Below are 144,179 nucleotides of genomic sequence, written 5' to 3' on the forward strand. Positions count from 1 at the left end.
TTCAAATCATTTGATGGAACAGCAAGACTCATCCAAAACTAATCTTTGCTAACTGTGTTCTTTGAATAGCCCCAATATTTTGCCATGAATATTTGCACATAGATGAAGAGAAGGTACCTCATATCTGATGTAGGATACTTGCTTTTATTAGCCGAGGCTAATAAACAGTTGGTCCCTCTGGTGAAAATTGTAGGTCCGCAAGTCAAATTGACCGCTCCTGACTCTCTTACTTGACTGCATTCCAAAACCTTCAAGCCAATATCACCATGATTTGGCTGGAAACACTTACAATCCTCAACACAGCTGGTCTGTCCGGGGTTGAAGGTAGGCCTGGGTCAAGGTGACCAGCCCTGGCCCTCCTTCTGACTGCAGTGCTGGACCGTTCAACTTTGGCCTTTTATGGTGATCCTGATCGAAAATAACAAAAAACATTTCCTGAAGTCATCCTGCCGGATGGTCAGTGCTTAGCCCCCCCAATCTCTTAAATTTGTTACTTGCCTTGGGCCAGACAGCCCCATTCATCGCTGATGTTGCTTCCACAATTGAAACAAAGGATCCCATGCAGGTGAAATATCTTTGGCTCCCAGACTGATGTGCTTGTAAAAGGTTCCTCTCATTCTTAGCCGCTGTTGATGTTGTTGGTATGATGACTGTTTGGGACCAATGTTACAATGGCCTTCTCAACTTCTTAACTGAGTTACCTGATGTCAGCCACTTTGTGTCCTTGTTGTGATGATGTCCCAGTGTCCTCTCATGGCATTGGTTTTGCTTCGATATTGGACGGCTTTGAGAATCAACAGTGTAGCCTGCCCCATGTGTTTTTTGTGTTGAGATTTGGCCTGTTTATTTGGACTACTTGCATCCATGGGTTTTGGGGTTTTGTTTATGTTTCATAAAATTGGAGAGTTTTCTGATCTTACAGGCGGTAGAGACAGAAACTCTCATAACATTTAAAAAGCAGCCAGATATTCACTTACAAGTGAAAAATCGTACAAGGCTATGGCCCAAAAGCTGGAAAGTGGGATGAGGCTGGATGGCTACTTGTCGGCTAGCAAGGGCATGATGGGCCTAATGGCCTCATTCCATGTTGTAAATTTCTATGATCCTATGATTCATATTATTCCTATTGGAAAACATATTAGAAAATGAAGTTATTTCCTCTGAAGAAGAGTCATAGGGGACTCAAAACGTTAACCCTGTCTCTCTCTCCACAGATGCTGCCGGACCTGCTGAGTTTCTCCAGCGTTCTCTGTTTTTATTTCAGATTTCTCCAGCACCCGCAGCATTTTGCTTTTATTTAAGTTGCTTCCTTCCCTGTCCCAGCTCAGGTTTGCTGCGGCCTATACTTCCCCCCACTGCACCCGGCTGAGGCAAGCTTTCTCAGGCAGGGGATGGATCCTTGGCCTTTCCTGCTCCGGTTCCTTGTTAGGGCTTCACTCAGCTTTTTTTAATATATGGGACCAGCACCTGAACTAGATCCAGATCGAATCTGGGCTGACTACTTGTGCATCTGAGGTGCGGCAATCCTTATTTGAACTTTGGTCCTTGTTATCAGTGTTTGGTCACTACAGTGTCTTAGTAACTGTGCATCGGGGGAGGTAGAGGGTGTTGGAAACTCTCTTCGGAGACTAGAGAATGTCAGATGGGAATCAAAGAAAGAAGGCCCCGCACTTATATAGCGCCTTTCATGATCACAGAACGTCTCAAACACCACACATGACCTACTTTTGAACTTTTCTTTAATTCTTTCATGGGATGTAAGCTTCGCTGGCTGGGCCAGCATTTATTGCCCATCCCTAGTTGCCCTTGAAAGGGTGATGATGAGCTGCCTTCTTGAACTGCTGCAGTCTATGTGGTGTAGGTACACCCACAGTGCTGTTAGGGAGGGAGTTCCAGGATCTTGACTCAGTGACAGTGAAGGAACGGCCGATATATTTCTAAGAGAGGATGGTGTGTGGCTTGGAGGGGAACTTGCAGGTGGTAGTGTTCCCATGTGTCATGCTGGCCTTTTCCTTCTAGGTATAGAGGTTGTGGATTTGGAAGGTGCTGTTGAATGAACCTTGGTAAGTTGCTGCAGTACATCTTGTAGGTGGTACACACTGCATGTTGGTGGTGGAGGGAGTGAATGTTGAATGTGGTGGATAGGGTGCCAATCATACAGGCTGCTTTGTCCTGGATGGTGTGAAGCTTCTTGTGTGTTGTAGTGACTGTAGTCACTATTCTATTGTCAGTCACTGGCAGCCAAACTGCACACCCAGCAACATGATAGTGGCCAGTTTTGTGATGTTGATTGAGGGATAAATATTGGCCAGGAGACCAGAGGTAACTCCACTTCTCTTCTTCAGAATAGTGCTTCAGGATCATTTAGAGCCACCCTAGAGGACAGGCAGAGGCTCATTTTGACACCTCACCTGACAGGCAGCACCTTCAACAGTGCAGCACTCCCTCAGTACTGCACTGGAGGCAGCAACCTAGACTTTTGCACTCACATCCTGGAGTAGGAGTCGAACCCACGAGTCTTCTGACTCAGGGATGCGAGTGCTACTAACTGAGCCGAGGCTGACACCTAGGGAGCAAGCAGGGGATGGGATTGTGTATGATGGTGTAATCATAGGTTGGAGACTATGATGTGGGGAGGATGTGACTATACAGGGTGATGTCATTTGGTGATTAAAGGCCAAGAGCTAGACAAGAGGAGATGCAGTGAAGGGAGAGATGTTGGAGATTAGAGAGTGTCAAGGGAAGTTGAAGCAACAAAAACATCAAATGCACTTGAGGTTGATTCGGATGAACAAATATTCCGTCATGAATAAATCAGTCATGACAAAAAGGTCATTTAGTCAACAGGAATAGCATTGCCGCAATGTTTAATTCTAAAATTGGTGCCGCCATTTATGATTATTGCTGCCAGCCTCTTACAATGGCAAGTGGCTCTCGCAGGATATCTGAATGACAAAGTAATGATGGCAGCGCAACAAATATGCCTGCCTCAATGAAACCGAGCCCAGCGGGGAGAGACAGTGGAATAAATTAGATTTACTGTTGTCACTTGAGACTTGGTAAGGTGACGAGGATAGTGTTTAATTTACGTTGCCTCCAGCTGCCCAGGCCCTAAGCTCTGGAATTCTCTCTCTAAAACATTCTTGCCTTTCGTGGAATGCTTCCTAAAACCTATGTCTTTGACCAAGCTTTTGGTCACCATTCCAAATATCTCCTTACGCAGCTCGATGTCAAATTTTGCTTGTCGAAGCTCCTGTGAAACATTGTGGGGCAGATGTTTACAGGCCCCCGTTGGCATGATTGCTGATTGGGGGTGGAGTGTTGGGGGGGGTGGTTGGGGGGTGTGGGAAGCTGGGGTGTGGGGGGGTGGTGAGGGGTGTGGGGAGGGGGGGTTGCATGGGGTAGGGGAGGGTCCAAAAAGTCACCAGATGGCCTCCCCACCGCCTACCTGCCTGACCCCGACCCTGTCGGAAATTTTACAGGGGACGGCCGAGGCCTAGGGTGGGACCACTATGTGGCCAGTTATTGACCATTTAAAGGCCGCTTTGTGCCCGGCTGCAATTTTGAGGCCGGTGGGGGGGAGGTCTGGGGCGTTGGGGGGTGGGGTGGTGGGGGCACAGTGCAGGGGAAATCCAGCAGGTCAAGCCTAGGGTGGGAAAGGGTGAGTGCACCTCCCTCAACCCCTGGTAGCTTCCTCCGTCCCCGGCCTTTAACACAAGCCCACCTCATCGCCCCTGCACTTGCCCTTCTCCCCAGGTCATCAGCTCCTGTCCCCTTGGATCTACATTTGTCCTGGGCTCCCGTGCTTAGAATCTGGGGATTGCCTGTAGTCCCATCACTGGCCACCACTCCCAGTGGTGCTGCTGGGCATATAAAGCTGAGTGCCAATCAGATTGGCCAGCAGCTCTCTGGGGCGGGACTTCTTCCTGAGTGGGAGTCAGAAGTCCCGCCTCCAGCCAATCAACGCTCCATATAGTGTTAAATGGCTGTAAGGCAGTTGACATATTGGCAGGGATCTTCCCTGCCAACTTTTCACCAACCTTTGAAATGTTTTACTACTTTAAAGGTGCTATATAGATGCAACTTCTTGATGTTGTCAAGTTCAATCATCCACTTTCAAACAAAGTCATTATTTGTTTAGTTCTGTGCTTCTTGTTGCTGTGTGTATATAGTGAGAGGGTTTGTGCAGTTTGTTTCTCAGTCAGGCCCATTAACTCTTTCACTGCCACTCAGAGTAAGTGGATTTGTTCAGAAACACGTTTTTCAGGACCCTGGGATTCTGCTTCACTCTCAACCATGGGTCAACAGAGAGGAAGAAAGTGGGCTGCACTGTTGCAGCTGGTTGTGGGTTCAAGTCCCACCCCTGAGACTTGAGCAGAAAACTCGGGTCGACACTCCATGGCAGTCCTGAGGGAGTGCTGCACTGTCAGAGCCACCATTCTTTGAATGTAAGCGAGGACTGTCTTGGTGGGTTAGCTGGATGCCAAAGGTGCCATAATCACAGAATCACACAAGTGCAGAAGAGGCCCTTCGGCCCATCGAGTCTGTACCGACACGTGAGAAACAACCTGACCTACCTACCTAATCCCATTGACCAGCACTTGGCCCATAGCCTTGAATGTTATGACGTGCCAAGTGCTCATCCAGGTACTTTTTAAAGGATGTGAGGCAACTCCCCTCCACCACCCTCCCAGGCAGCGCATTCCAGACCGTCACCACCCTCTGGGTAAAAAAGTTTTCCTTTATATCCCCCCTAAACCTCTTGCCCCTCACCTTGAACTTGTGTCCCCTCATGACTGACCCTTCAACTAGGGGGAACAGCTGGTCCCTATCCACCCTGTCCATGCCCCTCATAATCTTGTACACCTCGATCAGGTCGCCCCTCAGTCTTCTCTGCTCCAACGCAAACAACCCAAGTCTATCCAACCTCTCTTCATAACTTAAATGTTTCATCCCAGGCAACATCCTGGAGAATCTCCTCTGCACCCCCTCCAGTGCAATCACATCCTTCCTATAATGTGGTAACCAGAACTGCACACAGTACTCCAGCTGTAGCCTCACCAAGGTTCTATACAACTCCAACATGACCTCCCTACTTTTGTAATTATGCCTTGATTGATAAAGGGAAGTGTCCCATATGCCTTTTTCACCACCCCACTAACATGCCCCTCCCCCTTCAGAGATCTATGGACACACATGCCAAGGTCCCTTTGTTCCTGCTATCCAAATCAGGGATCTTTCTTGGTGTTATGTAGTGATTGAAGGTTGGCTTTTCCTACTGCCTATTAAGGGTCATGTGATTGTTCTTGATGAATGAGCCCTAAGTGTGGGTCATCTGAGGGGGCGTGGCTTTCTAGGGATGGATCTGGTTTATGATGTAGCTTCTGAAAGAGCTCTTCGTAATTAAATTAAGTAGAAACCTGTCCGTTCCATCACTTAGGGATGAGGGTAAAATAACCCCAATGCTGCACCTCACCTTGTGAATGTGAGTATATCAGCTCTTAAGAAAAAAAGAAAAGTATACTCACCAGTCAGGCTGCTCTTCGACAGAGTCGACCCTTATGACACATCCATGGGAGACTGGAGCCTGTAAGTAGAGCGCTTTGGTTTTTATTTTGTGGTGAATGAAATTACTGCAGAGGAGAAACAGAAAGCAATCCTTTTTATTGTCTGTGGTAGCAAGACACACAATCTCATCCTAACGCGCCCAATTCTAAATCTTTTAATGAATTAGTTGACCTTGTGAAGACGCATTTTCAGCTGAAATCATCCATAATAATGCAGAGGTTTCAATTTAAATCCAGAGTAAGGACCCCAGGAGAGTCCATCGCAACCTATAGAGTGAAGTTGAAGCAGTTGACTGAGCACTGAGACTTCAGAGACACACTCAATGAGATGTTGCAGGACCGATTAGATTGTGGAGTTCACAATGACGCCATTCAGCACCATTTACTTGCAGAAGTCGACATCGATTTGAAGCACACCCTGGAAATAGCCCTCACCGCAGAGAGACTCACAGACTTTACAGATAGTTCAACATGGCATCGTCCACCTTGTGGGGCAGGAACCGACCGCCAGGTGTGACGTGAAAACCAGAGACACAGCAGCGAAGCGGGAGACAGTCTCTGCTGCTAGAAAAATGGAAAGGCCCATTGGAAGCATTTTGGCAGCGAACCCGAAGTCAAATCTGTTACAGATGTGGGAGTAACCACGTACCAGACATCTGCAGATTCAAAGAGGCAGAATACCATCACTGCCACAAGAAAGGGCAGGTAATAAAGCAATGCAGAGCGAAATCGAAACAGCCTATAAGGCAGCAAACCAAAATGATTGAAGTGAATAATATAACAGAACCTGAAGCTGCCGATACTGATGTCTATTCCCTGTACAATGTCAAAGCAGTAATAACTGAACCTATAACCATCGCAATTAAAGTGAATGGGAAGCCACTAACAATGAAGGTGGATATGGGAGCTTCAGTCACAGCGCTGGGAGAGCACACATTTAAATACCTAAATAAAGGTGCCCGGCCACTGAATCTGGAGTGAACCACGGCTCAACTGAAGATATACACTGGAGAACCCACACAGGTAAAGGGCATCACCACAGTACCTGTGTCCTATAGGCAACAGACAGCCCAGCTTCCAGTGATCATAGTGAGAGTGACAGGTGAAGGACCATGTCTCCTGGGCCGAGACTGGTTACAAACAATTAAACTCAGCTGGTTTGAAATATTTCAAGTGAGAACAGGAGGAGTTCCTGAATTTCTAAGGGAATGTCACTGTGTATTTTGGAATGAGTTAGGAGATTCGAAGGACCTTCACAGGCTGCAAGGATCCCTCAGGTCAGAGTTGGTTCCTCTGGAAAATCAGGAAGAGAAACAAAATGAATTTAGTGCTACTCTGAACAAACTGAAGAAACAGTTGGCAGAGAAGACCCAACTATGTTCAATATTCCAGGAAAAAGCCAGGAGATGCAAGAAAGAGACAGAAGAGCTGAGGAATCAGCTGAATGAAACAAAAGGGAGGCATTTGAAGGAAAAGTTGTGGAGCTTTTCAAGAGGCGAGTGGGTAATGAAGCCATGGGGAGCTCAGCTACCAATGTGAACCAAGTTGAGATTTCACCAGAGAGAAATTTGGCCGACTGTGAAATCAAAACGAAAGATGAGACTGTACTCTGTGCTAAACAGAAGAGGAGACAGAAATCAGATCCGAAAGGCCAATTGGCTACACCTCCAGAACCCTCTCAGCAGCCGAGAAGGGTTATTCCCAACTAGAAAAAGAAGGTTTGTCAGTGATATTCGGAGTGAAGGAATTCCGCCAGTACCTGCATGGACAACATTTCATTATTATGCCGGACTATAAACCATTAACGGGTGTATTCAGTCAGGATGAGGCCATTCCATCGATATCATCAGCAATAATCCAATGTTGGGATTTGATTTTATCGGCATAAGAGTACACCTTTATGCACTGTCCTGGCTTGCATGTTGCAAATGTGGACGCACTCAGTCATCTCCTGTTACCAGATAACATTGTACATGCTCCAGTGCCACAAGAAGTTGTGCTTCCACTGAATTTTTTGAACTCTTCGCTTGTGTGCGTGAAGCAAATAAGAATTAGACAAACAGAGATCCAATTTTATCAGAAGTCCGAGACCTTGTATTGCACGGGTGGTCGGATTCCCCAGTGTCTGAAGAGACGAGAGCATTCCATGCCCGTAAAACAGAGTTAAGTTGTCAAGGTGAATCTTGTTGTGGGGATCAATAGTTGTTGTCCCTTTACAAGGAAGAGGACCCACTCTTGACAGAGCTTCACGGTGTATATCCAGCCATATCAAAGATGAAATTGATTGCGTGAAGCTATGTCTGGTGGCCAGGTATAGACAGTGACATTGAAAACATGGTCCAGCACTGTCTCCATTGTCAGCAACAACAGAAATTGCCTGTTTCAGCTCCACTGCATTCGTGGGAGTGACCTGGTTAACGCTGGGTTAGACTACATATTGTTTATGTAGGTCCATTCTCAGGTACCATGTTTTAATTGATCATAGATGCACTTCCTAAATGGATGGATGTGTATGAAGTCAGATCACTGACATCAAGCACAACTATTGAAAAGCTGCGTCAATGTTTTCGTTTACATGGCCTACTGGAAGTCATCGTTTCGGATAATGTACTGTCTTTACCAGTACAGAGTTTCAGAGATTCATGAATTTAAATCGAATCAGACATATTAAGGCAGCACCATATCATCCTTCATCAAATGGACTAGCTGAAAGAGCTGTGCAAACTTTCAAATCAGGGATGTAGAGGTTATCAGAAGGTACTCTAGAAGCTTGACTTTTCCACTTTCCTCAGTTATTATACATCTCATTCAAATACGGGTTCAACGCCGTCAGAATTATTGATGAAACGCAGCCTACGTATAAGGTTAAGTCTGGCATTTCCAAACTTAGAGGGGAAGGTAGAAAAGAATCAGAGTAATCAAAAATTGAATCACGATACTCATAGCAAAGCTCGAAGATTTACTGTAGGGGATAAGTTTTCGTGCGGAATTTTGAAAGTGGACCTTGTTGGGTTCTTGGTACAATTGTCTCAGAAACTGGTCCCTTGTTATTCCAGGTGGAATTGGAAGACTGAATTGTTCGAAAGCTTGTGGATCATCTTAGGGATACAGAGACATTCCACCAACCAGCTATTCCACCTGTGATTAACATCGAACCATTAATCTTTGAGGTGGAAGATCGACCTAGAATAGGCATGGCTGACATCTCTGTAGAGTTGCCTAACCCTGAACTGCCACTTTCTACTGATATACCTGATGCTGCAGTTCATGATCATGTCGATCTAGTGGGAGAACCTCAAGTGGTAGAGCTATGCCACTCTAACCAAATAAGAAAACCACCTCAGAGACTTCATCTTCAATCACCTGACCTGTATAAATGTATATGTTGTGGATTAAAATGTTCTTTGTAAATAGGAAATGTAAAAAAAAAACTAAAGGGGGAGGAAATATCGTGATTAAAGGTATAACCTTTCCTACTGTCTATTAGGGGGTCACACGATTGTTCTTGATGAATCAGCCCTAAGCATGTGTTTCCAGGGAGTCATTGCTTTCCAGTTGTGGATTTGGTTCAAGCATGTAGCTTCTGAAAGAGCTCTGTATAATAAAGTTATCTGTTTCAAGTAGAAACCTGTCCGATACACTAAGTCATTACATCTCCTGAGTAATATTCCACCAGCAATAAATTGTCTGGTCAATCATCAGTGTGGGACACATATACACATATGTATTTATATACAGCCTTCATGATGTCATTATAGCTCAAAGCACTTTACAGCCAAAAAATAACTTTTTGTCACTATTGTTACATAAGAAGAATGACAACCAATTTGCACGTAGCAAACTCACACAGGCAGCAATTAAATAATGACTAAATTATCCAATGTTTGTAGTTGATGGAGATACATTGACCAGGACACCAAGGAGAATGCCCTCCTACACAACTGGAAAGCAAAAAGACTCATTACCCAATTGGATGATGTGTGACTGTCAACAAAACAGCCTCTTTTTAATAAGCAAAATACTGCAGATGCTGGAAATCTGAAACAAAAACAGAAAATGCTGGAAAAGCTCAGCAGGTCTGGCAGCATCTGTGGAGAGAGAAACAGAGTTAACGTTTCCAGTCCGTATGAAGAAGATTTTGAACTCGGGTGTCACTTTCTGTCACTTTCCAGAGTGCTTACCCTGGTCTGGCCACTATCACTTTCTGTTTTCCACTCTTAATGTCACCATTAACACCTCCTCTAGCCAGCACCACCACCAGCATTAACAACCCTTTGACCTTTTGTTAAAGACATCTTTCGCAATCTCTCCTTTGCCTCCACCTATCGCTGGCCTTCTATCCAGCTTCATCTATTCCAGCCCCCTCAAACACTATACGTTTCACCACATTTCTACTTCCCTTTAACTCTGAAGAAGACCCATACGGACTCGAAACGTTAACTCTGTCTGTCCCTCCACAGATGCTGCCAGACCTGCTGATGCTTTCTAGCTTTTCCTGTTTTTGTTTCAGCCTTTTTTTTTAAAAAAACATTTCAATGTTTTTATATCTGGTAAAGAGAAACGTTCAAAGAAATTTAAAAAAAAAACCATCCTTTTTAATGTCCTGATGATTTTTCTCCCGGATTGCACACACAGCAATACGCTGGATATCGATCTTCAAATTCCTGTGGACCTGATGCCAATCTTGGAAGGCTGGCAACCCTACAGTTGACCCTAGAGCTGGAGATGGCATCCAGTACTCGATAGGCTAATATCCGCTCAGCATCTCTGTCCCTCCCCCACACCAAGGAATTTGTTTACATATTGCTTAAGTATTTGCTGAGTGACAAGGGAAGAAATCAGCTATCAGGTTGAGGTAAGAGGAGACAAAACTCATACACCCACTTGGGTGTGGAAAAGGTTCAAAGGTCAAGAGGGCAATGAGGAGTGGCCAAGACCAGGGCCTTGACTAGCTTTAAAGGACAATCCTCGCTCCACTAACCTTGTATAAGCCCCTCTGGTTATAATTAGTACAGGGCTATGGGGAGATGACTGCAAACAATTTCACATTCAGCACATTAGTGTGTTCCTTTAACCCGCAGGGCACCAACAGGACATTCTGAGGCACAGCTGTTAGCAGGCCCTGCCTCATCCTCGCTTAAAGCAGTGAGCACTGCGTCCAGGCTGCCTCCCACTATTCTGAGTGTGGGCCTTAAACACGGAAATCAATCTTTGGTTCCGCTCATAGCTCAGTTGGATAACAGAGCTCTATACACCAGCTGGTGCCAGAGTTAATTGTTGGTCATTGAGCTTGATTACTTTGGCTAATGTGACAGAAGGGTTAGAGAAGGATATTGGGGGATGGAGGGGGGGAGGGGTGGGGGGGGGGGGGTGTTGGGGGGTGGGGGGGTGTTGGGGTGGGAGAGGGGAGGTGGGAAATCAGTCAAGTCTCCCACTCCTGAGCAATATCCAGTGACCGAAAGGCCTGCTGAGCCTGTTAACATGGGACAGAGGAGATGAACTGTGATGCCACCCATGGCCAAACATCCAGTTCGCCCTCTAGCTTCAGGCATAAAGTACGATGCTCAGCCTCTGCGCCAATATGGATGGCTGGCACTTACACGGCTGCTGCCTAGTGAGAGTCAGTGGGTGGGATTTTATGGACCCACCCGAAGTTAGCGGCCTTTTGAAACAGCTCGCCGCATTTTACGGCCCAGCCCCCAAGGCAACAGGGCTGTAAAACTCCGCCCAGCATCATACGGTGAGGGGCCCATTCGCCTGCTGTACCTACATTAGAGCCAGCCCTGGATTTTAATACCCTCACCCGCAATTTTTCAAATCTGTCCAAGCGAACAGTTGGGCGGGCAGCGAAAAATTCAAGTCGATTAGTTCGGTAAGGGCCTTCGTGGACGCTTAATCGTCGGCAGGCGTGCTGCTGACCGAAATATGGCATGAGTGCGCCATGATGTCGGGACGCTCGCCCTTCCCCCTCCAACATCAGCGTTCGTCATTTTACACCCACTCGGGTCAGGTGTGCGCCCGCCCGACGAGAGCAAAGTTTTGCCCCAAAGTTTCCATGAATTTCTCTCCTTTGGGTGCCAGAGTTTGGCAGACAATCTGCCCTCTGCCTTCCGCTGGACACCTCCTGGACCATGGAGTCTTATGGTCGACAGCTGGAGGAGGCCTTGCCAGAGCCACTGTTCTGTGTCTGAAATAGATTGAACCTCCTGCTCCACTGGACAATTTGAAGTTTGTTTTGCGTCCACAATGTCGGCGCTCCAACATTTCCCACTTGGTCGTGTAAACTTTGCCCAGGAACGGCACTTCGATATCTTTTTTTCTTCTTCAGCTTCTTGGACGGTAGATGATCTTAATTGTTTTCTCCCTTAAGCCTTCCGTTAGGCACTTTTTGCTGCAGCGTGCCAATTTAAAATGTCCTCCCTTCTTACAGGAACATTTTTTTGGTGTGGGCACAGTTAGCCCGATGCAGCCTTTCTCCCACCGCAAGAAGAACATTAAATAACAGGGGTTACTGCGCCCTCTTCACATCTTCCCTGCTTTGGCTTGAGTGTGCTGCCACTTCCACATGTTATGAACTGCACTGTCTTAGCTGGTTTTCTTCACGAGATTTCTTTTACTCCTTGAATAAAGATTTGAATGGTAGTTTCTGACTTCTGCCTGCCTAGCTATCTGCACAGATTTCAATGGGGTCAAATCTTTCCCCAACTTAAAAAAAACCTGATCACGCCTCCGCTGAGACTTTGGGAGTGGGTAACAAATGCTGGACCTGCCAGGTGATGAGAACAACCCCTGAAAGAATGAAGAGGAATCAAGCAAATTCCTTCTTCTCATCTCTGTGGAACTCAGCTGGGAAGATATTGGAGGTGGCCCAAGTGGTATTGATGCCCACAACCCATGCCTAAATTTAAAAAAAAAAAGGTTTGGTTACCTAAGTCAAGAATCTTCCAATCAGCTAATAAAGGTCTGTTTGGACTGGGGAGGTGCTAAGCTGTGAGGTGACCCATGGTAGAAGTGCATTGGAGGAGGCGCTGAAACCTCCAGGAACATGTACAACCAGAATTGGCAACACCAGTCTCTAACTGGCCTCATACCTCTGAGGTAAGGGAAGAAAAATATGGTCAGGGTTCCCATTGATGGTCACTGTCAGGGAGGGGAATGCATGTCCAGGGGGCCGGGGGATAAAGGCAGGGTCAGGCTTGACTGTGTGTGGCCACCATAGTCTGTACAACACCAACCGTGTGCACAGTGGCCTCTGGGAATAGGCACTGGGAATAGGGAGTGCATTTGTGTCTCCAAGTAAAGGGAAAAATTGCCACAGAACCATTAATTCAATCTTCATTCCATAGGCGTTCAGCAAAGGACCAGCAGACAACTGAAAAAAACTATTACCGAGGGAGATGGAGGGGGAATTGAGAGGAGGGGGGGGGGTGATGTGGGGGAGAGAAGGTACAGATGGGATGGGGGGGAGAGGGAATGGGATCGGTGGAGGATCATTTTGCATTGCGTAGCATTGAAAAATTCACTAGAGGGCAGCAAATATATAGCTTTAACCTCGAGAATTGATACTAAGGCAGAAAAAATGCAGAAAAGAGCAGGATCAGAAAGAGCAAACTTGCTTTATTTCTGGAATGGAACAAAATTATACAACTCTTTGTTCTGAAAACTGCTTTTAATGGCTTTCTTGCAATATCCATTATTAATCTCCTGCTTTTAGCCTTCATCTTTTCTTCCTGTCTTAACACAGGCCCCTCTTCATCCCTGGGCTCGTGGCCAGTGGGCTTACCTGGAGAATTAGCCCCACAGACTGGAGATCTAAGTAGCGAGATTCTTGATTTGCGAGTTCCCAACCAAAGGGTCCCAAAGGCTTCCTTGAAGAAGCTCAGTCAAAGGTTGAAAGGAAAAAAAAAGGACTTACATTTATATAGCACCTTTCACATCCTCTGGAGTCCCATCATGCTACACAGCCAATGAAGTGCCATCTCTGTCGTAATTTAGGAAATGCAGCAGTCAACTTGTACACAGCAAGATCCCAGGAGCAGCAATGTGTTTAACAACCAGTTAGTGTGTTTTAGTGATGTTGATTTATAAGTATTGGCCAGGACACCAATATAACTTCCCATCTCTTCTCTGAATTAGTGCCATGGAATATTTTGTGTGCACCTGAGAGAGCAGATGGGGCCCTGGTTTAATGTCTCATTCAAAAAATAACCACCTCCAGCTCCCTCAGTACTGCAATTGAGTTTTAGCTTGGAGTGAGATTTGAACCCACAACATTCTGGGTCAGCAGTAAGAGTACCACCCATGGAGCCACAGCTCACCCATCAACTGAATGCATGGACTAACCTAAATTCTGCAGTGAGTAACTCACCTCCTGAATCCCCAAAGCCTGTCCACCATCTGCAAGACACAAGTCAGGAGTGTGATGGAATACTTTCCACTTGCCTGGATGAGTGCAGCTCCCACAACACTTGAGAAGCTCAACACCGTACTTCATTCTTTAGCTTCTCTCATTTCCTTCTCTCTGTTGATTGGTCAATTTACTGCACATTACCTTATATGCTACTTTCCAATCTAATTCTTAGTATCTTGTCTTATTCCATGTGTGTCAGCAACAGCCAACCAGGCTATGTTCACCACAGCCCTCACTGTGTCCCTCTCATTGTCCGAAATAGTTCCTTGCCAAGTTTCAGACGCAGGGATTTGCTTTGATCTCTCTTGATGGTAAAATAGGCTCATCTGTACCTCTCTGTCCCACCAAAACACCTAGAACAAATTGTGCCTAAGATGCAGTCAATGAAAAGTGTGGATCCAGAGTAACTTTTCCCTCTTCACCCTTCTCGTCCTGTCTGCAGTCTTTGACACTCTCGACCACATCATCCTCTCTAGTGTCATCCAGCTGGGTCTCAGCCTTATCTCTCTAATCCTAGCTGCTTGCAATACCTTCCCTTCCTGCTCCTGCACTGTTGCCTCTGACGTGCCCCAGGGATCAATCCTCCGACCTCTCCTATTCCTCACCTACATGATGCCCCTTGGCACATTGTGTGAAAACACACAGGGCTGCGTATTACAGGTGGAGAGAGGGGGGGCGGGGCGGGGGGGGGTGGTGGTCGCAAGTTGAGGATGGCTCACCAAGCACAGCTGCACCCCGAACCACCCACCCAGGAAGCAGAGCCAACTCACTCCACGCCAGACTGCCCCGTAACCATTATATATAAAAGAACATAAGAAATAGGAGCAGGAGTAGGCCATTCGGCCCCTCAAGCCTGCCCCACCATTCAATAAGATCATGGTTGACCTGCCCCAGGCCTCAACTCCTCTTTCGTATCAGATCCTCATAGCCCTCAACTCCCCAATATTTCAGAAAAACTACCTACCTCCTCTTTAAAACTGATCAAGCCTCCACAACTCTCTGGAGTAGAGAGTTCCAGACATTCACTACCCTCTGAGAGAAGACATTCCTTCACATCTTATTTTTAAATGAGTGTCTCCTTATTCTGTAACTATGTCCCCTAGTTCGAGATTCCCCCATCAATGGAAACATCTTCTCAACATCTACCCTGTCAAACCCCCTCAGAACATTGTACATTTCAATAAGATCACCCCTCATTCTTCTAAACTCTAATGAATAAAGGCCTAACCTGTTTAGCTGATCTTGATAAGTCAGACCCTTCACCCCAGGGTTCAGCCTAGTGAATCTCTTTTGAGCTGCCTCCAATGCCAGTAACCTTTATTAAATACGGGGACCAAAACTATACACAGTTCTCCAGGTGCAGCCTCACCAACACCCTGTACAGTTGTAACAAGATTTCTCTATGTTTAAACTCCAATCCCTTAGCAATACAGGCCAAAAATCCATTTGCCTCCCTAATTACTTGCTGCGCCTGCATGCTAACTTTTTGTGTTCCATGCACAAGAACACCCAGATCCCTCTGTGCTGCACTTTTTTTGGAGTCTCTCCCCATTTAAATAACAGTCAGCCATTTGATTCTTCCTACCAAAGTGCATGACCTCACACTTCCCATCACCAACATCTCCGTCTCCAACAACATGGTGCGGGGGTGGAGTGGGTGGGGGGTGGGGGGGGTGGAACTGCCTGCGAGGGGGACTTCAGACCCTCACTGGGAAGGGAGTCCCACGCCCCCTCCCCCAGGAGCTGCTGACCAATCGGATCGGTCGGCGGCTCCAGCAGTTCCGGCAGCGCCATGGGAGCATTAGTGGCACAAGCAGGCCCAAGAAGAACGGTGCAATGGATCCCAGAGCAAGGTAAGCCCGGGGTATTGGGCGGGCCGGGTTTGGGTGGTTTAGGGAAGGGGCAGGTGGAGGGGGGGGTGGGGTGGGGTGTAGGTGAGGGGGTGGTTGGGGGGTGGTTGGGGGGGTGCTGGTCTTTGGTGAGCAGGCAGGTAGAAAGAATGGGAGTATCGTCTTAGTGGGGGCCGCTCCCCAGTGCTCAAAGGACACCTCCCAAAGATAAAAAAATGGCCCGTGCACTCCTGCGCCACAGCCTAAGTCATGACGTGGGCAGCTGTCTGGAATTATCGAGGTCAAATTGCTTGTTAACATAGGGCTGCCGATTTCAGCATCCGCCCACCTACTGCGTTATGGGGGTGAGCTCGGGGTGGGGGGGTTGGGGGGGGTGGCAGCCACCTTATTTTACATGCCCACCCCCCCCCACTTCCCCCAACCCCAGCTGAAAACAGGCCCGGCGGGGGCACATAAAATCCACGTAGGCTGAGAACACCCAGCTCCACCTCACTACCACCACCCCCCTCGACTTGTCCACTGTTGCTGAATAATCAGGCCGCTTATCCGACCTCCAGTACTGGGGGGACCAGAAATTTCCTCCAATTAAATATTGAGCAGACTGAAGCCATTGTTAACCGTCCCCGCTCTGAGTTCTGCTGCCTGGTTACCAACTCCATCCGTCTCCCCGGCAACAGTCAAGTGTTTAAACCAGTCTATTTGCAGCCATGCTGTCACATTTGACCCCTGAGATGAGCCTCCGACAACATATTCATGCCATCACTGAGACAGCCTACATCCACCTCTGCAACATCGCCCTGTCTCAGCTCATCTGCTGCTGAATGCTTCATTCCTGCCCTAATTACCTCGATATTTGACTATTCCAACGCACTCATAGCTGGCCTCCCACATTCCACCCTCCATAGGCTTGAGGCCTTCTCAACTCGCGCCGGGCCCCATCCTCCTATCTGTGCTCCCCCCTGTGCTCACTGACCTACACTGGCCTCCGGTCAAGGTGGTGTCTTGATTTTGAAGTTCCCACCCTCATTTTCAAATCCCTCCATGGCCTCTCCCTAATCCCTTCAAGGCCCACAACCCTCCAAGAATCCACGCTCCTCAAATTCTGGCCGCTTGAGCGTCCCGGCTATTAATCATTCCACCACTGGTGCATTTAGCAGCCTAAGCCGCAGGCTCTGGAATACTCTTCCTCACCCTCTCCAACTCCTTCCCTCACTCCCCTCCTTGAAGAGACTCCTACTCCATCCGGTTTTTGAGCAGTTGAGCTAGTATCTCCTTACGCGATTTGGTGTCATACCCTTTTTTTTAACGACGCTCCTGTGAAGGGCTGTTTTATTATGCTAAAGGCGCTATGTAAATATAAGTTGTTTTTCCTCAGTTGTTATTACACATTTATTGCCCCTCCCCAATACATCCTTGGACTTGGCAGCATTGTTTGCTCCACAGGAAAGGCCTATACAGTTACTGTTAAACCGGTCTGTGTGAATAACCAGGCGGCTCAGAAGGTAGGGTTGCCAACCCTCCAGGATTGGCCTGGAGCCTCCAGCCCCTGAATTTTACCCTCGGGGAGCGGCCGGAAGGCGATGTGAAGCCCTCCCCCACCGGGCCGAGCCTCGGGCTGCCAACAGCATCTTACGCCGGGTGGCCAATTAAGGCCCGCCCAGCGTGAAACCCGGCCGCCGGATGTGTTTTCCCCCCCAGCGTGGGGAGGGGGTGGGAACGCACCGGGCGCCGGGTCCAATGGGACACCTGCTGGGGTGTTAAAAAAAAAATGGGAGAGGCAGCTCCCTGAAGGCTGCCAGGCGTTGTTGGGGTTGGGGGGGACAGTGGGAGCTGCCCGGAAGCTGCTCAAGAGGTGGCCTCATGGGCAGTCATGGCCTCAGCACCTGGTGGTCATGGAAGGCAGGAGGGAGAGTTGGGTGGGCACTCTGCCCTCCACCCCCACCCCACTCCGTTTTTCAGATGAGTACCTGGGAGCGTTGTTGGAGGAGGCCAGCGCCAGGCGGTGTATCCTAGTGCCCAGGGTCGGCAAGAGAAGGCCACCCCACCTGACCAAGACGCACCGGACAGAGGTCGCCGCCCAGGTCAGTGGGCACAACATGACGCGCCGGACACGTGGCTTCAGTGCCACAATAGGGCAGCAGGTCTCCACTGTCTCCGCAGCCCGCCCAGCATGCATAGTGACCTTGATGATTGAATGTACTGATCCTGACCTTTTGCCTTCCTCCCACAGATGAGGCATCCACAGGAGAGTCTGGTCACCCTGAGGACACTCTCACTGAGCTCCGGGGAAAGCAGCACGCCGGCACCAGTGTCACACTGTCTCTCTGAACCAGGCACCAGCGCAGATACTCACTTGTCGGTGGGCTTCAGGTATCCAGCTCTGTGGGTGATGCACGGTGTTGAGGGCACATCCCACTCGCATGAGGAGCTGATAGAGGCAGAGAGGTCCCAGGGAACCAACAGCAGGAGCACAGCTGGAGACCAGGAACGTGCTGCTGTGTCCAAGACAGATGATGAGCCTCTGAAGTCGTCCATCAGGCGGCGGCTGCTGGATGTTCAATGGTATGCACGGGAGAACTGAGTGGAGATCCATGAGGGTCTGTGTGCCCCGCTCTCCATTACTGAGGAGTCCATGCAGAGCATGAGTTCTGCGTTGACCCTTAACACTGAGCGCACAGCCTCCTCCGTTGATAGCGTGGCAACTCTCACTGAGAGATAGCGTCAGGAGCAGACTGAGGTGTGGCACTCGGACCTGCCAGTGTGAGATATGGATGAAGCACCTAGTCTCCCTGCTGGGTCCCCATCCATCAATGGCGAGCAGGGAGGGGCAAACACACCTGCCTCTCGTCTCAATGGGCTTCTCTCAGGGCGCTCTGGACGAGGTCAGCAACTCCTCCATGCCTCTGCCAGTGGCCGCTGGATCTGATGATGCCTTGACGATTGAGGAGAGCCCAGCCATGGGGCTGGACCCACCCTCCCAGGCGGAGCCTCCTCAAACTCCGGCGGCCAGAGGGACGACTGCCCAGGTGATGAGGGCCACCAGGACAGCGGGGTCAGCCGCTGCCCCCAACACCACTGTCAGCGAGGGTGGGGGGAGGACACCCAGACTCAGCACCCACAGGCATCTTGAGCACAGCAGGGGTGTGTCACAGATGACCTTTTCTGCGTTAATTATTGTGACCTTTGTGTTAGGGATGGACACTTTGTTTGTTCATGTGGAGTGCCATAAATATTTATTTGATTAAATAGGCTGAGCCTGTCTGGATGGGTGCCAGATGCAGCACAGGCTTATAAACATATGGCGATGTGTGGCGTTGGCATAATGGGCTGGGTTCTCATTTATTGATTATTAGCAAAGGAGATGGTGCCATTGTATTGACGAGGCATCGATGCCTTGGATGCCCGGCAGAAGGTTCACTGCATCCAGGTTGTGCAGGGTGCAGCATGTGACGACTATAAGGGAGACACTCTCTGCAGGATACTGCAATGCTCCCCCTGACCGGTCCAGGCATCTGGAGCACATCTTCAGCAGCCCAATGGTCCTCTCCACCACCACCCTTGTGGAGACATGACCCCTGTTGTATCCCTCCTCAGCCTCAGTTCCTGGATGACAGAGTGGGGTCATCAGCCATCTCTTCAAGGAATATACAAACAAAAAAACTGCGGATGCTGGAAATCCAAAACAAAAACTAAAACAGAACTACCTGGAAAAACTCAGCAGGTCTGGCAGCATCGGCGGTGAAGAAAAGAGTTGACGTTTCGAGTCCTCATGACCCTTCGACAGAACTCTTTCTTGGACTCGAACTCAAGTTCTGTTTTTGTCTGCAAGGAATATCCCTTGTTACCCAGGAGCCATCCATCATGCAGGAGCCATGAGCAGCCTTGAGTGTCGCAAGATGTAAGCATTGTGTGAGCTCCCAGGGTAACAGGCACAGACTTGGAGAATCTGTGTCCTGTGATCACGGACAATCTGAACATTCATTGAGTGGAGACCCTTTCTGCTGATGAAAGCTCCCAGCTCACCTGCTGGAGCCTTGATGGCCGCGTGAGCGTAATCCACCACACCCTGGACACGGGGGTGGCGGGTGGGGGGGGATCTCAACCATCGCAGCGAAACCTTGTGCTCTCTCCGCCCGGCTCACCCTGTGTGTCTAGAAATGGACGAAAGTGGGAAACGCGTCTAAAGATAGCATCAGTCATGAGCCTGACGTAACTGTGGGAAGCTGATTGAGAAACACGGCCCAGATCCCCCACTGAACCTTGAAGAAAACCGGAGGCACAGAAGGTCAGGGCCACCGTGACCTTCAAAGCCACCAGCAGGGGGTGTCCACCCAGGCAGGTGGAGGCAATTTCTGGACCTATCATGTGATATATTGCTGTCGCTGTGTCCCTGGAGAGGCGGAGCCTCCTGCGGCACTGGATCAGGGACATCTGGAGGTAGTTGGAGCGCAGCCTGAACACTTGATGATGGGGAGAGGTGTCTTCAGCATGCCCTCCCGTCTTGCCCTGCACCAACGGAGCCCGAGCCTCTCCTCTTAAACGTCTGTCCCTGGGACATGGCCTGCACCCACCTGGCCTTCTCTCCCTCCTGCCCCTCTCTACCTCTTCAGAGGAGGTGCCACCAGCGGAATACACTATCCCCATTCGATGGGATGCAGAGGAGCAGTGCCTTGAGAATGAAGGAGCAACTGGGAACCTTCCAGGGAAGATGAGGACCTGAGATGCTGAAAGGCAGACGTGACAATCAAACAAGATGCCAGGAAACTCTGGGACTGCTCTGTACTCACACAGCAAAGAACTGGCAATGACAGAGAGCGTGCTGCTGCCCTGGGGGCCTTTTATCCGCCCGTGGATGAGGATATGATAAAAACATGAATTCGGCCCATCCGCTTTGCCCGTGCGACAAGCCAAATATTGGACGCGGATCAGACAATGATGTTGGGATGCATGCCCGACTTGGAACGCAAGATTCAGGGCCAGGAATTGAAGATCAATTTCCAGGGCACTGCTGCCTACAGCCCAGGAGTAAAATCATTGGGACGTTAAAAAAGATTGTTTCTTTTGGTCACTTTCTTTGAACACTTCTCTTTACCAGATGTAAGAATAGTTGTTTGATAGTACACAACTTGAGTATTGCTGAGAAAAGGCACATGTTGTCAAAGCTTTTCTTCTTGCACTCATCAGGACAATGCGCAAGAAGATCAATGGAAAGGGAACAACAATCTGTACTGCATGGGAAGAGAGTGCTGATTGGAATTTTGTGTTCTGGAGTCTAAGTGTGGTGGTGGGTGGGATAAGTGGCTCGTTTGTCATTGGGCGGCAGGATATCGTGCCCAATATTACGCTTAGAAGTTCATTAATTATACATTGGGTCGCAGCTCTCCAAATTGCATGCTGGGACATGCATTGATTTGGCCACCCCACCATCACTTAATGAGCTCAGATGTCCTGGCACCATATTTAAACGACACCTCAACACACACACTCACTCTCTCCACCCAACAGTGTTCTCGAGCGACCCTGAGATGACCCCCAGGTCAAGGAAGAGTGTAGCCCTGAGATTCAACCATGGATCCCTTGAGGCTCTAATCTGAGGTGTCCGCCAACACCGGGATGCCCTTTTCCCAAGGGATGGTTCGAGCAGATCCACTAACCTCACCTCGGTGACCTGGGAATCAGTCATAGAGGAGGTCTGTGACCACCCCCCCCCCACGACTCTTGTGGCTATCAGTGTGTCAAAGGCACATCTTCGTATCTATGAGGGCACACCCCACCAGTCCACAGAGTTGAGGTGAGAGTGACTGCCTTTGACATCAAGACCGCATTTGACTGAGTGTGACATCAAGGAGCCCGAGCAAAACTGGAGTCAATGGGAATCAGGGGGAAAACTCTCCGCTGGTTGGAGTCATACCCAGCACAAAGGAAGATGGTTGTGCTTGTTGGAGGTCAATCATCTCAGCTCCAGGACATCACTGCAGGAGTTCCTCAGGGTCGTGTCCTCGGCCCAACCATCTTCAGCTGTTTCATCAATGACCTTCCTTCCATCATAAGGTCAGAAGTGGGGATGTTCGCTGATGATTGCACAATGTTCAGCACCATTCACAACTCTTCAAATACAGAAGCAGTCCAAGTCCAAATGCAGCAAGATCTGACAATATCCAGGCTTGGGCTGATATTCATGCCACACAAGTGCCAGGCAATGACCATCTCCAACAAGAGTGTATGTAACCATCGCCCTTTGGCAGTCACTGGCATTACCATCACTGAATCTCCCACTATCAACATCCTGAGGGTTAGCATTGACCAGAGCGTGAGCTGGACTAGCCATATAAATATTGAGGCTACAAGAGCAGGTCAGAGGCTGGGAATCCTGCGGCAAGTAACTCACCTCCTGACTCCCCAAAGCCTGTCTACAATCTACAAGACGCAAGTCAGGAGTGTGATAGAATTCTCTCCACGTGCCTGGATGAGTGCATCTCCAACAACATTCAAGAAGATCAACACCATCCAGGACAAAGCAGCCCACTTGATTGACACCACATCCACAAACATTCACTCCCTCCACCACAGTAGCATGCAGAAAGTCACTGCAGTGCATCACACTGGCAGCAGTGTGTGTACCATGTACAAGCTGCACTGCAGAAACTCACCAAGGCTCCTTAGGCAGCACCTTCCAAACCCACAACCACTACTATTTAGAAGGACAAGGGTAGCAGATAGATGGGAACACCACCACCTGGAAGTGCCCATCCAAGCCACTCACCATCCTGACTTGGAAATATATTGGCCGTTCCTTCACTGTCGCTGGGTCAAAATCCTGGAACTCCCTCCCTAACAGCAAAATGGGTGTACCTACACCACAGGGACTGCAGCGGTTCAAGAAGGCAGCTCACCACCACCTTCTCAAGGGCAGTTAGGGATGGGCAATAAATGCTGGGCCCAGCCAGCGATGGCCACATCCCATAAACGAATAAAAGAAAGTTTCACTTTAGGCAGCAGCTTTGGCATCGTTGACAAGTCAGAGCAGCAGCGCTGCAGGTCAGCGTTGAACATCACACTCACCTCGAAGTCATGAGTGGAGTGAGGCTGCATGCCCCTTGTATCCGGTTGTGATTCAGACCGGTCTAATTTCCCGCTGGCGTTGCACATAATTAGGAGGGAGAACGTGACTCTCGCGACCCGTGTTTTTAAGCAGTATTCGTGACATGCTAATGAGATGCAAATGGGGTTCCTGACATGTGTCAGCGGGTAAGTCGACCCACCATTAACCCACCATGAGAGGGCTGAGGGGAAAATCCCAATCTGATCTCCCATCGGCGGACTTTTTGGTTTCCCTCTGAATTTTCCACTCCTGCCCCCTGCTGGTGGGATGGGAAGATTCCGCCCATAGGGACAGAAGAAGGCCATTCAGCCCCTCAAGCCTGCTCAAATCATTCAGTCAGGTCATGGCTGATCTGTATCTCAACTCTATTTACCCACCTTCAATCCGTCCCCTTGGATACCCTTACCCTACACAATCTGTCTACCTCAATTATAAAAACTACAACCGATCCAGCATCTTTTGCGGGTGGTAAAAGGATGTTTAGTGTGTCTGTGGTGGATTGTGCAATAGTTCTGTCTGTGGTTTGCTGTGTGATGGGATAACCAGGTTTTATTGATGTTAGTGTTAAGTATTGTCCAGCACACCTTTTTTCTTTGAATTAGTGCCATGGGATCTAGTGAGTCCAGCTGAGAGGGCAGTCAGGGACTTGGTTTAATACCTTATCTGAAAAACAGCACCTCTGACAGCGCAGCACTCCCTCAGTACTCCACTGGGAGTGTCAGCCTCTCAGTAAGTGGTATCATAGAATGATTACAGCACAGAAGGAGGCCATTTGGCCCGTCACATCTGTGCTAGCCCACTGCAAGAGCAACTCAACTAGCCCCCCACCCCCGCCCCCAACCACCTTCTCTCCGTAGCCCTGCAAATGTTTTCGGACAGCTATCCGATTCCTCCACACACTCAGGCAGTGCACTCCAGGTCCTAACCACTCGCTGCGCAAAAAAAAACATGCTTTTCTTCGTGTCGCCTTTGGTTCTTTTAGCCATTCACCTTAAATCAGTGCCGGCTGGTTCTCGACTCTTCTGCCAATGGGAACAGTTATCTGCTCTGTCCAGGCCTCTCACGGAGTTGTGCACCTGTAGTGAGAATTTGAGATAAATGTAGGCGAAACTGTGTTTCCTATCTATCTGCTTCAGTTATAAAAGCCCGGAATCAGTAACATCCAGCCTGTGAAATGAGTAGACCGCCTGCCAGTACGACGTGACTGTCCATGAAGATGAAGTATTTATATATGTTTAGTTTTCTTGCTCAGCTGTGTGCAGAGTGGAGCCTGCTGAAACTGGCCTAATTATGCACATTGTCAAGTTTGATTTTGTCACATTATACCACAGCATGCTGCTCTAACTGATAGCCCTTTCTCTGTGTCTCGGTAAATTACTCGTGCTCCAGCTTTGCATCTACATCTGGTAATGGGAAAAAGAGAATAGTTCAACGAGCCTGAGATAGTCGGACTCTGTGGCCTCATTACAAGCAAAAGCTATTGATTAGTGCTACATCTACTATCTTTCAGTGCGTCTTTCAGACTTGGTGTTTAGGGAAGTAAAATATTGCTATCCCTCACATCGGACAAGTAGCATCATGTGAAACCATTAAAGTTAACGGCATTGTCAAGGCCATTCAGCCCATCGTGTCTCTGTCACTGTTGTAATGTAGGAAGAGCATCATTCAGTTTGCACACAGAAAGATCCCACAAACAGCCACAGGAGATTGGCCAGATGATCTGTCCTGGTGGATCTTGATCGAGGAAGGGCATTGGCAAGGGTTCCCCTGCTCTTCTTCACATAATGCCATGGGATCCTTTACACCCACCTGAGTGGGTAGGTGGGGGCCTCAGTTTAACTTCACATTGGGAAAACAGTGCCTCCAACACTGCAGCACTCCCTCAGTCAGGCAGGATTCTGACCCTAAGCTTTTGGAGTGGGACTTGAACCTACAATCTTCAGACCCAAAGGCATTGGCCACTGAGCTATAGAACAACTATAGAACATTTTTACAAATTTAATTTTTAACCTTTATAAGACCTTGCGGCTAGTTAACAACCCTGTTAACTCTCTGCTAACAGTGAAATCTAACCTGTGCTAGAATTACTGATGAGAGGAGCATTGTATTCTCTGAGCAGACTGCAGGGCAGTATAATGCCCCATGCTGTGTTCACAGCTATAGTCTGAAGGCTGTGACTGACAGTAAACAGTGCACGCTTGGAGATGTAACCCACCCAGTTTACTGCTCCTGGTCTCTTAACACTGGACAGGACGATGTTGAGCTCTTGGATTCTGTAGCTTGTGATTAAATTTCTTGCCCTCAGCAGTTAAGAGCCAGTGAGACCCAGGATCAGTTCTTTGCACATCTCTGGTAATGGTTAAACCAGATGTACTGTGAAAATTGGGAACAGGTGTTTAATGTCAGAGTCCCTCCAGATATGCAAACACTGTCTCGTTTGTTCATTTCTGCATCTGCAAATTTAGGCCTGAAACTATCTTTAGCTCCACGTTTCTCCTTTCATGTTCAGCTGGATCTGCGCTTGCAAAAATGCTTTCAATTATTTAATCTCGTGCTTTGGCGCTATTGATTTCCTTGTAGACTGTGCACTTTCTCAATGCCAGTGTTCTGTAAGGAGGGAGTGTCAAAGATCAAGGTTCCCTAGGGGGAGTTTCGTCATCAGGTGTAAATAGGAAGGCCTTGTTAAAAACAAAAAAACTGTAGATGCTGGAAATCCAAAACAAAAACAGAATTACCCGGAAAAACTCAGCAGGTCTGGCAGCATCGGCGGAGAAGAAAAGAGTTGACGTTTCGAGTCCTCATGACCCTTCGACCGAACTAAGTTCGGTCGAAGGGTCATGAGGACTCGAAACGTCAACTCTTTTCTTCTCCGCCGATGCTGCCAGACCTGCTGAGTTTTTCCAGGTAATTCAGGCCTTGTTAAAAGAGAGACAGAATCCCCCCTCCCCCTTCCAATGCAGGGACCTGCTTAAAAAAGGTTCCTCTGTTCCTACATTTACTGTTGGAGCTTGCCTGAGACCGCTTTAAACAGACAATACCCCCATCAGGTGGACTCTCCCTCTCAGGGTTCTATTCAAGAGGGAATCTCCCCTTCCGGCCTGTTTACATGTGCGGAGGCCTGGATTTTTTTTGGGACTCATTTAAAAATGGCAGGCAGGACCCAATTGTGGGATTACCGTCCCTGTTCCCGGTGCCCCCCAATTTTCGCTGGCGTGTGATGAGGGTGCGAGTAGCGAGCCCACACCCTATAATCCCGACCTGGCTGACTCCATTGAGGGGGATGGTTTTGGGGGGAGGGGGTTGGGGGTGGGGGGGTGCAGGCATCTCCTAGCAGCCTACAATCTTCATGGACTCAGGTCAGCCTCCCCATAGCTTATGGTTCACAGCCTCTCAGTGGAGTCATGAACCACGGTCTGGATTCCGGAACTTAGAAGGTAAGTTCAAATGTCCTTACCCATGCTACCCCACCGCCCCCCCCCCCCCCCCCCCCCCCCCCCCCCCCATACCCTCTCCACTCCAACTCAGTGCCAACTCATGCCTCCCAACTACCCCCAATAGCACCTTATACTCCCCATGCCATCTCAATGCCAACTCATGCCCCCCCAGTCACTTCCCATGGCACCCATACCGCCCATGCCAACTCTATACCCATTCATCCATTATGGACAATGTACACAACTAATGAGCCATAGGGTAAAAATGGCAAGTGTGTAACTGCTGAGAAAAAAGAAAACACCCATTCACAAATCTTGTTTTGAAAAAGAAAACTGCTGTTTCTACAAGCCTATAAAAGTACTAATCAGACAGACTATTAAAGTATCAACATGAGGGAAAAACATATTTTAAAAGGGAATCAGATAAATACGTGAAAAGGAATATTAGCTGATGGGCTGAAAAGTAAGGGTATGAGCTTCGAGTCGATAGCTCCAGTTGAGCGACAGGCAGATCAGATGGGCCGAATGGCCTCCTTCTGTTTTGCTGTTTCTACAATATCGTGGAGAAACACATTCAACCCATCTTACCCTCATAGATAAAGTGTAGCAAAAAATGTTGTAATATTCCCTGGTTTCTGCTTCTTCTACCTGGCTCAGAGGGTCTGGTCTGAGCGTTGATGATTCTTGGTGTGAAGAATCTGCTACCATCAGCCTCACATTTGCCTTTCACCGATTTAAGGCGGTATGAAGAAAGAATTGCATTCATTTGGCACCTTTCACAACCTCTGGATGCCCCAAAGCTCCTTACAGCCAATGAAGTATATTTCAAAGTGTAGTCAGTGTCGTAATTTACAAAATGCAGTAACCAGTATGCACACGGCTAGCCCCCACAAACAGCAAAGTGATAAGGACCAGATAATCAGTGATATTGATTGAGAGATAAATATTGGTCCAGAATACCGGGGGGAACTCCCTGCTCTTCTACGAAATAGTTCCAAGAGGTCTTTTATATTCACTTGAGAGGGCGGGCAGTGGTTTAACATCTCAGCTGACTGATAGCACCTCTAAAAATGCAACATCCCCCTCAGTACATCACTGGGGCATCAACTGATGTTTTCATACTCAAATGATGGAGCAGGATTTGAACCTAAAACACTTATGACTGTGAAAGTAAGAATGTTACAACTGAGCTGCAGCTGACACAACACCATATGCTTTAACGTGTGCCTTATGTCTGGCTGACACTCCAATTTACAGGTCACATCAACAAAAGGGAAGTGAGTAGCTTTATTTTTTATTCATTCATGGGATGTGGGCTTCGCTGGCTGGGCCAGCATTTATTGCCCATCCTTTCTTGCCCTTGAGAAGGTGGTGGTGAGCCGCCTTCTTAAACCGCTGAGTCCATGTGGTGTAGGTACACCCACAGTGCTGTTAGGGAAGGAGATCCAGGATTTTGACCCAGCGACAGTGAAGGAACGGTGATATATTTCCAAGTCAGGATGGTGAGTGACTTGCAGGTGGTGGTGTTCCCATCTACCTACTGCCCTTATCCTTCTAGATGGTAGTGGTTGTGGGTTTGGAAGGTACTGTCAAAGGAGCCTTGGTGAATTCCTGCAGTGCATCTTGTAGATGGTACACACTGCTGCAACTATGCGTCGGTGGTGGAGGGAGTGAATGTTTGTGGATGTGGTGCCAATCAAGTGGGCTGCTTTGTCCTGGATGGTGTCAAGCTTTTTGAGTGTTGTGGGAGCGGCACACATCCAGGCAAGTGGGGAGTATTCCATCACACTCCTGAATTGTGCCTTGTAGATGGTGAGCAGTATTTGGGGAGTCAGGAAGTGAGTTACTTGTCGCAGGATTCCTAGTCTCTGACCTGGTCTTGTAGCCCAGTACTTATATGGCTAAAACAAAAACAGAATTACCTGGAAAAACTCAGCAGGTCTGGCAGCATCGGCGGAGAAGAAAAGAGTTGACGTTTCGAGTCCTCATGACCCTTCGACAGAACTTGCGTTCGAGTCCAAGAAAGAGTTGGCTAGTCCAGTTCAGTTTCTAGTCATTGGTAACCCCCAGGATGTTGATAGTGGGGATCAGTTATGGTAATGTCATTGAACATCAAGGGGCGATGGTTGGATTCTCTCTTGTTGGAGATGGTCATTGCCTGGCACTTGTGTGGTGTGAATGTTACTTGCCACTTGTCAGCCCAAGTCTGGATGTTGTCCAGATCTTGCTGCATTTGGACATGGACTGAGGATCTGAGGAGTTGTGAATGGTGCTGAACATTGTGCAATCATCAGTGAACATCCCCACTTCTGACCTTATAATAGAAAGACGTCATTGATGAAGCAGCTGAAGATGATTGGGCTGAGGACACGACCCTGAGGAACTCCTGCACTGATGCCCTGGAATCGAATTGGCTGAGGGCTCCGGTCCCAGTCTTGAGTTGCTAGATCTGTCCAAAATCTATCCCATTTAGCACAGTGGCAGTGCCACACAACATGATGGAGGGTATCCTGAATGTGAAGGCTGGACTGTCTCCACAACGACTGTGCGGTGGTTCCTCTACCGATACTGTCATGGAGAGATGCATCTGGTTGGTATGGATGAGGTCAAATATGTTTTTCCCTCACCAGCTGCCGCAGACCCAGTTCAGCAGCTATGTCATTTAAGACTTGGCCAGCTCAGTCAGTAGTGCTGCTACCAAGCCACTCTTGGTGATGGACATTGAAGTCCCCCATCCTGTGCCTTGTCACTTGCAGTGGTGTTCACCATGGAGGAGAACTGATTCAGCAGCTGAAGGAGGGCAGTACATGGTAATCAGCAGGAGGTTTCCTTGCCCATGTATGACCTGACGCCATGAGTCTGGAGTTATTGTTGAGGACTCCCAGTGCTACTCTATCCTGACTGTATACCACTATGCCACCACTTCTGCTGGCTCTGTCCTGCCAGTGGGACAGGACAGGACATACCCAGGGATGGTGATGGTGGTGCCTGGGACATTATATGTAAGATATGATTCCATGAGGATGACTATGTCAGGCTGTTGCTTGACTAGTCTGTGAGACAGCTCTCCCAATTTTGGCACTAGCCCCCAGATGTTAGTAAGGAGGACCTTGCAGGGTCAACAGGACTGAGTTTGCCATTGTTGTTTCAGGTGCCTAGGTCAATGCTGGGTGGTCTGTCCGGTTTCATTCCTTTTTTGTGACTTTGTAGTGGTTCAATACAACTGACTGACTTGCTGGGCCATTTCAGAGTCAACCACATTGCTGTGGGTCTGGAGTCACGTGTAAGCCAGACTAGGTAAGGATGGCAGGTTTCCTTCCCTGAAGGGCATTAGTGAACCAGATGGGTTTTTCCAACAATCAGCAATGGTTTCATGGTCATCATTAGACTTTTAATTCCAGGTTTCTATTGAATTCAAACTGCACCATTTGCTGTGATGGGATTTGAACCCGGGATCCCAGTTTATTACCCTGGGTCTCTGGATTACTAATCCAGCACCAATGCCACTGCGCCATCTCCTCCCCTGCATGGTGAGCTGGTGAGTCTTTCTCTTTTTTTAAATAATAAAGTTTATTCTTAGTTGTAAGGATTATTAGTAGTAGCAAGGTTTATTATCTAATAGATAGAGGACTAGCAGGGCAGCTCCGAGCTCTCGAGTGCACATCTTGTTTTATGTGGGAACTCCAGACGCTCCCCATGCCCTGGAGAACCATATGTGCAGGAAGTGTCAGCCTCGAGCTCCGGGTTTCAGAGTTTCAACAGCAGCTGGTGTCACTGTAGCGCGTCGGTGAAGTTTGCGACCTTTGCGGATAGCACGTTTAAAGATTCAGTCACCCCGCAACTTAAGGATGTGCAGGGCGAGGGGGAATGGGTGGCCACCAGCCAGTCAAGGAGAAACAGGCAGGAAATGCAGGAGTCCCCTGAGTGTGTCTCACTCTCCATTCAGCTCTGAACGCTGATGAAAGGGATGGTTCATCTAGGGAAGGCAGCCAGACCAAAGTCCCGGCACTACGGTTAACTCAGTTGTACAGGGGGTCAGTAAGACTGGAAGAGAAATAGCGACAGGAGGTTCAATAGGAAGGGGAACAGTCAGGTATTTCTGCTGCCACCGATGTGAATCCATGAAGGTATATTGTCTAAGATAAAAGCAAAATACTGCGGATGCTGGAAATCTGAAACAAAAACAAAAACAGCTGGACAAACTCAGCAGGCCTGACAGGATCTGTGGAGAGGAAGACAGAGTTAACGTTTCGAGTCTGTATGACTCTTCATCAGATGGTATATTACCTCCCTGGTCCCAGGGTCAAGGGCATCACTGAATGGATGCAGAGCACCTCGCCAGCAGTCATGGTCCACATTAGCGCCAGCGACACGGGTAGAAAGAAGGAGGTGGTCCTGCAGTCAGAATTCTGGGAGCTGGGTAGGAAATTAGCAAGCAGGACTTCAAAAGTACTAATCTCCAGGTTACTCCCAGTACCACGCGCAAGTGAGAAATAGGGGGATAGAGCAGATGAACGAGTGGCTGGAGAGATGGTGCAGGAGGAGGGCTTCAGATTCTTTGGAGTTTGGGAGGAGATGGGACCTGTACAGGTCAGACATGTTGCACCTGAACAGTCAGGACCCATTTCCTTGTGAGGCAATTTGCTACTGCTATTGGGGAGGGTTTAAACTAACTTGGCAGGGGTGTGGGAATAGAAGGTAATATTAAAGAGGAATAGCAAGTTGCACAGAATTCTGGGAGAGGCAGGTAGCACTTGATTAGTGAATGGTAGGTTATTAATAGGTTCAGAGCAAGGGAGAAAGTAATAAAGTCTAAATTAGGGTTACAGTGCATCTATGTGAATGAGCGGAGTGTGGTAAATAAGATTGGTGAGTTTGGCAGACGCAGACAGCCATGTTGAAATATGATGCTGTGGCGATAACAGAGAACTGGCTCAAAGAAGGGCAGGACCTGATGTTAATTATTCCTGGATACAAACCTGCTCAGAAAAGATAGGAAAGGGAGGAAGGGGGGAGGGGCAGCGGTATTGGTTAAGGGGAACATTGCAGTGCTGGAGAAAGAGGACATCCCAGAGGGATCAAGGACAGAATCTTTTTAGCTAGAGCTAAGGAACAAAAGAGGTGCAATTACATTGCTCAGTGTCGTCTATCAGCCACCAACTAGTAGGGAAGATGTAGAGCTTATAAGCTTGTTATAATGAGGGACTTTAATTATCCAAATATAGACTGGGATAGTAATAGCATAAAGGACAGAGAGGGGCATGAGTTCCTAAGCAATTAGGAAGGCAAATGGTATGTTGGCCTTTATTACAAGAGGATTTGCACAGGAGTAAAGATGTCTTACGGCAATTATATAGAGCCTTCTTGAGACCACACCTGGAGTATTGTGTGCAGTTTTGGTCTCCTTACCTAAGGAAAGATAAATTTGCCTTAGAGGGAGTGCAACAAAGGTTCATCAAACTAATTCCTGGGATGGAGGGAACTTTTGAGAAAAGATTAAATAGAGTGGGTCTTTATCCTCTGGAGTTTAGAACAATGAGAGGCGATCTCATTCAAACATACAAAATTCTTACAGGGCTCAACAGAGTAGATGCAGGAAGGATATTTCCCTTGACTGGTTGGTTGGGGGGCGGTGGGGGGGGGGGGGGGGGGCGGGGGGCGGGGGGCGGGGGGGCGGGGGGTGGTGGTGGGGCGGGGGGCCGGGGGGAGGCGGGGGTCTAGAACCAGGAGACACAGTCTCAGAATAAAGGACAGGTCATATAGGATTGAGATGAGGAAGAATTTCTTCACTCAGAGGGTGGTGAATCTTTGGAATTCTCTGCCCATGAGGACTATGGAACTTAATCATTGAGTCTGTCCAGGATGGAGATCAATAGATTCCTATATATTAAAAACCTCGAGGGATACAGGGATAATTCGGGAAAATGGTGTTGAATTAGAAGATCAGCCATGATCTCATTGAATTGCAGAATGGATTTGAAGGGCTGAATGGCCTTCTCCTGCTCCTAGTTCTTAATCTTAAGTTCTTAGAGTGTGTTCAGGAGACTGGTCAAATGACGACGAAGAATGCACTGCTAGACTTGGTTCTTGGGAAGAATTGGATCAAGTGTTAGTAGGAGAACATTTAGGGGACAGTGATCATTGTATCATAATATTAAGGTTTTAATGGAGTAAGAATGGATCTGGCCCAGATAAACTGGAATCAAAGATTAGTGGGCAAAACTGTAACTGAACAATGGGCTGCCTTTAAAGAAGAGATAGTCTGGGCACAGTCAAAGTGTATTCCTAGAAAGGAGGAAGGTAGGGCAAGCAAATTCAGAGCTTCTGGGATGACAAAAGAGATAAAGAAGGTGAAGCAGAAAAAAATGTGCTTATGACAGATGTCAGGTGACTAATACAACTGAGAACCAGACTGAATGTAGAAGGTGCAGAAGGGAATTGTTAAAGCAAATAAGAGAAGCAAATATAGAATATGAGACTGGCGGCTAACGTAAGAGGAAATCCAAAAGGCTTCTATAAGCATATAAATAGTAAAAGAAATATAAAAGGAGGAGTGGGTTTGATTAGGAACCCAAAAGGGGATTTACTCATGAAAATAGGCGGCAAGGCTGAGGTGTTAAATGAATATGTTGCACCTTTTTTTCACCAAGGAAGAAGATGCTCCTCAGGTCATTGTGAAAGAGGATGTAATTCAGACACTTGAAGTGTTTTACGTTGATAAGAACACAGTATTGGACGGGCTGTCTGTACTTAACATTGATGAGGCACCAGGGGACTGGTTGAGATGCTTCCAAGGTACTGAGGGAAGTGAGAGTGGAAATTGCAGAGACAAAGGCCATAATTTTCCCATCTTCCTTAGATTCAGGGATGGTGTTGGAGGACTGGAGAATTACAAATGTTACACCCTTGTTTGAAAAAGGGTGTAAAGATAAGCGACCACAGGCCAGTCAGTTTAACTTTGGTGGTGGGGAAGCTTTTAGAAATGATAATTTGGGACAAAATCAGCAGTCAGGACAAATGCAGATTAATTAAGGGCAAATAGTGTTCAACTAGCTTGCTGGAGTTTTTTGAGGTAACAGAGAGGATTGATGAGGGTAATTCTGTTGATGTGGTGTACATGGACTTCCAAAAGGCATTTGATAAAGTGCCACACAACAGTCTTGTGAGCAAAGTTAGAGCTCATGGAATAAAAGGGACAGTAGCAACATGGATACCAAATTGGCTGAGTGACAGGAAACAGAGTAGTGGACAATTGATTGTTTTGGACTGGAGGAAGACTTGTAGTGCCCCAGGGGTCAGTGTTAAGACCCCTGTTCTTCCTGATAGATATTAATGACCTAGACCTTGGTGTACAAGGCACAATTTCAAAATTTGTGGCCAATACTAAACTTGGAAGTATTGTGAGCTGTGAGGATAGTGAAGAACTTCAAAAGGACATAGGCAGGTTGGTGGAATGGATGGGCAAATGGCAGATGAAATTTGATGCAGAGAGCTGTGAAGTGATTCATTTTGGTAGGAAGAACATGGGGATACAATATAAAATAAAGGGTATAATTCTAAACAGGGTGCAGGAACAGATTGGGCTCTGGGTGTCAGAACAGGTTGAGAGCACATTTACTAAAACTCACAGCATCCTAGGCTTTATTAAAAGGGGCATAGAGTACAACAGCAAGGAGGTTATGTTTAGCTTGCATAAAACACAGTTTCAGCCTCAAGTGCTGTCCTTACCTGGTCTGGCCTACCTGTGACTCCAGATCCACAGCAATGTGGTTGCCTGTTAAATGCCCTCTGAACAAGGGCAATTAGGGATGGGCAATAAATGTTGACCTAGCCAGCGATGCCCACATCCCATGAATGAATTTTAAAAAACTGGAGTATTGTGTCCAGTCTGGGTGCCACACTTTAAGGGCTTTGGAGGGAGTGCAGAAAAGATTCACGAGAATGGTTCCAGGAATGCGAGACTTCAGTTATGAAGATAGACTGGAGAAATTGCAACTGTTTTCCCTGAAGAAAAGAGGGTTGAGAGGAGATTTGATAGAGATTTTCAAAATCATGAGGGTTCTGGTCAGAGTAGATAAGGAGAAGCTGTTCCCATTGGTGGAAGGATCAAGACTAAGAGGGCTCAGATTTAAGGTAATTTGCAAAAGAAGCAATGGAGACATGAGGAAAACGGTTCATGCAGCGAGTGGTTAGGATCTAGAATGCGCTGCCTGAGAGTTTGGCGGAGGACAGTTCAATCGAGGCATTCAAGAGGGAATTGGGTTATTATCTGAAAAGGAAGAAGGTGCAGGGCTATGGGGAGAAGGAGGGAGAATGGCCTCCTTCTGTGCTGTAACCATTCTGTGATTCTGTGACATTCCTGATCTCCACTCTGTAACTGGAATTCTTTTACTGAACTTCTCTGCTTCTGCAGTAAGAGATGGCACACAGCCTCTTTCATCATGGGCTGCCTGTCTGGTCTGCCTCTTTAGCTTCCCAAGCGCTGCCACCCAGTGGCCCATGGAGTAGTTGCAGGTGAAACACAATGGTTCATTGAATAGTTTCATTGGGCAGATGTTGGTATTGTTAATATCTTGTGGGCACCAAATGAGACATAATGGCACAGTTGAAGGGACAAAGGGCGGTAACCTGTACCTCCGTACACTTCTGGTGAGCTGGGGGTAGCATGGTGCTAGAAATGTGGGAGCTTAACTCCACCATAGCATAGGGAAGGAGGCCATTCAGCCTCACGAGCCTGTTCGACTGCCGTTCATTGAGATCATGGCTGATCTGTGACCTAACCCCATATACCCAACTGTGACCCAAATCCTTTAATACCTTTGGATAAGAAAATAAGAAAAATTAAACTGCAGATTTAAAATGAACCATTTATCGAGCATCACAGAGAATCGCAGAATCACAGGATGGTTATGGTGCGGAAGGAGGCCATTCGGCCCATCGTATCTGCGCTGGCTCTCTGAGCATCTTAGCTTAGTGCTAATCTCCCGCCTTTTCCCCGTAACCCTGCGCGTTCTTTGCGGAAGACGGTTTCAAACTTCTACCGCACTTTGTTTGTAGGAGCATTTCCTAACTTCACTCCTGAAAGGCCTGACCCTACGTTTTGGGCTTTCTATGTCCCTCAGCCCTAAGACTCCCCACCAAGCAGAAATAGCTCTCCTCAACATCTTGGAAATTCCAATCGAATCATCCCACAGCCTTCTAAATTGCAGGGAACGCAAACCTAGCTTGTGTAATCGTCTTGTAATTCATCCCTTGGAGTCCAGGTAACAGAGAGAGAGAGAGAGAGAGAGAGAGAGAAAGAAGGGGGGAGGGAGACATTTGGGGAAAGGGCAGGCCTACCCAGCTGAAAGCATAGGCTTTCATGGAGGAGGGAAGGAAATCAGGAGTGCACCAGAAAGCATGGTTCTTGACTATTGTCAAGCTGTAGAGGATCACTGAAATAGTTGCTTATGAAGGCGACTTCCTGAGTTGCTACATGGTTCTAAATTTAGAAGAGGAAGTTGCTTTTTATTTCCTGAAGTCCAAAGTTTTTTTACACCACTTGGTTACGCACCACAGCCACAGTCAGCAGGAGGCTTAGGGCAGGTATGTGTGGAGATGCCCTTCCTTAGCAACAACTTGTGAATAATAGGTTGTCCAAGGCCTCAAGGTCATAGTGGGGGATTCTGAGCAAGGTGGGAAGTGTCGGAGTTAGAGTTGCCAACTTTTATTAAATCTATTCCTGGAGGTTTCATCATATGACTTAGCCCCATTAGTCAGCCATTAGTCAGCAAACACATCCATCCTTGTGACACTCTGCCTTCCTACGCCAATTGGAAAGCAAAATGGCTCCAACTGGAGCAAGCCAAACAGCCTTCTTCTTCCCCCTTTTCAATATTTTTGTATCTGGTAAAGAGAAAATTTCAAAGTAAATGACGAAATAACGTCTTTTTTAACAACCCGATGATTTTTCTCCAGGGTTGCACGCAGCAGGGTGCTGGAGATTGATTTTCAGTCCTGGAGGGTTGGCAACCCTAGCTGGAGTTAGGCTGCACCCCTGATGTAGCCCATGAAGAGGGACAAGAAGTGCCTTTGATGACACTTTTCCTGCTCCTCCACCTACTTACTACCAGAAATGACTGGGGGGATGCCAACTCAGCCAGAAAAGTCATTGACATGAAGTTAACTCCCTTCCTCTCTCCACAGATGCTGCCCTACCTGCTGGGTGCTTCCAGTATTTTCTGTTGCCATAACGACAACAACAACAATGAGTTGCGTTCCTAAGTTGCCAGTGGCACAATAAAATGTCCCAAGCTGCTTCACAGTGACATTCTAAAACAGAATTTGACACTGAGCCGCATAAGGAGATAGTGGGTCAGATGACCAAGATTTGTGGACAAAAGTCCAAATTGCAGCTGGGGAGGTTGAATTCACTTAATTAATCTAGTATCAATAATGGTGACCATTTAACCCTGGGATTGTTTGCTTCAATGAGGTCCTTCAGGGAATGAAATCCACCCTCCTTAGGCAGTCTGACCGTTTTGTGACTCCAGACGCACAGCGATGAGGTTTGCCCTTTAAACGGCCATGAGGCCACTCAGTTGTCAAGGAGGCAGCTCACCACCACCTTTCCAAGGGCAACTAGGGATGGGCAATAAATGCTGGCCTTGGCAGCTGTGCCCACATCCCGTGACTGATTGACAAGTGCCCAGAAGCTTTGAATGATGCCGCTTTCTGCCCCCAGGGCTGTTTACCCAGCACTGGTCACCACGAGTGGGTCATTAAGCTATCGTCTGCCATCAGTCTCGGTGCGTGCTTGAGGGGACAACCTCTGCAGCGATTATGGTTACACTGACACCGGCCGGCGAGCAGCAGAAACACCGGCCGCTCCATTTTCCGAGTGTTTCCATACCTCTCCCACTGACTGGTGGGAGAATCCCCATGGACAAAGTCCTGAAAGCAGTTCCGGCCCAATTAAAGTCATTGTTTAAAGGGGCAGTGCCTCCCTGTAAAGTTATTTGTTATCCCGTAATTTAGATCAATAGCCCGTGTAATAAAAATATTTTTGCTTGGACTGATCATAATTCAGTCTCTTCCTGGAACTTTTTTTCTCAAAACTATATGACAAAATTGTGCAACAGTTATGCAAGAGAATAAAAAAAACACTAGTTTTCTTTTCTATTCTGGAAGGATACAATTGAAAGGTATGGAAGATTTTTAAGGAGTGTTATAAAGGAGGAAAGAGAGGTAGGGAGATGTGGGGAAATCTTGGCAGCTGCAGGGTGGAGTGATTAAGATCAGGGCAGCTCAAGATGCTGAAATTAGAGGAGGAACTGATCTATCGGAGGGTCATGGGGCTGGAGGAAATTACAGAGATAGGGAGGCTCCAGGCCATGAAGGGATTTGGAAAGAAGGATGAGAATTTTCATATTGAGGTGTTCAATACTTCAAATTTCCCACATCTGCACTATTTCCCCATTGTTTTACCCTCACCTAAGTGTGAACTGGACTGAAACTGGCATCTGTAGAGTAGAGGGTTAATGGTTATGTTAATGAGACTTTGATGGTAATGATGATGTAAGCATGATATCAAGGGCCAAATGACCAAGACAGCGAGATACAGGGCAGTCCGAGTTCTGGGAGCCATGTGCTTACCCTGAGGCCTTTGTAAATACTTCCTAATAAATAGCTTAAAGTAAAACCAAATACCAACTTACAGTCACTTATAGAATAAGCAAAGCCTCATCAAGACATGGTGACACACTCAAATATGGAGACAGCACAGAACAGCATCATCAGCTGGTACAATCATTAACTGGTATGTGATGCAGTAGGGGCCCCTTGTCACCAATACCTTATCTCCAGAGAAAAGAGGTGGTTACACCTCAACACAAACTGGTTGGGCTGATTGGTCTCGTGCCTTGCTGTAAATTCAATGACATTCTATTCTTTGAGGAATGGTAGGATAGTGGATATGTTACTGGAAGATTGGACTAAGGATAGAGTCACAAAGTCGCCACGGCACAGAAATGGCCATTCGGTCCATCAGAGCCACGCAAGCACTCTGTAGAGCAACGCAGTCAGTCCCATTTCCCCTTACACCCCCCAGAACTCTATTCCCCCCCCCCAACCACCACCTCGCCCCCCCCCCCAACCCCCCCAACAGCTGCGTAAGTTTATTTCCCTCAAGTGTCCGTTCAGTTTCCATTTCCATTGGAAATCATTGATCATCTCCACTTCCAACACCCTCGTAGCAAGTTCCAGATCATCACCACTCACATCCTCACATTCCCCCTGCAACTCTTGTTCAAAACCTTAATTCTGTGTTCCAAGTCCTTGTACCCTTAGCTCATGTGAGCAGCTTTTCTTTCTCTGCCTCATCTAAGCCTGTCATAGTCTTGTGCACCTCTATCAAATCTCCCCTCAATCTCCTTTTCTCCAAGGAGAACAACCCCAGCTTCTCCAACCCAGCCTTGTAGCTAAAACCCCTCATCCCTGAAGCCGTTATGGTAAATCTCCTCCACACCCTCTGGAGCATGTATTTGGACACAAGTCCAAATTGCAGCTGGGGAGGTTAAATTCACTTAATTAGGTCAATCTGGAATAAAAATCTAGTATCAGTAATGGTGACCATTTAACCCTGGGATTGTTTGCTTCAATGAGGTCCTTCAGGGAATGAAATCCACCCTCCTTAGGCAGTCTGACCGTTTTGTGACTCCAGACGCACAGCGATGAGGTTTGCCCTTTAAACGGCCACGAGGCCACTCAGTTGTCAAGGAGGCAGCTCACCACCACCTTTCCAAGGGCAACTAGGGATGGGCAATAAATGCTGGCCTTGGCAGCTGTGCCCACATCCTGTGACTGATTGACAAGTGCCCAGAAGCTTTGAATGATGCCGCTTTCTGCCCCCAGGGCTGTTTACCCAGCACTGGTCACCACGAGTGGGTCATTAAGCTATCGTCTGCCATCAGTCTCGGTGCGTGCTTGAGGGGACAACCTCTGCAGCGATTATGGTTACACTGACACCGGCCGGCGAGCAGCAGAAACACCGGCCGCTCCATTTTCCGAGTGTTTCCATACCTCTCCCACTGACTGGTGGGAGAATCCCCATGGACAAAGTCCTGAAAGCAGTTCCGGCCCAATTAAAGTCATTGTTTAAAGGGGCAGTGCCACCCTGTAAAGTTATTTGTTATCCAGTAATTTAGATTAATAGCCCGTGTAATAAAAATATTTTTGCTTGGACTGATCATAATTTAGTCTCTTCCTGGAATTTTTTTTCTCAAAACTATATGACAAAATTGTGCAACAGTTATGCAAGAGAATAAAAAAAACACTAGCTTTCTTTTCTATTCTGGAAGGATACAATTGCAAAGCAATGATCTTACGCTAAACTTGCACTGAACATTGGTTCGAGCACACTTACAATACCATGTGCTGCTCCTGTTATAAAAAAGAATTTCGAATCACTGGAGAGACTGCAGAGAATATTCACAAGGATCCCAGAAATGTGTGGGTTTACATGTCAGGAAGGGATTGACAGGCTGGGTCTCGTTTTTCTTGAAAAAAGGGAGACTGAGGGGTGACCTAATAGAGGCCTTTTAAATGATGAAAGGTTTTGATTATGAGGATACAGAGACAATGTTTCCTCTTGTGGGAGAAAACATAACCAGAGGCTGTCGATATAAGATCATCAGCAAGAAACCCAATTGAGAATTCTGTGGAAAGTGCTTTAACCAAAGAGTGATGAGAATGTGGAACTCACTACTACCGGTTGAAGCGAATAGTATAGATACATTTAAGGGGAAACTAGACAAGCATGTGGGGCAGAGGGGAATAGAGGGTCACGATGATAGATTTAGATGGAGAAAGATGGGAGGAGGCTCAAGTGGAGCATAAATACCAGCTTGGACTGGTTTGTCCGAATGGCGTGTTTCTGTGCCATAATATCCAATGTAAAGAAATATCAAATTGGGAACTGGAAACGATGCTAAGCAGAAGCTCTATGTTTTTATGGTGTTTATTCGTAGGCTGGTGTTTCAGAGCAGAATTTGGCATTTGTAAAGTTCCTAATTACCCTTGAAATACATAATTTTCCTTTAAAGTGACTTTTTCCTTCTCCTTAGCATTTTGTTACAATCCCCACAGCGACTGATAACTTTTAAAAAGAGATCAATTTCCCAGCAACTGATGGAAAAAAACGGAAGGATCAAATTTCACATTTTAAGATATTTGCTGCAACAAAGAAGCTAAAATCAACAAAAATCAAACATTAATTAACAGGCAACTGATAGGTCAAACTAACGAGAAAGGTAAGTTTTGCATTAACAAAGCCAGAAAACGTCTTAATGAGCCCTTTCTCTGTACACTGTGCTTCAGGTAGATATGTAACATTACAGGAAGAGTCCCACAGTCAGTCCCAGCTGTTCAACAGGTTCACTGCTCCCCACCACAACAGGTCAAGTCTTCTGGTGTCCTTCAGCAACTATTCCACTCAGCCCGAGTTTTCCCAGAAACAATTACCACCAGCAGAGCACACCTTAGTGACTCTCCATTCTTTAAACCTGCAAGATCCCCCCCCCTGTTTTGTGCCATTTCTTTTGAACAGAAACCAAACTCTCACCAGCATCCTGCTTGGTTGGTAGCACAGAATAGTCTACCTCCTTCCCCACAAGAGTGGCTTCTTTGTCTCCCGGTCTCAAACAGCAGCTGTTCTTTGTCCGTGAGACACTGTGAAAAGCTTAATGGGTTTCTGTTTGAACCGCAAGGTTGGATGGGCAGCGAAAAATTGAGTTCAATTAACACTTTAGTGGCCTGAATGGGTCTGTTAATTGCCGACTGACCAAAATATCGCTCGAGTGCGCGATGACGTCGGGACACTCGTCTGACATCATTGTGCGTCATTTTACACTTGACCAGCTCGGACCTGAGCCCGGCCGCTCAGTGAAAAATCCATCCCCACGTCTCAGTACGGTTCCCACATTTCTATTTGGTTCTAGTCAGGAAGAAAACCTTTTGTGGGGACACAATGGGTGCCAAGAGTCATCCCTTTTTACTTCAGGGAGGCGAGCGCCGTGATGAACTGGGCAGCTCTGTTGTTGGGAAAGGAGGTAGTATTTGTAGGCCACTGAAAATGTGTCAACATTCAATTGTAGAGAATAACAATGTGACCACTGAAAGAAAAGAGAAACTTTCATTTATATAGCACCTATTGTGACCACTCAATGCCAATGAAGTGCGCTCAGTGTTGTAATGTTGGAAACACGGCAGCCAATTTGTGCGAAGCAAGCTCCCCCAAACAGCGTTGTGACAATGAGCAGACAATCTGTTTTTGTGATGCTGGTTGAGAGATAGATACTGACTTGGACACCGAGGATAACTTTGCTGCTCTTCTTCGGGGTAGTGCCCTGGCCTCTTTTACCCCACCCCCCCGAGAGAGCATACAGGGCCTCAGTTTAATGTCTCATCCTAATGATGGGACCTCCAGCAGTGCAGGGCTCCCACACGACTGCATTGGAATGTCAACCTGGATTCTGTTCTTCAGTCATGGAGTGAAACTTGGACCCAGAACCGCTGACTCAGAGGCAATGGTGCTATTAGCTGAACTACAGCTAACACTGCAAAGAGGTAAAGGTATAACAGGTGTGGCTCTAGGAGACTCCAGTGGCACAGATGGTACTGTTTGACTGCAGGTCTCTATTCAAAAGTTTATGCCCAACCTACAGCAGGCACCTCAAAGAACTGGAGAAGCCCCACCAGCAGTGCCTTTGCAAGTTCCTCCAAATCCCGTGGCAAGAAAGGTCATCCAATAGCAGTGTCCTCTGCCGAGTCAACTTACCCAGCATCGAGGCACTGATCAATCAAAACCAGCTCCTCTGGGCAGGACATGTCGTTCATATACCTGACACCAGACTCCAGGAGCAACTGCTCCATTCAGAGCTTGAGCACGGTAGGAGACTCCCAGGAGGAGAGGGGAAACACTTTAGGAATGGGTCCTCGAAGCAACCCTGCGGAGGTCAAATGTCCCCGTCAAATCATGGGAGACCCTGGTTTGTGACCGACTAAAATGGAGAAGGCTCATTCGGGAAGGCACCGAACACCTCGAGAGACTTCGCCAGGAATGAGCAGAGGTGAAATCGAGGCTTCGGAGAGGATACGCAAACTTCCAGACAACCCGTCTACCCAACCCACCAAGCACCACCTGCCCTGCCTGTGGTAGAGTCTGCAGACTGTGCATTGGACTTATCAGCCACCTCAGAACCCATCAAACCGGAGTGGAAGCAAGACCCTCCCACTCCACAGGGACAACTAAGTTGAGGAGAGATACCAAAGGTGGACAAGATCTTCCTTCCTTGTTCAACTGGAGCGTGTGGAAGCAGTTCCCCTCCATTAAAGCCAGTTCGCTGTGCCTAACACAGTTGGCAGCTTAATTACGGAGTGACTGTATCCAGGCCAGAGCTTGCTCGCTAATTCCCCATCTGCTGGGGAGATGGTTCTGTAGTGGTAATGTCCTTAGACTAGCAACCCGGAGTCCCCGGCTAATGGTCTGGGGACGTGAGTTCAAATCCCACCATGGCAGCTGGTAGGATTCAAATTCAGTTAATAAATCTGGAATATGAAGCTAGTGTCAGTAATGGTGACCATGACAATGATCATCAAGTGTCATAAAAACCCAACTAGTTCACGAATGCCCTATAGGGATGGAAATCAGCTATCCTTGCCCTGCCTGGCCTACCATAGTGGTTGACTCTGAACTGCCCTCTGAAATGGCCGAGCAAGCTACTCAGTTTAAGGGCAATTAGGGATGGGCAACAAATGCTGGCCTTGCCAACGATGCCCACATCCCATTGGAGGAATTTTTTTAAAAATCTGCTGGAGTCAGTAATCACCCCTTGTGTCTGGAATGCTCTGCAGTAACTCCCCAAGGTTACTTTGAAAGCACCTCCCTCCTCTCTAACCCCCAACACAAGGTGGGCAAGGGCAACTTACCATGGCTCCACCACCCCCCACATCTGGTCGCTGCGCCAATCCCTCCTGGAATCCCCACCTGAACAACAGTGTAGATTGGAACAAAGCCTGCAGCAGTTCAGAAAGAAAGCCCTGCATCACCTTGCTTCTCAGGGCAGCTCAGGATGGTCAATAATTGCCATTTCTGAAGAAGAGCCATATGGGACTCGAAACGCTAACTCTCTCTCCACAGATGCTGCCGGACCTGCCGAGCTTTTCAAGCACGTTTTGTTTTTATTTCGGGTTTCCTGCATCTGCAGCTTTTTGCTTTGATTGCAACAATTGGCGACCTTGCCCATAGCCCCAGGAATGAATTCGGAAAGCTTCTGCTGGCGCCTGGTGTTCCTACCTCTTCACCTTTTCCATTAAACCATGTGAGAGACAAACGCTTGGAAAGAATCCCCCTAAAGGGCTGGCACCAAAATACAAAGGGAGAGGGAAACGTGAAGGGATATCTTCCTGAAAGGTGAGAGTCTGGCTAGTCTTCAATGCCCATTTTAAACAGGCATGTTTAATACTCTGCCTTTGTGGTGTTGATAGAGTAGCGTAGCGGTTCCGTGACTGGACTAGTAACCTGGGGAACGCGAGTTCACAAGCCCCATCGCATCAGTTTCAGAATCTGAATTTGGGTCTCGATGAATCTGGGGAGGCAAAAGAAAAAAGACTGGTTTCAATCAAAAGTGGTCATAAAGTTGTCAGACTCGGGTTAAGAACCCCAAAAAGGTTGCCTTATAGAGGTTGAGACCTTCTGTTCTTAAGCCAGTCTGGTCTATATGTGACTCGTACCAGCAACTAGGGATGATGCCAGCCTTAGCAGCGGCGCCCACAAGCCAGGAAAGAAGAAATCACAGGGAGAAGATCCAAGGAAACTCGTGATAAACAGGGTTACCCCAAACCTCCTGAAGCTCTCCAGCCTCATCCTGGAAGGTTTAACCCATTGGTTGGTCAATCCGCCCTCGATTGGATTGTTGATGTGGTGGAGCGAGAGAATGGCAGGAAGCACAAATGGGGCTGAAACCCAATTGCCTAACTCCCAGAGCTTGGATGTATTGTGAACCATGAGGAGGGTAGTGACAGACTGGAAGAGGGCATGGTCAGGCTGGTGGAATGGGTGGGCATGTGGCAGACGCAATTTAATGCAGAGGAGAGCGAAGTTTTACATTTTGATAAGGAAAAAAAAGAGAAGAGACAATATAAAATAGGATATACAATTTTAAAGAGGATGCAGGAGCAGAGGGTAAAGGCAAAATACTGCGGATGCTGGAAATCTGAAACAGAAACAAAAAATGCTGGAAAAACTCAGCAGGTCTGACAGCATCCGTGAAGGGACAGACAGAGTTAACATTTCGAGGCTCTTATTCACTCTGGAGAAGAGTCATACGGACTCGTTAACGAAACGTTAACTCTGTCTTTCTCTCTGCAGGAGCAGAGGGACCTGGCACAAGTTGTTGAACTGGCAGAGCAGTTTGAGAAAATGGTAAGGCATTCGGTCTTTATAAATAGAGGCATGGAGTGCAAAAGCAGGGAAGTTATATTAAACCATCATAAAGCACCCAACCAGCATATTGTGTCCAGTGTATTGGGCACCACACTTTGGGAAGGATGTGAAGTCATGAGAAGGTTGCAGCAGAAGCTCATGAGAATGTTTCCAGGAACAATGGATTTCAGTTACGTGGATAGACTGGAGAAGCTGAGATGGTTTTCCTTGGAGAAGAGAAGCAGATTTGATAGAGGTGTTCAAAATCCTGAGGGAACTGGATGGAGTAGATAGGGAGAAACAGTTTTCATTGGTGGAAGAGTCAAGAGCCGGAAGACACCATTTTAATATGAGTGGCAAAATGACCAAAGGCGACAATGAGAAAAAGCTTTTACACACAGCAAGTGGTTAGGATCTGGAATGTCTGAGAGTGTGGTGGAGGCAGGTTCAATCATAGCTTTCAAAAGGGAATTGGATCATTATCTAAAGGGAATGAGACCATCCTTACTGTATTGCCCTATGTAAGTGCAAATCATTCAATCACCTTTTTTAAAATCAATACCTGTTTTAAAATGGTATCTTGTGTCACAGAAATAATAATAGATTTGCTGAATTCACATGTAAGTATGAAATTTGGGTTGGGGAGGCTATGGTTAGACAGTCTTGCGTAGACTGTGGAAGGAGCAGGCTTAACGGGCTGAATGGCCTTGATGTTGTTCCATGCCCTTGGGTAACTTTGAGAGGATTGGCTACGCTTCATGGCAACTCACAACACAGCTCATTCATTCTTGGGATGTGGATGGCATTGGAAAGATTGGCAATTATTGCCCACCCCTAGTTGCCCTGAGAGGATGGTGGTGAGCTGCCTTTTTGTACCTCGGATATGACGGTTTGATACGGCTGAATGACTTGCTAGACCACTTTCAGAAAAGACTTGCAGTGCTACAGGTAAAGAGTGGGGGTTTGGGATCGGTGGGGGTGAGGGTGGGGGCGGGGGGAGCGGGACTGGCTAAATTGCTCTTGCAGGGAACCAGCGCAGACAGGACGGGCTGAATGTCCTCCCTCTGTGCTGTAGCCATTCTGCGCTCCGATGATTCCAATTCGCCATGCCCTGCTTGCTCAGTTCCAGCTGTTGAAAAGCAACAAACCCTATAGGAGTGGGGTTTCCAAATTGGGTGGCGGGGGGGGGGTTCCCAAAATTTGCACGAGTCTTGGATAAATGGTCAAGAAACTGTGCTTGCCCTCGTTCTCCTGGATTTAAGATGAAGCAACCGGGAGGCACTTTTTCGACGGCGAAATGAGAGCTCTTTGCCAGGCCAGGCAGGTCTGTTGAGGAGTCATACGGACTCGAAACGTTAACTGTGTTCCTCTCTGCCGATGCTGCCAGACCTGCTGAGTTTTTCCAGGTTATTTTTATGTTTGTTTTGGATTTCCAGCATCCGCAATTTTTATTTTTTTGCTTTTATCTAGGAATTACAAGTCCTTTCACCCTGCAGCTGATGCTCCAATTATACCTGACCGAGAGGCACCTGCAGAAACTCCACCCTGCAATTTACAGACTTCTCCAATTTATAGATAACTATCTCAAAAAAAAACCAGAATATCCAGTCCGGGGGGAAAACAAAACAGGTCAGGTGACAGGGCCTCTGATTGGAAAACTGGTTTCAGACTCAGCTGCGGCTGACAAAGTAGTGAATTTGTTTCTTCGTGTCGGTACTTAGTCACCGTTTATATATAGAAGAGCCAACTAGCTCCCCAAAAGCGGAATGCTCTGCTGAAGCTTGCTCTTCTGGTCACACTTCCTCAAATCTGGTTTCAACCTTACAAAAGGCACTTGTAAATCATTTTGCTCGTTTATCTCACTGCTTTCCCTGGCGCAGTGCCGGCAGCAGAGATGCAGCGACAATTGAGGGAAGAGAGGTAAGGAGCAGGCGAAGCCAGGTTCACCGGCTTCTGCCCCCGAGGGTTTGGCTGGGGCATTCCGGGGCTGAGTCAGAGGGGCAGGGTTGCAAGCAGGATAATCAGGCAGAAGCTTAAGATCTCTCTTTCTCGTTTCAGCGATTACGATCAGCTTCCTGATGATGTGCCTATCTCTGGCCACATCGCCGATACAGAGCAGAGCAAAGGGTTCAACAGCCACTTTGTGAGTATTCTAACTCTTTGAGGGGCAAGGTCAAGGTGGGGGGTGGTGCTGTGTGTGATTTTGTGTGAGCATACAGCAGCCAATGTGTGCACAGCAAGCTCCCTCAAGCAGCAGTGAGCTGACTGCAAATTTAAGGAAGGTGGGTCAGAGGAGCTTGGCTAGACTGGTTCCTGGAATGAACCTGGAATTATGAGAAATCGAACGTATGAGGAAAGGTTGGGCAGGCTGGGCTTGTTGGCACTGGAGTTCAGAGGAGATTCACCAGGATGTTGCCTGGGATGAAACATTTAAGTTATGAAGAGAGGTTGGATAGACTTGGGTTGTTTTCGTTGGAGCAGAGAAGACTGAGGGGCGACCTGATCGAGGTTATGAGGGGCACGGACAGGGTGGATAGGGAGCAGCTGTTCCCCTTAGTTGAAGGGTCAGTCATGAGGGGACATAAGTTCAAGGTGAGGGGCAGGAGGTTTAGGGGAGGTTCTGTAGAAAAACTTTTTTACCCAGAGGGTGGTGAGGGTCTGGAATGCGCTGCCTGGGAGGGTGGTGGAGGCGGGTTGCCTCACATCCTTTAAAAAGTACCTGGATGAGCACTTGGCACATCATAACATTCAAGGCTATGGGCCAAGTGCTGGTAAATGGGGTTAGGTAGGTAGGTCAGGTTTTTCTCATGTGTCGGGTGCAGATTTGATGGGCCGAAGGGCCTCTTCTGCACTGTGTGATTCTGTGATTCTGTGAGTGAGGGGTGATTTGATTGAAGTTTATAAGATCCTGACCAGCCTTGACAAGGTGGACATGGAAAGGATGTTTCCTCTTGTGGGTGAGTCCAGAACTAGGGGGCTCTGTTTTAAAATTATGGGTCGCCCTTTTAGGACCGAGATGAGGAGAAATTTTTTCTCTCAGAGGGTTGTGCAACTTTGGAACTCTGCATCATAAGGTGGTGGAGGTGGAGTCATTGACTATTTCTAAGGCAGAGGTAGATAGATTCTTGTTGGGCATGGGAATTAAAGGTTATCGGAGACAGGTGGGAACGTGGAATTCGAAACACAAACAGATCAGCCATGATCTTATTGAATGACGGAGCAGGCTCGAGGGGCCGAATGGCCTACTCCTGCTCTTATTTCTAATGTTCGTACGAATGGCCATCTTCTGGTGATGTTGGCTAAGGGGAGGGACGTTGGGCTGGAGAAATCCGCTGCGCATCTCAACTGGAGCCATGGGATCTTTGACATCCACCCAAAACAGGGCCTCAGTTTAATGGAAAATTTGAACAGAAAGTGCCGGAAAGACTCAGAGGCCTGAATTTTACCTTTGGTGGGCACGCCCGATCGGCAGCTGACCCCGATTTCACTCTGGCTGCCGGGGTGTTGCGGGGGTGGTGGGGGTGGGGGCGGGTGGGGTGTGTGGGGGGGGTGGGGGCGGGTGGGGTGTGTGGGGGGGGTGGGGGCGGGTGGGGTGTGTGGGGGGGGTGGGGGGGTGGGGGTGGCGTGGGGGGGTGGGGGGGGGAGGGGGGTGTCGGGGGAGAGGAGGGGTGGGTGTGGGGGGGGTGGTGGGGGTGGGGGGGGTGGTGGGGGTGGTGGGGGTGGGGGTGTGGGGGGGGTGGGGGGGGAGGGGGGTGTCGGGGGAGAGGAGGGGTGGGTGTGGGGGGGGTGGTGGGGGGTGGGGGGGGTGGTGGGGGTGGGGGGGGTGGTGGGGGTGGGGGGATGGTGGGGGTGGGGGGGGGTGGGGGGGTGGTGGGGGTGGGGGTGTGGGGGGGGTGGTGGGGGGTGGGGGGGGGTGGGGGGGGCTGGGGGGGGTGGTGGGGGTGGGGGGGGAGGAGGGTGTCGGGGGTGGGGGTGGGGGTGTGGGGGGGGTGGTGGGGGTGGGGGGGGGTGGGGGGGGTGGGGGGGGGTGGGGGTGTGGGGGGGGGTGGGGGGGTGGGGGGGGTGGGGGGTGGCGTGGGGGGGTGGGGGGGAGGGGGGTGTCGGGGGAGAGGAGGGGTGGGTGTGGGGGGGGTGGTGGGGGTGGGGGTGTGGGGGGGGTGGGGGGGTGGGGGGGGTGGGGGTGGCGTGGGGGGGTGGGGGGGAGGGGGGTGTCGGGGGAGAGGAGGGGTGGGTGTGGGGGGGGTGGTGGGGGGTGGGGGGATGGTGGGGGTGGTGGGGGTGGGGGTGTGGGGGGGTGGTGGGGGTGGGGGGATGGTGGGGGTGGGGGGGGTGGTGGGGGTGGGGGGGTGGTGGGGGTGGGGGGATGGGGGGGGTGGGGGGGGTGGGGGTAGGGGGGGAGGGGGGTGTGGGGGGGGTGGTGGGGGTCGGGGGGTGGGGGGGTGGTGGGGGTGGTGGGGGTGGTGGGGGTGGTGGGGGTGGGGGGATGGTGGGGGTGGGGGGGGGTGGTGGGGGTGGGGGGGTGGTGGGGGTGGGGGGATGGTGGGGGTGGGGGGGGTGGGGGGGGTGGTGGGGGTGGGGGGGGTGGTGGGGGTGGGGGTGGGGGGGTGGGGGGGTGGTGGGGGTGGGGGGGGTGGGGGTGGGGGGGTGGGGGTGGGGGGGGTGTCGGGGGAGAGGAGGGGTGGGTGTGGGGGGGGTGGTGGGGGTGGGGGTGTGGGGGGGGTGGTGGGGGTGGGGGGGTGGTGGGGGTGGGGGGGTGGGGGTGGGGGGGGGTGTCGGGGGAGAGGAGGGGTGGGTGTGGGGGGGGGGGTGGGGGTGGGGGGATGGTGGGGGTGGGGGGGGTGGGGGGGGTGGTGGGGGTGGGGGTGTGGGGGGGGCTGGGGGGGTGGTGGGGGTGGGGGGTGGTGGGGGTGGGGGGGTGGGGGTGGGGGGGGGTGTCGGGGGAGAGGAGGGGTGGGTGTGGGGGGGGTGGTGGGGGTGGGGGTGTGGGGGGGGTGGTGGGGGTGGGGGGTGGTGGGGGTGGGGGGGTGGGGGTGGGGGGGGGTGTCGGGGGAGAGGAGGGGTGGGTGTGGGGGGGGGGTGGGGGTGGGGGGATGGTGGGGGTGGGGGGGGTGGGGGGGTGGTGGGGGTGGGGGTGTGGGGGGGGTGGGGGGGTGGTGGGGGTGGGGGGTGGTGGGGGTGGGGGGGTGGGGGTGGGGGGGGGGTGTCGGGGGAGAGGAGGGGTGGGTGTGGGGGGGGTGGTGGGGGTGGGGGGATGGTGGGGGTGGGGGGGGTGGGGGTGTGGTGGGGGTGGGGGGGGTGGGGGGGGCTGGGGGGGTGGTGGGGGTGGGGGTGTGGGGGGGGTGGTGGGGGTGGGGGGGTGGTGGGGGTGGTGGGGGTGGGGGGATGGTGGGGGTGGTGGGGGTGGGGGGGTGGGGGTGGGGGGGGGTGGGTGGTGTTGTGGGGGGAGAGGGCGGGCGATGGGCGTCTCCATGGGCGTGGGTGTGCGCTGCGAGAGAGCTCCCTGAAGGCAGACAGCTGCCTTAGGGAACTGTAGGCCCAAGGAAGATAAAATAAAGGATTTAAAAGCCGGGGGGGGGGGTGGAAAAAAGCATCACAATCAGCCACCTGAAAGCGTAGCTGATAAAAATGCTACCCGCGGACACTTATTTGTATTTTATTGCACCACCGGAATCTCATCCCGCCCGGGGACGAGTTTCGATGAAAAATGCAAAGGCCGATTCACCAACTGTGAGGTTGGTCGGGCCACCGAGAAATCAGAGACAATTGCGCCGTCAATGGGCTTATTTGGCCTCTTAATTGTCGGCGGGCGCGCACCCGGCGAATGAAATATGGCGCGAGCGTGTGCTGACCTCGGGCGCTCGCCCGGCACCTTCTCGCCCGGTTTTATGCCCGATCGGGTCTTGCTGTAAAACTCTGCCCAGGAGGTCTGGCAGGATCTGCGGAGAGAGAGAGAGAAACAGAGTTAACTCCCGCTGTGAAGTCGAAGGTCGGTGTGGAAATGGGAGTGGTTCCCGCTGCGGGTGAGGGGAGGTGTGTGTGGGTGGGTGGGTAGGGGGGGTGCGGTTTGGTGGGGTTGTGGAACGGCTGAACGCAGGCAATCCTGAGCCGTTCAGTGCATGACTTATTCATCCTTGTGCACCACGGCGAATCTGGTGGTGGTGGGGGGTGGACAATAAGCCTCCCTCCCCACTGCTACCTCATGGGGGAGGTCCGGACGCCATACTTAAAGGGCACTTGGACTGCCTTTCACCGCTCCCCTCTTAGCCCACCTCCCAGATCCAGCCTCCGCTCCACACTTCCACCCTACCCGCGCTCTCCAACACCCCCCCCAGCCCCCAACCACCTTCCCCAACTTCCAGCCCTGGCACAGCTTGTGCTATTAGCCTCTGACATTGGTGAAGTAATGAGCGGCCCTCAAGAAGGCCAAAGCAGCGTCAACTGACCACAAAGTGAAGAAGTGGAAGAAGTGAAGCTCTCCAGGAGCTCGCCACTTCTAGACACTCCTAAAAGGGAATGTTCTAATTCACCCCTCCCCCACCCCCCCAACTTGGCTGGGGGCTTCATTCTGGTGAGCTGGCCTTTTAATGAGCGTGCGCAACATGCGAAAGGGCTTCCTGGCATTGTTTGTCGGGAATCTCGACCCGCCTTTAACCCGCCTTTAAAGTCCCGAGAGCCGGAATTCCCACAGTTTATCTGGACGTCGGGAAACTGTTTTTTTTGGCCTCACACCAAATTACGTTCTTCCGCCCACCCCACTTCTGGCTGCTGGCCGACTCATCCCAACGTTTCGAGCTGAGTATGACTCTTCAGTCATACTGGACTCAAAGCGTTAACTCTGTTTCTCTCTCCATAGATGCTGCCAAACCGGCTGCGTTTTTCCAGCATTCTTTCTGGGTTTTTTTTTATTTCGGATTTCCAGCGTCTGCAGTATTTTGCTTGTTTCTTTGGCTTAATGTCTGCTCCGTCACTCAGTAAGATCATGGCTGATCTTCTTCCACAACTTCACTTTCCTGCCCAATCCGCATATCCCTTGATACCATTTTTTTTCCTATGGACATCACTGGCAAGGCCGGCATTCATTGCCCATCCCGAGTTGCCCTTGAACTGAGTGGCTTGCCAGGGCCATTTCAGAGGGCAGTTAAGAGTCAGTCACATTGCTGTGGGCCTGGAGTTACATGTAGGCCAGACCAGGTAAGGATGGCAGATTTCTTTCCATGAACGACATTAGTGAACCAGATGGGTTTTTATGGCAATTGATAATAGTTGTCATCGTCTTTGTATTCCACATTGCGTTAATTGATTTTAAATTCCACATCTATGCGCTGCATTTTGCGAGGCCTTCTCCACCTTCAAACCTTCCAGTAGGAGAGCTGTAATATTCGGCCCTGTGTGATTCTGAGCAAGATGGCCACAATAGTGTTGCAATGATTTTACTGGCCCAATGATGCAGAGAATATGAGTTAGTCGCTCTAGTACAGAACTTGAGTCTTACTGAGAAAAAAGAGACATGCTGACAAAGCTTCTCATCTTGACAGAGTCTCAAGAATACCAAATATCAAAAGGAGCAAAAGTTTACAGTGTGTGAGAAAAGGGCGTTGATTGGTTGGCAAGTTGACTCTGATTGGTCGAGGCATTGCCATGGAGAATGCACCAGGGAGCCATTGTCCCCTCCTGCTGCATTCAAAAGAGGCGCAATGTCTGGACTTATTCCTTTTTCCTGCAGAGGACAGGTCCCTCTACGTATGAATCTATGTAGCTTCTGGCAAGTGTGAGCTGCGCATTGTGAATCCGACCAACAGCCCTAAATTGGTTATTAGTGTAATTCGCGGCGCACTCGGGATTGTGCAGCAAGTGCTGTCCAACCATGGAATCACATCTAAACATCGGAGATTAGATTCTGAGTTTTGCAAGCATAGATTGGTTGAGTCTGGTCAGTGTGGCGAACAGCCAAAGGGTCGTGCTGTTTGATACAATCCAACAATCGCTGAGGCGTATGGCCTACATGTCTGGCATCGCGCCGGCTGACAAATTCATATACCACTTTGCTCACCTGTGTGGCAGGCAGGACATCGTTTTCTGTTCATGGAAAATACCACTCGGTGTTGCCGCTGCTTAGTAGCAGCGTGAAACGGCCGGCTTCACCTGAGGCTCAAATTTTTGAGATACTTCAACCTTCCAGGGTAATTTGAGGTAGACTTGGGGCAATTTTCGGGTCCTAAAGTGACGGCCTTAGGCCCGGTCATGAGTATGTGCGGCACATAGAGAGCAATGATCTGATTGTGTACGAGTTAAAATCCTATCGTAGCGGGTTGCAAATTTGAATTCATCTTTTAAAATAAGCTCAGCAAATAAAAAAGCTGGGATCAGTGTGAGTTATCACAAAGCTGTCAGACTGTTGTAAAAAAACCCATCTGGTTTACTCACGTTCTTTTGGGAAGGAAATCTGGCCTATCTGGTCTGGCCTACACGTGACTCCAGACCCACAGCAATGTGGTTGACCCTTAACCGCCCTCTGAAATGGCCCTAACTGGCCAGCTTTGTGGGAACATCTTCACCACATGGACTGTAGCAGTTCATGAAGAAAACCCACCCACCTCTCCAAGGGGCAAATATAAAGATGGACAATAAACATCAACCTTGCCAGTGATACCCAGATCCCAAGACTGAATAAAGCTGCCTTCTTCAGTGGTCACCTACTTTATTCTTTATTCTCTCCATTGCTCTCAGGTGTGAGGCCTACTTTCCTCTGAAGCCTGCTGGGAGTTTAGCTGGACGTCATCAACCTCACAGCCTGTTCACATTACTTCAGTGTCTCATCTTGTTTATTTTCTTAAAGCAAGATAGAATTCTTTATGAAAGCTGATTTCTGTTGTTATATTAATTATTAATTTGAACACTCCAGGCCATTGAGCCACACCTCATAAGTAAGCATCAGCTGAATTAAGATGCCATTACCAAGAGCAGAGCCAATGCCAGGTCTCCCATTTTCCCACTGGCAGCTGCCTTCCTTTGTCAAAACAGCTCGACTTTCAGTGAAGTGACATCTCCTCACCTCACATTCCCCTCCTCCCGTCCCTCTCCCCTCTCCTCCCTTCTTTTTCCATCTCCCCTCCTCATCACCAATCCCTCACCTTCCTGCCCTCCCCTCTCCTCTCCCCCTCACTCTGATACCCCCTTCGCTGCCTTCCTGACCCTCTCCCCTGCTCTTCTCCACTCCCTCCCCAACCCTCCTCTCTGTCCCTCCGCTGACCTCCTCGCTTAGCTTCGCCTCTCCTTTCCTCCCCTCTCGTTCCCCACCTTCCTTGTTTATCCCTCCCCTTTCAGCTCCTGCCCTGCCCTCCCCTCCCTCCTCCTCTCATTCTCTTTGTCCCTCCCTCCCTTTTTCTCCTCTGGAGAATTGTTCCAGTGCCCCCTACTTCAACCAATCCTCAAATTTGCAGCCAGTTTTTCGACCTACCCGACCTTGCCCTCTCCTTACACCCATACAAGTGCCCCTCCCAGCAGAGTTTCCGAGACAGAACCAGGCACAGGGTGGGTCTCCTCCGAGACCAGGGCTGCTCACGCCAATTGCAATGCCCCTTGGTACCACCCTGGCTGAGGTCAACGATCTGAGCCCAGACTAGAGGCTGAAGCTGGTCCCAATAACTGAATGCCTCACACACTTTGAGGGTGACAGTGGCATTGTGTTGATGTCACTGGGCTAACAATCCAGAGTCCCAGGCTAATGCACTGGGGGACACAGGTTCAAATCCCACCTTGGCAGCTGGTGGAACTTAAATTCGATCAATAAAACTGGAATACAAAGCTAGTCTCAGTAATGGTGACCAAGAATCCATTGTCAATTGTTGTAAAAACCCATCTGGTTCACTAATGCTCCTTTGGGGAAGGAAATCTGCCATTCTTACCTGGTCTGGTCTACATAATGTGGTTGACTCTTAACTGCCCTCTGAAATGGCCTAGCAAGCCATTCAGTTCAAGGAGATAATTAGGGATGGGCAACAAATGCTGGCCTTGCCAGTGATGCCCACATCCCACAAAAGAATAAAGGAAAATAATTTTGCCCTGGGAAGCTCCTGCCCAGGAGTTTGGTATTTGATGTGTGTTTCCAATAGGGATAACATGATCTTTTCAATAAGATTGACTTTGTCTTTCCTGCAGGTCTTTACAATTCAGGTGAAGCAGAAAGGTGGTGGCAAGTATTTCATATTTCGCCGCTATCGGCAGTTTCATAACCTTCAGGTTAAACTACAGGAGAAATTCAGTCTGGAGAACTACAAGAACTCCTACACCTGTGACTTGCCCACACTACCAGGTAAGAAGACACTACTGCTGAGACACCACACAGCAGTCTGGTAGAAGCTACTAAGAAGTCTTTATTAACAGAACTGAACTCTGTACATATTTACAGTAGCGGGTACAGTTATGGAGAGGGCTTCATGGCAAGTCCTTACATGTTGCTACCTAGCTCTACACTGCCAACCTAAGCTCTGGGTCAGGTGACTTCTTCCATCACCACTGGGCAGTCCTGGACTCAGTCCTAGGTTGACTCTTAATGTTCCAGACCCTCTTACTACAGCAACATCCCCACTCCTGTCAATGGGATATTCCCATTCTGCTCTCCATATATGATATGGAGGAACCAGAGAAGGTGCAAAGATTTACAAGGATGATACCAGAACTGAGAGGTTATAACTACTGGGACAGCCCGAACAGGAGTTGCCCTGGAAATAAGGCTGAGGCGTGACTTGATAGAAGCCTTTGAGGCTATGAAGTGGGGAGATAGAGAGAAGATGTTTCCACTTGTGGGGAAGACCAAAGCTAGGGTCCATAGATAAAGGATAGTCATTCATAAATCCTACCCTAAAGTCCAATCCACTATATAAATATATAAGCACTTGCTACCGACTTCCTATTGATCTATTTGCCTGTGCTGTGCTTTGGATATGAGAAAGTGCTGATTCAAAAGGGTGTCCAAGTTGGAGAGTGTACGCCACATGATCAGAGATTACAGAAGTAATGAATGACGCATGGCTACCAGGTGTTTATAATAGTTTTGTTCATGTGATTATGCTCAGGCAGAATCCACTCAGCCATGAAGCCATTGGGTGGAGACAATCCTCCTTGCTTAGCCAAAGGTCACGGTTTACAGTCTTGTTTCTCCCCACCTTCCTTAATAACATTCTTCTTTAAAATATATTACATGTCAGATAAAGTCACAATTATCACATCCCTCCCCCTTCACTCAGAAATACATTTTATATTTACAATTACAATATCCTCAAAATGGCTACTTACACTGATAAATAATTTACAAATTCAGTCTTTCTGCGGGTTTCCTTATGCGTGTAGAGCATCTCAGCTCTACAACTCCCGATGCCTTGCCAGGAACCTCCTTTTCCTGAGTTGCCTGAACATCAGGTGATTCGGTATGGTTCCTGCAGATCTGTATCCTCCACTCTTGACGCAACATCAGATATGCCTGTACTGGTTTGAGTTCTCCTAGCAGGAAACACTGACCTGGTCGTGAACACTGGCGGAATCTTTTCTTGGTGCATTGTTCCTTAGATGATCACATGTCTGTAAGATTGGGCCTTCCACCTCCATGTGGTAAGATCGAGGTCCAGTCACTGCAGTGATTTCACCCGGTAACAGCTGTGGTCCTTCTCCAAAGTTCTTCACATACACCGTTTCTTCGAAGGTAAATTTCCTCTCACGACTTTACCAGTCATGTCTAATTTTCTGACATCCCTGACTCCTAACCACCTTCCCCCCCTAGACTCAGCAGTATTAAGGTCAATCTCATCCTGAGACAGCATTTCATCAATAATTCCGCAGCTGTGACACCTGCTGTTGTGTGAGGGGTAGTCCTATAATGGATAAGAAAGTGCACTGGCTTGGTTGCCAAGGCGTGTCCAGTTAGCTTTCTCATGCCTGTCTTGAATGTTTGAACCGCCCTTTCCGCCAGTCCGTTTGAGGAAGGGTGGTACGGTGAAGCTCTTATACAATTGATACCGTTGACTCTGATAAACCGCTGAATCTCAGCGCTCGTAAATACCATGCCAATATCAGAAACGACTACTTCTGGTAGTCCGTTAATGGCAAAACTCTGACATAACTTTTCAGTTGTAGCAGAAGATGTTGGTGACTTCACCTGATATACATCCATCCATTTTGAGTGGGCATCCACAATGAGCAGAAATGTTCCCATGAAAGGTCCCACATGGTCAATGTGTAAATGTACCCATGGTCTTCCTGGCCACTCCCAAGGGTGTAACAGAGCTGTTAAATGTAACTTTGGCAGTTGCTGACGTTACACACAATTCTTCACTAAAGATGACACAAAGCTGGGTGGGAGGGAGAGCTGTGAGGAGGATGCAGAGATGCTTCAGTGTGATTTGGACAAGCTGAGTGAGTGGGCAAATGCATGGCACATACAGTATAATGTGGATAAATGTGAGGTTATCCACTTTGGTAGCAAAAACAGGAAGGCAGATTATTATCTGAATGGCTATAAATTAATAGAGGGGAGTGTGCAATGAGGCCTCGTACACCAATCGCTGAAGGTAAGCATGCAGGTGCAGCAGACGGTAAAGAAGGCAAATGGTATGTTGGCTTTCATAGCGAGAGGATTTGAGTACAGGAACAGGGATGTCTTGCTGCAGTTATACAGGGCCTTGGTGTGACCACACCTGCAATATTGTGTGCAGTTTTGGTCTCCTTATCTGAGGAAGGATGTTCTTGCTATAGAGGGAGTGCAGCGAAGGTTTACCAGACTGATTCCTGGGATGGCGGGACTGACATATGAGGAGAGATTGGGTCGGTTAGGATTATATTCGCTGGAGTTCAGAAAAATGAGGGGGGATCTCATAGAAACCTATAAAATTCTAACAGGACCAGACAGGGTAAAGGCAGGAAGGATGTTCCCAATGGTGGGGGAGTCCAGAACCAGGGGTCACAGTCTGAGGATATGGGGTAGACCATTTAGGACTGAGATGAGGAGAAATTTCTTCACCCAGAGAGTGGTGAGCCTGTGGAATTCGCTACCACAGAAAGTAGTTGAGATCAAAACATTGTATGTTTTCAAGAAGGAGTTAGATATAGCTCTTGGGGTGAAAGGGATCAAAGGATTTGGGGAGAAAGCAGGAGCAGGCTATTGATTGGATGATCAACCATGATCATGATGAATGGCAGAGCAGGCTCAAAGGGCCAAATGGCCTACTCCTGCTCCTATTTTCTATGTCTATGTCTAAACTCCCTATTTCACCCTCCATTCCAGGCCACCATCGGTAGTTGCAAGCTATGGTCTACATTCAGGATATTCCTGGATGTGTGCTGTGTAGTTCAGTTAACAATGGCTCCCTTCCCTTTGGAGGTACTATCACTCAAGCTCCCCACAATATGATGCCATCTTGACTGGTTATTTCATGTCTTCTGCTGAAGTACTGTTTCATTTTGTCAGATACGGGCACCAACCATGTAACAATTGTTCTCGTACTTGCAACAGGACTGGGTCCCGACTTTCCCAGCCTCTGATCTGTCGAGCACATACTGGCAAGGAATCTAAGAAATTTAGCAATGAAACAAGTTCCTGTGGAACTGGGACTTCTTCATCATTTTCTTGTAAAGGCAAATGATAAGTGCATCGGAATTTGCGATTTGACTGCCAGGCCTATGTACAAAAGTCTACTCATATACTGCCAGGATTAAAGCCCATCGTTGTATTCTTTCTGAGGCTATGGGTGGTATAGCCTTGTCTTCGCTGAACAATCCTAGCAATGGCTTGTGGTCTGAAACAATAGTAAAATGGTGGCCATGTATGTACTGATGAAATTTCTTGACACCAAAGATGATGCACAGGCCTTTTACTATCTACAAGTATCCCTTTTCCACTGTGGTGAGCGTTCCTGATATGTATCCTATGGGCTGTTCTGTAGCCATCGTCCATCCAATGAGAGAGCACTGCTCCCATTCCATAGGGCAATGCGTCACATGTCAGCAGCAATTCTTTTCTCTGGTCATAATGTACCAATAGGTTGAATGAGTGCAGCAATTGTTTGACCTTTATGAAAGTTTCTTTCTGGGGAGCCTCCCAAGACCAACGTTGGTTCTTTTCGAGTAGAGAATGCAGGGGCGCCAACAGTGTAGATAAATTGTGTAAGAACTGCCCATAATAGTTGATCATTCCTAGAAATGATTTGAGCTCGGAGGTGTTCTTTGGCACAGGTGCCTCTCTTTCACCTCAGCTGGGTGGAGGCCCTGTGAATCTACCCAGTGGCCCAAATAGACTACCTCCCACACTTGGAATGTGCTTTTTTTTTAAACGCACTCCAGCCTGCAAGAAATGTTTTAAGACTTCTTTTAAGTTTGCCAAATGCTTTTTCAGTGAATCCTGTCACCAAAACATCATCTGAATAGACTACAACCTGGGGCTGTCCCTGCAGTAAACTTTCCATTGTTCTCTGGAAGATGGCGCAAGCTGAGGCAATGCCAAAAGACAGTTGTGTATATTGGTACAAGGCTTTGTGGATATTAATTGTGACAAATTCCCAGGAGGCATTATCTACCTCTGATTGTTGATAAGCATGACTCATGTCAAGCTTCATGTCAGTGGTTCCAGCTTGGCATACAGGTCTTCAATTTTTGATATGGGGTGTCTGTCTTGCTTGACTGCTTTATGAACTGTCAATTTGTAGTCTCCACAAATGTGGATGCTTTGGTCGGGTTTAAAGGTGGGGGCTATGGGCACTGCCCATTCTGAGAACTGCACAGGTTGTATAACGCTCAGTTTTTCTAGTCTGTCCAGTTTGGTGTGGACCTTTTCTCGCAGTGTGTAAGGTATTGGTCTCACCTTCATGAATTGGGGGGGGTTGCCTCTTGATCCTCATGAATTTTTGCCTGCAGCCCCTGGATCTTCCCAAGTTCGTCCTTGAAGACTGTGGAGTACTTTACAAGTAGCTCTGGTATCCCACTTGCTCCAACTGGAAAATTTCAGCCCATTCTAACTTAATCTCCTTTAGCCAGTTTTGTCCCAGGAGGCTTGGCCCCTCACCTGCTGCCACCTTCAAAGCTGGCTTTGCCAATTGGCTTCTGTAATAGACAGTTACTCTGCTTATGCCTTTGACTTGAATGTCTTCACCCGTGTATGTTTTTAATTGGGAAGCTGTTTCTTCTCAATTTAATTGATGTTCCCCATTATTCAGATATCTGAAGGCATGTCCACCAATTAGCTCTTGCGTCTACTCCCATTCTAACAGGCCTGCCATTTACTTTCGCTGTTACATATATTGGTTCTGTCTTTCCAGCCTTCAAATTAAACAATGAGTAAATATCTGAATTTGTTGCTTCACGCTTTTCTACATTGGAAATCACACTGGCTTTTTTCTTCTGTTTAAATGGCTGCTTGACTCTTTCCTTGCACTGTCTCATTATGTTTCATTTCTACGACAATAAAAACATTCAATTTTTTTTAAACTGCCAATTGTTAAAAGACTGATTGTTTCTACCTTTATTGAAATTATTTCTTGTTTTTGCTTCTAAGTTATTTTTTCTCATCTTCCTGCTAGCGGGGGCTATTCCTCTCCGCAGAGTCTTGCATTTTTGCGCCCTCTTTGGCTGGGGTTTCCTGTCCGATGTGGAGGATAGCACCATTTTGCGCGCCCTGTATTGTTTTTGAATCTCTCACTGTGCTTTCCGTGGCCAGTGTTATCTCTAACGCTTTACTGAAATCCAAATTTGTTTCGGAGAATAATCGCTTCTGAATCGTGTCCTCATTCACACCACATGCTAAACGAGCTCTGAGCTTAAAAACAAAAAAACTGCGGATGCTGGAAATCCAAAACAAAAACAGAATTACCTGGAAAAACTCAGCAGGTCTGGCAGCATCGGCGGAGAAGAAAAGAGCTGACGTTTCGAGTCCTCATGACCCAAAAGAGCTCTGAGCATGTCGTTTAGGGAAGTACCAAACTCACAATATTCCATTAATTGCTTCAAACTTGCCACGTAGCATGCAACTACCTCCCATGGAGCTCCATTTATCGAGTTTGCATTCTTGCGAAGTATGGAACTTTGCATCGTTACTGAGGGCTTTAGTTGAAAATGACCCTTCACGAGGTCCACCAATTCATCAAAATTCTTCGAATCTGGGGCCATTGAACTTCGAATCAAGCCACAGGTTTTATTCACACGTGTACTTAAGAGGATTGCTCGCCTCCTCTCCTGTAACCTCGGTCGCTCGGAAAAAGAACGTGAGACGTTCAACGTAGTGAGAGACCAGTCGTCTGTGGCTGGATGGAAAGGATCAATTCTTTTGAACTGTAGCATTCTGTGAGGGAGTTACTTCGTCAATTTGAATGGAACTTCTACTTAGTTAACTGTGTTCTTCTCTGCAGATGCTGACAGACCTGCTGAGTTTTTCCAGGTATTTTTGTTTTTGTTTCTACTTACAGTTACTGTGCGAGGTACAATGCTGATATCGTATCTCTTGATTTCTGCTGCTAAACTTGTTTTATCCTCATCGCCAGTTTGTTGGATCCTGTGGATTCTCGTCACCTGCTTGTGCGAGTGGTGACTAAGTTGGTACTATTGATAGAGTTGATCAGCAGACACTTCTCAGGTGGAAACTCTTACTTTATTTACAAAGTTACTCAGCAGCAACTGAACATGTGCTTTCACTTCAAACTCTATCTCTATGCTACTGACTACTAACTAGTGAGGTAGCCCACGCTACTCTACTATTGGATACGAAGATCATGTGACCTTAATAACATTCTTCTTAAAGGTATATTACACATCAGATAAAACCGTAACTACCACCTCCACAATCATCACAACCGGACAATTACACCATAGAAATGTATTGGGGGAGAGGTAAGGCCTTATCACATCTTTTAGAAATACCTTAACACCCTTTCACACACAGTAAATGACTTTAAAATCACCGGCCATTGGTATGTAGGTGAGCATGACAGCTACTTTACACACAGAATGATCCACACAAGGACCAAGGTGATGAATGATCACTTACTCTGATTTTGGCATTGGTTGAGGAAGGATTGTTGGCCAGGCCAAACCTTTGCTGTTGCTGGAGTTCCAGAAGGGAAAACCAGTTAAAGTTGGAAATGACTGCTACTGGTCTGAACCGGTCTTATATACCTTAAAATGGAACTCCAGTTTGGACCCGTACCAGTCACTTCCAGGTTTTCCTGTTTTTTTTGTGCTTCTGACCAATGCTGTGGAGTTATTCCCGTCCGGTGGAACAGGCAAAGGAGCCTTGGAAGGAAGTGAGATTTTAACTTGCTTGATAACCTTCTGTTTTTATTCATTCATGGGATGTGGGGCATCACTGACTAGGCCAACATTCATTGCCCATCCCTAACTGAGGGTCAACCACATTGCTGTGTGTCGGGAGTCACATGTAGGCCAGACCAGGTAAGGAAGGCAGATTTCCTTCCCTGAAGGACATTAGTGAACCAGATGGGTTTATATAACAATTGACAATAGTTTCATGGTCATCATTAGACTTTTAATTACAGCTTTTTTAAAAACTCAAATTCCACCCCCTGCCAGGATCCAAACCCAGGTCCCCAAAGCATTACCCTGGGTCTCCAGTCCAATGACGGTACCGCTACACCATTACCTCCCCATTCACTAAGACAGAGTTAAAACCTGACTTAGATTTTAAAGTCGCAGTGTAATGATGGCACCCTCAGTGCTGCACTGCAGTGTCAGCATAAACTGCATGTTCAAGGTACAGCCTATGGGCTTAAATCCACATCTTGCCGATCCCGAGGGAAGATGTCCCACTGAGCCACATCTTGGAGCATCCTGCCAGTTTGAATCGGGTGGCCTGCTCACCCAAACAGAAAAGTGGGTGAATATTGGGAGACAGTGGGAGGGCAGCAGCCCAGAGGTGGGGAAGTATTGTAGCCTGAGCTCATTTTAATTGCTTCCCCACCCAATTTCCACCAGCCAGAGGACAGGTTGGGGGAAAGTTGATTTCAGGGATTATTAATAATAATAATAATCATCATCATCATCATTGTGGTATAATAATAATCATCATAATAAAATAATAAAATAACAGTTATTATTATTAATAATAATATAATAATAATCTCCCAGGGCAATGCCTTGGCCAATCAGAATCAACCTGCATGGTTTGCATTTGAATAAAGCTAGGCAGTTAACTGTTCCACGCTGCATTCTCCATGGCAATGTTTCCACCAATCAGAGTCCACTTGCCAACCAATCTGCACTCTCATCTCATTCTATAATTAAAAGTTATTTACTTGGGAGAGGTGAGAGTTTTGAGTCTTTTTTAAGCCACTCTAGATCCACCACTCTTCCGCACCCCTTACCACCCTCCTGAACCTATCCACCCATAAATACCCAACTTCTTCCAGACTGGTAAACTAGGCTAGTTATCAGTATTGTGCAGGGAGAAACCTGTGATGGAGCTGCATGTGGTCTGATGAGTTAGGTTACCTGCAATAGTAGAGATGGTATGCCCAGGAACCATGCTTGTGAAGCAGTTCAGTAACAAGGAAGAGCTTCTTTTCGCAGATTCATGACTTGTTGGAAGAAACCTTCATGTGAGAAGGAAGGAGGGGCTGAGAAGGCTGGTGACCTTTAGAAGTGAACTTGTTAAGCTCCTGAGAGGATGGATTGCTGTTCGGGGGCTGTAAGGGGTTAGCTAGACCTTAGTAGGTCAACCACTGTTGTCTAAATTCCTTAGGAAACTAGGGAAGAATTTTCCAGAATTATTCCTGCATTGGCTACAGGGTTTCCCCCTGCACAATACTGATAACTAGCCTAGTTTACCAGTCTGGAAGAAGTTGGGTATTTATGGGTGGATAGGTACAGGAGGGTGGTAAGGGGTGCAGAAGAGCGGTGAACCTAGAGTGGCAGTTGGCCAAGGCTGATATCTAGAGCCCTCATGTCCCCACAAAGATAAAGCCAAGCTTAGTGTTTGGCCCATCTTTGGCTGGGCCTTGACCTGATCGTGATGAGGAGCCTGCACAGAGAAAGCCACGCAGGCTTTACACCCGATTTAGGTGGCTACCTGGTACACCTGGTGGATGGGTACACCTGGTACACCTGGTGGATGGGTACACCTGGTACACCTGGTGGATGGGACCATGATAGCCATAGCAACAGAAGGAATGGTAGATCATTCGCTGCCACTTCTGCAACACTAACTTGTAGGGTTGCCAACCCTCCAGGATTGGCCTGGAGTCTCCAGGAATTGAAGATCAATCTCCAGGACACTGCTGTGGGTGCAACCCTGGAGAAAAATCATCGGGACGTTCTAAAAAGATTGCATTTTTTTGTCATTTTTCTTTGAACATTTCTTTTTACCAGATATACAGAAATATTGAAAATGGGGGAAGAAAAAGCTGTTTGGCTGACAGTCAAGCATCACCCGATTGGGCAACGAGTCTCTTTGCTTTCTAATTGGTGTAGGAAGGCCGTGCGTCACTAGGATGGATGTGTTGGCCGACTAATGGCTGGAGCATGGGGGCAAGTCAAGTGGGGAAACCTCCAGGGATACATTTACTTGCAGTTGGTAACCCCGCCCATTTTGCCCAGGCAGTAGGCCTTAAAAATACCACATCCAAGGTGACCAACCGCCCTGTATTTTAAGAGGTTGTCCCGTGTTCTGACTGTTTATCTTGTATCCCTTAAGGGACACTTTTTGCCCCATTTTTCTGGGACAGTCTGTAGGAGACTGAGCCTGGGAGTCTCCACTGTGAGTCTGAGTGAGTCAAACGGGACTGTCAATGAGTCAGCCAGCGAGGAAACTGATGATAATGTTGTGACTCAACAAGGTAAGTTGATTATAAGCCCCCTCCTCCCACCCGTTTTATGGTCTCAAGATCACCAATCCCCACCACCTCCCCTCTCCGCTCTCATATCAACCAACAGCCCCCCCACTAAACAGGCTCTCGCAGTCACCAGCACACCACTCCCCTCTTCCACACCGGTCCCACGGTTGAAGTGTCCCTTATTTTATTCCATAAGATTAGGTCACCCTGAGATGAAGTGAGCTTGAGAACCTTGACAGTCTTTATACTTCGCATTTTTCAATGGAGAGAGTGTGAACATAGGGATCAAATGTGTCACAATATTGCATCATCCAGGGCCCTGCCTCAGTATTTGTCTGATTCGCTGCAAATGTTTCCTTGCCCTAAGCCCATGTCCTTCCATTGCCTGTAAATCCAGTTATCTAATTCTTTTCGAAGTGTTAGGCACACTAGATGGCAGTCTAATACAAAAATGGAGAACCACAAATTCTAATGAATCAATCTTCAATTTGATGGCCTCCCCAGTTTATTACTGGGCCACAACTTCTGAAGGAGTGGCAGTTGGGTCGTGTTGCCTCTCCGCTCAAAAGTTCTTACCTGAAAATCCAGCAGATCCTATCTCGCCCGACCTTCCGACTCAGGCCAGGTGAGATCTGGGCAGTGCAACGCGACTCCGGGCCTAGTGTCGAGGGCTGTAGAGGTGAAGGTAAGTAAACCATGACCCCTTTTTTATGGCACCAGCTGCTGTAAACCAGGTGAGGGTAAAGGTCCAGCCAGGTTGAAAGGTCTTTGACTAGGTGAGTGTATAAGATTAGTGAATGGAATTTTGTCGGGGTGCCGGAGAGGGTTGGGCCTTGGGGTTGGGGAGTGTTGGATCAGTCCTTGGGGGGCTCTGTACAGAATTCTTCTCCATGCTTGCCTTATCAAGCATTCTCATTATTTTCATGTTTGGATCATATTCTTCCTCCCCCACCCACCCATCCTAAACAATTTCCCCCTAATTTTCCCTCAGAGTAAATTCAATGTCCAAGGAAATTACTTTCAAGTTAAACTTGTTAAACTGGAGTACCACATCCAGTTCTGGACACCACAGGTTGGGAAGGATGTGAAGGCATTCGAGAAACTGCAGGAAAGATTCGCAAGACTGGTTCCAGGGATGAAGAACTTCAGTCATGTGGATCGATTGGAGAAATTGGGGCTGTTTTCCTTGGAGACGAGAAAGCTGTGAGGAGATTTGATAGAGATATTCAAAATCACGAGGGGCCTGGACAGAGTGGATCAAAACCATACCCACTGTTGGAAAGAGTGAGAACGAGAGGGCACAGAGTTATGGAGATTGGCAAAAGAAGCAATTATGGAGACATGAGGAGAGATATTCTCACGTAGCGAGTGGTTAAGATGTGAAATGCACTGCCTGAGAGTGTGGTGGAGACAGGTTCACTTGAGGAATTCAAAAGGGAATTGGGTTATTACCTGAAGAGGGAGAATGTGCAGGGTTACAGGGAGAAGGTGGGGGAATGGCACTAGGTGAATTGCTCATTTGGAGAGCTGGTGGAGACATGACAGCCTGAATGGCCTCCTTCTGTGCTGTAATAATTGTAAATTCTGTGAAATTCCATGTTCCATGGATGTTCCAATGTACTTCACTCCTTCCCACTCCATGAGCACAAAAGTCAAGGCCAACACTCCAGTGCAGTACTGAGGGAGTCCTGCACTGTTGGAGGCGCCATCCCTTGGATGAAACATTAAAACCAAGGCCCCTTCTGCCCTCTAAGGTGGATGTAAAAAATCGCATGGCACTACTTTGAAGAAGTGAAAGGGAGCGGCGTCCTGGCCAATATTTATCTCTCAACCAACATCACAAAAACAGACCATCTGGTCATTTTCATATGGCTGTTTGCGGGAGCTTACTGTGCGCAAATTGTTTGCTGCATTTCCTACATTACAACAATGGCTACACTTCAAAGGAATACCTCCTTGGCTGCGTTGGAGGTTGTGAAAGGGGCTACAAATGCAATACCTTCTTGCTCTTTCATGGTTTATGACATACTTCTGAAGTCTTGCCAATGTTGTGAGATAGGCAACCAATTTCCATACAGCAATAAGAAAAATGATTTACTAATCTGGTTCAGTGATGATGATTAATTGCCAAAGAACTGAAGAGAACTTCTTGGCCCTTCTTCTCGGTAGAGCTTTAGAAGTTTTATGACAAGCTGATTGGGGCCTGTTTAATATTTCATCTGAAAGACGTCATTGTCAATACAACAGCCTAGAATATGTGCTTCAGGCAGGATGAATAGCCCACTGCCCTTTGCAAAAGGTCGTGTCAGGTCCTGTACTGGTTACTGTGACTTAGACTAAAAATGGTTTGTCATGTCTGGAATGTGCTGCCTGAAAGGATGGTGGGAGCAGACTCGATAATAACTTCCCAAAGGAAATTGGCTGAATAATTGCAAAGGAAAACATTGTGCAGGGCTGAGGAGAAACTGCACAGGGGTGGGGCTGATTGGATAGCTCTTTCAAGGAGCTAGAACAGGCACAGTGGGCTGAATGGCCTCATTCTGTGTGCGATTCTAGGATTTTTAAGATTTTCCTCAGAATAGTATATTCATTGCAAGTCCTGTCTTCACTCGTTCTCTGCCGGAGGGCCTTAGCTTTTACTGGAAAGATTGAATTATTTTGGAAGTTGATACTCTACTCCCCAACCTTTTCCAAAATGAAAGACCCTTTTGTTCTTGGCATGTGGACAACACTGACAAGGCAGTATTTATTGCCCACCACCATCACCTAACGACTTGAAGAATCAACAATGTAATGTGATAGATTTTTGTAAGGTGAGGGTATTAAGGATTATAGAACAAAGGCTGAAAGATGGAGTCAAGATACTGATCAGCCACAATCCCATTGAATGAGGAAACAGACTTGAGGGCCTGAATAGCCTCTTCCTGTTCCTATAACTGGAGGCACCCATAGCCCTGATCAGAAAGGCGCAGTAGATTCCATTCCCTGGGGGATAGGAGGGAATCAGTTGGGATTTTATAACCAAATGTAGATGTTCGTGGGCATTTTTCTGGTCGCATAAAAAAGTAAAGTTGACTTTACAATTCTACACCAGCCCTCTTTCTCAGCACCTCGCTATTTTTCCTGGAATAACAATTTATTACAATTTTTAGAAAAAGCCCCTAAATTCTTGAACCGGACAAGCCAAACAATGGTGCACTCACATTACCAAACGTTGACTGCCTGTGTTGCAAAGTGTCCTTCATTTTGTAGCCAGATTTGGTTTATGCAGTACCATTGTTTTACACTTGGCTGGATTAAATTCAACTTGTGGCTAATTTTACCCCTTTCCTCTGAATGCTCTACTTACAACATACCTTAGGATTATCTGCAAACTATACCCGCAAATATGTTATGTTCTAGTTATGAACTGGCACTTCTGATGTGAAGCCTTTGTCACTTAAAGAAGACTCTGATCTAGTCTAAGTTGCCTGATCTTGTCATACTGTTCCACTCAGTGAGGTTCAGGACTACTGATCAGTGAAAACAGAAAGTGCTGGAAAACACTCAGCAGGCCCAGCAACATCTGTGGGGAGAGAAACAGAGTTAACGTTTTAGGACAATGAACTTTAACCAGATGCGGAAGATATTAGAGATTAAACGTCTTTAAGCAAGGACAGAGCTGTGATAAGACAGTGGAGTTAGGGTGTGGAAGGGGTGTTAATGTCTTGTCAAATTACATTGTTAGGGTTTGTTAATGTCAATTACATTGTTAGGGTTAAGAGAAACAGGTGTTGGGTATTATTTTTCTTTGAACATGTATAAATAGGGGATTGCTGGGACACTGGGTTGAGTTGGAGGAGCACTGTGAGATTGAACAAGCTAATAAACTCTTTCAAAAAAGAAATGCTCTGTGTCTTGGTTTTGGCTTCACCAACCGGCTTGGATCCTTTAAACAGTGGGGTGAGGGGTGGGGGGGTGGGGGGGGGGGTGTGGGTTGGGGGTGGGGAGGGCTGGGTACAAGCTGTGGAAGCATGGTTGGGGTGTGAGGAAGAAAAAGGGAAAGGTTACAGAACCAAAACGGTAGATGGAGTGGAGGGCAGGCTTGATTAAAAGACAAAAAGATTGGCGATGCAAGACCAGAGATGGTTGATAATGGGACAAGTAAAGAATCAAAACATGGGTCCTGAGGAAGAATAAATGGTTACAGCAGAATAACAGAGGTGGATGGAAGCATGACAAATCTGGCAAAATAGGGCAGAGCTCCTATATGCCAAGAATGTGGCAGCATAAAGTGTGCAAACCAATAGCTGGCTAAATCCTACACCCACAGATCAGGACATTGGCAAGACTGATAGGAGGAGGAGCTAAGATGTTCTGTCTGAAAGTAATGGGACCTTCAGCGGCTCTGAGAGATATGGCATGGAAATATTTCCGAAAGCTAAGGGAGGTAGAAAGCTAATGACTGCTGACAATTCTTTGACCTAATAATTGAAGGAAAGGTAGCAATTGGCTTTGTGTTGATTCCGAGGAGGCTGCCTTAGATTCTGCCTCTATTCTGCTATCAGCCATGCATGACTAACTCAGCCGATTATTAATTTCGTCATACTTATCCTGCAAATTATCACCTTCTAGTGAAAAGGTATACTTAGGAGTCATAGAAGATGAAATGATTAAAAATTGCATTATTTAATTCTCCACCCTTCAGTTAATGTCATAGCCTGATGCTCTACTTGACATTCCTGGATTTTCTTTAACTTTCTCCTCTTCAGTTTTCTCTGTTGATTGTTACTGGTATTTGCCCCAACACCACCGCCACCCCCCCCCCCCCCCACCACCACCACCACCAAAACAAATCCAGCCGCACCTCATTCGAAGTGGCTACTTCGTCTCGTCAGAGCCTAGGCAGTGAGGGCAGGATTTTGCCCTTTGGGTGTGGACCCCAACATCAGGGTCAAATGGGGGTCACAGCCCCACCCAGTAAAACAGCCGCCTGGCAATGATTTTGCCTGGATTGGCCAATTAGTGACCCGAGGGTGGGCCCGCCATGATTCAGGGTGGTGGGGAAGGCTCTTGAAGCGAGTGGCCCTCTAGCATGGAAGATGCAGAAGGCTGCCTTCTCAGGACTGAGAGAGGGGGCCTCAAAGTTGGAGGCAACCTCCATCCAACTTTTTAAACTTTAGAAGAGAGAGACAGACTCAGCACAAAACCACCATGGCGGCCTGTGGTCACATAGGCAGAGAGAGAAGCTCAAAATCTGCCTGGAGCCCTGGCTCCTTGGCCTGTTCCCCAACACCTCCAGGGGCCAGAGACCGGCTGAAAAATTCTAGAGGAATATCTCGGGAGTTTATGAGTAGTGGTAGTCTGTGGCGGCTAGAGATTTCCTGTCCTCGCTCGGAGCAATCCATTCCTCTTTGTTCCGGTTGTAACAGGGTCTCCCTTTTTTCACTTTAGGGAAGGTTTATATTGGCAACAAGCAAGATATTGCAGAGAAGAGAATCCCTGAACTCAACAGTTACATAAAGGTGAGAAATCTCTTCAGAAGCCCAAAGCTGGAGGCTTTTTTTTATTATTCTCTTTCTCATTCCCTCCCTTTTCAATCTCTTTTTCTCATTTGCTTTTTTCTGGCTCTTGCCCTCTTCTACATTATCATCCATTCTGAAATTGCTGAAAAAAAGAGACAGGCTGTCAAAACTTCTCATCTTGCACTCATCAGGACAGATGCAAGAATGCCAAATTTCAAAGGGAGCAAGAATTTATATTGCATGAGAAGCCGATTAGTTGGCAAGTCAACTCTGATTGGTCGAGATGTTGCCATGGTAAACGTACCATTGGTGCTATTGACCCCATGCTTTTGTGTATTCAAAAAAAGGTTCAATGTCTGGACATATTCCTTTCTGAAATCTTTGAGCTCTTCTTTTGTCTCTCTTCAATTGATATAATCAAGTTTCAAAATGATGAAGGGTTTTGAGTAATGTTATGGCTTATTGAGGAGGACTGAACCGGCTCCCCATTATTTCAGCCACCTCAGTTAGTTGCAACAAAGGTTTACTTGGGATCAAAAGAAGAGTGGGTTTATTAGTTACTAAACCCAAGAAAAAGTAATAAAGATGCAACGGCACATACGTAGATATCAGAAGTAAGCAATTTAGATTCCGAATAAAAGTTAAAAGAATATACGATTAAGTCCTTTTGCTTGTCCGTGAGGCACACTCTGTTGAATGTTATGGCCGTTTGAGGTGAGTTGGTTTCCTTTAAAATCCTGGAGTCGAATTGAAGTTCGGGCTTACACTTCAGTCAAGACACTCTTAGCTTTAGACAGCGAAAGAGGTTCCTTACTGCAGTTCCTTTCCAGACAACGTTGAAGATTTATCTCTGTTTCCGGCTTTGCAAAATCAGTTCTTAAACCTCCTGCTTGCATAATCCCAGGGAGATATTCAATGTCTCGCAGTCATTGGTGTAGACCAAGAATTCACAGTTTTTTTTTGATCTTTCACCTTGGAAACATCTTGAGATAGTAGAAACCAACAGGCTATGGGGTGGTTTCGGCCTCTGCAGGGGGTTTCGAGTGTCTAGTGGGGTGTCACTGGCTGGGTAGCCGTTCCCGGGATTACAGGGGGCAGAATGTTGCGCTCGGTGTGTGGCGTGCCCCCTCCGGACACACCCGAGCATAAAATGACGCGCGATGATGTCGGGCGTGCGTCCTGACATCATCACGAAGTCTCGCAACGTTTCGCTCGGTGGGTGCGCGCCAGAGTTGGCTGCAAGTCCGCTGACAATTAAAAGGCCTATTAAGGCCATTAAGAAGCTAATTAAATTCAAATTTACGCTAACGGCTGGCGGGACAGGTGAAAAGGCCAAGCTGCCTTGACATTTTTTAGGAAACCTCATCCGGGAGCGGGTGAGGTTTCCCGAAGCAAATAAACATCAAATAAAAATTTTACTTTTGAATTCAGAACATGTCCCAGCTCGGCGGATTCAAACGAGGGGGCATGTTTTATGACAATTTTATTTCCTTTTTTTTCCCCAAAAACAGGCAGCTCCGTGTCTCAGGGAGATTGAAGCGCCCTTTCGTACGCGTGCGCGAAGTTCGTGCTCGGCCGGCTCGCCCTCCTCACCGCCCGCCCCCCACCCCCTCCCCACCCCACATCCCCCCCCCCCCCCCCCCCACTCCGCCCGCACAGGCACTGCTGAGCGCTGCCGCTCGTGTTCCACGCTGGGCGGGCTTTAATTTGCCCACCAGCGTGAAATCGCGGTGCGGTGCCCATCGGGGGCAGAGGTCGACTACCCAACCGCAACCAGCCCGCCCCCTACAAATACCCCCGACAAGGGCAAAATCCTGCCCAGTGGATTAAGAGTCCAGTACTTCCTTTCAAGATTTCCTGTTTGACATGAAGGTTGACACCCCCTCCACCCCCCACCCCCCCAACCAGGTATGGAATTCCATGCAACATCTAAGAGCAGGTCTGCAGTGCATTCGAGTTAGGAACTTTCCAGAAAACGTGATCACTTAGAATACCAGGCATCAGGTGACTGCTGGTATCCATCTTTTCTCAGTGTCTTCCTTATATTTAAAAAAAAACTGTTTTCCTTTCCTGGGATGTGAGCATTTTATTGCCCATCCCTAATTGCCCTTGAGAAGGTGGTGGTGAGCTGCCTTCTTGAACCATGTGGTGTAGGTACACCCACAGTGCTGTTAGGGAGGGGGTTCCAGGATTTTGACCCAGCGACAGTGAAGGAACGGCCGATATATTTCCAAGTCAGGATGGTGAGTGGCTTGAAGGAGAACTTCCAGGTGGTGGTGTTCCCATGTGTCTGTTGCCCTTGTCTTTCTAGATGGTAGTGGCCATGGATTTGGAAGGTGCTGCCTAAGGAGCCTTGGTGAGTTGCTGCAGTGCATCTTGTAGATGGTACGCACACTGCCGCTACTGTGCATCAGTAGTGGAGGGAGAGAACATTTACGGGGGTGGATGGGGTGCCAGTCAAGTGGACTGGATGATGTCGAGCTTTTTGATTATTGTTAGAGTTTCACTCATTCAGGCAAGTGGAGAGTATTCCACCACACTCCTGATTTGTGCCGTGTAGAAGATGGATAGGCTTTGAGGAATCAGGAGGTGAGTTACTTGCTGCAGGATTCCTAGCCTCTGACCTGTTCTTATAGCCACAGTATTTATACGGCTGGTCCAGTTCAGTTTCTAGTCAATGGTAACTCCCAGGGCTTTGAAGGTGGGGGAAATCACAATCAGGGATGGTGGGCAGGCTCAAGGGCCAATGGGAGGCTTTCCTGCATGGAGAGATCAGTAGGCCCACCAGCCAAGGTTGGGGCTGCCGATGTGAACATGGAGAGAGGGAGGGTCAAGGGTAAAAAGCCCCAGCTGCCTGTCAGTGATACTGGAGGTGCAACCCCTCCAGGTCAGCCGTAGCTATAGCCCAGGGTGGGGGGGATTCCCTTGCGTCATCCATCGGGCCTCCAGTCCTGGGCTGCCTGCATTGCTGACTGGAAATCCCAGTCAGCACAGGAACAGGGCCTTAATAGGCTGCTTAGCTAAATGTGACTGGCCTCAGTTGTTTACTTACCACTTACCGGTTGCAGCTGATCTGACCCCGAGCCGACCTCTTGCAAAAGGGCGTGGTGTCGGGACTGTGGCTCGGAGACTAGCGTTGTCAGATTGTGTGCTTGCCAGCCTTTGATCCGGACCCCAATCTTTTTCAAAATCTAAAAGTAATCCCTGGGCTCAGCACAACTGTATTCATCTACATGTAGTTTGTGTATGTAGTGGATTCAGTGCGTGTGTGTGTGTGTAAAAAGGAGTAGCGTGACCTGCCCCAAAAATGCTCCTAGTTTATGGAGTAGAGCACGTCCACGTTACAGAGCCAGATGCCTCTTGGAAACACCATAGGCTTGTCCGAAAGACAGAGCTCACGTTCCTAAACAATAGCAGTTGATGCTTGTGAATGAGGGTAACATTTTGATCTGGGGCCTGTTTTCAGGCCTCTGTTTGGTGCTGCATTCCCTGGGCGCGCATCCACTCCAGGAGTCCCGAAGAGGGATTGAAATTGGCCCCGGGGCCTTGTGCTGCCAGCATTGGTCACACCTCACGCTCAAAGGCAACACGCTCAAAGGGAAGGAGTCAAAAAGTCAGACTGCACCCCCACCCCATCCACCCACCCACCCGTCCCCTTGCCAACAGCCACTCTAAGTTAAGCTCCGGGGTTATATTTGAGTAGGCCACTGCATGGAGGAGATAATCACAATGCTCTTGCTCCTCCTAGAGCTGACGCCTTTCGCAGTTTGGGTGCAGCTCGTCCTTAAGGGTAAGTTAGTATTCTTTGCTCCTGTTTTGCACCAGTGAACAGGGTGCAAAGCAAACAACTTTCGACCTTGCTTTCTTGCACTAAGCCACCTCATGGCCTTAACTACGCAACTCGCTAACTAACGGTATCGGCTGTGGCCCCTACCTCTGGATCAGATGCTTCTCATTCATGTCGCACTACGGAGATTTGAGAGCACACTTTGTGCTGAGGGGGTGCTGCATTGTTGGAGATGCCACCTTTCAAATGAGACATTAAACCAAGGCCTCATCTCTCCCCTCAGGTGGGTGGATTCCACAGCACAAGTATGGTGAAGAACAGGGAGGGTCTCCCCAATGTTCTGGCTGATACTGAAGAATGAGAGGTGATCGCATTGAAACATATAAGATGCTGAGGGGCCTTGATAGAGTGGATACTGGGAGGATGTTTCCTTTTGTGGCGGAGACTAGAACTAGGGGACATGGTTTAAGAATAAGAGTCTCCCTTTTAAGATGGAAATGGGGAGAAATTTTTTCTCCCCGAGGGTCATTAGTCTGTGGAATTCTCTTCCCCAGAAAGCAGTGGAGGCTGGGAGGCTGACAAGGGAGTCAAGGGTTATGGTTGGAGGGGCAGGTTGGTGGAGTGACAACAGGCAGGCAGGGAGGTGGAGTTGAGACCACAACCAGGTCAGCCATGGTTTTATCGAATGGCGGAGCAGGCTTGAAGGGCCGAATGGCCTACTCCTGCTCCTGAGTCCTCTGATCCTATGTTGTCCCTCAATCAACATCATTAAAAGGCAGATTATTTGGTCATACAGAAGAATGTGCAGGGTTACGGGGAGAAGGCAGGGGACTGGCCTTTGGTGCATTGCTCATTCGAAGAGCCGGTGCAAACATGATGGGCTGAATGGCCTCCTTCTCTGCGGTCACAATTCACTCTGTGATTCTGTGGCTCTATGATTACATTGCTGTTTATGGGATCTTGTTGTGTGCAAAATTGACTGCTGTATTCCCGACATTAACGCAGTGACTTCAAAAGCACTTCAATGGCTGTAAAGACCTTTGAGATGTCTTGAGATTGTGAGGGTCTCTACAGAAAGCCAATTTCTTTCAAGACTTTTACTTGAACGCCCTTTACTTAATTAATGTTTATTTTTTAGCTGGGAGGAAATGTTGTGTTTTTCCACTGATGATTCATCTCTGTGTTTATTTCTGTGTCATCTGTACACATCCTCCCTTTTACCGACCATATTGATATGCTTGACTACCTTTCACTTCTGAAGAAGTATATGGTTCTGAAAAATACGCTTCCTGACCTCCCCACAGATGTCAATTGGCCTGCTGCATATTGATTGTATAACCTGAGGATGGCCATTAACTGGTTCAGAAACCTCTTTAGAAGCCCTTTTTCACCCAATGGCGGTGGTTGAGGCCTAGCACCCCTGGCTGGAGTTCCACTGAAGCCCAGGAGTTGTGCGTGTTGTCACTTAAATGTCTCTTTGCGTCATCTTATGGTCTTACTAATCAGTCGGGGAATCGGGGGTTAGGGGGAAAAGGCAGGAAAGTGGAGTTGAGGATTATCAGATCAGCCATGATCTCATTGAATGGTGGAGCAGACTCGATGGGCCGAATGGCCTACTTCTGCTCCTACGTCTTATGGTCTCTGCTGTATAGACGCCCATAGAATCCGCCAAAGAAAGGTTAGTTGTGAATCTTATATAATGCGCATCTTTGTCATTACGGTTTGTCTCATACTTATGGTTGTCAGCCCTTCAGGATTATTCTGAAGGCTCCAGGGATTTAAGAGTAATTCACTGGGCATTACTTGAGGAAGAAACCCTTGGGCGTTTTTTAAAAAAAGTCTTTTTTTTTCTCATTTTCTTTGAAATCTTTGGATATGGAGAATAAAGTGCTGTTTGATCCAGCAGTTGACAGTCAGGAATCACGAAATGGAACCTCCAGGAACATATCCGACCAAAGTTAACAACACTGGACCCAGTGCAGGTCATGCAAAGGGCTTGGGAAAACTAACAACGTTCTTAAAGGACACGTGTATGCGGATCATTTCAAAGCTCAAAGGATATGGGATGGAAAGCGATGTTCTCCGATATACTTTCACGGTTTGAGAAGGACTTGCCTTTATATAGCGCCTTGCACGACCTCAGGATGTCCCAAAACCCATGTGCAGACAGTCAAGTACTTTCCAAAGTGTAATCACTGTTGCAACGTAGCTAACACAGCCAACCAATTTGTGCACAGCAAGCTCCCACAAATGACAATGTAATAATGACCAGATAATTTGTTTTAGTGATTTTGATTGAAGGATAAATACGGACCAGGAGAAGTCCCTTCCTCATCTTCAAAACGTTGTCCTGTGATCTTTCGTATCCAGCTGAGAGGGAAGATGGGAACTTTCGTTTAATGAATCATCTGGAAGACTGGACTCCACCCATGAAACCAGGGTTGAAAAAGGAATACAATTATAGAACTATTGGCAAAAAGCAGGGGAGGCTGACAAATTAGATAGATGCCTCTTTCAGCAGCTGGAATAGGCATGATGGGCTGAATCACCTTCTCCGATCATCCTGTGATTCTATGGGTGGAATCCAGTGCCCTCTCCCCATGCCGAATTTGGTGGCAGGGGGGCATTTAATCAGGCAGGATGGTGGGGGATGGGGACACTGTCACCTTCCCGTGTCCATCCTGATTAAGGGCATCATTTTGCCACTTCTGGTATTGCTTGCGGGCTTTCAGGGTGGGTGGGGGGGGGGGTGGTGTGTCCTTTGTTCAGAGACATTCAGAATTTGATCAAGGGACCCGGCATCGGGAAGGGGTAGACCACTGAGAGCCTTTTCCCCGTCCTGCTGCCAACTCCCTCTCCCCTCCCTCCCTGCGATGCCCAGCTCACTACCCCTTTCCCGCCATCGCTCATCAGTCCTCGGTTGGGTGTCATACCAGCAGTAGCCACTGCCTCCACAGGGGCGCTGCTGAATACCGTTGGCCTCTAATTGGCTGGCGGCTCTTGGCAGGCGGAGCTTTCACCCCTGGGGTCCTAGATCCTGGGAGGAGGCCTACTACTGGCCTGTTAAGTGCCTGAGAGGCATAAGATGCGGCGGGTCATCTTGAAGAGAAGTGGAGTGGGGGTCAGGCCAGCTCTCTGACCGGAGGCTGAGACTCTCATTGTCCCCACAAGATTCCGCCCTCTGCCTCTATAAATGGGCAGTTACCAAAGCAACAATGTTCTTCCATAAATGACTAGGAACATTCAGAATTGAAAGGACTGGGAAGGAGAAGTGACTAGACCCGAAGTCAAACAGGAACAAAGAGACTTATGAGGAACATTGAGGAAGCAATTGGAAATGAGTTAACCTTGACAGATGGGTATGGGAACACTGAGAGGGAACAGAAACAGAGATGGGAAGAATTATAAGGAAAAAGTGATCATGAACAAATTGCGGGGGCAATTGTAATCCAATTTGCCGGGCGGGAATCCCACCCCATCAATAAATGATTACTTGAATGGAAACAATGTACAAGGGTACGAGGAAAAGGTGGGAGAATGGCACTCAGCCATGACACTCATTTGGAAAGCCAGTGCAGACACGATGGCCTGAATGGCTTCCTTCTGCAGCGTAACAATTCTGTAATTTTGTACTTTGTCCAATGTTACTCTGTACTAAGTTCACTGGGTTTAACCAATGTTAAACCCAATACCCAATCCCTTCAAATTTCCTGACAGGTACTTAAGTTAAGATTGTCACCGGCGACCCCCCAAGCACACCCACCAACCGCCGCCGCCCCCCCCCACCCCCCACACACCCCCCACACCCCCCCACATCGATTCAGACAGCTAAGCATAAACATAAGTAAAGGACTTGCATTTTTATAGCACCTTTCACAGCCTCAGGACACCCCAAAGAATTTGCAGCAATTAAGTGATGTGATGTAGCAAGCACAGCAGCCAGTCTGCACGCAGCAATATTCCACAACAGCGTTGAGACGAATAACAAGACAATTTGTATATTTCAAGAAATGTTGGTTTTGGGCTCAGTGCTGGACAGGGCACCAGGGACAACTCCTGCGCTCATTTTTAAGAGGGTGCCATGGGATCTTTTATGTCACCCTCAGAAGGTAGACAGAGCCAGTGGTTTAATATGTCACCTGCTGGTGACATATAAATAAGCTGGTGGGCAGCGTGCTGATCAAGTGTCTGCTCAGTCCTGAATGTTGTTGAACTTCTTGAGTGTTGTTGAAGCTGCACTCATCCAAGTGAATGAAGAGGATTCCACCACACTCCTGTCCACCCACCCACAAGGCACTTACAAACACCACCATCTGCAAATTCCCCTCCAAACCACCCACCTTCCTGACGTGGAAATATATCGGCCGTTCCTTCACCGTCGCTGGGGTCAAAATCCTGGAACTCCCTCCCTAACAGCTCTGTGGATGAACCCACACCTCATGGGCTGCAGCGGCTCAAGAAGGGATGGGCAATAAATGCTGGCCTGGCCAGCGACACTCATCGGAGTGACCGGGGTGGGGGGGGGGGGGGGGGGGTGGGTTGTGTTTGTGTGTTGGAGTGACTGAGGGGGGTGTGTGTGTCAGAGTCACCGGGTGGGGGTGTGTGTTGGAGTGACTGGGGGGGGCTGGTGTGTCAGAGTGACGGGGGGTGGTATGTGTGTTGGACTGTCGGGGGGTGGGGAGGTGTCGGAGTGACTGAGGTGGGTGTGTGTGTTGGAGTCACCGGGTGGGGGTGTGCGTCGGATTGACTGGGGGTTGGGTGTGTCGGAGTGACCGGGTGGGGATGTACGTCGGAGTGACTGGGGGGGTGTATGATGGAGTGAATGAATGAATTTTGAAAAAAACATAAATGAAGTGAAAAAACATGCAAGTATAACAATGGCGGATGAGTTTAAATGTAGACAAGTGGAAAGTACTTCAGAAGGGAGGGGGAAATGAGCTACATATGAATGGTGTTGAAATAGCTAAAGGTGAAGAGAGAGGAAGCTATAGTAGACTCATTGAATCAAATAAAATGTACAGAAACCGATCATTCAGCCGTGATGGTGTTTATACTCCGCACAAATCTTCTCCCATTCCATCTACCTCACCTCAGTCCTTCAGCGTAACATTTTGTTCCCTTTTCTCTCACGTGCTCCTCGAGTTTCCTTTTGAAAGCATCTTGGGTATTTGCCTCAATTTCTCCCTGTGGTAAGGGGCACAGTAGTTGATAAACCAATAGAACGTTGAACTGTGCTACCAAATCGATCAAATACAGGTGAGAGGCTGTCATGGCCCGAACTGTACAGGGCCTGGTCAGACTGTACCTCGAAAACCGAATCCAGTTCCCGTCACCAAGAAATCACGGAGACATCCAAGAGCTGGGGGTGGGCAGTGCAGAAAGAGCCAAGCAGCTAATCCACAGTGCCAGAGTCTGGGGATACGAAGAAAGACTGGAGAGAGACCTGGGAACCAATTTTAACTGTTGGCAGGGGCATAAGGCCCGCATGATAGGCCGCCAACCTATAACCACCCTCTGTACACCCCTGCTTACAAGTGAAAATGATTCCTTGGGTTTCTTACCAGACCAGAAAGCCATCATGAGGGATTCTTCAGAGACGCATAGAAGGTGGAAAATGGTGTGAGAAAGGTTCACCCAGAATGGTTCAAACAACTTTGGGGGCAGGCTAAATAATTGCCCCTAAATGTTTTCTCCAGTGGAAACTCTGCCCAGCGATGCAGTAAGTTCCCTGGACACAGGCTGTCCTCTGATACCTCATCTTTTACGTGTTAGCATATGACGTGGGTTCAAAAAAGCATCACCCTAATTTCTTGAACTTGCATTCTAAAAGAAAGACTCACATTTGGATAGCGCTTTTCATGACCACTGGCCATCTAAAAGCACCATACAGTTAACGAAGCCCTTTTTGAAGTGGAGTCGCTGTTGTAATGTAGAAAACACAGCAGCCAATTTGCACACAGCAAGCTCCCACAGACAGCAATGCAATAATGACTAGAAAATCCACTTTTGTGATGTTGATTGAGGGATAAATATTGACCAGGACACTAGGTCATCTTCAAAACAGTGCCATGGGATCCATTACACCCACCTGAGCAGGCAGATGGGGTCCCCGTTTAACATCTCATCCAAAGGTAGCTACCCCTCAGTGCCACACTGTAGTGTCAGCATTGATTTTTGTGCTCAAACCCTGGAATAAATCAATGGGATGAGACAGAAAGGATGCACGTCTCTTTGTGTTGGGGACTGGTTGGCACTCGGTCAAAGTCTGACCTCGAACCTCCAACATCAGGGTTCAAATCTTTCCTAAATTAAGCCACCTCTCTTTTGGCCAATGGAAGGAGGTCAAGGCTGAGAAACCTCTTTAGTAAAATGAAGGTTTAAAATCAGTGCAATTGTAAAATGCTGAACAATATTTCCTCCTGGGCTGATCATTTTCTAATATTGAATGGAATTCTAGAAGCTTCTTGAACTGCCTGTCTGGGTTCTTCTTGATGAAGATCTCCGTATGTTCTTCCATCAAACCTCAGATGATTCCGAGCGGGTACCACGATTGCTACGGAGACTGAGGCCGATTACCCGGAAAGTGTGAGTAACTATGGTAACTGAAAACTCCATGAGCCCTGGATTTCTTCCCTATTGTCGGCACACGCACTGTTACTTGGCTGTCATTGCACTGAAACAAAATTTGAGGAAGCTTGCATTAACTGCAAGTTCGTCTCGAGACACTTTATTAAATGCCTTTTCAGAATCCGTGTGTGCTGAGACGGGTCCTTCTACTTTGAACTCTAGGGGTGGAATTTTATGGCATTGTCGTGCTGTAGACAGGCCGTTCAAAAGTCCACTGCCTTCAGCAGGATCGTAAAATCCCGCTAGCGTAAAATCCCGCTCTAGCTGTGGGACTTGGTTCTTAGACTGTAAACATACTCTGGTATCCACTTAACACTTGTTCATTAATATTACAGCTAAACAGATTACAGAGTAGGCACCTTGCTCCTGTGCATGATTCCAATCTCTCTCAAGTGAGAGTCTAACACCTGTCTGACTGATGTCAGTGGTACATCATCGACTATGTCATACATTAGCATATCACATCTGTTAACCCTTTATACTACACCACGTACAGCACCTCTATTCCAATTAGTCACATATCGCGAGGCACTGTTCACAAAAGAGCAGGCGAGTTCTCCCTGGTATTCTGACCAATGTTTATCCCTCAGCGAACACCTAAATTAGATTGCCTGGCCAATGCTGCTAGTGGGAGCTTGCTGTGCATAAATTGGCATTTCCCGAATGACTAGACTTCAAAAGTAATTAATTCAATGAAAAGCTCTATGGAGTGTTCTGAGGTTGTGAAAGGTGGGTATATAACGGGTATATAAATTCAAGTCTTTCCTTCTGTACGGCTCCACACGGACTGGCAGTCATTTGGGCACCTGAGCCATGGGGAGGACCCACTAGCTCTTCTTCAAATAGTGGCATGGAGTCTTTTACACCAAGGAGACATTATTTTAATTTCAAATCGCCCAACTTTCCAAACACCGTGATATTTACATAGCACCTTTCATGACCTCAGGGCATCCCAAAGCACTTTACAGTCAAATGAAGTAATTTTGAAGTGTTAAAAACAAAAACAAAAAAACTGCGGATGCTGGAAATCCAAAACAAAAACAAAAACAGAATTACCTGGAAAAACTCAGCAGGTCTGGCAGCATCGGCGGAGAAGAAAATAGTTGACGTTTCGAGTCCTCATGACCCTTCGACAGAACTTGAGCTCGAGTCCAGGAAAGAGCTGAAATATAAGCTGGTTTAAGGTGTGTGTGTGGGGGGCGGAGAGATAGAGAGAGAGAGAGTGGGAGGTGGAGTGGGGGTGTGGTTGTAAGGACAAACAAGCAGTGATAGAAGCAGATCATCAAAAGATGTCAACAACAATAATACAAAAGAACACATAGGTGTTAAAGTTAAAGTTGGTGATATTATCTAAACGAATGTGCTAATTAAGAATGGATGGTAGGGCTTGTTTCCCCCTTCCTTTTCTCTTCTTTTTCCAATAAGTTATATAGATTTTCCTTTTCCCACCTATTTCCATTATAAAAAGAGAAAAAAAAAATTATTTATTTATTTATTTATTTTTTTACATCTTTTATGCTCTCCCCACCCCCACTAGAGCTATACCTTGAGTGCCCTACCATCCATTCTTAATTAGCACATTCGTTTAGATAATATCACCAACTTTAACTTTAACACCTATGTGTTCTTTTGTATTATTGTTGTTGACATCTTTTGATGATCTGCTTCTATCACTGCTTGTTTGTCCCTACAATCACACCCCCACTCTACCTCCCACTCTCTCTCTCTCTCCGCCCCCCACACACACACACCTTAAACCAGCTTATATTTCAACTCTTTCTTGGATTCGAGTTCAAGTTCTGTCGAAGGGTCATGAGGACTCGAAACGTCAACTCTTTTCTTCTCCGCCGATGCTGCCAGACCTGCTGAGTTTTTCCAGGTAATTCTGTTTTTGTTTTAATTTTGAAGTGTGGTCAGTGTAATGAAGAAAACTCATCAACCGGTTTGCACACAGCAAACTTCCAGACTCAGCAATATGATAATGACCAGATAATTAGTGTTTGCAATGTTGATATTGATTGAGGATGAATAGTGGCCAGGGAGGACATTGGGATAACTTCCTGTTCTTTTTCGAAATAGTACCATGGGATCTTTTACCTCCACCTGAGAGAGTGCTCAGGACCTCGGCCTGTGTTGCACCTGAAAGACGGCATCGCTGACGGTGCAGTGCTCCCTCAGTACTGCACTGGATTGTCAGCTGAGATTTTTGTGCTCAAGGCCTGGAGTTAGGGTGGAGGCTAATTGGTGGAGGGCGGTGGGGAGAGGTCAGGTCATTTCAGGGGAGTTCAAAAAAGCGTGTAGAAGAGAAGAGGAAAATAAACTGCTAATTCTGAAACGCGGAATAATTTGATCCATTTGTATCTAAGGGGCACTTGTAATTGTTGTCACTCCTCATCTGTTCTGTTAAGTTCATTCTTTTTTTGTTTAATGAAATGCACTTAACTTAATTATGTTATTACAACACTAATTATTCCTCATTTGTCACTTAGCAAATCCCAAATAGAAAAGGAACACGTGAATGCAAAATCAGAAGTTCCCCAAGCAGAGGTAGGTTTGCTGGAAGGTTCAAGTTAATGCTTGCATTAGCTGGCCAAGGTATGGGCTGTTAATTATTTCGTCCTTGGTGTCCCAATAAAACTGTTTCCTCCGATTTTCATTCCTCCTCTCCTCACCATTGCTGGAGCTCAGCTCCAGTGCTGGTCCTAGGTTCAAGTGGTCATCCTTCATGTGAAGATCCTTGACTATTTGACCACAGTGTGCATCACACTCATTGCCTAAAGTCACCAGTCACTCGCATACACACTCAAATACACACACAGACATGTATGCATTGAATGCGTAGAAACACTAACAGTGACACACACATATATGAATATACATGGAAGGATAGGGGCAGCAGATGCATGGGAACACCACCTCTCCAACCAACCTGACTTGGAAATATATCACTGTTCCTTCACTGTTGCTGGATCAAAATCCTGGAACTCCCTCCCTAATAGCACTGTGGGTGTGCCTACACCACATGGACTGCAGCGGCTCAAGAAGGCAGCTCACCACCACCTTCTCAAGGGCAATTAGGCATGATCAACAAACGCTGGCCTAGCCAGCGATGTCCATATCCCATGAAGCAATTAAAAAAATCTGTGACCTAGGCTCCTTTTTTATCACCGCCATCTCTTTCCACCTGCCTTTCTGTTGTGCCAGGATCAAACATGGATGCCAACAAGCTGCCAGGAACAATCATGGTGGCCAATATTATCAATAATCTTCTCTAAAAGCAGGCATGAGTACCGGCTGGGATCATGAGATTTGGTGTTTCCCAGCCTTTACTGGGGCTTAGACAGAGGAGAACCTGCAGACATGGGAATGCTGCACCCAAAAACCACTTATTGTTTAATGACCTGCAAAATGGGTGAATAAGAAAGATTAGGGACGGAATTTTATTTATCGCAATGGGGGCAGGACCAGAAAATGCAGCGAGCCATTCACTAGCCCATTGACTTCAGCAGAATCGGAAAATCCCGTCGGTGGAAGGGTCCATAAAATTCCGCCCGAGGTTATAATGTAGAGCTGATTTTAACTGTGCAAAAGAAATCCATTATATTCAAGTAAACATCTGACTAATGTGTTTTATTTTAATGATTAAAAGCTTTGCTAATAAATTCAGATAATAATTTGTCTTCTCAATTCTCCACAACAACAACGCTGCTTGTTGGAAAGCCTATAAGCTCATAGCCTAATGCCACAATGCAGCATTGTTACCATTGAAAAATTCTGCAATCTGGCAGGGCTAGGATCAGCTGTTCTGTGGAGTCGCTGTGTATTTAGCCAGTAATGGATCCACCTGTGTAAACTCTCTTGCCAAATGGACATTGGATAATGAAAGATGGGGTTAAAGGTTAAGTAAGCCAGCTGAGCAGCCATTTGGAAAGTGCTAAGCATACAGAGTCCAGCTACCCATTTGAGGCTAGCACTTGGGGCACTTGAATTTGAGCTATCTTTCTGAAAGGGGCCATGTCCATACCTTACCAGCAATGTGGACAGCGTTGGGTCTGTGATACTCAGAGGTATCAGAAAGACGGCAGATAACCTGCACGTTCCTTGCCTTTGGCGAGGACCATCTGCTTCTGAGCTTCTCAGCAGTCATGTCCGTCAATGGGCAGAGAGCCAGCCATGTGTGAAGTGAAAATCTCCAGCTCTTGGCTCTTCCCAGGCTGCGATGTGCTAGCTCAATAACAGGCAACACTAACTCTCATCCTAACTTTAACCCTAACCCTAACTTTAACTCTAATCCTAACATTAACCCTAACCCTGATTCTAACTTTAATCCTAACCCTAACATTAACCCTAATTCTAATTCTAACCCTATCTCTAACCCTAACCCTAACTTTTACCCTAACCCTAATTCTAACTCTAACCCTAATTCTAACCCTAGCCCTAACCTAACCCTAATTTAAACCCTAAATCTAACTCTAATCCTAATCTAACCCTAATCCTAACCCTAACTCTAACCATAACCTAACTCTATCCCTAAATTTAACTCTAACCTTAACCTTGAGGATTTCTCTGTTGCTTGCTTAAAGCCTCCTCATGGTGGTAATCTGCTGGGTGTGGCTGACACCTGGTTGAACAAGAAGAAACCTCTGTTTGAACTCTACCAAAGATTGAACTTGCACTGCAACTGCTGCCTTTAATGTAGAAAAGCATCCCAAGGAACTTAACAGATGCAGAATCGGGCAAAAATGGAAGCTGTGCTATAAATAAAGGGATATTTGAAGGTTAACTAAAACCTAGCCATCAGGAGGGTCTTAAGAAAGGAAAGGGTTGGATGTTGGAGAGACAGATAGGTTTTGGAAGGGAACTTCAGTAAGTGGGGTCCGAAGACTTGGCTACTAATAGTTGGGGCCAAGGAAGGGATGATGCTCAAGAAACACAGTCAGAAAAGTGGGCAGTTTAGGTTGGGTTGGAGGGCTGGGAAAGATTGCAGAGAAAGGAAGGCCTAACACTATCTATCTTTGATTACTGCACCTCAAGTGTCCACTTTCAACTTTTGTAATGCTGTCAGGAAACTGTAAACATTTTCGTAATGTTATTGGAATTTATTATAAAGTAGGAATAGTCTGTGTATGTGTGTGTATGTCAGTGTGTGTGTGAGAGAGACTTAACTGAATTAGAGAAAGCTGGTCTGAAGGCTTTGATGTATCAGAAGAGAAGCTAAGTTTGAAATGCTAAATAGGCAAATATGGATGAAGTTTTAGAATGTGAGGCATAAAGGAAAAATTTGCATTTTTAGATAAACCAGAGTAATTTGAATTTCAAAAGAGGTGGTGAAATGTTACCTTTAGCCAAAAGAAACCAGTGTGTTTATGTTTCCCAAAGCTCACTGATGAAATTGGTACTATGAAAGATTTTTATTATTAGAAAAGTAGAGTTGAAAAGACATATTGGGCAATGGGATTTACATTAAAAAGGGAGAAATCTGTATAAGTGAGATAAGGTTATGTGTAAGAAAGAAGGAATTCTATGATCTAACAGATTTGAAACGCCTGAAGCCTCTAAGCCTAAAATTGCTGTCTACAAGAACTGAAGTGAAGAAAACTCACTTTGAATTTAACTATCCATGGTATTGTGTTCCTTTGCCTGGGTTTTAAATTCTATGTGTTTCACTGTTGCCTTAATGGAGGTGTAACTGGAGGTTAGGTTAACTAGGGGAGCTAGGTGTTATCATAGTTGTAATTTGTAAACCCAAGTATGTGCTTAAAACCATTTTTTATATAAATAAAGGTTTAATTTAGTTTTGTAAGAAACCTATGAGACTCAGTGGTCTTATTACATGAATTTAGGGCACAGACCTCGAAATAAATACGAATTATAAAATAGTTGTGGCAGTTGTTTCAAGTTTCCCTCTGGGATTTGAACAGCTCAGCATTTACCATCCACTGTGCTATAACAAATGCTCGTACTGTGTATTAGCATCACATCTTGGTTTAAGGTGCTGTTCTTTAGTCCTGATGCCTGTTTTCTTTTTCACTTCCACACCAGGCTCTCTATGATTTTACTGCGGCCAATGACTTTGAATTGACGTTCAAAGCTGGTGACATTATCTATCTGCTAAAAAGAGTCAATAACGACTGGCTAGAGGTAAGTCGATCTGAGCTAGTCAATGTCTACTTTTATGGAAAATCATAATATATTCATATGTACATTGGATAATAATAGAGGGATTTTGCTATTAAGATTGACATTTTTCCACATACATCATTCTTAAAGGAATAGTTCCAGGTTTGGGCTTTGCTGCACAATAGACAGGCAGACAGATAAATAGACAGATAGTTAGATGGAGAGACAGACAGACAGGGATAGATAGGTGGATGGATGGATAGATGGATATGGATAAACAGATAGATGGATAAATAGATGGATAGCTAGATAGATAGATGGATAGGTATATGGACAGAAAGACAGATAGATAGGTAGCTAGATAGATAGACAGACAGACATAAGAGAAGATCTAAGCTCTGCAGTCCTGCCACATCCAGTCATGAATAGTGGAGGACAATTAAACAACTCACTGGAGGATGAGGCTCCACAAACATCTCCATCCAGAATTATGGACGAGCCCAGCACATCAGGGCAAAAGGCAAGGTTGAAGCATTTGCTACCTTCTTCAGCCAGAAGTGCCAAGTGGATAATCTCATCTTGGCATCCTCCGGAGGTCCCCAGCAATACAGATGCCAGTCATCAGCCAATTCAATTCACTCCACGTGATAACAAGAAAAGGCTGAAGGTACTGGATACTGCAAAGGTTATGGGCCCTGACAATATTCTGGTAAGTGCACTGAAGACTTCTGCTCCAGAACTTGCTGCATCCCTAGCCAAGCTGTTCCAGTACAGCTACAACACCTGCATCTACCCAGCTATGTGGAAAATTGCCCAGGTATGTCCTGTACACAAAAAGCAGGACAAGTCCAACCCGGCCAATTACCGCCCCATCAGTCTACTCTCAAACATCAGTAATGGAAGGGGTCATCAACAGTGTTATCAAGTGGTGCTTGCTTAGCAATAACCTGCTCATTGACGTCCAGATTGGGTTCCACCAGGGCCACTCAGCTCCTGACATCATTACAGCCTTGGTTCAAACATGGACAAAAGAGCTGAACCCCAGAGGTGAGATGAGAGTGATTGCCCTTGACACCAAGGCAGCATTTGACCGAGTGTGGCATCAAGGAGCCCTAGCAAAATCAGAGTCAATGGGAATCGGGGGGAAAACTTTCCACTGGTTGGAGTCATTCCTAGCACAAAGGAAGATGGTTGTGGTTGTTGGAGGTCAGTCACCTCAGTTCCAGGACATCATTGTAGGAGTTCCTCAGGGTAGTGTCCTTGGCCCAACCATCTTCAGCTGCTTCAGCAATGAACTTCCTTCCATCATAAGGTCAGAAGTGGGGATGTTCTTTGATGATTGCACAATGTTCAGCACCATTTGCGAACCCTCAGATACTGAAGCAGTCCACGTTCAAATGTAACAAGACGTAGACAATATTCGGGCTTTGGCTTACAAGTGACATGGAGCATAAGAACATAAGAAATAGAAGAAGGAGTAGGCCATTCGGCCCCTTGAACCTGTTCCGCCATTCAATAAGTCATGGCTGACCTTCTTGCGTTTCGATTTCCACGTTCCCATCTAACCCCGATAACCTTTGATTCCCTCGCCTAACAAGAATCTAACTACAAAAACAAAAAAACTGCGGATGCTGGAAATCCAAAACAAAAACAGAATTACCTGGAAAAACTCAGCAGGTCTGGCAGCATCGGCGGAGAAGAAAAGAGTTGACGTTTCGAGTCCTCATGACCCTTCGACAGAACTTGAGTTCGAGTCCAAGAAAGAGTTGAAATATAAGCTGGTTTAAGGTGTGTGTGTGGGGGGCGGATAGATAGAGAGACAGAGAGGTGGAGGGGGGGGTGTGGTTGTAGGGACAAACAAGCAGTGATAGAAGCAGATCATCAAAAGATGTCAACGACAATAGTACAATAGAACACATAGGTGTTAAAGTTAAAGTTGGTGATATTATCTAAACGAATGTGCTAATTAAGAATGGATGGTAGGGCACTCAAGGTATAGCTCTAGTGGGGTTTTTTTTTATATAATGGAAATAGGTGGGAAAAGGAAAATCTTTATAATTTATTGGAAAAAAAAAGGAAGGGGGAAACAGAAAGGGGGTGGGGATGGGGGAGGGAGCTCACGACCTAAAGTTGTTGAATTCAATATTCAGTCCGGAAGGCTGTAAAGTCCCTAGTCGGAAGATGAGGTGTTGTTCCTCCAGTTTGCGTTGGGCTTCACTGGAACAATGCAGCAAGCCAAGGACAGACATGTGGGCAAGAGAGCAGGGTGGAGTGTTAAAATGGCAAGCGACAGGGAGGTTTGGGTCATTCTTGCGGACAGACCGCAGGTGTTCTGCAAAGCGGTCGCCCAGTTTACGTTTGGTCTCTCCAATGTAGAGGAGACCACATTGGGAGCAACGAATGCAGTAGACTAAGTTGAGGGAAATGCAAGTGAAATGCTGCTTCACTTGAAAGGAGTGTTTGGGTCCTTGGACGGTGAGGAGAGAGGAAGTGAAGGGGCAGGTGTTGCATCTTTTGCGTGGGCATGGGGTGGTGCCATAGGAGGGGGTTGAGGAGTAGGGGGTGATGGAGGAGTGGACCAGGGTGTCCCGGAGGGAGCGATCCCTACGGAATGCCGATAAGGGGGGTGAAGGGAAGATGTGTTTGGTGGCGGCATCATGCTGGAGTTGGCGGAAATGGCGGAGGATGATCCTTTGAATGCGGAGGCTGGTGGGGTGATAAGTGAGGACAAGGGGGACCCTATCATGTTTCTGGGAGGGAGGAGAAGGCGTGAGGGCGGATGCGCGGGAGATGGGCCGGACACGGTTGAGGGCCCTGTCAACGACCGTGGGTGGAAAACCTCGGTTAAGGAAGAAGGAGGACATGTCAGTGGAACTGTTTTTGAAGGTAGCATCATCGGAACAGATGCGACGGAGGCGAAGGAACTGAGAGAATGGGATGGAGTCCTTACAGGAAGCGGGGTGTGAGGAGCTGTAGTCGAGATAGCTGTGGGAGTCGGTGGGTTTGTAATGGATATTGGTGGACAGTCTATCACCAGAGATTGAGACAGAGAGGTCAAGGAAGGGAAGGGAAGTGTCAGAGATGGACCACGTGAAAATGATGGAGGGGTGGAGATTGGAAGCAAAATTAATAAATTTTTCCAAGTCCCGACGAGAGCATGAAGCGGCACCGAAGTAATCATCGATGTACCGGAGAAAGAGTTGTGGAAGGGGGCCGGAGTAGGACTGCAACAAAGAATGTTCCACATACCCCATAAAGAGACAGGCATAGCTGGGGCCCATGCGGGTACCCATAGCCACACCTTTTATTTGGAGGAAGTGAGAGGAGTTGAAGGAGAAATTGTTCAGCGTGAGAACAAGTTCAGCCAGACGGAGGAGAGTAGTGGTGGATGGGGATTGTTCGGGCCTCTGTTCAAGGAAGAAGCTAAGGGCCCTCAGACCATCCTGGTGGGGGATGGAGGTGTAGAGGGATTGGACGTCCATGGTGAAGAGGAAGCAGTTGGGGCCAGGGAACTGGAAATTGTTGATGTGACATAAGGTGTCAGAGGAATCACGGATGTAGGTGGGAAGGGACTGGACAAGGGGAGAGAGAAGGGAGTCAAGATAACGAGAAATGAGTTCTGTGGGGCAGGAGCAAGCTGAGACGATCGGTCTACCGGGGCAGTTCTGTTTGTGGATTTTGGGTAGGAGATAGAAGCGGGCCGTCCGAGGTTGGGCGACTATCAGGTTGGAAGCTGTGGGAGGGAGATCCCCAGAGGAGATGAGGTCAGTGACAGTCCTGGAAACAATGGCTTGATGTTCAGTGGTGGGGTCATGGTCCAGGGAGATGTAGGAGGAAGTGTCTGCGAGTTGACGCTCAGCCTCCGCGAGGTAGAGGTCAGTGCGCCAGACAACAACAGCACCACCCTTGTCAGCGGGTTTGATGACAATGTCAGGGTTGGACCTGAGAGAATGGAGTGCAGTAAGTTCAGAGAGAGACAGGTTAGAATGGGTGAGAGGAGCAGAGAAATTGAGACGACTAATGTCGCGCCGACAGTTCTCAATGAAAAGATCGAGAGAAGGTAAGAATCCAGAGGGAGGGGTCCAGGTGGAGGGAGAATATTGGAGATGGGTAAAAGGATCCGTTGAACTGGGAGAGGACTCCTGCCCAAAGAAGTGAGCCCGGAGACGAAGACGGCGGAAGAAGAGTTCAGTATCATGCCCAACCTCGGACGGCCCGCTTCTATCTCCTACCCAAAATCCACAAACAGAACTGCCCCGGTAGACCGATCGTCTCAGCTTGCTCCTGCCCCACAGAACTCATTTCTCGTTATCTTGACTCCCTTCTCTCTCCCCTTGTCCAGTCCCTTCCCACCTACATCCGTGATTCCTCTGACACCTTACGTCACATCAACAATTTCCAGTTCCCTGGCCCCAACCGCTTCCTCTTCACCATGGACGTCCAATCCCTCTACACCTCCATCCCCCACCAGGATGGTCTGAGGGCCCTTAGCTTCTTCCTCGAACAGAGGCCCGAACAATCCCCATCCACCACTACTCTCCTCCGTCTGGCTGAACTTGTTCTCACGCTGAACAATTTCTCCTTCAACTCCTCTCACTTCCTCCAAATAAAAGGTGTGGCTATGGGTACCCGCATGGGCCCCAGCTATGCCTGTCTCTTTATGGGGTATGTGGAACATTCCTTGTTGCAGTCCTACTCCGGTCCCCTTCCACAACTTTTTCTCCGGTACATCGATGATTACTTCGGTGCCGCTTCATGCTCTCGTCAGGACTTGGAAAAGTTTATTAATTTTGCTTCCAATCTCCACCCCTCCATCATTTTCACGTGGTCCATCTCTGACACTTCCCTTCCCTTCCTTGACCTCTCTGTCTCAATCTCTGGTGATAGACTGTCCACCAATATCCATTACAAACCCACCGACTCCCACAGCTATCTCGACTACAGCTCCTCACACCCCGCTTCCTGTAAGGACTCCATCCCATTCTCTCAGTTCCTTCGCCTCCGTCGCATCTGTTCCGATGATGCTACCTTCAAAAACAGTTCCTCTGACATGTCCTCCTTCTTCCTTAACCGAGGTTTTCCACCCACGGTCGTTGACAGAGCCCTCAACCGTGTCCGGCCCATCTCCCGCGCATCCGCCCTCACGCCTTCTCCTCCCTCCCAGAAACATGATAGGGTCCCCCTTGTCCTCACTTATCACCCCACCAGCCTCCGCATTCAAAGGATCATCCTCCGCCATTTCCGCCAACTCCAGCATGATGCCACCACCAAACACATCTTCCCTTCACCCCCCTTATCGGCATTCCATAGGGATCGCTCCCTCCGGGACACCCTGGTCCACTCCTCCATCACCCCCTACTCCTCAACCCCCTCCTATGGCACCACCCCATGTCCACGCAAAAGATGCAACACCTGCCCCTTCACTTCCTCTCTCCTCACCGTCCAAGGACCCAAACACTCCTTTCAAGTGAAGCAGCATTTCACTTGCATTTCCCCCAACTTAGTCTACTGCATTCGTTGCTCCCAATGTGGTCTCCTCTACATTGGAGAGACCAAACGTAAACTGGGCGACCGCTTTGCAGAACACCTTCAGTCTGTCCGCAAGAATGACCCAAACCTCCCTGTCGCTTGCCATTTTAACACTCCACCCTGCTCTCTTGCCCACATGTCTGTCCTTGGCTTGCTGCATTGTTCCAGTGAAGCCCAAAGCAAACTGGAGGAACAACACCTCATCTTCCGACTAGGGACTTTACAGCCTTCCGGACTGAATATTGAATTCAACAACTTTAGGTCGTGAGCTCCCTCCCCCATCCCCACCCCTTTCTGTTTCCCCCTTCCTTTTTTTTTTCCAATAAATTATAAAGATTTTCCTTTTCCCACCTATTTCCATTATATAAAAAAAACCCCACTAGAGCTATACCTTGAGTGCCCTACCATCCATTCTTAATTAGCACATTCGTTTAGATAATATCACCAACTTTAACTTTAACACCTATGTGTTCTATTGTACTATTGTCGTTGACATCTTTTGATGATCTGCTTCTATCACTGCTTGTTTGTCCCTACAACCACACCCCCCCCCCTCCACCTCTCTGTCTCTCTATCTCTCCGCCCCCCACACACACACCTTAAACCAACTTATATTTTAACTCTTTCTTGGACTCGAACTCAAGTTCTGTTGGAGGGTCATGAGGACTTGAAACGTCAACTCTTTTCTTCTCCAAGAATCTAACTACCTCTGCCTTAAAAATGTTCAATGACCCCACCTCCACCACCTTCTGAGGCAGAGAATTCCAAAGCCCCACAACCCTCTGAGAGAAAAAAATTCTCCCCATCACTGTCCTAAAAGGGCGACCACTAATTTTAAAATGGTGCCGCCTGGTTCTGGACTCACCCACAAGAGGAAACACCCTTTAGACATCCACCTTGTCAGGGCCCTTCAGGAGCTTGTATACTTCACTCAAATCATTTCTCACTCTTCTAAACTCCAGTGGAAACAAGCCCAGTCTGTCCAATCTTTCCTCATAAGACAACCCACTCATTTCAGGTATCAATCTAGTAAACCTCCTTTGAACTGCCTCCAATGGCAAGTAACAGTCATGCCACACAAGTACCAGGTCATGACCATCTCCAACAAGAGAGGATCTAACTGTCGCCCCTTGACATTCAAAGGCATTGCCATCACTGAATCCCCCACTACCAACATCCTGGGAATTACCATTGACCAGAAATTGAACTGGGCCAGCCATATAAATACTGTGGCTACAAGAGCAAGTCAGAGACTAGGGATTGTGTGACGAGTAACTCACTTGACTCCCCAAAGCCTGTCCACCATCTACAAGGTACAAGTCAGGAGTGTGATGGAATACTCTCCACTTGCTTGGATGAGTGCAGCTTCCACAACACTCAAGAAGCCTGACATCTTCCAGGACAAAACAGCCCGCTTGATTGGCACCACATCCACAAACATTCACTCCCTCCACTACTGATGCACAGTAGCAGCAGTGTGTGCCGTCTACGAGATGCAGTCCAGGAAATCATCAAAGGCTCCTTAGACAGTACCTTCAAAACACATGATGACTACCATCTAGAAGGACAAGGGCAGCAGATAGATGGGAATACCACCACCTGCAAGTTCCCTTCCAAGTCACTCACCATCCTGACTTGGAAATATATCGCCATTCCTTCACGGTCGCTGGGTCAAAATCCTGGAACTCCCTCCCTAACAGCACTGTGGGTGTACCTACACCACAGGGACTGCAGCGGTTCAAGAAATCAGCTCACCACCACCTTCTCAAGGGCAACTAGGGATAGATAATAAATGCTGGCCCAGCCAGCGAAGTCCACATCTCATGAATGAATAAAACATATATAAATAAATAAATAGATAGATAGACAGAGGGATAGATGGATCGACAGACAGATAAAGGGATAGATAGATAGATGGATAGGTGAATGGACAGAAAGACAGATAGATAGATACATAGATAGATAGACACTAAGCAGACAAATATGCTTTGACTCCATGGTCATATCCCCTTCAGATAAGCTATCCTAGTTGTAATGTTGCATTAATCCAATGACCATAGACCTGCAGAAACCAGCTCCAGATAGTGGTCGGCACATTCGAGCGATTGATATTCCTGCAATACATTGCCAAAGCCCAATAAGTCACAGGCCATATCTCCTGTTGGATTAATCAACCAAAATCACTACAAGAACTGCAGCACTTCTCATTGCCACAGAACTTCGGGACCAATGATTTCATTGTACATCAATGATCAGAAAGGGATTTGATGCAGTAAATAAGGAGAAACAGTTTCCACTGGAAGAAAGATCAGTAACTAGAGCTTGGCAAAAGAACCAGAGGTGAGATGAGAAATATTTTTATGCACCAAGTTGTTGAGATCTGGAACCTGAGAGAATGGGGAAAGCAGCTTCAACTCTCCTTGAAAAGACATTTTGATATATACTTATAAAGAACATACATGTAAGCTATAGACAACAGCAGGAGATTGAGACCAGCTGGGTAGTTTTTCAAAGCGTTAGCACAGGTACAATGGGTCAAATGATTGGTTCATGTGCTGTATCATACTATGATACACAAACTTTGCATCTCTAATGTGGATAAGGATAGGATTAGGGTCACTAACTGCAGTGAGAATGGCGGTTGTGTGTTACAGTTCATGCAGGAAGTCTGAGTTGCTGTGGCAACATGTGCTTTTCCATGCATGTTGTAGTCTGGAGCTATGGATAGTGATGGTAGAGGCTCCAACATTCTTTCCATCACATGGCTGACCAGGAATCTCTCCTGCTCTCACCGCCTGCCATTAGTGGGTGTTGGAAGGATCTGCAGGTTGGTACTCAACCTGTTTGGTTGCATTATAAACACATCTTCTTTGGCCATCAAGTCCTGGGGTGGGACTCGAACCTAGAGCTTCTTGCTTAGAGGCAGGGACACTACCCACTGCATCCCTGACCTCCTATCAGCGGGGGTAATGCCTTTGCAATCATATTTCCCTGGCTTTTGAGCAGATGGAATGATTTTTAACTGGTGTGTTTGGAACATGCTAAATTTCACAGCGTGGTTTTCTCTGGTCTGTGCACAATTGGGTGGGGCTGAATTGATTTTGGCAAGTTTCCTGTGTGCCTGCACAGAAGAAAGCTAACAGCACCAATCTTCTCTGGTTCACCTCCAGGTCAGTAATTCCAGTGTGCTCCTAATTCACGTTGGGCTGGGAGCTCAGCAGAAAGGGGAGGCATCAACTTGCTTACGGGCAAAATTAACGTAGTGCCTGCCCAAAGAAGCTGCATAAACTCCTACATGACATTTTTGGTGAGAGCTAACCTATAACCTATTATGAAACCCATTCATTTCGTGTACCATGTAAGGCCACCATCTGTGGACATTGCAACATTTAAGCAGGATGTACCAATGCTGTTGCTTTAATCCCTGCCTAGTAACAAGTGTTGGACCTGCTGTGTGTGTGTGTGTGTGTGTGTGGATAGGTTCCCCGGATCAGCTCAAGGTCAGTGAAGAGCAGCTCAAGGGTCAGTCAGAGAACAGCATCCAGGTAGCTACAGTGCTGTGAGCTGGCTGTGCAGTTAGGGCTCAGGTGAAGGTCCAGGAGCTGTTTGGTGACTCCATGCAGTGGAAAAGGTTAGGGCTAAAAGAAACCCTGGGAGCCACTGATAGTTCAGTGCAGCTGAGAGTGGGGTCAAGGGAGCTCACAAGCAGTATTCACTCAGGGCAACTGAGAAACGTTGGAGCTCAGAGAAATTTAGGGGCAGCGCCAGCTCGGAGAAGCTAACTTTAGGGGCAGCGCCAGCTCGGAGAAGCTAACTTTAGGGGCAGCGCCAGCTCGGAGAAGCTAACTTTAGGGGCAGCGCGCCAGCTTGGAGAAGCTGACTGCTTGGCAAAAAGCTGAAATTGTGCCAATAATGAGATGCTTGCAAGCCGTCTCCAGAATCCTGGGGAATGCTGTCTCGGAAGAAGAGATTAAACTAGCAGGAGGTGAACAGTTGTTGAGGCAGTCTGAGTTGGAGTGGCTCTGAGGGAGTTCTGAGGCTAGATTTTCACAAGTGCTGATTTGGAATCCCTTGTGAAGAAGACAGAGTTTCAATGAGATTTGGTGACTCACATCTGGGTAGGTTGCTGAGAAATCCATGGAATCTGTCTTGACCGCATCTGCCATCGGGCGTGCACTGCGGGGTGCCCGACAACAGTTTTGTCTGTTAGTTCATGTGTACCTTATGTTAATTATATATATTGTAAATTGTTTTATCTTTCTAATATTATATAGTAAATTTTGTTTTTGTTTGTTCAAAATCTGTGGAATCTTTTGGCTTTATACCTAAAGCAGGGGTCTTGAATCTATTGTGAACAAAATGTTACTGGTCCCCAAACTGGATCTCCCCCAACAGCACCCCCCAACACCACCCCCCCCCCCCCCCCCCCCACTTCCCCCACCCTTGTGAAGAAGACATTCCTTCCCCCACCCGGGAATCCTGGGGATCATAACAACCCACTTAGCAAAAGAAAGAGAGATTTGCATTTATATAGCACCTTTCACAAACTCAGTGTGTCCCAAAACGCTTTACAACCAATGAAGTACTTTTGAAGCCACTGTAGGAGGCAATGTAGGAAATGCAGCAGCCAATTTGTGCACAGCAAGTCCCACAAGCAGCAATGAGACAATGACCAGATAATCTTGGATGTTTTTTGTTTTGGAGATGTAGATAGATAGATAAATCCTGGTCAGGCAAGTCTCTGGGAGACTCACCTGCCATTCTTCCAACGGTGCCACGGGATCTTTTACATCCACCTGAGGGGGCAGACGGGGGCCACAGTTTAACGTCTCATCCTATAGATGGATTACGAGTGGAAACGTGGTATGAATTATCACTGCTGTATAATGCCCAGTTGACCAACAATGCAAGCGGCAGGAATGAAACTCCCTCAAATCCCTGATGTCTGTCCCAGAATGTGCAGGGTTTAATTATTAACATTTGTAAAAGTTTTCACTTCCAATTAGAGAAAAGAGAACTTCAGAAATCATGATGCAACCTCATCAGTTCGGCAAAGATTTGCAACTTTTTCGTAACTTATTCGTAACTTTTTCATAATTTATTTGCAACTTTTTTGTAACTTTTTCTGAACTTATTCGTAACCTATTTGCAACTTTTTCGTAACTTATTCGTAACTTTTTCGTAACTTATTTGTAGCTTCTTCATAACCTATTCATAACTTATTTGTAACTTATTCATAACTTATGGGGTTCCAACTTGATAGTTTTCTGAATAAGTCACATTAATGGAGATTAACTATTTACAGTGCCTACTTTGTGCTGGGGGCAGTTGAACATTTTCCATTCCAGGTGCTTGGTCAGTGTCAGATCTCTCCAGTTAATTATAACACAGCTAGGCTGAAAGTACCACTTTCTGAAGTCGTGTGACATTTCATGAATTTCCCATGCCAGCCACCTGCAGCTTGAGTGAGATTGCCGCTTCACACCAAGAAGCTACAATGAACGCAGGAACACAAGAAATAGGAGCAGCGGTAGACTGGATGGCCTTTCGAGACTGCTCCACCATTCAATACGATCTTGGGCTTCAACCCCACTTTCCTGCCCACTCCCATATCCCTTAATTCCCTGAGAGACCAAAACTCTGTCTACCCCAGCCTCAAATGTGTTCAATGATGGAGCATCCACAACCCTCTGGGGTAGAGAATTCTAAAGATTCACAACCCTCTGAGTGAAGAAATTTTCCCTTGTCTCAGTCCTAACTGATTCTGACCCTTATTCTGAGACTGTGCCTCTGTGTTTTAGATTCCCCATCCAGGGAGAAACAATCTCTCAGCGTCTGCCCTATCAAGCCCCTTCAGAATCTTGTACATTTCAATGAGATCACCTCTCATTCTTCTAAACACTTGAGAATATAGACCCAATTTTCTCAGCCTCTCATCATAGGACAAGCCCCTCATCCCAGGGACCAATTTAGCGAGCCCTCACTGTACCTTCTCCAATGCAAGTACATCTTTTCTTAAATGTGGAGACCAAAACTGTGCATGGCATTCCAGAGGTGGTCTCACCAAAACCCTGTACAACTCTAGCAAATCTTCTTTATCCCTATACTCCAATCCCCTTGCCATAAAGGCCAACATGCCATTTGCCTTCGAAATTCAGACTGAAGTGATGGAGGACACTGTAGTGTTCAATTGTTCTGGGTTTGATTATTCAAGTCTGGTATCTGATCTATGCTCCATGTGCTTGATTGGTTAATCTGGGTGTGGACTCAGGAAAAAGTGAAATTACTGTAGAGGTTACAGGAAAAAGCTAAAAGCCAGAACTGAAACATGGAGCAGCCATTTTGAAACACTGCAAATAAAACCTGTTACACAAATAGAAACCAGTGCCATCTCCGCATAGGTCTGAGATATAAAATATGCAAAAAAACACATTCATCCCAAAACTTTGGGTTAGATTTGTACCCAGGCTCCAGATATAAAAACAAAAGCAAAATTGTGTGGATGCTGCAACAGCAAGCTGCATTTATATAGCACCTTTAATGTGGTAAAACATCTCAAGGCATGTTATGGAACATAATTTGATACTGAGCTACATAAGGAGGTATTAGTTCAGGCGATCAAAAGATTGGTCAAAGAGGGAGGGATTTTAAAAATCACTTTGAAGGAGGAAAGTGAGGTAGAGAGGTGGTGAAGTTTAGGAAGGGAATTCCAGAGTTTCGGGCCTTGGCAGCTGAAGGCATGGCCTCCAGCAGTGCAGAGAGAGGCCACAATTGGAGGAGCGCAGAGATATCGAAAGGTTGTAAGAGATAAGAGAGATAGGGAGGGGCAAGACCATGAAGGGATTTGAACACAAGGATGAGAATTTTAAAGTTGAGGGGTTGCTGGACTGGGAACCAATGTAGGTCAACACAGGGGTGATGAGTGAACGGGACTTTCTGTGAGTTCAGAAAAGGACAGCAGAGTTTTTGATGAGTTCAAATTTATTGCTCCTTACCGTGTTCCCCCCATAATATTAACCCTACTGAGAAACTGAATCTCTGACAGAAGGAGGGTGACTCTGTTTTTCTTCCTTAGTTTCTTTTACTGTTTCGCTCCGTTTTTCCATTCTTCCAGCTCTTGTCCTTAAAATACAATTCAAACCCCCTCCACATGTTTTGAAAGATAACAAAGTTACATGTTGAAAAGCTGGATGTGGGCAAATGGTGGGCAGCTGCATTGAAATAACAGAGCAAACAGATGTGCTAAGTGTACGATCTGACAGGAGGGGACTTTTGTACTTGGCAATGAGAATGTATGGGCTATTTCCTCCTCTAAGATGGTAACCCTTAGCTGTAGCAGGTTCACTGCAAAACCAGAAAAATGCCCACCTATGTTACAAAAATAACAAGCAGTCTAACAAGCCTTAAAATGGTCTCCTTCTGCCTGGTTTATGAAATTAGAGGACTTCTCAGTGAGATGTTGCATGGCATCCACTCAGCATTTTCAAATTGCGAGGCAGGATGGAACGACAATAATCTGGGCCATTCTCTCAATCAGCCTCCTTAGTTGGCCCTACCCCAGCTCTTCCCGAACTATTTGCCAATTCCTTAATTCCCTTAGTACCCAAAAATCCATGGATCTCTGTTCTGAGTATACTCAATGATGAAGCATCGACAGCTCTCTGGGGTAGAGAATTCCAAAGATTGACAACCCTCCATATGAAGAAAATTTATCTCATCTCAATGCAAAATGGTTGGCCATTTTGGATTGTGACTTTAGGTCTAGGATCCCCAACCATTCTCTCTTCGTCTGCCTTTCCTAATCTCACTTCCTTCCTCCACCCCCCTCTCCCCCACACCACCAAACCACCCCCCCACACGCCCCCCCCCCCCCCGCCCCCCCACCCCCCACTCTCCCCCTTTCATTCATTTCGTTTTTCCTCATTTCCATTCTGAGGTCCTTTTGTTATGACCGTTCTTTTTTGTTTCCCTCGCTATTTACTATCTTGTTTTTTTTCCCCCCCTCCTCTGCTCTCTCAAATTAGGGCATTCTGAATAACGACACTGGGATTTTCCCCAAATTGTTTGTGAGGATTATTAAAGATTTAACAGAAGAGACACACGATGCGAATGAAAGACTCACAGACGCTCACTGGATTCGATGTATCTACCATGATATCCATTGTTGTGAGATCAGGTATGTGGTTGGCCAGCCAAAAGCTGGTGGAAGAAACAGCAACAAATACGACATAGTTGATGTAGCAAAATGTCCCAGAAAACATTGGCAAGCAACTCAGGTAATATAGGCCCAGATTTTTACCACCAAGGCGGGTAGCTTGAGTCAGGACATTTCCTGACTCGTTGGCTCCTCCTCTGTGGAAAGGCCCCCGAATGAAGTGATGGGTGGGGATGGGTGCTGGGTGGAGATGGGCCCACCTTCCCTTGGAAGCAGTTCGGAGGGGGCCACATGAGCAGCTGAGTGCCATGGTGGGCTGGTTAAAAGGCTCGCCTCGGTTCTTTAGGACTTCATCCCACTTGTATCAAAGGCTGTTATGCCTCTAGCCCTCACCCCACACAACACATGACCTCCCCATGGCCATTATAGTTCACACGCTAACTCAATACCAATTCATTACCCCCTCCACCCAGCCCCATGGCTCCTTGCAGCCCTCATGCCAACTCAATGCCAACACCTGCCTCACACCCAGCCATCCTAATGATCCCTCATGCCCTCCATGCCAACTCATGGCCCTTCCTCGTCCATTCACCCAGTATACACTTAGTGCAGAAGCAATGAGCCCGACAGTAACAATGGCTTGTATGGAACCGGAAAAAAGACACCCATTCAAAAATCTTCTGAAAATAGCCTGCTGTTCCTACAACCCTATAAAAATGTCAATCAAACAGGCCCCTAAAATTTCAGTAACAGAAGCTTTAACCACTTCACATCTCTTAATCTTGTGCAAATAAACATTGAGGCATTGACAAAAGAGATCACAGAAAAAATAACTTATTTTAACCACATAACAATGTCAATCAAGCAAAGCCAATAGTTCTCTCCAGCTATCCGAATAAACCTCCCACTTAGAGAATCTTTTAATGAAGCTGGGCTACAAAGACCAAGAAGTCCATGGTTTGGTTCCCAATCTGTGATAACTGATCCCAGCAATAGTGGCGATGAGAATACCAAGTTTGGCCTTGGTGGTGAGGTGCTCCCCTCCTCTTGACTGCTGGAAGTGGACATTGTGTGAAAATTGGATTGGATTTGGCTGAATGCCTGCCATGGTTGGGGTAGCTTGCCTACACTTCAAGTGAAGAGAGGTCATTTGGGTTAGGTGTCCCTCAGCAATTTCCAGTGACGAGTTTGGGACAGGGGTCATTTTTTTTTTAAAGTTGCATTGAAAATCTACCTCGGTATAGTTAAAGCAAGTTCACGTTGGCTACCCATTTGAGTGACTCCCAACAATCTCCTGAGGGCCACGGCTTTGGGATGTCCATGGCCTTGCTCCCTTGCTAGAGCCGGCCGGTGGGAGGCAAACTAATTTCCGGTGGGCAACTCCAATGCTTTACACTTCCCAGTGTTTAATGGGAATTATGGGTTGCTTTGTGGCAGCCAGGAATATCACAAAGTGCTGGAATGGTGTTAAGGAAACTCAAGAGTAGGCTTGTGGCCTCTGAATATTTGAAGTAGTTTCTTGGCACCTCAGCCCAACAATGAAGAAGTCCAGCTGTGAGAAACTGAGGACAAGGTTGTGTTTATTAATGTATCTGCATGTTTCTTAAGAGGCTCTATCCTTTTTGCTCTGTGCTCGAAAAACCTTACCTCTGGAAACTCTGTTTGGCATTTGGCATTTGAATTCTTGGCTCCCATTGACAGTGAATATGCAGGCCCAAGAAAAGACCGAGGGCAGAATTTTTCCCTCATTGACAGGCACAGGGGGAAGGATCAATTATTGGCCAGCCGGCGCGTAACGGGCACTGGGAGCCTCAGCGCTGCCGGGGTGGGGGAGGGCAAGTGCGGACTGACAGCTCCCTGAAGGCGTGGAGCTGCCCCAGGGAGCTGACAGATTTTAAGTGCAAAAATAGACTTTTAACATACAAGATAAAAGTGTCCCCCACCCGCGACTCAGTCAGGTGAAGAGGGACATGCGAAAAAGGAAGTTAAATTTTTTTAAATTGTTTTTCTTAGTTAGCGTCGGAAATCTCATCCCGCCCGTGGATGAGGTTTGGTCAAAAATTTGCAAAGGCTGCCTGGCCTATTTGCCTGTCCGCCTACCAAACGGTTAAGTGGGCAGCGAAAAATGCAACTCAGTTAATTACCTAAGGGCCTCAATAGGCCTCTTAACCGTCAGCGGGCGCGCTGCTGCCTCTTGCTCGCCCCCGCCGACCGAAAGATCGCGAGAGAGAGACCGCGGGATGAAAAATTCTGCCCCTCGGCTTACTTGGCTGCATATTAAGCCTTGGGCGTGTGGAGACGGAATAGGGCCCCAGGAGTAATTAATATATCGGGCGGAATGTTACAGACCCATCACGGCGCGGGTGGGGGCGGGGCCATACATCGCGGCCAGCTGTCCAGAGGCCCGTTGACTTTGTCAGGTCAGTAAAATCCCGCCGGTGTAAAATGACACCCATAGTGGTGCTGGGAACGCGAGGGCAGTAGCTATAAACAAAACACTTCATAGGTAACAACGTTAATGAAACAGTTATTTAGCGTTTCACATGCTTTCTCCTTCTGCAGGAATGTAACTCTGAAGGGTGGCGTCCCTGCACAACTGGAATACACAGAACTTTTGTCCTTGATGAGGTATTATTTAGTCAGAACTTCTTTTGAATAGCTTTTTTTTAATTGATTTGGCTTTCTCCTCTGTTTTTGGCTTCACTCTTTTTGGCTGAATTTCAACGTAATCACGACAGTGAATGAATCTCGCCCGATTAGAGGCACTCACCTCCGAGTGCTTATCTCCCAGCCCACCCCCCCCGAAACTGAAGGGCGTGTCAGACATGCGGAGCTCCATTTTGTTTTCCGGGCGCATGACCAGAGTCCTCCGAGGTGCCAACTATCTGTTTTTTGCGTTGAGCATCAGCTTTTCCAGCCCTTAACAGCACTGTTCATGTTGGATTCGATGAAAGAACTCATTGTTGGTTGTCACACTGGAGCAGATTATATTTACACGGGCCCTCCCCTGGGCTTGTCAACCCTCCAGGAATTTTCTGGAATCTCCAGGAATTAAAGATTATTTTCCAAGGCAGTGCAGAGGGCAATCTTGAAGAAAAGAATCTATTACCAGAAATAGTGTGTGTGTGTTTTTTACTCCATTTCTTTGAACTTTTGTTATGAAAAGACATTGGAAATAGTGGAGTTTAGAAGAATGAGAGGTGATCTTATCGAAACATGTACAGCGGAGGGGGGGCTTAAGGTGCTCAGAAGATATTTCCATTCAGTGGGAAATCTAGAACCAGCGGACACAGTTTCAGAATAAGAGGCTCCCCCATTTAAAAGGGAGGTGAGGAGGATTTTCTTCTCTCAGAGCGTTTTTAATTTTTGGAATTCTCTTCTCCAACGGGTGGGTCATCAAATATATTCAAGGCTGAGTTAGACAAATTTTTGACCCCCAATGGAGTCAAGGGTCATGAGGCGCAGACAGCCAAGTAGAGTTGAGGCCACAGTCAGATCAGCCATGATCTTATTGAATGGTGGAGCAGGGTCGATGGGCAAAATGACCTACTCTTTCCCTTATTTCTTATTTGATTGGCATCGAGGAGCATTCGATCAAGCAAGGAAGAGTCCGTTCCCTTCTCAGGGCATACTGGCAGACCAATGGTGGGGAGGAGCCGGAGGCGGGTGAGGGGAGTTGAGTTGTGCGGTCCCCAGGAATCCGTTCCACAACCCTACTTCACATCCGCGCCCCCTCATGATAATTCATCATGAAGAGCGGTTGGAAACTGTCAGCAACTATGGGTGGGGTTTTCCGGCCCCCGTCCGATGCCGGGATTGTCCAATTCTGCCGAAGGGAATGGACTCTGGACTGGCCCGCTGCATCCCCCACGGCAAGGCCAGAAAATCCTGACCAATGAGTCCACGTAAGTTTCTAGCTCTGAATTCAGCCAATCGTGCCTGCCTAAGGCCCTCGCGGGAACAGTCCAAAACTGCCCCATATATCTTCAATCATAAAATTAAAACAGAAAAATGCTGGAAATGCTCAGCAGGTCAGGAGGCATCTGGGGGGGAGAGAAACAGAGGTAACGGGTCAGGTCGATGACCTTACATCAGAATTGAAGTAAGTTAGGAATGTAACAGGGTTTGAGCAAGTAACAGGGCAGGGTGGTGTGGGTGGAAAGGAGAATAAAATGAAAGGATAGTTTGGCGGCAGGACTAATTAAATGACCAAGGGTTCATGGCACAAAAGCCAAAGGGGAGCAGACAGGTGAAGATACAATAGTTGTGGCTAGACGAGGTGCAAATATCTGATATATATTTCTTTCTCTGCTTCAAATAATTATCCAATTTCTCCTGGAAAAAAAGCAATGGTCCTGCCCCAACCATTCCTTGTGGAAAAAATATCCACTGCTCCAATAATGTCTAAGCAAGGAATTCCCCCTTGGCTCTCGCAGTGAAAAGCTAACAGCAGTTTCGATTTCATGTGGGATCCAAATGGAGGAGATTTTTTTAACTTTTTGGTCTGGGCTGAGTTGAAGGTCCAAGTTGAAAGGCTTTTCTGGATCACTATTACCACATAAACCACCCACTCCGACCCGCCCCCGCCCCCACCCCCACAGCTTTCAGTTCCTCTCATGTTTTTTTTTTGCTCCGCCTAATTGTAGCTGTAGCACCAATTACGTTCTTCATGCCCCTTTGCCAAGGTGTCATGTGTTCTGGAGGGTGGGCAGGCAGCCATGGTCTTTGCTGGCAGTGATTGCTAACTAGAAGTTAAGCCCCAGAGGAACGTGGGCATGCGGCAAGATGCTCTTCAGTCGCTGTCAGTCTGATGGGGGAAGAGAGGCAAACTATTTTCCTTCCTGCTCGGGAATGCCAGGAATCTGCCCTGTGCCTTTCCGCCACCCGCACCCCCCCCCCACCCAATATGAGCTGCCAGAAGGCAGGAACTTAACAGATGGAGAATTGTTGGCACAAGTCAGTAGACGCGCCAACAGCTTGTGCTGTGTTGTTCCCTTTAACAGTGGGGAAAGCTTGTCTGAGCAGTGGTCTTTGTGTGTTTGATGCCAGGTGGTTTCCCCATCTTGCTTTTGATCCGTTAGTTCAGTACCTGTTCAATCAGGAAAGTCCCGGGCACAATTCCTAAGCTGTGGTTGAATTAGTTTATGTCAGGTCAGGATAGCTATTGGAGCTTTATAATTATCCTCAGGACTCTTGTCAGGGGTTGCAGGCGTTCAAAATATCCAATTTTAGTCCAGTTACTCCCATTTGGAAATTGGGCAGGCATGGATGTTTAACAGGGACAGAAATAGAGTGACCTTGGAGGACAGGCAATCCTCAGGCTTATTGGTGTAGAATCATTACTTTATATGGAGGTACAGGAGGGTAGCACCGTTTACATTCTTCATGCCCCTGAAGGTGTCATGTGTTCTGGAGGGTGGGCAGGCAGCCATGGTCCTTGTTCTTTCTTGGGATGTGGATGTCACTGGCAAGGCCAGCATTTGTTGCCCATCCCAGCATTTGTTGCCATCCCTAATTGCCCATGAACTAAGTGGCATTTCAGAGGGCACTTAAGAGTCAACCACATTGCCATGGGTCTGGAGTCACGTGTAGGCCAGACCAGGTAAGGACAGCTGATTTCCTTCCCTAAAGGACATTAGTGAACCAGATGGGCTTTTAAACAACAATCAATGAGTTTCATGGTCACCATTACTGAGAGACTAGCTTCCAATTCCAGATTTATTAATTGAATTTAAATTCCACCAGCTGCAAGGTGCGATTTGAACCCATGTTCCCCGAGCATTAGTCTGGGCCTCTGGAATACTAGCCTAGTAACATTACCACTACACCATCTCCTCCCTTCTGAAGCAGGTGGAAAGGTAAAGAAGACCATGGGAGAAGAAATCTCCATATCGTTTATTGCTGCTGCCCACTTTAGAATGTACTTTGGTTGATAAAGCATTGTGAGTATCCAACTTGGCTCTATCCAGGTTTCTCTCTGTCGCTTGACTGATATACACTAACTGTTTTTTGCCCAGCTGCTGATGCATGTAGGAGAATGTAGGAGAATGCAACAAGTGTAGGTATAATGGATTGAAATTGGATGTCCCAACTGACATTCCACCTCTCACCCTGCACAAGGGTCCTGAAGATAATAATTCAGCTCCAACTGCTATCCTGGCTGAGATAAGTAATTCAGCACAGTCTAGGAATTGTGTTTGGGACTTTCCTGATCTAACAGGCACTGAACTCACTCACCTAATCTGTCTGGCTGCTCCAATGAAGCATAAATCCGGAGTGTGTTGGAATACTGTCCATTTGCCTGGATAAAATATTGATCCAACAACACTCAAGAAGCTCGATCCCATCCTGGGAAAAGCAGCCCCGCTTGATCTGCACTCCATCCACCACCTTAAACATTCACTCCCTCCACCACCGATGCACAGTAGCAGCAGTGTGTGTACCATCTACAAGACACACTGCAGCAACTCACCAAGACTCCTTCGACAGCACCTTCCAAACCCACGACCTCTACCATCTAGAAGGACAAGAACAACAGACACATGGGAACAGCAAGTTCTTCTCTGAACCACACACCATCCTGACTTGGAAATATCTCACGTTCCTTCAATGTCGCTGGGTCCAAAATTTGGAACTCCATTCCTAACAGCACTGTGGGTGTACCTACACCAGAAGGAATGCAAATATTCCAGAAGACACCTTCTCGAAGGCTATTAGGGATGGGCAATAAATGCTGCCCTTGCCTGCAGTGCTCACATCTCATGAGCGAGTTAAAAAAAACAGCCCTGAACAGCTCCATTTCTTTCTCCAAGTTACAACAAATTCTTCACCCAGGCTGTGAATCTTAGGAATTCTCTATCCCAGAGGGCTGTGGATACTCACTGTTGAGCAGATCTAAGGCTAAACTCAATGAATTTTTGGCATCTAAGGGTTGAAGGGATACAAGGGATTTGGGGATAGGATGGGAAGGTGGAGTTGAGATCAGTGAAGATCTGTCATTATCTTATTGAATGATGAAGTGGTCTACTCCTGCTCTTATTCCTCATAATCCCCTTGGAAGTTCCCCTCCAAAGGGCAATTAGGGATGGGCAATAAATGCTGGCCCAGCCACTGAAGCCCACATCCTGTGAATGAATCATGTTCTTGAGGCATCAGGATTCACTGTTATCAGCCAGAATAGCAGTTCAGATGTTATAATGACCTCTGTGATCTGTGCTGAGAGACAGAAAAGTAATTGAGAGCCACTGCCACTGGTATGAGAACAGAAAATGCTGAAGAAACACTCAGCAGGTCAGGTGGTATCTGTGGAGGGAGTAACAGTTAATGTTTCAGGTCAATGACCTCCTGTCAGAACCCTTGATTAACAGCACTGCTCGTTGTCTAGTGACATTTGCTGGAAAATTATGCACTGCAGGGTCAGACCTAGTTGTCATATCCCTATGATTGGTTTGCTGGCACACGCTCTCTGTACAAGTAAGACCACTTGGCCAAGGTACTATAAGGTGACTGGCATCCACAGTACCATTTACTTCAGGGTAGAAAAGGACAGGGTGGATTAACGAGTCTGGTGTGTTTGAGTATAAATATTTCAACAGTTGACAACCATGTTATACTTGGACAAGAACCACAATTAAATGTTTTGAATAGGAAATTAATTTTTGCCCTTGGAATTCCAGACTTCGATTAGGAAGTGTTTATGTTGAGACCATATAGTCAACAAGAGCGGCTTGTTTTCCCTTGGTCATTATGGGCTGTGGTGTCAGCAATTCCAGTGTTTGGAATTAGTTATCCTGCTGCAGATTATTGGAATGCTCTTCGATTCGAACTCCAAACAAGGTAGCAAGGACAGGTTGAAACGAGCTGAAGCCGGTCAGGGACCCGGTGTCAACCTTCTGAGAAAAATGTAGGAGCCACAGACTGAACATTTGACAAAGGATTTGCATTTATGTAGCACTTTTTCACAGCCACCGGACATCTCAAGGTGCTTTCCAGCAATTGGAATGCTTCTCTGAAGTGAAGTCACTGTTGTAATGTAGGAAACACAGCAGCTATTGGTGCACAGCAAGATCCCACAAGCAGCATTGTGATAATGGTCAGATAGCCTGCTTTTTTGCGATGTTGATTGAGGGGTAAATATTGGCATGGGACTGGAACCCAGAACCTGGCAACTCAGAGGCGAGAGTGCTACCAATTGAGTCACAGCCGACATAAGGCAAGCATTGCTCCAGATCTGAGTTGTCAGCCGGTTTCCTGAATGGTAAGAATGAAAGGGTTGGTATTCTGAGATCAAATGGATTAACAGGGCTTAGCCACATCTTGTGACCTTGTGACAAAGAAAGGCGACTCATGGAATTGACCTTAGTTGGAAACACAAAAGTACCATTTACTTGGATACAAATAAGAGGTTACTAATTTCCTCAGCCCTAATGTAACTTCCTTTCAGAAAATGGTGGCGAGCTTTATTTTAAATGTCTCCACTCCTGGCACTTGATGGGCTGAATGGACTCCTGCCGTAGTAGTAACTCTATGAGAAGTCCCAGCTAATAATGGTCTCTGGGAAAGGGTTTGACAGGGTAGTGTCCTAGGCCCAACCATCTTCAGCTGCTTCATCAATGACCTTCCTTCCATCATAAGGTCAGAAGTGGGGATGTTCGCTGATGATTGTACAATGTTCAGTATCATTCACAACCCCTCAGATACTGAAGCAGTCCATGTCCAAATGCAGCAAAACCTAGACAATATCCAGGCTTGGGCCGACAAGTGGCAAGTAACATTTGTGCCACACAACTACCAAGCAATGACCATCTCTAACAAGAGAGAATCAATCATTGTCCCTTGACATTCAATGGCATTACCATCACTGAATCCTCCACTTTCAATATCTTGGGGGTTATCATTGACCAGAAATTGAACTGGACTAGCCATATAAATACTGTGGCTACAAGAGCAGCTCAGGGACTAGGAATCCTACGGCGTGTAACTCACTTCCTGACTCCCCAAAGCTTCTCCACCATCTACAAGGCACAAGTCAGGAGTGTGATGGAATATTCTCCACTTGCCTGGATGAGTGCAGCTCCCACAACACTCAAGAAGCTCAACATCATCCAAGACAGAGCATCCAGTTTGATTAGCACCCCATCCACACAAAGCATTCACTCCCTCCACTACCAATGCAAGTAGCAGCAGTGCGTATGACCTACAAGATGCACTGCAGAAACTCACCAATGCTCCTTAGACAGCACCTTCAAAACACATGACCACTACCATCTAGAAGGACAAGGGCAGCAGACACATGGGAACACCACCACCTGGAAGTTCCCCTCCAAGCCACTCACCATCCTGACTTGGAAATATATCGGCTGTTCCTTCATTGTGACTGGGTCATAATCCTGGAATTCCTTCCAAAACAGCACTGTGAGTGTACCTACACCACATGGACTGCAGTGGTTCAAGAAAATGGCTCATCGCCACCTTCTCAAGGATAATTAGGGATGGGCAATAAATGCTGGCCTAGCCAGCGACAGCCACCCTATGAATGAATAAAAAAGGTAGGGAAAGTAGTGTGTGAGCTACTGGTGCACTGTGTGGAAACTGTGCATTGCTACAGTGGTAATATGTTGCTTTATGTAAAATATACTTTGGAAGTTCCCAATGAAAAAAAATAAAGTTTTGCATTTATATAGTTAACTCAGGGTGATAATCCCTCTCCTGAGGGAAAGGCAGTGAATGAGAATTAGCTTGGTGGGTTTTTCAGGAAAGGAGGGGAGTCAAACCCCAGAACCTCTTTTGCATCCGAATGGAGTTTGGTTGAAAGTGGGATATATAGAGGACTAGAAGCAAGTGGTATTCTTACCCTTGGGGTTGTGGAATGATTGGTGATGAGGGATAGTAAGTACGTCTAAAGCAACATTTATTTCTTGCCCATCCCTGTTTGCCGTTGTGAAGCTGGTGGTGAGTTGCCACCTTGTACTGTTGTAGGGTAACAGGTCCAAACGCAATGGGTGATCTCCATCTTCTAAGAGTGCAGCATGATGACTACTAAGAACCCTCACTTGCATTCTTTAGACTAAAAGCAGTTGTATTTTCTTGACTTTCCAGGACTGAATTTGGGAACGAGGCCATTGCCCTTAATTACCGTGACCCAGAGGGAGACATGGTGCGCATTATAGACAACATGGATGTTGAATTGATGGCGTTGGAGGCCAAAGATCACTCGAAGATCAGAAGGCCCGATTTTGCCCCTTGGGAGCTGCATGTGACCAGGAAGGATGATCTTTCAGTGTACAACACTAAGCCGTGAAGTTGTTACTATAGCAACATACAATGGGTGTTTGCTAACAAAGGGCCTTTTGAATTGGCTCTTTCTCAGTGACCTACTAATTTGAGGAAAAATGGTATTTAGTTTGCTCCCTTTTCAAAGAAATTTAACTCTCCCTGATCTGCATGCTCGCCCAGTTTCATTTGGTCATTCTAATCTAGGAAGATGGAACTTATATCATGCGGCTCTATGTTTGATAGTTAGTGTTCTATTTGACATCACTTCTGATCACTCAGTGCATCTAATGACCTGGATATAGTTCTAGAGGGAGGGTTGACCACTGCCTGGCTTCTAGCCTGGAGGTAAGTTTTGTGCAAGTGTTGGGGGGTGGGGACTTGTTGTCAGGTTGGGAAGAACAGGCTTTCCGAATGCCCTGCAGAATGTAACGGCAGGACTCCTTTAAGTGGGGTCCCTGCCCACCGGTGGCCATTATGGCCTGTCAAGTGGGAACTCCACTTCACAAGGCTGAAACCTAAGAGAGCAGGTAGATAGGGGGTGGGGTGAGATCGATCATGGCGGAGGTTCAGATCATGGGGGCGTGGGGTGGGGTGGTGGGGGGGTATCCTACAGGTGGGGATTCCTGCAGCAGAGCAGTCTGATAGTGGTTTGAGGGGTCTCCATCATGGCAGAGGGTCCCATGGCAGTCGGGTGGAGGTTGGGTGGTGGTTAGGGTGGGCAGCAGACAGATTGCAGAGGGGGCTGGGTGTGGGTGTTTACAGGATAGCTGCACTTCTTGGCCCACAAGCAGTGCTGTAAATGCACCAACCTTGTGGATTCAGCCCCTCTCACTTCCATTAACCTTCTGAGTTTCCTGAGATTTGAGAAAACTGCTCGCCTGTGGTTACAAACGGAAAGACTATTTAAATGAAGAAAGACAATCTTATTATAATATCTGGTGGCCATCCTGCTTCCTGCAGGAAGATTGATCACCCTCACCCCTAACCCCTTGTCCTTGCTCCATTAAAACTGGGAGTGGGCAGTTCCAAGGTGTGTTTATTTCCTGATGTTTTTTGTATTTTAACCTCAGACTTGAACACAACCCACTCATTTTTTGGGAGTTAAGATCCAGTCTGGCCCCATATCCCAGATCCTTCGAACACCAATAGTCAGCTTCTGGCTGCTCCCCAGCATCTGAAGATCTCCCTTGTGCCTCGGAACTGGACACAACACTCACTATAGCGTTGGTTGAACATGAATTACTTTGACTTGTACACTACAATTTACGATGTATAATTCAGCATTTACATCCTCTGTTAACTGTTGCTCTGATGTGACTGGGCATTGGGTCAGCTAAGACCTCTGGACCTCTCTCAGTTTCATCTGTAGCTATGGTAGCATTCCAAACCTTTGGGCAACAGTGGGAAGAGGGGCAATAATGATCTTCCCTTCCAATGCAGTAAATGCAATATCGCAAATTGTACATTTAAGTTAAACATTACTGAAACGAGAGACAAGTTGCTAAAGCTTTTCACCTTGCACTCATCAGGACAAATGCAAGAATGCCAAATTTCAAACAATCACAACAATTTATACTGTAGGAGAATTTGAGATTGTTTGAAATTTGGCATTCTTGCATTTGTCCTGATGAGTGCAAGATGAAAAGCTTCGTTAACGTGTCTCTTTTCTCAGCGATAATCAAGTTCTGTACCACCAGGCGACTATTTAAGTTAAAAGTGTCCTGCACATGTTGCCCTTTATTCCCCCATGTAGTATTCTATGTAAAATTTCAACCATCATTCTAATTCACCTACATCTTTTGCATAATTTATTTTATGGTTCCTAAGCTGTCCTCTCAGAAGTAAAAAATCCATATAATTTGGTATCTCACATTCCATGAAAACATATTTTTTTATTTAGCTCCGGGGCAGGAGGCAGTCAGAGCCTGGTCCCGTCGCCCAGCATTCTTGCTGTTTCACCTTGACACTTGGACCATATGCCTTTTCAGCCAATAGGATTTGTGGATCTCAGTCAATCTAGTCTAGCAGTAAATGTTTACATAGAAAATGAAGAATTGGCAGGGGTGAGTTTCAACACTACAGCATTATTGAGGGGTTTCACTGTCCGTAACTATGGCCCAAACCCTGACAGTAAATGCTATTCTAATTGAGAGACCCAGTGGAGGGACAAGGGCTTGCAGCAAAAGGCACCAAAGAAGAGCACTGGAATAATTGAAGGATTGAACTGGAATAATTGAACAATTCATAAAATGGCTCCAGCGCAGAAGCAGGCCATTTGGCCTGTCAAGCCAATGCCAGCTCTTTACATGAGTAATTTATCTAGTTCCACTCCTCCACCCTTTTCCCTGCACCCTTCCTTCCTTTCAGGCGTTTATCTGGTTCCTTTTTGAAAGCCATGATTGAACCTGCCTCCACCACACTCTCAGGCAGTGAATTCCATATCCTAACCACATACCGTGTAAAAAAAAGTTTTTCCTCATGTTGCCTTTGGTTCTTTTGCCAGTAGATGCAGATGATCTCATTAAATGGAACAGGCTCAAGGGGCTGAATGGTCTGCTCCTTTTCCTAGGTACCACTTCTATTCAATATCGAATCTATTTCCTCATCTCTGTAATAAACACCTTGGTGTGTAATGCACACTTCCTGTAAGTGTTTTGTTTACTTCCTGTTAACACTTTGTCACACTTCATTAATGACTCCGCAATATTACAAGCCACACATTCTGACTCATTGTGAGCAATGCCAGGGAAGATCTTCTAATAAATGTAAAAACAAAAATTAATTGTAATCAAGGCTATGAAATTCTTGTGTTTTCCCATTATTCTCAATGACAGAAAAATCATATTGACTAATTATGGCTGAAAAGTAGATTGCCAGTAGATTTCCGGGATAGAAAAATTAAGAACTTGCATCTATATAGCGCCTTTCGCAACATCAGTATTCCCAAAATGCCTTGTGGCCAATGAAGTACTCTTCACACTGTAAAGTGTAAGATCTCACAAACAACAGGGAGGTGAATGATTAGATTATCTGTTTTTAGGCAAGTTGGTTGGAGGGATATGTTGGACCAGACACTGGGAGAAGGCTCTCTTTTGAAAACAACCATGGCAAATCTGAGGGAGCTCATAGGGCCTCAGTCTACCTTCAAATTCAAAAGACAGCAACTCACCTGGTACTGCATTGAACAATCACCCTAAATTATATGTTCAAGTCTCACAAGCAAGGATTCCAACTTCTAACACGGAGTTGTGTGTTCAGTGACTCAGCCTCCACTAAGGTCCACAGGGCTTAAATGAACATTGGCCAATTTCAGTCCAGATTCAGCCAATGGGGTTTGCAGATCTGAATCAATCCAGTCTAGCAGTAAATGTTTACATAGGGAATGATGGATTGGCAGGGGTGAGTTTCAGCTTGAATCCACAGCAAAGAAGAGGCTCATCATCAAACTGAGGCTTAGCAGAAGCCTCTCCGCCAGCACTCCTCTGAAACTGATAAAATTCTAACAGGACTAGACAGGGTAGATGCAGGAAGGATGTTCCCGATGGTGGGGGAGTCCAGAACCAGGGGCCACAGTCTGAAGATATGGGGTAGACCATTTAGGACTGAGATGAGGGGAAATTTCTTCACCCAGAGAGTGGTGAGTCTGTGGAATTCGTTACCACAGAAAGTAGTTGAGACCAAAACATTGTATGTTTTCAAGAAGGGGTTAGATATAGATCTTGGGGCGAAAGGGATCAAAGGGTATGGGGAGAAAGCGGGAGCAGGCTATTGAGTTGGATGATCAGCCATGATCATAATGAATGGTGGAACAGGCTCGAAGGGCCAAATGGCCTACTCCTGCTCCTAGTTTCTATGTTTCTATGACATTGGCCATCCCTGCTTCCTCCTGCGTGTCCTTGAGGTGACCACCAGAGTGCAAGGCCCAGCCTGAACTAGATTTATAACCCACCGAGGTGAGTGTCTCTGGGCTGGTGGGAGGGTGCAGGTGACTGAGGTGACGTCTCTACAGATAAGAAGTCGATGTCATCTCCATCATCCTCCTCGGTCCTCCTTCAGGCTGAGGCTGAGCTCAGGATCGGGGCCTGGCTGCGCCCTCTTCCTGCTGGCACCTGTAATGGAAGGAGGGGAGAATGAGTAAGTGTATGGGCGGCCTCCCACATTGCACAGAGCCTCACCCCCAGCTTTTGATGAGCAGAGATTAAGCATGCTTCCTCGCTGGATGGCTGGGGGAGGCCGACCTCACCCCAGCCGCGGGAGCGGACACGGCCCTCCCCTGCCCAGCTTGGCAGCCCGTTCTTCGTGCTGTGTGACACGGCGGGGAATGGGCACGCCCCCTCCCGATTTCTCTCTCTCGCATCTGTCGGGTACTAACGTGTCCTGCGTAAGTAAAAAAGGTTGGTTAGTGAGCACTTGTGACGCAGGTGCCACTCGCGTGCTGTCAACCTTCACCACCAACCCATCGACAACCGTCTGCCGTGTGAAAGATGCATTGCTGCTCGTCCCCAAGGGTACTTTGAGCCACAGAGCCATGAGCTCCTGCAGCCAGAAGGACAAGGGCAACAGAGGCATGGCAGCCGTCTGTAGCTGGTCTCCATGGCAACATCAACGCCCCCACAAAATTTGACCCTCAATGTTTTTGACGCAGTCGCTTCGTGCAATTCAGAATGTTGTCCTGTTCGGCTCTGCAGCGGAGAGTCCCTCTTACTTTCCGCCCCCACTGGGGGACTGAGGCCCAGAGGGGACAATTCAGCCCATCTACCTTTATAAACTGATATGAACGATACGCGATGGTTTTGAACCTTTAACTCCAAATAATAGAGAACTCTGGATAAACGCCTCAGTTTTGACGCATGCTAATGTGACCCAGCTGTCACGGGAAGATATATTAATAGGGTGTTTACAGTTCGACCTCCATTACCTGCTCTTAGACTCAACAGCCCATCCTTCAGCAGACTACCACCATTGTACACTCAGGAAAGTGTTGGTCAATGATCAGCCTCTAGGTTGTGTCAATCTGCTCCCTTAATTCAGGGTAACCGGTACAACCTCAATAGCAATTAAGTCTTCCCATTATTCGTACAGCTCAGGGGCAAATAGCAGACCCAGCTATTAAAAAGGGAGAAGTGGATTTTTGGTGCCAGACTTGGCTCAGCTCACCTCTGAGTCAGAGACTTGTGGTTCATGTCTGAATCCTGGTTCTAAGCACATTAAAAAAACAACCATTTACCACAACTCGCTGTTTTCTGTCCTTCAGACATTTTTTCTAATCCAGGCTGACACTGACCCTTCTATCCCATGAGCCACAATTTTGTGGTACATGGTCAAATAATTTCTCAAAATCCATATTGATAATGTTCATAGCATTCTCTTCATCAACCTTCTCTGTTAGGTCATCACGAGCTTGATGGGCTGAATAGCCTCCTCCTGTGTCATAATGACTCCATTACTCTATAACTCTGTAGTATAAGGGTCTGGCACATATAGGGTTAATGTGTGACTGAGTACAGTACCGCCCACCCAATGATGTAAGAGAACGCATGACCTGCAACTAGGGGTCCATCCAATGTTGGACTGAACAGTGTGCACCAGCAAGCATGGAGTCAGCTCCTAGCTTGAACACTTTACTGTATACATCTACATGGTTCTCAACCTACTTAAGACTACAAAGATGTCATTAAGGCCTACCGAGAGGTATCGAACACCCTGCAACAAACTACAACGTTGTTTGATGCTCCAGTATAATACCAAGGGAAGTGCCAGTATTTAGATGAGATATTAACCTGACTTTTTTTTTGTTAGTTATAAAAGGTGAAGAGTTGAATGTTTTCTTCAATGTCCCAAATGACAATTATCCCTCAGTCAACTAAACAAAAGGTCCAAACTTTCCTGAAAATTTGTACCGTGGTGACAACATGATTTTCTGAGACTTTTGTGTTGCTCCAGTGAGGCGCTCATCATTGTTACTTTTGCCAATACAAAATGGCACAGGCTGGATCAAAATTCAATTCCTCATTTCTTATTTGAGGCATTCCATGAATACCACTTGTGACAGTATGCCTAAGATAAAGGCAAAATACTGCGGACGTTGGATATCTGAAACAGAAACAAAAAATGCTGGAAAAATTCAGCAGGTCTGGCAGCATCTGTGGAGAGAAAGACAGTTAATGTTTTGAGGCCGTATGACTCTTCTTCACTCCGAAGAAGAGTCTTTCTCTCCACAGATGCTGCCAGACCTGCTGAGATTTTCCAGCATTTTGTGTTTGTGTTGTGACAGTATACCTCCAGCTGAGGAATGAACGCAGCAAGTCTTTAGGAAAGCTAATAGAATGTTATCATTTACTGTGAGGGGAATTGAATACAAAAGTAGGGAGGTTATGCTTCAGTTATACAGGGCATTGCTGAGACCACATCTGGAGTACTGTGTACAGTATTGGTCTCCTTATTTAAACATAGATGCAAATGCGTTAGAAGCAGTTCAGAGAAGGTTTACCAGACTAATACCAGGAATGGGCAGGTTGTCTTACGAGGAGAGGCTGGACAGGTTAGACTTGTATCCACTGGAGTTTAGAAGAGTAAGAGGCAACTTGATCGAAACCTTTAAGATCCTGAGGTGTCTTGACAGGATTGATGTAGAGAGGATGTTTCCTCTTCTGGGAATAAAAGACATTTATTTATAACCCTATTTATAATCCACTCTGGTGAATGTTTCAAGTAGCACACTTGGTGTGGAATTGTCCCAGATTTACGCTATGTGTGGTAGCAGGCGGGTAAAATGAGGTTTTTTACCTGCCGGCTGCAATGGCAGCTTTTCACACCGTATCATCCCAAACCCACCGCATTAATTATTCATTCCCGGGAAACACGAGGTTTCTATGGTTGGTGAGCTCTCATTCACCAGCCGCTCCAGCATCTCGCCACTTCATCATGCCAGGTGCCATATTTAAAGTCCAGCTGTGCGCACACCTCTCAGTCATTCCAGCTGCTGCAAAGGAGACATGGCCCTGAAAGGCAAGAAGACTTCAGCCCCCAGGTTCAATGACGTGTCCCTCGAGCAACTTCTGGACACAGTGAAGGCTCGCCGGGATGTCCCCTACCCCCACTCTGGCTGCAGGATGGGCAGCAACATCTCCAATCCAGCTTGGGAGGTGGAGGCAGCAGTGGTCAGCACCAACGCCCTGCAAAAGAGGACAGACACCCTGTGCCTCAAGAGGATGAATGATCTCCTCCTTTCCGCCAGGGTAAGTCACTCTTCTCATCACTCTCAACCCACACTCACAAACCCATCACACATCCACAGGGCCCTCACTCACTGCCAGTTCAAGGGACATCCCCATTCCTTCTCTCAAACACACCGTCATTATCCTCAACCTGTCCATGGGACCACTCACCACCCACACACGCCAGGCATACTTACCATCTGGCTTGGCAGGCATCCTGCTTATACTCTCTCCATCTCTATTCATGCAGGACAAGCTGGCACACAACAAGAGGGAGAGGTCACAGACTGGTAGAGGGATGCCTGAAATTAACGCCCTCACAGACTTTGAAAACAGAGCCATCCAGCTAGGCGGTGAGGATCTGGACCATTCCTGTGCTGATGGTGAGGTCAGTGTTGCTCTACCAAGTGAGGATCCAGCAGTGCAACATCCATTAGGCAACCAGGCCATGAGTGATGTGTCCTGTTTCACAGGCCACTGCCATGCACTAATTATCTCCCCTTGCTTTCACAGGCACATCTGCCAAACAGCCAATGGAGTCCACAACCCAGGACCTCCAATCAAACTCTGAAGAAACCTCTGAAGAGGAATCTGAAGCCACCCTCATTGAAGTCCCATCACAGTGCTCACCCACACCCTCCACCAGCGCAGAGACACACACCTCAGTGAGGACCTAGCTTTAGAGTAGCCTCGGGATCACAATCTGGTGAGCACATTGCACTGTCGATCCACAGCAGGCCGGAAGCAGGGACTTCCCAGGTCCCTGGCACTTGGAGGATTGCTGGAGGCCAGAAATTGGCTGAGTCTGGATCAGGTGACAAGCCTCTGGACTCAGTCATACCTCAGTTGCTGGAGCTGCAAAGGGAATCTCTAGAACATCAGGAAGGGATGTCCATTGCACTCCTCAGGTTGCAAGGCACAATGGAGGAGAAGATGTAATTGCTGGGCATGGGTGTTAATCATTTGTACATACTATTCTCTATTGTCAATAAACTCCCAAGGATGTCTCCCTGCTTATAGCTCCTTGTTCTGATGAGCAGTGCTCATGTCACTCAGATGTAAAACCTTGGTCCCTGCACAAGATAAAAGGCAGGTGTCTCAGTCCAGGGCCTCTTCCCTGTGCTGTGTTCAGCTTTCAGACCACAGTGATGGTCCAGCCTCACACTCGCTAGAGGCATTACTGAAGCCTGCACCTCGATGGTGCTGGTCATTGCTGCCAGAATGTCATGGGCAGGTGTCACAGAGTTCCTCATTCTCTCTGTGTGCTCTCAGCACCTTTAAGATGGAGCTGGCCCCCATCTCTTCAGCATCTCTGACCAGTGATGCTGTGCTCCTGAAGGGGTCAGGTGCTGAAGGTGGACAAAGGACCAGATGTTTTTAAAGTTTCATGGTTGTGTGTCTATGATATGACCCTGATCACAGAGCGCAAGCGAGCTGCCCTCGGCCAGACAGGAGTCAGACATTCTCAGAGGCTAAGTGAAGATCTATGGAGTGTCCTCACTGCATGTTGTCATCATCCTCCTGTGATCGAGTGACTATTAAGACCTCCATTGCATCTCCATAACAGCAGCCTTATCACAGAGGGTAAGTGTGCTGCCATAAGCCAGACTGGAGTTCATAGATGCAATGTGAGGATTGCACGTCGTCATCATCCTCCACAAATCCAGCTGCTATGAGGGACTCTCGAGCACATCTGCCTCATCTGGCCAGTGCGAGAGCCTCATCACCCTTGTCTTCAAGAACCACCTCACCCTCATCCCCGTTGGCGCCCTCCTCATTGGAGGAGCCCTTCAATACCTCCATCTCCTCCTCCCCCTCAGCCAACCTCATCTCCCCGTTGGACCACAAAGTTGTAAGGGGCGCAACAGGCGACAATGAGGCCCTCTGTGGACTGTATTGCAGGGTCCCACCAGACCGGTCCACGCACAGGAACCTCATTTTCAACATCCCGATGGTTTGCTCAGCCAAGCTACGAGTTGCTTGCTATACCTTCGCTCTGGTGCAGTCTGAGGCTGCCACACGGGTGTCATCAGACACGGCCTCTGTGGGTAGCCCTTATCCCCGAGGAGCCAGCCCTGCAGCCTCTGTGGGCCCTGGAAGACGTCAGGGATCTGAGACCGACGCTGGAGCTGTGGACGCTCCCTGGGAACCGCAGCCGACCTGGATGTGTTTGTGATGGTCGCTCACCAGCTACACATTCAGTGAATGGAATCCCTCACATTGACATAGTTGACTGCGTGTTGCCATGGAGATCTGAGCACCATGTGAGTGCACTCAATCACACCCTGCACCTGTGGGAAACCCGAGATCTGGGCAAATCCAATCGCTCTTGCATCCTGGCTTTCCTGGTCCCGGGCAAAATGCACCAACTTGTGTATCCTCGCGAAGATGGTATCTGTGACCTCATGGATGCAGTTGTAGGTGGAGGCTTGCGATATCTCACAGGGGTCACCTCTGCAGCTCTGAAAGGTGCCACTGGCATAGAAATTGATCACTGCAGTCACTTTCACAGACACTGGCAGTGGATACCCTCCATGCCCGTGTGGAGTCAAATCTTGCAGCAGGAAGAAGATGTGACAAACCAGTATCCTAGGCCTGTGCAGTCTTAAGCGACACTGGTTCTCGGTCACCTGCAGGAATGAACGATGACGTCTATAGGCCTTGGGTCGTGCTAGGCGCCCACCAGCAACAGCTTGCTGTGGCTCTTTGGCAGCGTGTGCGGGACCCCCAGTCACCCCTTCTTCCAGAGGGGGCTGCTCCTCCCTCTGTGCAGCCAGGAGCCTCAGTCGCTCTGTTCTCCGTCATCTTCACTCTCTGTACGCCACGAGGCATACAGCTATTCACCAGGCTCCATGATCCTGATGCACTCCTGGCGTAGGATGAAAGAGAGATGTGTGGGTTAGCATGGGTGTACTAAGAGCTTCTCTTGGTTAAGTCTGAAGGCCTCTTAATGCTTCCCGGAGAGCGCTGGCTGCCGCTGGATGGCTGGAGTTTAGCGCGCTGCATGGCCGTGTGAAACCCCACCCACCTCCGCCCCACTCCACCTGACCGACTGGTGACAGCTTTGCCCATTGGACTCCAAGATAAAAGCTGTGGATGCTGGAAACCTGAAATAAAAACAGAAAATGCTGGAAAAACTCAACAGGTCTAGCAGCAGAGAGAGAAACCGAGCTGAAGAGGACTCGAAACCGTTAAATCTGTTCTTCCCCCCTGACAGATGCTGTCAGATCTGCTGAGCATTTTGTTTTTAATTGCCCATTAGACTGCAGGCTGTGCTCTCAGCCCAGGCGCAGGCATTCTCCTAACCCGCACTGCAAGGCTGCACTGTTAGCTTGAACCAAACCGGGATGTGGACATTGTAAGGGGCTGTGAGTGCCTCCACCAGTGACTGCTCCATGGCCCAGCTTCAGCGAGGAGATTGTACAACGTGCCCAGTCATCCAATTGTTCTGCAGTCCACTAAAACACTCAATAGTTTGGAGTCTGTGCCCGAGGGGTGAAAATCTCTGGAGCACTTGGTGGTACTTTCATGCCTCTGCGTTGCTTGAGTGGGCAGAGAAGCTAGAGGCCCAACTCCAAGCTTATCAATGTGGCTACACCCAAACTGTCTCAGCTGCGGAGGAATGGTCACTTTATACAAGGTGCCCCTAATGCATGGCTGCTTCCCTCATCCACTACCACCCCCCCAACTCCCCACACATGCTTATGCACTACCTTCAACCGCAGGGCAGCCTTTGCCCCACTCCCAAAGCTGCCTCAACCACAGGGGCAGCTCCCCTCAATGCGCCTCAGCCTTGAAGCCCAACAGGTGACCCTCGCGAGTGCTCTGCAACATCACTGTGCACTCGCCTCCGAGTTCCCCTCAAAGTGCAGCCCGGCAAGCGCACACCTTTTATGTGCTGTTGTGAAACACGTCGGCGTGATTGTGGATGATCCAGCAAGGGTGGGGGGAGGGGGGAGGGGGTGGGGGTATGATTCCGACAGGCTGGCCTTACAATGACAGGCTGATGTATTACAATGAGGCTCCCGACGTCCGATAACAGGGAACGTAGCCCGCCATTGATGGGCCGAGTGGACGATTGCAAACTGGTGTCACGCCATCGTGAAACCAATTCTTGACCTTCTCGCCACATTGCCTGCTCTCGCTGCCAAGCATACCTGACAACAGCAGGCACGAAAAATTCCACCGTTCAATTACTGTGCACAGTTATAGTCTCCATATTAAAGAAAAAGATACGGAAGCCCTGGAGAAAGTGTTACAAGGATTTACAAAAGATGACCAAAACTGAGAGACCTCAGGAAAGACTGAACAGTGAACAGACTGGGGCTCTTTACTCTAGAAAAGAGAAGGATGAGAGGTGGCCTGAAGACTATGAAAGAGTTTAATAGGGTAGATGTACTGAGGGTGGTTCCACTTGTGGGTGAGTCCCAAATGAGGACCCAGAAACAAAATATCCTCTCTACGTTCTCTTTGCTTTTAGTTGCACTTCAGGGTCCCATTAAGATTACACAGTAGCTGCCAAGTGAGCATCTTAAAGGGAAGGTTGGTTACGAGTTGCCTGTTTGCTCCCTGCACAGTAAGTTCCAGATTTGTTCCCTGCATGGTATGTTGTGGATTACTGTGCAGCTGCGCATGTGCGGAGTGAAGAGGCAACAAATGCCATAAATGCAAGATAGACACTCACAAATCCAACAGGGCATTCAAGACAGCCTTCTTTATTCAGAGAATGGGGTGACTGTGGAATTTGCTATCTCAAAGAGTAGCTGAGGCGAATAGTATAGATGCGTTTAAGGGAAGCTAGATAAGCTCATGATGGAGAAAGGAATAGAAGGATACATGATGAGGGGTGGGAGGAGACTCGTATGGTGCATAAACACTGGCATAGAACTGTTGGGCCAAATGGCCTGATACTGGGCTGTAAACATTATGTAATTTACGTTATCAATAGTTGAGAGATGATTCTCTTATCCTGCACGTTAACGTTAGTGACTCACTGGGATATATTTTAAATCTGTAACCTGTGGCATAAAGGCACATGCAGGGTTAATGTGGGACTGAGTACAGAACTGCGATATCAGAAGACACATGACCCACACCAAGGGTCAGTGTGGTGTTGAGAAGAGATGTATGAAGACTTAGACATGGAGATAGCTATCTCCACACATCTCTTCTCAACACCACACTGTATATATGTATATATTGTATATATGTACATAAATACTGTATATATGTATATAGTCAAGCAGTTAATAAAGACTTGTTGTTAACTTACTGAAGACTAGGGAGACATCTTTAAGAGATACTGGGCAGAATTTTGCCCTTGGTGGGCGAGCGGGCCCCACCTGCTTGACTGCAGGCAGACAGCTGACCCCGCCGCCGAAACGAGGCCCGCCGCCATTTTGAGTGGGAGGGCCAATTAAAGCCCGTCCAGCGGCCTGCCTGACAGGAAGCACTAGGTGTGTCCTGTGCGGGCCGGGGAGGGAATCCCCATCAGTCAAAGTGCGCTCTTTCACACATGCACACTGCTCCCTGAGGCAAAGTCCTGTCTCAGGGAGATTACTGACAGGTAAGAAAAGTCAAAAAATAGAGAAATATTAAAATTATTAACATGTCCTCCTCATGTGATAATGTCACTTGAGATGGGACATGTTAATAAGAAAGACATAAAGTTTATTGAATTTTTAAAAAACGTATATGAAGCTTCATCCCGCCAGTGGATGAAGTTTCATGAATAATCTGGAGTCCGCAGGGGTTCCTGGCCTACCCGCCAGCCTTAAGCTTGGACGCACAGGGTCTTTAACAAGGTTAATTAGCCATTGACAGGTCGGAGGGCAGACAGCTGATTTCGCTGTCCACCCGCCTTCCTGAAGATTTAAATGGACTGGGATGACATCGAGGGGTCCTCCCAACATCATCCCGCGTCATTTTCCCTTCGACAAGCAGGCCCCGCCCCCAAATCGCCAAGGGGAAAATCCTGGCCACTGTTTTGTAACCAACGCCCCCCCCCAACATGATAGCAGCTCAGGATCAAAAACCTTCAACCTCATTAAAATGCTGAAAGATGAAGCAAAAGCAAAATCTTCAATGGAAGTTGTGACCTGAGAGAAGATCCCAACAGAAGCTGAAGACACTGAGAAAATTCACCATAAAACGCTCCAGAGAAAAGGCCTGAAAGCTTAAGGCAGGGATTTTTACTACAGTAGAACATTCCATTCAAGCTTCCTTGGAAGTCCAGCTTCAGAATGCAGAGTCCACAGAGCCTGCAAGGGTTAAATCTTTTAAAGTTCGATGCTGCAGCTAGTCCCGAGAACCCTTACAATAATCTAATGACTCAGCTCAGCGCTGAGTCAGAGACTTGTGGTTCATGTGCGAATCCAGGTTCTAAGCACATTAAAAAAACAACCATTTACCAGAACTCGCTGTTTTCTGTCCTTAAAGATATTGTGGGTGCCTTTCTGCAATGGGACGCCAGTCTGCATCATGAGATTAAGATGGCAAGTTGCCTTTCACTGAGGAACATAAGTGAACCAGTTGAGGTTTTGCAATGAGTTGACCGTGACACTAGCTTTCATTTAATTTGCTGAATTCAAACACGGTGCGAATCAAACTCACATTTCACGAGTGCCGGCCATTGGATTATTAATGCAAAACCACTACGCCAGCCTCAGTAACCACCATCATCCTGTGTGCCGATGAGGCACCAAGTGCGACAGGGGAGTTAATCAAGAGTTTAGAGTCCCTGGCGTGGGGCTTGATTTTTATCCCCAACCAGGGCCAGGTTTGGAGGCAGGCGGGTCCTTAAAACAACGCCGCCGGCCAGTGCCGCTGGACTACATGCTGTTCCCCGGCTCCATTCGCCCCGGCCATTTTAATGGAGGGGGGATGTCGGGGGCGGCAGTGATATACCTGCCCGCGTGAGTAGCTGACCCAACTTGTCAAGGGCCACTTAAGGCCAAGGAAAGGAGATTTTCCAAACAGCTTCCAGGTCCCCACAGGCAGCAGGGGATGATTGAACCTCTTGGAGGTGGCCTCCTAGCAACAGGCTGAGGGGCAAGCACTCCAGGCAGGCTTCAGGCCTTCTCAGCCTGCCTGGATAGCAGGCCGCAGCAACCCCCATGCCGCCCTGTAGAGGGGCTCTCCCCCCTCATCTGAAAGCGATGGTCCGAGTTGGAGTGGGTCTCCATTTTGAAACACCCGGTTCTCTTATTTGCCGTATCTTGTTGCACCTTTCAAGATGGAAGATCTCCGATTGGCCCTCCAGCTTGAGCCTGCACAAAGTCCTTAATTGGAGAGTGAGCCAGCCCTCTATCCATTGATTGAGTGAAAAAGGGCGGGATTTTCCGGCCCCGCCCACCACCGGGATCATCCGGACCCACCGAAAGTCAACGGGCTTTTAGCTGTGCCGCCAAACCACCCACAGCGGGTCCTGTCACGAAGGGGACAGAAAATCGTGGCCGGCGTGCAGGTTTCTGACCAACATTTCAGCCTCATGACGAGGTACAGAAAGCTGCCTGGAAAATCCAGCGCATTTTATTGTTTATTGTTGCAATGAAACTGGAATTTGTACGTATGTTAATCCTCAGACCAGCTCCCCTGTTTTCTTATTCCCAAGGTTCAATTTCAAGGCCCCAATATAATTCCAAGTAGTTGAGTAGTGAGGTGAGTTAGAAACTCACTTCCACTCTACATGTTGGAGGAAGGCAATAGCTCAGAGATAATGTCAGTTGACTCGTGAGATCCTTGCGAATGCTCTGGGGCCATTGGTTCAAATCCCAGTGTAGTAGTTGGTCAAATTTAAATTCAATTAATAGATCTGGAATATAAAGCTAGTCTCAGTAATAGTGATCATGACAACTATCATCAAGTCTTGTAAAAACCCATCTGGTTCACTAATGTCCTTTAGGGAAGGAAATCTGCCATCTTTACCTGGTCTGGCCTACATGTGACTCCAGACCCACAGCAACGTGGTTGACTGTTAATGCCCTCTGAAAGGTCCTAACAAACCCGTCAGTTTGAGGACACTTTGGGCAACAAATAATGGCCATACCCCACAAAAGAATAAAGCAAAATGTGCAGCCTGGATTACTTTAAACACCAGTTGCCTTACCTAAATCACATCAGCCAGCTTTAAACCCTAGTCTACATATCCTCAATGCAGCTTTGTCTGATCTGTGTACCTTTGTACAACAGCTGTAGCCTTGTACTCTTACTATGTGAGTAATATATCCTAGCATTCTCTCAGCTTTCTTTACTTGCTTTGCCACATTGGCTGGGAGGCAGCGATATTTTGCCAGAATAGCGATAGGGACCCCGATAACAACTGTTTCTGCTACACCCCTGGTGAAGAAACGGAATAGGAGCAGCCACCAAAGAATTTCCCAGTCATTGCTTGGGCAACAAAGGTGTCCTACCTATCATTACCCCGGCTCCCTTCAGGAGGTATATGTGCACCTTAATGGGCTAAATCAAACACCGAGTGCAGCAAAGGTTTCAGGCCTACAGCTAGTTGGTGTGGCCACTTTATGGCATCAAACAGTCCTAATGTTGCAGCAGAAAACCAGGATCGCTCAGAAATGACCAAAGGACCACAATGCCAAAATTACCAGTTTCCAGATGTTTGCTATCAGACAGCAGCAAAAACTCAAGTACCCATTATGCCACATCAATAACACGGATGAAACACCCATAAATTTGGATATGCCCAGCAACCAAACTATGGGGTGGAAAGTGTTCGAATGCAACTCTAGTGAAAATGATAGGACATGAGGAGACCAGGTTCACAATGGTAATGTAGCTCCAACAACACTCAAAAAACTCCATAATATCCAGGACAAAGCAACCCGCGTGATTGGCACCCCAACCACTACCTCCAATATCCACTCCCTCCACCAACGACGCACAGTAGCAGCAGTGTGTGTGCCATCTACAAGATGCACTGCAGGAATTCACCAAGGCTCCTTAGACAGCACCTTCCAAACCCGTGACCTCTACCACCTAGAGGGACAAGGGCAGCAAATGCATGGGAACACCACCACCTGCAAGTTCTCCTCCAAGCCACTCACCATCCTGACTTGGAAATATATCGCCGTTCCTTCATTGTCGCTGGGTCAAAATCCTGCAACTCCCTCCCTAACAGCACCGTGGGTGTGCCTACACCACAGGGACTGCAGCAGTTCAAGAAGGCAGCTCACCCACCACCTACTCAAGGGTAATTAGGGATGGGCAATATAAATGCTGGTGCAGCCAATGATACACACGTCCTGTGAAAGGTAAAAAAAAGTGTCATCGGATCCTTCATAAAAATGTGGAATATCCAATTAAAGGCTGGAGAGGAAGAGGATTTGATGTGGAGGGAAAGATTCTGAAAGTGAAAGTGCCACACCTGATCCAGGGTGGGATCCTTACGTTGATGTCATAGCCAAAGTGACTTAGATGGATTTTGATGAACCCTTTGCTTCCAGTGCCAAAGACAATGAACTTGACTGTTTTAAAACACTTCGGGTTTAAAGGTAGCTTCATTATTAATTCATTCAGTAAACCGTGCCACATTAATTTAATATTAATTACCAATGTTTTGTTTTTTTCACAGGTCAGAACAGGGACTACCCACACAGCGGTTCATATCTTACGCTTGACAGATAGGTCGACACCTGTTATTGGAAGGATTAACGGAGACTTCAAGTGTTGACTGATACGTGAAAGGCGCTATATAAATGAAAGTTGTTGTTTTATTAAATTGTATAATTAGGTGACAGTGCGTTATTTTATCAGGTTAAGCCAGGACCAAGAACATGCATTTAAATTCCTGATAAATGGCTCCAGGGCAGATATTAGGAATCACAGCCCCAGTGTTCAGGATGCACAGAAATCCCTGATGTGAGGGAGGGACATATAGCCAGTTAATGTACATTAGATTCATGTTTCCCCAAATTATTGCTTCTTTGGAACGTGCAGGACCCTGAGTTGAATCGAAGGTCATCCCTGCACGAGATCGGGATAGCTTTCCCACCATCCTGAAGTGGGTTAGGGAGTGAAATGCATTCGGATAACCCTCGGCAGACTCAAATCTGACCACCTTCTTGCATCGGAATCCTGGTTCAAGCTTGCATAATCCGACCGTGCTGCCAATAACCCACGTTGACTCGCAATGTGGGATCTGTCGTGTACCAGATATAAGACAAAGGTCCTCCAGAGTCCATCACAAAGGCTCCAATGGAATAAATGTTACGGCCGGGGAATGTGTGTGTTGTTAGTGCTGCTGGCAATGTGCAGCAGAGTCCAGCTGTTGAAGACACATGTCCTCATGGAAGCTTCCGGGAAAGCTGAACACTCAGTTTTTCCAAGCAACATATTCTCCCAGGGTTGCTTCGGGTTGAGGATATCTCATATCAGCTGAGAGAAGCTCACTGAAACTCGGATTGATAAAGATGCGGACCAGCTGATGGAGGAGCTTGTGATGATGCAGGTCGACATCCCCCCCAACCCCCCTCCCCCGCCGCCCCCCACCTCGTTACTTTCCTGGAATGCTTTTCCAAACTCCACTCAAACCACAAGGAAAGCAGTTGCCTGCCAAGTATAAACATTTGTAACCCGAGTCAAGTAATGTGAAGGCTGACATCTGGTTGACATTTGAGAGTTGGAAACCTCTCGTGTTTCTCATTTGCTTCAGTGTTATCGAACTCTCCGTCCAAATGTCTTTCTCATAATAGCTTTTCAGTAAAGGTGTTCAAGGTTGGGAGAGAGTTTGCTGCTTGTTTAACCCCCTTTTAACCCACACCGCCCTATATTTACATAACGTCTTTACTGCAGGAAAACATCCCAAAGCCCTTCACAGGAACACTAAGGGACTAACTAGGACACCGAACCACATAAGGAGACATTAGGCCAGGTGGCCAAAAATTTGGTCAAGAGGTAGACTTTGAGGAGCGTCTTAAAGGAGAAAAGACTCGCCCTGGTGTCTCACTAAGAGGTCTGGGGGCCTTTGTAGTTAATCATTAAGGACGGAACCGTCCCCTCCCACTATAAGTTCCACGGAGGAAAAGGGAAAGTCAGGAGGGAGTCCCGCCATGGAGAGGGAGGGGCTTTCACGTGCAATTGTGCGCTCCCCGCCTCATTGGTTACACATGCGTGCATTCCACGTGGTGGGGTGGGGGTGGGGGTGGGGCCAGATGTTTAAGGCCTTCGCGAACAGGCGGAAAGATGGGAGGAGCAGGAGGCGGCAGCAAGCCGCGGCTCCCCGCTTCAGCGGCACATCCCTCCGGCATCCCTCGGCAGTGCAGGATAGGCCTCTTCCTCAGGGACGGCTGCAGGACCACTGCGACTTGGGAGGAGGCAGCCAGCCAGGGTGGGCAGTGCCCGCGGGGTGCAGAGGATAGGGTTAACGGTTCAATCCGCGCCACCAGGTTAAGTATATTCCGAATCCCCACCCCCTCACCCCCTCACCACTCACTTGTGTTTGCCTCATGGGGACCTGGGCATCACAGGCAAGGCCGGCGTTTCCCTTGCCCATTCCAAATACCCATGACCCAGGTGCAGCCCATGGGCTGCGTTGTTAGCGAGGCAACAGGAGCGTTCTCACCCGCGCCACGGTGAAGGAACAGTCGTGGGGTGGAACGCGGGGCAACTTGCAGGTGCTGCTGCTTCCACGTGTCCGCTGCCCTTGCCCTTCCAGCTGGTAGAGGTCTCGGGTTTGGAAGGTGCTGTCGAAGGAGCCTCGGTGAGTCCCTGCAGTGCAACTTGTAGATGGTACACACGCTGCTGCTACTGAGCGTCGGTGGTGGAGGGAGTGAATGTCTGTGGATGGGGTGTCAATCAAGCAGCTGCTTTGCCCTGGATGGTGTCCAGCTTCCTGAGTGTTCTTGGATCAGCACTCATCCAGGCAAGTGGAGACTATCCCATCACTCTCCTCACTTGCGCCACCTCCGTGGGTGGTCGGGTTTTTTGGCGGGGGGGGGGGTCACGAGGTCAGCGAGCAGCCGCAGAATCGGGCCGCCTGCGACTTGCTCTTCCATCATGCCAGCTCACAATCCATCCATGTGTCTTGGTGTAGGAGAAGGTGGTCCACAACGGGTGGGAGGGTAGAGAGAAAACAGGAGGGGTGGAGGGGGCTGCCAGAGCTCGGACCCCTCACGCGATTCGAACAGCCGGCTGCCCAGCTGGTGGTGGGGGGAGGACTGTGAACCTGCCTGCATGGGTGGCGAGGTTGACGTCCCCCAACCACTCGAGCTTAAAATGAGGCACGTTGTGCGGTCACGCGTTATTTCGGTCAGTGGGTGTGCGCAGGAATCGGTAGCGCGCCCGCCGACAATTATAAGGCCTGTTGAGGCCGTTAAAGTCTCAATTAACTTCCGTTTTACGCTGCCCGCCCAGTGGACAGGTTGGTGAAAAGGCCAAGAGGCCCTTGCACTTTTTAGGTAACCTCATCCACGAGCCGGATGAGATTTCCTAAAGCAAATAAAAATTGTAAAATTGAATTAAGAACATGTCCCTGCTCACGTTTTAGAACGTTTTTCAATTCTTTGTTTTTCCCTTTGTGAAAACTCTTCACCCCCCCCCCAGGGCCGCTCTGTGAATCATGGAGATTCTCACGCGCCATCCTCTTCACCCCGCTCGCCCTCCTCTTCACCCAACCCCGCCCCCTGGCACAGGCAGCGCTGCCCCTCGCGTTTCACGCTTTACTTGGCCCCCCCCCTCCTCCAGCCTGAGGCCCCTCCGGCCTCAATCTCGGGTGGCAATCGGCTTCCCAACCACCCCTGCCTGCTCGTCCCCGCCAAGCCCACTCGACAAGGGCTAAATTCTGCCCCTGGTGGGGGAACAAGCACAATCCAGGCAACCTCGGAAAGTCAAGTTGTTTGGTGAGTGCCATGTCTGAGCTGGACCAGGCACTCACGCATTCTCTCCTCTCTCCATCCCAGCAAGAAGAGGGTGAGGCCAACGCTCGCACCCAAAGTCAGCCCCAGACCCCAAGAGGCTTCAGAAGAGGGCCGAGGATGACTTCACGCCTGTACAGCTGTCACAGCATTTACCTGCACCCTCCACCAGCCCAGAGACACACACCTCAGTGGGTTTAGGTGTAGTTTAGGCTCGGCCCCACAGCGGGAGGAGGCAGTGACGGCCAAGGTCACTGGCACTCGGGAGGACTGCTGGAGAAGAGGCCTCTGTTGAGCCTCAGCCAGATGCCGAGCATCTGGATGTGGCCAGAGAGAAGATGCTGGAGTATCAGCGAGATGCAGGGGAACATCAGGCAGACGTGTCAGAGGCGCTCAAGAGCGTAGCATGCAAGATGGAGGAGTCTGTCTGCGAGACCTCTGGAATAGTGGCTCCGATGAAGTCTCCATGGGGAGGATGGCGGACACCATGGAGGCCCTGGTCCAGCAGAACGCCCAGTTTCTGCCAGAGATGCGCACAGACCTGCTCTCCATTGCTGCAGCCATGGGTGAGCTTTCTCAGTGGCTACGCGAGAAGGGGAGCAGGGCACCTCGGCCTCCCTCTGGGTGCTCCTTCTCCTCAAGGAGTCAGGGAGGGGCCCTTGGGCACCCAAAGGGAAGAGGAGTGTCAGCTGGACATCCCAGGGGTATCCACCCAGGAATCTCCAAGGGTATCCAAGTGTTCCCGATCCCCTCTGCCTGTGGCCTCATCAGCTCCAGAAGGGGGCACCTGTCTGAGCAGGAGACCCAAAGCAGGCCAGGGGCCTCCAGAGGACATCCGCTGAACTCACCACAGGCAACTGGGCATGGCAGTCAGCAGGCTACCTCTACCTCTGCTGCGGATGTCGTGGAAGCACCTGGACATAGCGGTAGAGTAAGGAAAATTAAGTACTGAATGAGCACTGGTGGGGTGTCCAATCAGTGTAAATAGCTTTTATTCAAATAAGTATGGGAGTCTCCTGTATTCATTCTTGCTGCTGGTAGATTAGATGGTCGTGTACATTCCATCCCTTTGGGGGGGCGGGGGGGGTGGTCCAAGGATGGGCCTTCTTCTCACTAATACAAGGCTACACATGGAGATATCGCTCTTTGACAAGGGTGATGACTGCCATGTGTGAGAGGCCTCCCACTCACACAATTCCACTTGCCTCAAGACAATGGAGAATGCCCAGTTTCTTCTTCCCCCACCCCCACAAACCCCACTGACGGCAGGAAGGGGACAATTCTGCCCTAAGTGTTTATCAACCATGCAGGCTCCTTCTGGACTCGAGTACCATCATGTGACTCTCCACATCACCATGTGGGCGGGACTGTTTCCCCAGTCCTACATTAACCCTCGCTCTGCCTGAAAACCCTTATACTACAGAAAGCAAGGTAGAGAGGCAGAAAGGTTTAGAGAGAGAATTCCAGAGCTTAGAATTCAGGCAACCAAAGACATGGCCGCCAATGGTGGAGAGATTAAAATCGGGGACGCTCAAGAGGCCAGAATTAGAGGAGGGCAGAGATCTTGGAGGGTTGTGGGGCTGGAAGAAATTACAGAGGGGTGAGGCCTCAAGATATGAAAACTAATTTTAAAATGAAATTTGTACAGAAGGTACAATATAGAGAAAGAATTAGCTTCTATAACACCTTTATAGGATATGCCAAAGCAATGTGCTTCCAGCGAAGCACTTACGGAGTGTGGTCACTGTTGTGATGTAGGAAATACAGCAGCCGATTTACACACAACAAGCTCCCACAAACAGTAATGAAATAAATGATGCGGGTGGAAGATATGACGGAGAACGAAAAATCGATTTCCCTGCCCTTTCCCCTTTGTGCCTTCCTTCACCTCTCACTCCATCCACATCTCCCTCTTCTTCTGATCCACACCCTTCCCCCATCTTCTTCTCCTCTGGATACCCTCACCCCTTCATGTCTTGCACCATCGTCTCCTCCGGTGAAGGGCACACGGCAGCAGGTCTGGCCCAGGGGGTTCCCGTGGCAACGAGACCCCAGCTCTTGGCCCAGAACTTCCACTGAGTAGCGATCACTGTTGGATTTTACTTACCTTAGCCTGGAGCTACACATTTCTTGCCTGAATGTCCGCCCCGGGCCTGCTGGGACATGAGCAGCACAGCAGCTCCTGGGAGTCCTTCCAATGCAATGCATCGGCGGAAGTGAAGCCACACCCCCTTTTTACAGCACCAGCTGACATAAAGTGACTAAGTTTAAAGGTCCCAGCCACGTTGACAGGATTGCAGGCAAGTGTGGTAAGGGAAGTGGGTGAGGGGTTAGGGTGGGTTGGTGTGGGTGGCAGTTGGGAGTGGTTGGTTGGTCAGATTGCCCAGGGGAGGTGGTTGGGAGTGGTTGGTTGGTTAGGTTGTCGGGGGTGGGGGGGTGGTGCGGTGGAATCAGGGGTTTGGGGGTCGAGAGATCAGGGGGGATGGGGAGTCAAATAGTCAGGGGGTGATCAGTGGGGTCGTGTTGGGGGTGGTTGGGGGGGTTTAGGTGGTCTGGGCTGTGGGGTTTGTCAGGGGTGTTGTGTGGTCGGGTGGAAGCTTAAACTCCCTGAGTAAGTACTGGGGATGTGTTTACGTCAGGATTTCAGATGGGTGCCATGCATATCGTTTGGGGTACTATCTGGAGACTGGAAGATCTGGCCCAGGTCACCAATTAATTGAAGGAAAAATTTTGAATGTGGCACCAGGAGAACTCACCTGTCTTCTTCAAATAGTGCCATGGAAATGCTGGTGTCACCTGACAAGGCAGGCAGGGCCTTGATTTAGCATCTCAGCTGAAAGACAGCACCTCTGACTGTGCAGCATTCCCTCATTGCTGCACTGAAATATCAGCCAAGAGTTGGGTGTTTAAGTCTCTGGAGTGAGCATTCTAGATTATTGTAGTACTTGCAATTACTCAGCTAAACTCTTCTTTATCTGATTATTTATCAAATTAATTGTTCAGCTTTTGGTTCCCTACCTTGCGTTCTTTTTCCTCATTAATGGGACATGTGTGTCGTTGGCCAGGCCGGCATTTATTACCCATTCCTAATCACCCTCGAGAAGGTGGTGGCGATCCACCTTCTTGAATACAATTGAGTGGTCTGTTAGGCTATTTCAGAGAGCAGTTAAGAGTCAACCATATTGCTGTGGGCCTGGAGTTACATGTAGGCCAGACCGGGTAAGGACAGCAGATTTCCTTCCCTAAAGGACATTAATATCTCTTTATTTGGTCCTGTGTTGTTATGATCCCAGCTGAGGTCAATACTGGGCAAGTCAGATCCCAAGTGAAACCTGGCTTGGTAGATTCTAACTTTTTGTTTAGAATCTGTGGAGGAAAGTTACTGAACAAATTCACAGGAGTCTGCTGAGGAACTTATAACACCAAGAAAACATTTATTAAACAAGAAAAATGAATTATATTATACCAGATGAAAAGGTTGGAAAGATCTCAATATGAGCACAAAAATATGATTCAAATATTCACTATTCCTTCACTCCAGCTATATCTTCACAGGCCTATACAAATTCGGTAAGATAAAACAATTTATGATATCCATCTTATACTCTAACATTTAAGGTGAATATGCGATACATTTGAACCGACTGGTGAACTGTGCTCAGATGCACCAGACTCTAAAGTAAATGACAGATGTGACCAAAGCAGATTCCATGGATTTTTCAGCAAGCCACTCAGGCGCTTGTCACACCATGAGCCAACCAGTCTCACTGAGACTTTGTCTTTCGCACAAGGGTTTCCAATCTCCACATTTGAAGAGCCTGCCTTGGAATTCTCTCCAAATGTCACTCCCGCTCGATGGCTTCAACAAGGATCTCCCTCCAGGGTTTCAATCTCGCCTTCTGAGACTCCTTTCCTCTGGATGTCCGAGTACACACTCAAGCTTTACCTTCCAAGCACAGCTTCAGATCTCCAACCATGCCAAGTGCTCCAAAAAGCCCACGGTAAGGAGTCACCAAACTTTGGCTGCCTCCTTGGATCCTCACGGCTTCTTTCAAGCCCGCTTCACTTCAAGTCTTCTCCTCACAGCTCTCCCTTCAATTCGGAGCCTGTTGTCCTGCCGCTTTCTTTCAACTTGGCTTCCGGGCCCTCTTTGTATTCCCTGTCGTTGTCCCTGCCTGGGACTTTCTGTTGTGATCCCTCCCTGTCCCCCTCCCTGGGGCACCTTCTCTGGGATGGGACTCCCGTTCAGGTCACCTGACCTGATGGCTTTTGTGCCATTTGATTTCCTAGCTTGTGCGCAGCCCTTGGGATGTTTTAATGCATTAAAGATGCTATAACAGTGCAAATTGCTGATTTTGTACTATCTATTTTCAGCATAATAGTGATGGTAATGGGGGAAAATGTGATCGGAGGGAAAGCAGGGATTAAACAAGTGTTCCCCAACTTTCTTGTCTCCTGAAAGCAGCGTTTTATGTTGAGGTACTTATTGCTTCAGTTATACAGGGCATTGGTGGGACCGCACCTCGAATACTGTGTGCAGTTTTGGTTTCCTTATTTAAGGAAGGATGTAAATGCATTAGAGGCGGTTCAGAGGAGGTTTACGAAATTGATACCTGGAATGAACGGGTTGTTTAATGAGGAAGGGGCTGGGCTTGGGTTTGTTGCCACTGGAGTTTAGAAGAGTGAGGGGTGACTTGATTGAAGTATATAAGATCCTGAACGGCCTTGACAAGGTGGACATGGAAAGGATGTTTCCTCTTGTGGGTGAGTCCAGGACTAGGGGGCTCTGTTTTAAAATTAGGGGTCACCCTTTTAGGACAGAGATGAGGAGAATTTTTTTCTCTCAGAGGGTTGTGCAACTTTGGAACTCTCTGCCTCAGAAGGTGGTGGAGGCGGGATCATTGAATATTTTTAAGGCCGAGGTCGATAGATTCTGGTTAGGCAAGGGAATCAAAGGTTATTGGGGTTAGATGGGAATGTGGAACTCGAAATACAGACAGATCAGCCATGATCCTATTGAATGGCGGAGCAGGCTCGAGGGGCTGAATGGCCTACTGCTGCTCCTATTTCACATGTCTATATGTTTGTATGTATCATTATTTTTAAAATATAGGTAACATTATCAGGACAAGGCTTTCATCGTCCATCCCTGGCTGCCCCAAGAAGCTGTAGAGTTGTGATGTGATGTACATGTACCTTTAAGTGAAGGTATCTTAAACTCCTTCACTATCCACCAGGAGACAGCTTGTGACGTATAATCCCACGAGTCTGTAGACAGAACACAGCAACAGTCTTACAGGTCAGGTGTGTCTACACAGCCTCCCAGTCGCCATTATATGTATAAAGTCTTATCTTAAAATAAAGAGCGTACATTATTACTTTACCAACCTTTGCCGTATGATTGGTAAGGTTGGGATAAGAGCAGGTAGTAGGCTTTTCTCCTTGAGCTGCTGCTGTCTCAGCGCAAATGGAGCCCTCACACCCGGGACATGTTGATAGGTCCATCGAATTTTTGGTGGGGTGGATGAACTTTGCAGGGTTTGTTTTGAACTGCGCGTCTTGCCAGGCCACTTCCGATGGAGTTAAGGGTCAATATTGTAGGGGACTCGAGTCACCTGAAGGCCACACAGGGGAGAGATAGCTAGTTACTGAGCACCACCACCATCGGGGGCTCACCTAGGAGGGGCTTTCCAGTCTGAATCTTGGCTGCCTGGATTTTTTGCTTTTAATTTCCTTCCCTGGAAGCACCCTGATGTCTCCCTCTGATTGGGCTGTCAGCTTCAGGAGTCTGCCCGCCTCCCTGAGGTAAAATCGCTGAGCCGGTGCCGCGATTAGCAAGAGCGGGCTGGCGATGCACTCTTCGTCCTGAAGCTGGGGGTCCTGAAGCCACCAGTAAATGCGGCCCATGACCTCTGAGTTGAGCACCACAACCACTGGGCTACCACAACCTTCCATGAGCTGTGCCATGCCCAGTGCTTCAACCCTTGGGTCATTCTTACTCTATGCGGGCCTAACCTGTGAAAGCCAGCAGGGCATTCAGCCATGAAAGCATCACGCCGGAGCCTGACCCTGTCCTCATTTGATGGCTACTGCAGTCCTGGTCTCCATATTGCAGCATTGGAGATTAACAAAGGGGTGACCCCAATTGAGGTTAGGAAGCAACTGGGAAAGATTGAGAACGCTGCAGATATTTCCCTCTGGAAAAGAGATGGAGTGGGGGAACCTACTGATGACCACTACAGCCTTGAAGGGGTTTGATAGGCTGGATATGGAGAAATTGTTTCCACTTGTGGGTCAACCCAGAACCCAGACTTCAATCTAAGATGGTCACTTACAGATCAAATGGAGAATTTAGGAGGAATTTCTTTACACAGAGAATTACAAAATCTCTTCCACCAGACTTACAACAGTTTCGATCAACCCCCACGGAAATTGTGACCTACATCTCTAACTTTCATTGTTTTCAGGGCCTGCTGAATACAATAAATTCAAGCAACAGGCACTGGATGAAGTGGATCGATACTTTCTTAGTGGTTGCTAAAAAGTTATTTAAACAACTCATGAAATGTTGCCCTTGTCTCAAGGGGACTGGAGGGGTGGAAGTTATATATTCATTGGAGTTTAGAAAATTGAGAGGTGATCTTATGGAAACATATAAGGGGATGTGACAGGGTGGATGCTGAAAGGATGTTTCCCCATGTGGGAGAGACTAGAACTAGGGGCATAGTTTAAAAATAAGGGGTCTCCCATTTAAGACGGAGCTGAGAAGATAGATTTTTCCTCTCAGAGGGTTGTGAGACTTTGGAATTCTCTTGCTCAGAGACCAGTGGAGGCAGGGTCATTGAATATTTTTAAGGCAGAAGTGGATGGATTCTGGATGAACAAGGGAAGTCAAAGGTTATTGGGGGTAGGGGGGTTTGAGGCCACTACCAGATCAGCCACGATCTTATAGAATAGCGCAGCAGGCTCGAGGGGCTGAATGGCCTACTCCTGCTGTTAATTCATATTACAGTTCTGTAAAGTTCTGGTTGGACACATTTGTCTCTGAGCAGGAGGAATATATTGGCCCTGTGGGGGTGTTTGTGTGATGCAGAATCATCAGAATGATACTAACGGTAAAAGGGTTAAATTATGACACAAGGTCACACTAGGGCTTGTATTCCCTTGAGTGTAGAAGATTAAGGGCTGGTCTAATTGAGGCATTTCAGATGATTAAAAGAGTTGATGGGGATGTTTTTCCAAAAATATACTTTATTCATAAAATTTGCAAAATTACATTTCTTGACAGTTCAAAGTTGACTTTACATTAAGTGTAGACAAGTTCAGTTTATTGCCATACAGCCTGTGGCATTCTGAGGTGGTTCACAATTGCAGCCTACATTTACAATACTCCATCTCATGTCAAACATACAGCCCGAGGGGCTTTACACAGCTTCCAGCCCCTTGGTGTACCACGGCTGGAGCACCTTGGCTAATGGCTATTGAGCCTTCACAGAGGCTGCCCCAAGATTTAGTGCGTCCCTCAGCACATAGCCCTGGACCTTGGAACGTGCCAGTCTGCAACACTTGCTCGTTGACAGCTCATTGCACTGGAAGGCCAGCAAGTTTCGGGCAGGCCAAAGAGGGTCTTTTCACCAAGTGGATGGTTCTCCAACAGTTGATGTTTATCTCAGTGCGCGTCCCTGGGAACAGCCCACAGAGCACCCTGTCCTGAGTCACTGAGCATCCCTGGATGAGCCTGGACAGAAACAACTTCATCTTTTTCCTTGAAAAGATATATTCACAGGAGGTGGGTGATGTTCTCTTCCCCACTGCAGCCACATCGAAGGCAAAGTGAGGAGGGCGGTAGAGGTGGGTGGGAAGACTCCAGGCATGCAAGAAGGGTCTGACAGGGAGGGTCTTCTCACCACCGGCCAGGCTACATCTTGGTGCTTGTTCGAAGGTTCTGGTGATGCGGTATTGTGCCGAATGACAATGACAAATGACGTTGGTGTGTCTACACCACAGGGACTACAGTGGCTCACCACCATCTTCTCAAGGGCAACTAGGGATGGACAATAAATGCTGGCCTAGCCAGCGACACCCACATCCTGAGAATGAATTTAAAGAAAAGTCGGCTTAGGGAGGCACCCAACAGGATCGTCCTTCTCCTTTCCTGCCAGGGCTTCAGGGATGTCACGTGTGGACCATTGCCTGATGGACGGGTGGTCAAAGGTGTTTTCCTGCATCAACCTTTCCACGAGGGGCCATGTGATACAGCTGAATGGCCAGAACCATCCTTCATAGCACGCGGGGCAGGCACAAGCTCAGCGTGAGAGGGTACTTAGAGAGAAACCTCAGTTGGAGGAGTCCAGGGCAAAAAGACGTGAGCTTAACATCCGAGCTGGGTCTCGCAAAGGGTAGTGGAAACCTGGATCACTCTTCCGTGCCCCGCAGGCAGGTTCGGTGATAAAGCCAGCTGAAAATCCTCAGTCTCGTTTTGGTGGCTGCAGCTCCCCGGTTTCATGCACACAAGGCCCGAGGGCTGGACCGCCGCCGCCAGTGGGCACGCGATGGGATGTGGCACCTCCCGTTTTGAGCCACAAGCAGGCGCGAGTCGACGCTCTGCCCACGTGCCTTGGGCCAAATGCGCCTGCAAAGATGGGGGGTGCCGACCTCTCGGCTGCAATACTTACCCATCTGTGCATCTCGGAGAAGAGGAGCCGGCCTAACCAACAAAAGGCTAAAATGGGGAACTGTTGATTCAGCAGCAGTCGGCTGGAATGTGAGTTTATGTAACTCCTCAAGTAGTTATCTCATAGGAGAGAAATGTTACAGTCTAGCACTTGCATCTGGGGATAACATCAGCTGGGAAGGAATTGGCATTCCTATATAGGAATCCAGCTGTACTAACCTGCGTTAGTCTAATGAACATGTAAAATTACAAGGCACTTCATAAATTATTTTTGAAGCGCATACAGTGTTGTTAAATAGTCAAATTCAGCAGCCAACCTTCACATTACGATATTCCCATGAGTGAGATGAATGGCTAGTTGAACATAGCTGGCTTCTGTCACCAATGCCGTAGCTCAATGGTACCATTCTCTCCTTCCTGGTCAGGAGGCCGTGGGTTTGAATTTTACACTCCAGGTCGAACGCACGGGTCCAGGCTGGAGTCTGAGGGAATGCTGCACCCTTAGAGGTACCTACGTAAACTTGGGCTCATCCGAGACTCTGCTGTCCGTTTCCTAACTCACATCAAGACCCATCACCCCTCTGCTCACTAGCCTTTTTTGATTCTTTCATGGGATGAGGGTGTCACTGGCAAGTCCAGCATTTGTTGCCCATCCCTCATTGCCCTTGAACTGAGCGGCTTGCTAGGCCATTTCAGAGGGCAGTTAAGGGTCAGCCACATTGCTGTGCTCTGTAAAGTCGCCAAGTGTGATTGGATGTATTCCTGGAGGTTTCATCACATGACTTGCCTCTATGCTCCACCCATCCATCCTTGTGATGCACTGCCTTCCTACACCAATTAGAAAGCAAGGAGACTCATTACCCAATTGGATGAGGCTTGACTGTCAGCCAAACAGTCTTTTGCCACCATTTTCAATCTTTTGAAATCTGGTAAAGAGAAATGTTCAATTAAGAATTAAAAAGCTAGTTTTTTTAATGTTCCTACAATTTTTCTGCAGGGTCATGCACATGGCAGAGTCCTGGAGATTGGTCTTCAATTCCTGGAGACTCCAGGACAATCCTGGAGGGCTGGGAATCTTATGAGTCTGGAGTCACATGTAGGCAGATTTCCCTCCCTAAAGGGCATTAGTGAACCAGATGGGTTTTTGTGACAATCGATGATAATCTCATGGTCAGTATTACTGAGACTAGCCTTATATTGCAGGTTTATTGATCTAATTTTTAAATGGTGCGATTTGGACATATAGCCCCAGGGAGTTAGCTGGATTTCAGTCCAGTGATGTTACCGTTACGCTACCTTCTCCCCTAATTTTGTCGAATGTAGTCTGTTAACATCCCAATTTTAAAAGTTTCATCCTCGTCTTCAGAGCCCTCCATGGCCTTATTCCTCCCTACCTCCCTACCTTCCTCCAGCCCGACAGCTATTCGAGATCTCCATGGCCTGCAATTCTGGCCTCTTGCGCGTCCCCAATTTTAATCACTCCAACAACGGCAACCATGCCATCGGCTGCCTCGGCCTTAAGCTCCAGAATTCCCTCTCCGGACAATTTTGTCACTCTACCTCACGCTCAACCTTTAAGACTCTTCTTAAAGCCTCCATCTTTGAGCAAGCTTTTGGCCACCTGCCTTATTACCTCCTTCCACGGTTCGGCGTGAAGTTTTGTTTGCTAACGTGCCTGTGAAGCACCTTGGGATGTTTCACTACTTTGAAGGCACTATATAAATATAAATTGTTGTTGTCATGCTGTATTTTGGATGAAATGTTAAACAGAGGGAATCTACCCCCCCCCACCCCCCGACAACCCCAACTCTCTCAGGTGGACTTGAAAGATCCCATGGCACTATCAGAAGGAGAGAGGAGGAGTTCCCCACCAACCCCGCCCCACCCAGGGTATCCTGGGTATAACATTTACCCGCAATCAAAATCACAGACAACAGGATCATCTGCTTGTTACCAAATTGCTGTTAGTGGGATCTTGCTGTGCAGGAATTGGCTGCCCCACTTTCCACGTTGCAACAGTGACGACGCTTCAAAGATGCTCAATGGGCATTAAAGCCACGCTCCTGCTATGCTGCTGGGCTGCGCAGATGTGCAGGCTTCGTTAGTTGATCAGCATAGTGCCTTTGCAGCCAAGCAGTTTAAGGTTATCACTTGTCACTAAAAGTTGCCCGGCGGGTCAGCAGGGGCCATAGAAAAAGCAAACCGAGCACTAGGTTTTGTCTCTGGAGTGATGTCATGTGCAGGTTGCCACATTATTAATAAGGATATACAGGCATTGGAGAGGCTGCAGAGAAGGTTTACAAGGATGATGCCAGGTCTGTGTGGGTACGTACAACAGGATGGAGCAGCCTTGGTGTGCAGAGGGTAGCATCCCTGACTCTGAGCCAGAAGCTCTGGGTTTGAGACCCAACCCAGGGCTTGATGGCCAAAGGAAGATGTGTTCCCAATGTGGGCCTGTAAACCCCACCGATGGCAGGTGGTAGGAGTGAGGGAGATTCCTGGGCAGCCACCTGATGGAAAGAATGTTGGGGCTGGGTTTTACACCGATTGGGCAGGCGCGCGCCCGCGATATTTCGGTCGGCAGGCACGTGCAAAGGTTGGAAGCGCGCCCGCCGACCATTACGAGGGCAGTCAAACCCACTAACAGCACAATTGTCTGTCATTTTCCGTGGCCCATCCAACCGTAGGGTTGGCGGACGGACGAATCGGCCAGACGGCCTTTGCATTTCTCACCAAACCTCATCCATGAGCGGGATGAGATTCCCGTGACGAATTGAGATATAGAAGCATTTCTGTGGATGGCATCTCCATTAGCTACATTTTCAGGTGACTGACTATGATGCGTGGGCACGTCTTTTTTTCAGCTTTCGAGGATTTTACTTTTGCTGTTTCAGGCCTTCAGCTCCCTGAGACGTCTCTCTCTCTCTCTCTCTGCCTTCAGGTAGCTCCCTGTCGGCGCCCGTGGTGACGTCATCACCCGCCCTCTTCCCTCCCCCACCCCCGGCAGGCGCTGGGCTTTTCAGTGCACGCTTCACGCTGGCTGGCTGTTAATTGGCCGACCAGCGTGAAATCACGGGTCAGGGAGCCAATCATGGTCAGCAGCCCATTCCCCAGCCAATCCCGGGGCCACCAAGCACATCCCACCTGCCAAGCTGAAAATTCAGGCCTTGGAGTCTCTACCATCACTATCCATAGCTCCAGGCTACAATATGAATGAAAAGGTTTCTTTCTGTTCCTTCTTATTCAAGGACAGAATTGGAAAGTGCACTGCCTTGCTGCTCCATCTCAGATTATCTAGTTTAAAACAGACCAGCGATTAAACCTAGGGCCCTCCTGATCTCAATGCCCTCTGCTACCGAGATAATGCAACGCTGTGTTATGATTTTGTTCAGTTTAAATCTCTAATTGCTGATGACAGCAATGTGTACGAATGAGAAGATGTTTAATTCTTCAACGTGGTTATCTTGAGATCTTCGACATCCCCCTGAAACCACACTCAGGTCGAGTGTCTGAAACTGCAGGGAGAATTTCACTGACAATATTGCATTATTCTCCTGAGAAAATCTTAACCGTAACCGGTGCGTACTGTGGTTCGAAATTTCATCCGTAAAGTTACATTTCCGAACAAGCCGCTGATAACTCTGTTTAGGCATTAAGTTGTCAGCAGTGGCTGAGTTGCTAGCACTCTTACCTCCAAGACAGGAGTTTGTGGGTTCAAGTATGAAGGAGTGCTGCACTGTTGAAGGTGCTGTCTTTCAGTTAAAATATTAAAAATAACATTAGTATTAAATCTGCCCCCTTTAGGTGGGTGTAAAAGACCCCACGGTGCTATTTCAAAGAAGGGCAGGAACATTTTCTCTAGTGTCCTAGCCAATATTTATCTCTCATTTAAAATCAGTAAAGCCAATTATCTCGTCATCACCATATTGTTGTTTGTGGGAGCTTGCTGTGCACAAATTGGCTGCTGCGTTTCCTATATTACAATAGTGACTACACTTCAAAAAGTACCTCATTGGCAGTAACTGGCTAGGGGGAGATGGTGTATGTCACTGAATTTAGAAAGCTAGAGGCCTAGGCTAATGCTTTGGGGACATGGGTCAAATCCCACCATGGTATAGCTGGTAGAATTTAAATTCAATTAATAAACCTGGAATATGAAGCTAGTCTTAATAATGGTGACCATGAAACTATCATCGATTGTTGTAAAAACCCATCTGGCTCACTTAAACCCTTTAGGAAGGTGTAGTGATTGAAGGTACAGGGGTCACGTGATTGTTCTTGTAGACTCTGACGAATGAGCCCTAAGTGCAGTAATGAGGGGCCTGGCGTTCTAATCGAGGACCTGGTTCAAGCATGTAGCTTCTGAAAAGCTCTCTGTAATAAAATTATCTGTGTCAAGTAGAAACCTGTCTGGTACATCATTACATTTGGCAACAAGGGTAGAATAACTCCAATGCTGCGCCTCACCTTGTGAATGTGAGTATATCAGCTCTTAAGAGAAAAAGATAAGTATACTCACCAGTCAGGCTGCTCTTCGACAGAGTCGACCCTTATGACACATCCATGGGAGACTGGAGCCTGTATGTAGAGCGCTTTGGTTTTTATTTTGTGGTGAATGAAATTACTGCAGAGGAGACGCAGAAAGCAATCCTTTTAGTGTCTGTGGTAGCAAGACACACAATCTCATCCTAACGCGCCCAATTCTAAATCTTTTAATGAATTAGTTGACCTTGTGAAGATGCATTTTCAGCTGAAATCATCCATAATAATGCAGAG

The 144,179-nt window shown here is 47.7% G+C and overlaps 1 protein-coding gene across 2 annotated transcripts; it reads left to right on the forward strand.

The window, feature by feature from the left end:
• The first annotated feature begins 46,614 nt into the window (after positions 1–46,614).
• On the forward strand, positions 46,615–111,214 carry ncf4 (neutrophil cytosolic factor 4). Of its 2 annotated transcripts, XM_041177816.1 has the most exons (11): positions 46,615–46,743; positions 46,882–46,966; positions 54,982–55,135; positions 70,080–70,150; positions 80,395–80,522; positions 83,054–83,111; positions 86,607–86,705; positions 100,238–100,389; positions 102,931–102,996; positions 106,216–106,310; positions 110,467–110,594. In XM_041177816.1, the coding sequence occupies exons 1-10, from the start codon at positions 46,718–46,720 to the stop codon at positions 106,283–106,285; spliced, it is 909 nt and encodes a 302-aa protein (XP_041033750.1). In that variant the 5' UTR covers positions 46,615–46,717; the 3' UTR covers positions 106,286–106,310; positions 110,467–110,594. The 2 variants fall into 2 exon arrangements, with proteins under 2 accessions (XP_041033750.1, XP_041033749.1); XM_041177815.1 differs by lacking the exon at positions 106,216–106,310 and having other exon boundaries at positions 110,467–111,214.
• Positions 111,215–144,179: the final 32,965 nt, after the last annotated feature.

The sequence above is a fragment of the Carcharodon carcharias genome, chromosome 31 (assembly GCF_017639515.1).
Source record: "Carcharodon carcharias isolate sCarCar2 chromosome 31, sCarCar2.pri, whole genome shotgun sequence".
NCBI lineage: Eukaryota > Metazoa > Chordata > Chondrichthyes > Lamniformes > Lamnidae > Carcharodon > Carcharodon carcharias.

Bases quoted from the DNA above. Each gene is read 5' to 3' on its own strand.
- ncf4 (XM_041177815.1), top strand. From the start codon at position 46,718: ATGCAGCGACAATTGAGGGAAGAGAG. The intron at 46,967-54,981 runs GTGAGTATTCTA...TCTTTCCTGCAG, and splicing joins AAGGGTTCAACAGCCACTTT to GTCTTTACAATTCAGGTGAA. The intron at 80,523-83,053 runs GTGAGTAACTAT...TTTGTCACTTAG, and splicing joins AGGCCGATTACCCGGAAAGT to CAAATCCCAAATAGAAAAGG.